The sequence below is a fragment of the Leptosomus discolor genome, chromosome 1 (assembly GCF_034619465.1).
Source record: "Leptosomus discolor isolate bLepDis1 chromosome 1, bLepDis1.hap2, whole genome shotgun sequence".
NCBI classification, from domain to species: Eukaryota; Metazoa; Chordata; class Aves; order Leptosomiformes; family Leptosomidae; genus Leptosomus; species Leptosomus discolor.
In genome coordinates, this window is record NC_141391.1 from 5,633,078 (window position 1) to 5,777,256 (window position 144,179).

Consider the following 144,179-nt stretch of genomic DNA (forward strand, 5'->3'; position numbering starts at 1 on the left):
TTGATTCTATCGTAAATATATATGAATTGGGTTTTAATTTTTTCTACTAAATAATCTTGATTTTATTTCATGGCTCACATCTCTGCATTTTTTTCTAAAATCTATATGTCCAGAAGTCCTAGAAAACCCTCATTTTTTATTATAACATAGGTTATATTTAAAAAAACCCAATAAAATCAGAAACATGAAAGTAAAAATATATATTTTAAAACATTTTCTTAATGTTTAAATCCATCTTGGATTTCTATTTGACTTTGTTTGCATTGTGAAGGGTGGTCTGCTCAACCCCTCTTCCTGACTCCTTAGGAATGACAGTACCAGCTTTCTGCAGGAAAGAACCGTAGTTATATGACATCTTTCTGCTCGTGTGAAAATCGTTCATTGGCTCTAGCCTGGATTAAGACTTCAAAATAATTTCAGTACAATGATAAAATAGCAGGAAATAATAACAGTAATTAACAAGTAAGTAAATTATATCAGACCCCTCTCACTACATTCATGCAGGACTGTGTGGCAGAGAGTGGAAACCTGTCTGGTTTCACTGCAAAATATTTCAATGACTTCTAATAATATGCAGCTTTCTTGCCCCAGGTATTTCTTTGGTGGAAATAAACTGTAAAACCCCCTGAGATTAAACCACATGCTCCTGATTACGAACAGTCATTCAGATTTGAACTTTGGCTTTTGTATTTCGATGATAAAGGTTGAAAATTTTGACCATTTATCTCCTTTCATGGCTTGAAATATATGTCTAATGCCATTCTTTAACTCAGCCACCAGTGAAAATATCACACAAGGGAATCCATATATCTTTAAAATGAGCTGTCATGAGTATTATAGCAATGGCGTCTATCAGAAAAGACAGGTGGATCGCCCAAGGTAGCACACACCAGACCCTGGTGTCAGGCTGCCAAATCATTACAAAGATTTCCCCGTACGTGAGATGGTAAAAATATTAGAATTTTAAAGTGATGATTCCAAAAGGAACCTGAACAAACACATATGCAATTCAAAAGGATTCTAGCACTCTTAAGTTATAATCAAAATGGTATCAAGGCTATTAGGGAAGAAGAGAGAGAGGCATTTTTTTGGGTAGAGCAAGAAAAAGGAACAAAACTATTGTTTTCCAACTTTTTTTCTTTTTATTCATTGAAATCACCAGTCGAGCAGCTCTTTCATACCTGCATGACCTGTCTGTGCTGAGCACCCATAGTTCTGGTCAAGACAATGGGAATGGAGAAGCTATTGAAATACAAATGTTTGGTGGATATGGAAACCCTGTTCTTTCCTGTCTTGTACCTAGTGGGTGCACAGATATTCTGACCCTTGGAGAAGGAGCCATGCAGCTAGCTCACATAACGGTGACTCAGACCTCCAAAACCAGCTCACCTGATTGTACCACATTAAAGCATAAAATTAATAGCTTTATCCACTCCTTTCATTTGATAGCATGTTTTCCTTTGACACAACCTACCTGTCCCACACAACAGGATCTCCAACACCATCCATAAACAGCGAATTTTTAATTGATTTTGTACTCAGTTGTACATTAAAGTTGATGACAAATGTTTGTAAAATATACATAGCCCACATTTAGTACTCTTACCTTAATAAAGCCAGGAGGATTCGTGAACAAATCTAGTGAAAATACAGCCAACTTCCTAAGAAAAAGAAAAAAAAATATTATTAATGTGTGTGTATATATATTATATATAAAATAAATACTGTAATTAAAGCTATGAGTGTGAAATGTATGAAGATAGCCAATCTGGTGAGAATTTTGTGTGTCAGCAATGCATCAAGGTACACAACCTCCTCCCCTCCCCAGCCTTATGTTAACCCCAGCTGTAGATGAACATTTACACATACTTGCTGCTAATACAATTTTCCTGTCCCAGGTCTGATCATCATACGAAACCTGCCTATACATTGCATCAGAAATGACAGAGGAAATTAATAATGATTGAACTGCTAATAATGCTAATAGTTAATAATGATTGAGAACGTTCTCCCGCAGCATCCTATTGGACAAGCTGGGAGCTCATGGCTTAGACAGGTGTACTCTTCCCTGAGTTAGAAACCTCCTGGATGGCCGAGCCCAGAGACCTTATTGGTCTCTACAACTACCTAAAAGGAAGTTGTAGTCAGGCCAGTGTTGGTCTCTTCTCCCAAGTAATAAGTGATAGGACAAGAGGAAATGGCCTCAAGTTGTGCCAGGGGAGATTTAGATTCAATATTAGGAAAAATTTCTTCACTGAAGGAGAGGTTGGGCATTGGAACAGGCTGCCCAGGGAGGTGGTGGAGTCACCATCCTGGGAGGTGGTGGAGTCACCATCCCTTGAGGTGTTCAAAAGACTCATAGATGTAGTCTTAGGGACACGGTTTAGTGGTGGGCTTGGTAGTGTTGAGTTAATGGTTGGACTTGATGATCTTAAAGGCCTTTTCCAACCAAAATGATTCTGTGATTCTACAATTCTATGAAATGCTTTCTGGTCTTTCTTTTCTTTTGTGGTATGAGTAATAGGACAACTAATTTCAAAACAAAATCTGAACCTTCTCTGTGAATTTCTGGAAAAAAGTTTTTTTAGTTCCACATCTTTTTTCATCATTTCTGAGGGTTATCCTTAGTTTCTTTTCACATTTAATGAAGGCCTAAGACTACTGAAACTAAAAATTTCACGTTCTTGGAGGTTAAAATAAAAACTATTATTAGTTTAATTTAAAAGTATTAAAAATAATTTTATCATCTTACCGTTCTTTTTGCAATTTTAAGACAACCAGTAAAAAGTAAGGGCATGTAACTCCAAGAGTGATGAAAAGATCACATCTTTGGCATTACTACTCAGGTTTTAGCCATAACATAAGAGCAAGGTGGAAACAATAGAGTTGAAGGAATGAAAATATAAAGCTCGTTAAGAGCTTGCTTCTTCATAAGATTCTTTTTAAGCTTGTAAAACTCATTGCTACAAGATATCTCTGACACCAGAAGTGGCCAACAAAACTTTTAGGAAAGAGGTCTCATGTCTGACTTCACAATAAAGTAAAAATTAGTGTGCTTTAAGCCCTGCCCCTTCTCTCTGACAAGTTCTTTCAGTTCTTATTGGACAACTTCTCACTCAAAACATCTTGGTCTCAGAGTTTCTATGATGAAATGATCAAACGAAGTATTATGAGAGGCTTTGGGGTTCATTTTCAATGTGTCAGAAATGCATCACTAATTGTTCTGGGATGGATGAAAAAAAGCCTAAAAGTAAAAAGTTGAATTATCACTGATTTACCTTCAGTTTCCTTATGCAAATATGTCCTAAAAGACTGAAAGCATGAGTCCATAAATACAACCTGTATTTCAGTGCAATTGTACTTCCCACCCCAGTTATTACAGAATAAGCACCTAAGTTACAGCACCCATTTTAAGACCCCTTTAAAAATTATTTTTCCTGGTAACCAACAGCCAAATAAAATGTTCAGTCTTAACTTTCTCCTCAAATCTGCTGCCCACAGAGAGAGATCTCCTTGTTTCAGACCCAAGTTCCTGCTTCCCCTTGTGCACCTCATTTTGCTTTAATTTAATTGCATAATTCAGAAAAACCCTACCAGCACCTTCTCTCAGAGTTGAAGACTCCAGTCAAAAGATTTCTCTGATGACACCCTGTACCTTCCTACACAAGCTTGTAATGCCTGCTTCTCAAGTACAAATCATTTGCAAGTCTATTAAGGCATTGACTTCTGACAGCTACACCCAGTACTTAAAGGGAACATGAGCAAAGAGGACATTAAAGATACAGCTGGAACCCATAAAATATCTTGAGGAAGGAAGTTGTGGGGAAAGTGCAAGAGTTAGGTTTTCTGAAACCTGCAAAGTGATGTGACATTCACCAGGAAAGTTTCTCCAGTTAGATTAACTGCAGGAGGAGGCAAGACCGGGACTGAGGTATTTGAAAGAAATGCGGTTGGGAATGAAGTTCTAAATTCACTTCTCCAGGGAGTAAAGATGGGATTGACTATGTTTTCTCTGTTTTATCTAAGTCTGGTTGCATTTTTTCTTTTGTTTTTCAGTTTCTGTATTTTTTCCATTTTCAAATTCTAAAGAAAGATAGGAAGCTGTCAAACAAACAAGCAAACAATACACTTTTCCTATCATTCCTTCTTAAAATTCCTGTTATTAGAATTGAAGATCCTGGAGGTCCATTCACTCAGAAGGAAGGATCAGCAGGTGCTTTATATACGAAATCTGCGAAACTTTTGTTTGATTTTCAACAGGAAAAAAAAATCATTTAGTTTAGATCACAGGGTTAATAAGTAGGAGGTGAAAAATTGTCCAACACTGCAATTCTGTATTCTGTGACTGAATAATTAGATCCTTCAAACTCTACACTAGAATTTACTGTACAACTTACACTAGAGTGTAAACTCCAGGTTGCTGTCCTCCCCCATTTCCTTAAGTTTAATGTTAGCATGGTGATAACATTATAATGACTATATCAATATTAATTCTGAAGTCACATAAATCATGTGAATACAATTTATCAATCAGATTTGGGAGGCAGCAGATTTAGCCCAGTCTTCTTGCTGATTGTAACAAACAGGCCAGTCCCCTCCAGAAAACTTGGTATCTATCATTTCTGCTTCTTGATACGTGTTTACATGTGTTTATATGTGTTTTAACCCACATCCAGTAGGCTCGATGGTCCTGTATTTACTGTAGCTTTACATTCATGTGCATTTATTAATTTCAATTGCATTTACTCCCAGTTCACCTTGGCATTACTGGGAAGAGTGTCATGCTGACAGTTTTTATGATCATTTAGGATCTTTTCAAATAGATGTCAAACAAAACACTACTGTGAGAAATTTGATATAATTTATGGCAGATATTATTATTTTCCTTCATTTTCCATCTATTAGAAATGTACATGACTTATTGGAGATGTTGGTTCTTGTGGAGAAATACCCCTCATAAATTCCACTGAGTAACAAACTGTTTTAAGTGGCTGTATATTTGAGTAGCCCATAAATATGCCTGATTTCAGCACTGGATTTACTATATTTTTAATTTTCCAACAGATTGGCCATAGTTTTAAAGGTTTCATCTGAAGCTGTCTGGTCTACTTAAAGGGCACAGTGTACTTAAGTGTTCAAAAGGCACTTGATCCCATGAATGCACTTTGCTAGTAATGGGATAGTCATTTTCCAAGCCAGTAAAAAGCTATTACTCACTGGAACACAAACAGATTGTGAGAAGAAACGCTCATGCTGATGGCTGGCAACCTGACAAAGGGAAAAGGGAAATATAGCCCTTTCCTGAATTAAGTTGCATTGACTCTATCTGTTCCAAACATTTGACTCAGTCCCATTCTTCTCATGATACTTATGACAATAATAGGGTAACAGATTTATGTCATGAAGGCACTGACCTTTGTCAGAGGGAACATTTTGACAGGAAAAGAAGTGATGTGCTGCTACGCTCTATGATTTTGACAATGACTGACAGTGTGGCTGTATGTCGACATGGCAAAGCTTATGCTTATGATTTTACATTGTCATCCTTGGATTAACTCCTGGGTTTTTTTAGTGTCTTTGATTGCATAAACCTTTTCTAAGATGGAGACGATTCACGATGCTGGCATGCCTTGATGCAACACATACCCATAGAAGTAACTTGTGCTCTAGGGAAAGATGGGGTTTGAGTAATGTGACAGGTAAACCTAGTGAACACTGATGCTTCTTCTGTTCTTTCACTCCAGGGTGAGGATACTTTCAGCTTAAGAATGTCCAGTTTATATCGCCTGATTTGTGAGAGGGCACATTGTTGAATATTGCATGTCAATGATGAACATTTGATTCTGCTCATTTTTCCTTTGAAGAGCTGGATTTGATAGAATGTGAGCAAATGTTAACTTTGAGAAAAGAGGTGTTATTTCATGGAATTTGAATACTTAGAATATAATTAATATATGGATGAAATTATTTTTCTTTGTCTTCAGGGTTAGTGGGCAGAGACACTTCATCACCATAGTAGCAAAGAATACCTCCATAAGAAAAACCCATATCTCCAGGTAGTTAGACAAGGTGAAAAGGAAAGTGGCACAGAAAAAGCCATTTGTCCAAAGACGGGATGTAAATGTTCAGTATGTTTTTTGGAATTAGAAATGATCACTTCCAATGTGCACTTCGGTAACACTGAACTGTTCATACTCCCTGTTTTTCCTGTCTAAGTAATGACCTCTTATTTTGGGAGGATTGTGGGATAGCAATGTGATATGGCTGGCAGTGTTCAACTCTTTTTTTTTTCTTTTCTTTTCTTTCCTTTTTTTTTTTTTTTTTTTAATAGTCCAGCATGAGAAATAACTTCAGTGCTGTGCAGTGCAAACAAAATTGACAGCCTCTGCCCTAGAGGATCTTATCTTGCAAACTCTTACATGTGAGTAATTTCATTCACTTGGAGTTTATTTCTGTTCCCAGCAAAATCACTGGTGAAATTCCCAGTAACTCCAGCAGAGCAGGATCAAGACCTAGAATATTAACATTGACTTATGTGAGAGCTCTCAGAAAACAAATCAAACTGGAATACAATCAAAGCAATGAAAACTTGTTTTTCATCTTTCACCTTCTATGATTTAGGTATAAAATTGCCTAGATGTAGCATCACTTTTCATTCAACTCTCTGAGTGACATATAATGAGGTTTCATTGTTCACCATGACACTTTGACAAATGTTGCGTTACTATTGCTCTTAAGAGTGACTATACAAAACATCTCCACTCCTGAAGCATAGCGCAAGTATAGTGAGAATCCAAATGAATTATGCATGAAACATGAGAAAGCAAGCAAATGTTAACTAATTTCAAAATGGGTCAAAATCATGACAATTTAGTTTGATGACAAGTGAAGTCATTTTTCTACAATATTAACCAACTGTGTCCCTTCTGCTAGACTGATTTTCAGAGTAGAAAAGGTCATTTTCCAGGCAGATGGGGAATTTCCCAAGCAGAGGCAAATTCAGTTTCTACATGCCAGATATAATGAGAACCAATAAATTAGGCAAAGCTCCTGTTTACCTAAGCTGAAATATTGATGGCCAGGCCCGCGAGGATGCTAATGTCTACATTCATCTTTTTTTTTTTTTTTTTTTGAAGTCTTGAAATTTAGAACACAGTAGCACATATTTTGATAGATCTATATATCACAGATACAGTAAAGTTAGAAAAGGTACAAACCACAGAATGTAATTATAATGCAATGAAATAATTTCAGTTTCTTCCACACAAATTTAGGTTTTTCAGCTAAAATGAATCGGGACGTAAAACAGTACTAAGAACAAACTGTATGGCTTGAAGTACTGATAGCAGATTAGAAGATCTTTTCACTTTTATGTCACCAGTGACTAGAAGCTGGTATGCAAACTATATGACATGATCCAGTGTTCTTCATCCAGTTCCCAGACTGTGACACCATATGGCTCCTTCGTATGGCAGCGTAATCCAGGCACAAGGATTGTAACAAAACTTTCAAGACAGAAAGGTACCATATGACTGGAAAACGGGAAGTTTAATAGCTTAAGTTAAGAGCACAAAAATGATCCATATAACTAAAAGCCTTTAACTCCAACTCCTTAAGAACATATTCTGAAGGAGACAATAATTAATGGCATGAAAACAAACGCAAAATAGGTTAAAATACAATACTCATTTACCACCAGAACATTACATGACAATAATTTGGTGATTTAGACAAGTGAAATGGCCTGGGAGAACCTGTAGGCCCATCTCAAGGGCCTGTCAACATATGCAGGGGAAATCAGACAGGAGATTTTTCTAGGAGTTTGGGCACAACTGCACAACCACACAGTCATTGGCAGAATAGCTTGTAAAACCTATGTTTGATGATGGAGTTTGGTGGTGTATGGATACAAGGATGGATGCACATATGGACCATGTATGGATGGACAGCATGTATGTGGATAACACATATGGAATTTTGCAAAGGAACGGGCTGTAAGGCCTGTTGAGACCTTATGGGTCAGGATCAGAGCGGAGGTCATGACTAAAAAGGAAGTTGTGTCAACCAGCTGCTAGAGTCTGATCAAAAAGACAAAACGAATGAAGCCTCCTTGAAACAACTAGTCTTGGTTCTTATGGAAGACTTTAATCATATTTGCTACAGGGTCACACAGCAGGGCACAAGTAGTCCCAGAAATTTACAGATTGTTTTGAGACAGCTGCTAGTGGGTTGAATGGAGATTTTACTGCACACAACTGCATGCAGCATGGAAAATAAATGGGACCTGGATCTGCACTCAAGAATGTAATACCTCTTGGGGATGTAATGTAATGAATGTAATACTATTCAGGGGTATGATAGTTGGCTGCATTGACCTTGAGATCATAACATTTAAAATCCTGAGAGAATTGAAGAAGGCAAGTAGCAAAACAAAGATACTAAGGACTTCAGGGGATCAGACTATATTTTTTTCACAGGACTGTTAAGCAGAATCCCATGGGAAATTGCCCCAAAGAGCAAAAAGGGCCAGGAATCATGGCTAATCTCATGAGGTTCAACAAGGCTATGTGCAAGGTCCTGCACCTGGGTCAGGGCAACCTGAGGTATCAAAAGAGACTGGGGGATGGAGGGATTGAGAGCAGCCATGCTGAGAAGGACTTGGGGGTACTTGTAGGTGAAGAGCTGGACATGAGCCACCAATGTGCGCTCTCAGCCCAGAAAAGCCAATCACATCCTCAGCTGCATCACAAGAAATGTGACCAGAAGATCAAGGGAGGTGATTCTGCCCCTCTACTCTGCTCTAGTGAGACCACAACTGGAGTACTATGTCCAGCTTTGGAGTCCTCAGCACAAGAATTACATGGATCTGCTTAAGTGGGTCCAGAGGAGGCCACAAAGATCAACAGAGGGCTGGAGCAGCTCCCCTGTGAAGACAGGCTGAGAGAGTTCGGGTTGTTCAGCCTGGAGAAGTCTCCGTGGAGACCTTATAGTGGCCTTCAAGTACTTAAAGGGAGCTTATAAGAAAGATGAGGATAGACATTTTAGGACGACCTGTTGTGATAGGACAAGGGGTAATGGTTTTAAACTAAAAGGATAGATTTAGACTAGATATAAGGAAGAAATTTTTCCTGTGAGGGTGGTGAAACACTGGAACAGACTGCCCAGAGACGTGGTAGAAGCCCCATCCCTGGAAATATCAGGTTGGACAGGGATCTGAGCAGCCTGGTCTAATTGAAGATGTCCCTGCCTGTTGCGGGTAGGTTGGACTGTCTTCACAGGCAACCTCCTCAAAGCACAAGAATGGCCCATTCCAATGTGCAGGGACTTAAGCATCTGTAGCAGAAAACCAGAATGGATAAACATGGAAATACAAACTCAAACACAAAAAGGAAATACAAATAAGGAAGAAGCTGAGATGGGTTGTCTAACCTTTTCAACCTTAATTAGTTTGTGATTCTTTGTCTCTCATTATACAAGAAAGAACAGATTAGTAGATAGTGAACCAGAGCATCCTGGCAGAAAGTTTGTCCCTGCAGGAGGAAGATTATCAGCACAATTTTCTTAAAAATTCCCCATGAAAGTTTGATAGAACAGTACCTGGAAGATGCAGTACAGTGATTTATTTCTTTCCAATGTGTAAAAGACTGTTTCAACTGAAACCTCATTCTGAGACACTATTCTGAAAACATTATTATTAAAACGGAAAAATAATGTATTTCTAATTAAAAAAAAAAGCAGAAAAATATTAAGTAGACAATTCGCAAGTAAGATTGAATGTAGTAGTGTAATGTGATGGGATACAGGCTATTTTGATCTAAATCTTTGGGTCCACGTATAGCTCATTTACACTGATCTGTTATCTTAATGCTGAGCTAGTAAAACTCCTGGAATTTCTCCTTCTGTAAGGAAAATCCTAGCTGGCAGAGAAAGCAAGTATAGCTGGCTTTGCTCCAGGGTACTGAAGAGAAGGTCATCTCCAGGGCAGGGGTGAGAAGCTAAACCAGCTCATTATAATGGATACTGGTTTTGACAGTAATGAAGACAATCACCTCTCCATATAAGTACCTAAATATGTTGAGTAACGAGACTACTGAAAATAGACATGCATTTTAAATAGTTTGGGGCAAAAGTTTCACCTTTTTAAAAAAAAAAAAAAAACAAACGACGAAAAGCTCAGGATCACTGATTTTGGAAGTGTTTAAGTTGATCAAAAGAAGTTAATCCTATAAAATAATTTTAGAGGAAAAAATACCTATATTACTTATAGGATTTTTTTCTTCTGTGAGATTTGCATTGTTTTCAATAGCAGTAATTCAAATGTGATGCTGGATTCTGTTTTTTCTTATAACTATGTGAATCCAAAGTGGTATAATAATTAAAGTATTTGTTGGGAATATTTACATGGTTTTCTGAGAACAGAATTTATTTCATACGTTTCCAGTCTTCAATCATTTTTTTTTTTTTTTAACAGCAGGGGATGACTGACTGTAGCACAGAAAGAAATAATATAATCAGCATTTTAAATCACGTTCTCTTTGAAACTACAGCCTTCTAACAATTTAGGATCACATTTCATAAAACACACAAAAGAGCTTATTTGCTAAGACTAATGAGAAAAGCATCAAAACTCTATAAGCCATATATTTGTATTTTCTTAAGACAGGCCACTGAATTCTAGACAAACCTGTCCTGCTAATAAATTTTATTTATGAATAACGTCAGGCTATAAAACACTACACAATTTTCAGTACAGCCCAGAGACTACAAGTCATCCTCTGCCATTCACATTCAGTCTAGTTCTGGATTCCAGATGAAATTCCAGACAGGAAGATTTATGCGGTGTGCACAGAGTGCATTAATCCACTGCACTACAAAGTCCATTAATTTTGAATACTGCTATCAATTGCACTACATGACATGGTGATAACTACATTATTAACTTTATAAAAATGCCTTTCCTGATATTGAGGACCTCGTTTTTACTTTCTAGATACTTTGTGCAGTTTTGCACATGCAGATGGGTAGACAGAAATTTCAAACACATATGTATATATATTAAATATTTCATGGAATGGTTTGGATTGGAAGGGACTTTAAAGATCATCTAGTCCTAACCACCCTGCCAGGGGCAAGGACACCTTCCACTAGACCAGGTTGCTCCAAGCCCCATCCAACCTGGCCTTGAACACTTCCAGGTAGGGGGCAGCCATAACTTCTCTGGGCAACCTGTGCTGGTGTCTCACCACCCTTGTAGTGAAGAACTTCTTCCTAATATTTGATCTAAACATACCTTCTTACAGTTTGAAGCCATTACCCCTCGTCCTATTGCTACACTCTCTGGTAGTCTGTCCTCATCTTTCCTGTAGCCCCCTTTCAGCACTGGAAGGCCGCTAGAAGGTCTCCCTGGAGCCTCCTCTTCTCCAGGCTGAACAACGCCAACTCTCTCAGCCTGTCTTCACAGAAGAGGTGCTTCAGCCCCTTGATCACTTTTGTGGCCTCCTCTGGACCCACTCCAACATGTCCATGTCTTTCTTGTGCTGAGGATTATAGAGCTGGACACAGTACTGGTTGGTCTCTCCAGAGCAGAGTAGAGGGGGAGAATCACCTCCCTTGACATGCTGGTCACATTTCTTATGACACAGCCCAGGTTGTGATTGGCTTTCTGGGCTGTGAGCACATGTTGATGGCTCATGTCCAGCTTTTCAATATCCCCATGTCCTTCTCAGCAGGGCTGCTCTTGATCCATCCTCCACCCAGTCTGTGTCTGTGCTTGGGGTTGCCCTTATCCAGGTGCAGGTCCTTGCACTGGCCTTTTAATTTGCATTAATATTTATTGCATTTTTAGTTTCATAGTATCAGGACGCTCATTTAATTAAATTATAGATCTATCATCTTTTTTATTTGTTTATTTTTCTTATTAAACATTATAAATTAAATTATCCATACGTGGATAATAACCAAATTAAAGGCCAACACTAGAAAGTAAAAACAACTATTCCATCTCATTTCTGTGGATTTAAAAGGATCAGACAAAGTATCTAAGGAGAACTGAATCATTCAGTTTTACAGAGTCAAGATGTGCTTTTCAGTTTTAGAAGAGAGATTAGCGTTGTCTTGATTCAGACACTTACAGCGTTTACTTTAAATAAGGAGAGAACCAGATGCTCCTTAAAAAATTCGAGGCACATTAATGTGTAAATCAGATAACAGAACGTGAGAAAGGGATCTTAACAGGTTGACAGAAACCCCATGAAGTTCAACAGTGGCAAATGCAATTCTGATAAATATAAGGATTTTTTTTTCCTCTTTCTTTTTTTTTTTTTTTTTAATTGGGCGGTAGTCAAACACTGGATCAGATTTTCCAGAAAGGCTGTGCAATCTCTGTCCTTGTGTGTGTTCAAAACTCAATTGGAGGCAGTCCTGAGCAATCTGACCTAAACAGGCCTGCTTTGAGCAGGTGGTTGGACTAGAAGATTTCCAGAAGTCCCTTCCAACCTAAATTATTCTTTGATTCTGTGACTTTAAAAGAAGACTTCATTGCCATCTTCAGCTAGCAAATGGATGCTTATAGAAACTCTCTTGAATGTGCAGATTGATAGCAAAATACATAATCTGGAACACAGGAAATTCCAGATAGATATAAGAAAAACTTCTTCATCGTGAGGGTAATCAAACACTGGAGAAGGGAACAAGAGAAACTTTGAAATCTCCAGGCTTGGAGATATTCAGAACATGGTGAAAAAGGTCTTGAGCAACCTGATCTAGTTTTGAGGTTCGCCTTGCTTTTTGTAGGAGCCTGGACTCCACCAGCTCTAAGGTCATTTCCAGCTGAAATCATTGAACGATTCTGAACAAATAAAATGATCTTAAACTTTCTTTCTATTTTAAAGGCTTACATGAAAATTTACCTCCAGGAATCCTGTAATTACATTTTGATAGAAATATCAACATCTGGATGCAAAAACATTGCACAGTAACATTCCTCTTCCCCCCACACACATATTCTGTGCATTATTTTACAGCAATTTCTGGTTCAAGTTTCTATCTGCAAAGATATAAATTCCTCTGAAAGTGTGGCAATATATGTGATCAAATCCACAAGACGCATAAGCAGTAATTAACCGTAGATTTCTGTTCCACTTATAAATGAGACAGAATTGGTAGAGCTGGAAATAATCAACGATTATATGACCTGATCTAATTTTTGCTTTGTTTTTTCTTGGATTGTCTCCAAGAGATGTTTACGATACGTTAACTGAAAAAAAAATCCCACTTTTTTGTTACAGAAACTCATTAAGACATAGGTCTGTCTATGGGTGGTCAAAACACTTTCAACAGAATGTGTTTGTAGGAGAGAAATGTGGCTGTCAGATGTTTTAAACCACAGCCTGCTTTCCATTAATATTTTTGATTTGTTTCAGAAGGAAAAATTCTGAAGTTATTTTTTTCCACATGAAAAACTGGGTACTAACAGAGAATATTTTGCCATCCTGAAAATGGGGCAACATTTCTATTTAATAATAGGCTCTTTTTTATATATATGCTACAATCTTTTTTGCTGCACTTAAATCTCCTGTGACATACTGTAGCCAAGGAACCCTCATCTTACCACGCGCAAAGCGAGGCAGTGGTGTACCATGGCTTAAGTAGTTTAGTCCCATGACTAAAGAATGGTGGGTTTTAATGTTTAGTCAACATCATTTGCTTTCTTTTGAGACATTTCTTCATATGTACCACTGGGAGGAACATTTATTTATTGCCTGTAGCTCATCTATTCAAGGCCTTTTCTGTGAAGGACAGTGGTAGAACTAAGGCATGAATTTTAAAGGTCTTGTTGATTTATTGCTCTTCTCACCTGCACACAAACAAAACAAAACAAAAACCTCTTTCCTGTCAAGAAATGATCCAATGAAAAATTTAAGAATGGATGCGTACTTTGGATAATAAGAACAATCCTTCCTCAATCAAATTATGAACAGAATTCTGCTTTTGTAGACAGAGTATCTGTTACGTATGGTGCTGAAAGTGGTGTTTTTAACCATGGTTAGGAAAGAAGCTACATATAGAAGTCATGTGGCATAAATCTTATGTCAAGAAGCACTGACATATTTAGTCTGATGAAGGAGAGGAAAGCAAACTACTGGCAAAATATCGGAGCAGATGGCCTTTTTCTTCCCACATGTCAAGTTTCTTGTATTCCAGCTGTCTTGGTGCCATTTGTCTTTGTTAGCAGGACCCTAGGTTAACTAAGCATCAGGTTAAGAAAAGGGATTTTTCTAGGTGGATTAATTCTTGAAAGCTGAGATGACGTCCTTGGGGCCATTTATAGATTTGTATCTATATATTTGTCCATATTGTAGATTACCACTTCCAAACCATTTACAGAAGCTGCTGGGGCCAAAACTCCCATCACACTCTCCGTTCTGTGAGCACAAATAGCTGTTATCTAAATATTTCATTGGCCTGCAATTGTAGACTATATTTTTCGTTCATACAGCCTAAATATGCAGTTTTATGTGTATATGAGCTAAAGAAAGTTCACAAAACTATTTTCAGAAAGAAGTTTAAATCTTCAAAGAATGATTTATAAGCTTAATTTTACTTCTGTATGTAAGCTCACTAAAGTTAGTTCATTAAGCATTATGTAAATTCAGAAAGGTTATTGAGACTGGAGCTTTAGTGGTTAACCTGGGTGTGTTAAAAACCTTATATTGGGTCATGAAGGGGTAAGTAGGAGAACGGAACAGAAAATTACAGATTTTTCCTTCTATTTAAGTATAACATTTCTTTTTGATTGTTTGCCTTTTCTTTTTCAGCTTTGATGGTCTCAACTGCAGGCTTTCTGATAGATCGAGCTCTGTTACAGTGAAATAAAGTCAGGGTAAGAAAAGTTGAATTCTTTTAGTGCAAATGTATATAAAAACACCCTAGGAATGGGTAGCACTCCTCATCCTCTTTCTCTCAACATTCTTGCACACTGGCTTCAAATATCCAAAAATACTCCCTGCCTGAGCTTTGATTTTTGAAACATCTTTGCTGTCACTCTTCTGATACTGCATCTGCAGTCAAAGAAACTGTTGCCTTCTGGTCCATTCTTTCATCCCTTTCCAGGACAGACACACAAGCATTCTTTTAAAATTCTTTATTTTTTAACATTTTATTTGGGCTTTTTCTTTCTTCCTTATTTTTATTGACTTCTATAGCATGAAAGGATAAATTTTAAACCTAAACCTTCTCTCAGCTTAGCTTGTTCATATAACGTATCTGCAAAACATTTTTCCTCTCAGGATCAGTAGACCTTTTCGAACTCCAAAATAAGGGAAATACAAAATATGTAACATACGCACCTAAATTTCTAAGTCAATACTTAGATAGTCTAATGAACAATTCTATTACCTGGACATCTTATATCTTGGATTGCGTCTACACAAGGGCAGCATCAGCATGGGAATTTTGTAATCTTTTCTAGTGTTTCTCATGACCTTTCAAAAGTGTGATCCCTCCTGACTCACATGTTTTCAGGCAACCTTAAATAATCCACCAGTCCCTAATTGTTTTTTTTAGGGTGTTGGGGAATTCCTACCTGTGCAAAGGCTATGTCTTCCATTGCAATGTAGACATATCCATACTGTATTACCAGCAGCCCTTCTGTGTTACCAACAGTACTCATGAGTACAGAATAAGGCTGTTCAAAATTATCAGCAGACACAAAGGGAGAGATTCAGTAAAACAGGAGAAATTAACTACAGATTTGCACTCTAAAAATATATTCAAGTTACTGCAGAAGAGTAATCTGGCAGAAGAATCTCTGATTTAAAAGTGACTTTCCAGCCACAAATGGTGAATTATTGTGCAGTAATTGCTGGACATTGGCTGGGGGTCTGTGGTGCGCTGACAGCAGGTCGTTATGCTAAATTACAATAATCTCTCTGTTAAATTTACTTCCCATTTTTCTTTTTGCTGTAGCTACACACCTTTTCCTAATGCCACTAAAACTTCTCTCATGCCACTAGGATTTCTTTTTTCCTTACAGCTGGATACAATTCCCACTGCAAGGAGCACAGATCTCTAAATGATGTTTCCAAATGCTATAATAATATAAATTAGTATCACAAGAAATATATTTATAATTATGCAAATATTTCAACAATCCTAGTCAGTTTGATACAGTATTGCATCTATAAGTGACCCACTTGCTAGCCCTTAAGCTCTCCCTCGTTAGCCCTTGTCCTCATGGGGGACTTCAACCTACCAGATATCTGCTGGAAATGCAGCATAGCAGAGAGGAAACAGTCCAGGAGGTTCCTGGAGTGTGTGGAAGATAGCTTCCTGACACAGCTGGTAAAGGGAGCCTACCACGGGAGGTGCCTCACTTGACCTACTGTTCACGAACAGAGAAGGACTGGTGGGAAATGTAGTGGTCAGAGGCCGACTTGGGCTTAGCGACCATGAAATGATAGAATTTTTTATTCTTGGTCAAGTTAGGTGGGGATTGAGCTAAACCACAACCATGGACTTCCAGAGGGCTGACTTTGGGCTGTTCAGAACACTGGTTGAGAAGGGTCCCCTGGGAGGCAATCCTGAAGGGCAAGTGTGTCCAGGAAGGCTGGACATTCTTCAAGGAGAAAGTCTTAAGGGTGTAGGAGCAGGCTGTCCCTGTGTGCTGGAAGATGAACCGACGGGGAAGATGACAGGTTGAACAGAGAGATTTTGCTGGAACTCAGGGAAAAAAGGAGGGTTTACCACTCTTGGAAGAAGGGGCAGATAACTCAAGAAGAGTATAGGGAGCTTGTTAGGTCATGCAGAGGGAAAATTAGAGAGACAAAAGCCCAACTAGAACTCAGGCTGGCCACTATTGTGAAAGACAACAAAAAATGTTTCTACAAATGCATTAACAACAAAAAGAGAACAAGGAGAATCTCCATCCTCTATTGGATGCAGAGAGGAATGTTGTCACCAAGGATGAGGAAAAGGCTGAGTTACTTAATGTGTTCTTTGCCTCAGTCTTTAATAGTAAGACAAGCAATCCGCGAGGTAATCAGCCCCCTGAACTGCAAGACAGGGTCTGAGAGGAGAATAAATTCCCTGTAATTCAGGAGGAAGTAGTTAAAGACCTGCTTTGCTACTTGGACATCCACAAGTCTATGGGGCTGGATGGGATCCACTCAAGAATACTGAGGGAGATGGCAGAGGAGCTGGCCAAAGCATTCTCCACCATTTATCAGAAATCCTGGTCAACACGGGGAGGTCCCGGATGACTGGAGAGTTGCCAATGTGATGCCCACTTACAAGAAGGGCTAGAAGGAGGATCCAGGGAACTACAGGCCTGTCAGCCTGACCTCAGTGCCAGGGAAGGTTATGGAAATGTTCATCGTGAGGACGCTCACATGGCAGGTGCAGGACAACCAGGGACTCAGACCCAGCCAGCCTGAGGTCATGAAGGGTAGATCCTGCTTGACCAACCTGATCTTCTTTTATGACCAGATGACCTGCCTAGATGATGAGGGGAAGGCTGTGGATGTCATCTACCTGGACTTCAGTAAGGCATTTGGCACTGTCTGCCACAGCATTCTCCTAAGAAAGCTGGCAGCTCATGGCCCAGACAGATGCACTCTAAGCTGGGTTAAAAACTGACTGGACGGCTGAGCACAGAGAGTGGTGGTGAACAGAGTTCAATCCAGCTGGGAGCTGGTCACAAGTGGTGTCCCCAGGCCTCGGTGTTGGGACTGGTCTTGTTTAACATCTTTGTTGATGATCTGGATGAGGGGATTGAGTGCTGCAGTAAGTTTGCAGATGACACTGAATTGGATGGGAGTGTTGATCTGCTCAAGGGTAGGAAGGCTCTGCAGAGGGACCTGGACAGGCTGGATCGATGGGCTGAGGTTAATTTTATGAAGTTTAACATGTCCAAGTGCCAGGTCCTGCACTTGGGTCACAAGAACCCCATGCAGCGCTACAGGCTTGGGGGTGAGAGGCTGGAAAGCTGCCTGGGGGAAAAGGACCTGGGGGTGCTGGTCAACAGCCGGCTGAACGTAAGCCAGCAGTGTGTCCAGGTGGCCAAGAAGGCCAACAGCATCCTGGCCTGTATCAGAAATGGTGTGGCCAGCAGGAGTAGGAAGGTGGTCGTGCCCCTGTACTCGGCACTGGTAAGGCCGCATCTTGAATGCTGTGTGCAGTTTCGGGCCCCTCACTACAAGAAGGACATTGAGGTGCTGGAGCGTGTCCAGAGAAGGGCAACGAAGCTGGTGAAGGGTCTGGAGAACAGGTCTTAGGAGAAGCTACTGAGGGAACTGGGGTTGTTTAGCCTGGAGAATAGTTGTGGTGAAGTTGTAGTGAGGTAGGTGTCAGTCTATTCTCCCAAGTAACTAGGGATAGGACAAGAGGAAATGGCTTCAAGTTGCACCAGAGTCGGTTTAGATTGGACATTAGGAGAAAATTTTTTACCGAAAGAGTAGTCAAACACTGGAACAGGCTGCCCAGGGAAGTGGTGGAGTCACCATCCCTGGAGGTGTCCAAAAAATGTGTAGATGTGGCACTTCGGGACATGGTTTAGTGGGCGTGGTGGTATTAGGTCAACAACTGGACTTGGTGATCTCAGAGGTCTCTTCCAGCCTAATGACTCTATGAATCTGAGATTTTCATCAGTGAATTAATTACACCTCTCTGTTCTAATGTAGATTAGTAAAAAAGTGTTCTGTTTCATATACTAATTGCACAGTCAACAAAATTACCATAAAAAAACTACTTTGGGGCAAAGCAATCCTGCCACATGAGGTGAGACAGAATTATGCTGTTAAATCGTAACTGGAGAATATTATCATTTTACATTGCAGCATAATCAGGGTCAAAAAAACATTGTGCACATTCAGAAAACTTTCCTGCCAGTATGTGCAGTGCGACTTAAACATATTGATAGTGAAAATGGTGACAGCATTATCCAAATCCCACATAGAGAACGCTCTAGGGATGCATTTAAGGATAATCAAGAGTAGCACACAGAGAAAACAGAAACATATTTTTCACTGCTTTTTCCTTCTACATGTAGCCCTGCAATTTCATCTCCTTGGTTTATATTCTACATTATGTGGAGTGACATCACTGAGCAGGCTTACAATTTGTACTGCTTCCTTGTCACAGTAAAGGTCTCATCTTTCATCATAAAGCTCCAAATTGTCCCCCAAGAAAGGAAATACTGGCAATGATAATTTATGAAAGGACATTATTAAAGAAACAAGGTAGAGGAACTCTATTCGGTCCTTCCAAGTCTGAAACTGCTTGGTTTTCATCAACCAGCGTTTGCTGGCCATGTTCTGTTATCAAATTAGCACAAATCTCACTGAATTGATTCAGTTCAATGGCATGTGGTAAAGTGTGCAGGTTACAGCTCACAGTATTCCCTTCGAAGAATATTGCTTTTACATCACCGTCCCTCATCCTCCAGCTTTGTTTCTCAATAGACTTCACACCACCAAGAGTGGTTTTGCCAAAGGAAAATTAAAAGAAGAGGACACATCTCTTTTGTAGTAGCTTCAAGTTATTTGTATAAAATTTCATTTAGAAAAATCAGAAAAGCTAAAGATAACTGTCCTCACTGTGGGACTTTTCCTAACTGGATTTCTTTCTCTTTTTTTTTTTTTTTTTCTTCTTGAGACTTTCTCTACTGTACTTTAAGTAATATTCCATCAAAAGTTTATTCCACAGATCATTGCATTTATTAAGTCTTCCACTACAAGGAATACTAGAATATGGTGGAAGGAGATATAAAAACATAACCCACACCACCAATGGTCATTTTGGTTACTGTTCTATTTTTATTAGCACTGAGGTTTTAGCTTCAGAATCCTTCTCACATTTCCTTTTGGGCATTTGCATTCTTCTGCAAAAATGAAATCTGCAGGTTTTTCTCCCTCCCTTTTGTACTTAAACTGTACCATAAATTTGCTGTGGCCTCTTTGACATGTTTAAAGTGAATGAAATGCTTTCTGTCCGTTGACCAGAGCAGTGGAAAAAAAAAAAAGAAAGGCAGCTATATATTCGGATCATGGCTGAAGGGGCTTCCTTCAGATTACTTCTAATAATAATACAAATTTTAATATCAAGTTTATTTTCGTTTATAGCAGTATGAACTTGAAGTAGTGCCAATGACTTCAGTGAATTTACCCTGGTCTTACAGTGAGTAGAGGTTCTGGCCCTTGAAGATCATTGAAGTTGCTCTGGATTTACCTCACAGTAATATTTCAGAGATGAATTTGAGATTTGTTTACAGGAGTATGAAAGGGTAAGTTTGCAGAGGACAATACTTGGGCCAATTTAATTAACATCAGCATCAGCCCTAAGAAACTGTTGACTTGGCTTTTATTTGCTGAGAACGTTTTCTGTACAAGCTGGATGGATTTTTGGAAGAAAGAAGAGAGTGCAAAATCCCATTTACAAACACTAACAGTCCATTGTCATATCTCTGACACATTTCTATTAAAGTATGAGATACAGCTCAGCCCTTAATGACTCTTTCAACAAAGAGCTGCCATTTCAAATAGCCATTTTTAGGGTCTTGTGTATTCTTATTTTTTTCCTGAGCTATCTCCCATGGCATAAAATATTACTTATCATGTAACAACCTGAACGGCTATCAAAAACCAATCTGAAACAAAGAATGAAATAAGGCAGCTATACCTGTTTATTTTGTCCATTTACATACAGCATTGGCTGCCAAACCCACTCAGTCTTGGGGGCAGAAATAAATCTCATTAATTTAATGATTGGACAATAAAGGAATATGTCCTGCTCATTTTTAATAATACAACATCTAATAAAACACCTCCTGAGCCAGAACATGGAGGGAGAAATTTATTTTCATATTATTCACAGTGAATTACTTTTGATATTAATTACACAACAGCAATGACATTGAATCCGTTGTTCTTTAGGACCCGCTGTACCCAGTAGTCTGACTGATCTTCCTTTTGCTTTCACAATGTATCAGGGAAAATATTACAGTTATAATACAAAGCAGGACATGTACAAGCTGAAACGTTCTGAAGTAGTCCCTAGGAACATCCTTTAAGCCACAATTAACAATGCTGTGTTCAGGGTTAGGAGACTGCCAATGGCTGAAAAAAATCACTACCTAATGGAAACAAATCTAAATGTTGATAAAGCAAGAGAAATTAAGGAACTGACACAGAAAAGCCCTAGATAGCACATTCTGCCTTAATCAACTTGTGGTTTAATTTTTCTAGCTAGTCTCATTTATGGCTTCTTGAAAGCCAGGGAGACAGTTGCATTGTGCTGCTGGGATCAATGCTATTTCCTATCACTGTCAGTTTGGTATAGTCCTTAACTTATAGTAGATACTGTAGCATAAACCAAATATAATTAAAAACAAAGCAAAACTCCACCCAAAACAGTGTTCAGTCCTTACTCAGTAAATAAACTATGGTTTTGACAGCTCTTGAATGGTAAGAGGCTGGTAGAGAGACAGAGAGACATATAAAAAAAAAAAATAACTGGGAAGATGAGGAATTTGAAGAGGTCTTAAAAGAAGTTGAGAAGAAGATTGAAGGTGGAAATAAAGAAATAAAGGATGAGAAAATTCAGAAAACACTTAAAAGAAATTGAAGAGTCAATTTTCCTACTTATATATTGTAGCAAGTTTTTATAACACAGATAAGAAAGGAGTTATCTATTATTTCATTTCTAACTTTGGCAAAAAAATTCTGCCCCACTGAGGAGTCTTTTCAAAGAAAGACAAATCTGGTCCTTGGTACTTCACTGTAAAAAAAAAAAAAAAAGCAATTAAAGGGGGTGAAACAACACCGTCTAGAAAGAGCTGCTCTAGATAATACTCATTGATAATCAATTCACATCTATAACCAAAATACAGAAAATTTCAGGAAAAATTTCCCTACATTGTGACAGCGAAACAGTTATTTTTTATATATCTGAGAAACAGAAACACTAACTTCTGTTATTTTCCTCTTAAAAAGTCACAAGATAATATCATATCTATAGAAAACCAGCCATGGACACCAAAATATAAAACTTCTTGAAAGTCTTGGAGGTATTTGTGGTGAGTTAATTGCTCCTTTTTGTAGAATGACCCTATAAAATGTTATGAAAGAAAGATAACTGAGTTTCCCCTGTGGAGTTCAATATGGGAGGACAAAGAAGCAAGGACTGAATGAAGACCATGTTCTTTTCCTGTTTCCATGGTGACACAGTTCCAGAAAAGATGCGCTCATTTAATCTAGTAGATCTAGCTGCATTGTATTTTTAAGAAGATTTAATTCTGATAGTTGTACATTGGAATAAGGATGAAGTTCCTGAGCCCTGTTCAAACTCTTTCCATCCCTCCCCATTTAGATAGCACGAACTAAGAGGAAACACATTGTAGAAAAGCTAAGAAGAGCATGAAGGTTCATGAAAAAATCTCACATTTTGAGGAAGACATGCACTCTTCAAAAGTGGCCCACATTATTTACACAATGACAGGAAAATTGAGTTTTTCCAGTTATAAAAAATTCTCAATTATGTTTATATCTGTTGATCAGACATCGTAACCTACCTGTGTTGCTGCATCCTGGAACTTAAAAGTCACAATTTACTGAGAATGTGAACTGTCAGGGCTTGGCTTTGAATTTTCTCTCTTGTGTATGCACTTGTAATAGTAAGGAATATGAGCCTTTTAAAAGGAGATAAAACCTATCATCATACTAATCAGACATGTGGGAAACTTAGACAAGCTACTGGATATCCATGTCCCTCTTCCAAGCATCAAACTTAAAAGCTAAGAAAACATAAGGTTAAGAAAACATAAGGTTAAGAAAAATGCTCAGCTTACTTAGGTAAAAGGATGTCCCTGAATTCAGCATAGATCTGAGAAGATGTTAGTAGCATCATAGGATAATTATCTCTCTTGAGAAACAGGAAGACAGATAGTCATTGTCTGTGATTAGTATAGAAAGAGATTATAATGTGTGAAAAGATCAATATCTCTACTTAGCTCACTGTTTCTCTTATTCAGTAGAATTACGTATTTTCCAGATTCTTCATTTCATAGTGTTTTTTGTATCTTTATTGAGAATCAAGAGAGAAGGAGTGACAGATTCCTAAGAAATGTTCCCTAATTGTCAGAGGGGTGTTTCTGCTCTATATTGATTGTATGAGTTCATCCTGCTGTGTAGCTGTCGCTTGGCTTATCCTGTGTTGTTACCATGAGGACACTGCTACCCAGGATGAGATGTGTTATATCCCCGGACATGCAGTTGCAAGACCCGTGAGTGATAATAGATCTATTGTGGGGTTATTTACTGTAGCTCTGGTAGATATGTTAACATTAAGCTCTGTGTTGCATAAATAATAAATAAGCTGCCTCCTCCTTTTTCCTAGGAAAAAAACTACTTTATCATCTTTCCTTAGTAAAATCCCATAGCCACCAGCTCTTTCTTCCTTCAAGGTAGTCCAGCTGATAGACGTGTAATCAAACCGTGACCAGTTGTTCCCAGATTGAATTTAGGCTTGAAGTTTCTTGCTTCTAGTTCAGATATAAAGAAGGGCTTATGTGCCTGACAACTCGATGTTTCACTTCTTACAACTGGTTTAGTAAAAGATAAGACCTCTATCTGCAAACATTATCTCACTAATGTCCTTGAACTTGCATCCAGAGGAGGGCAACAAAGCTGGTGAAAGGGCTGGAAGGCATGTTCTATGAGGAGCGGCTAAGGACTTTGGGCGTGTCTAGTTTGGAGAAAAGGAGGCTGGGGGATGACCTCATTGCTCTCTACAGCTCCCTGAGGAAGGAATGTGGAAAGGGAGGTGCTGATCTCTTCTCCCTGGGATCCAGTGATAGGACACGTGGGAGTGGTTCAAAGCTGCACCAATGGAGGTTTAGACTGGACATTAGGAAGTGTTTCTTTACCGAGGGGGTGGTCAAACAGTGGAACAGGCTTCCTAGAGAGGTGGCTGATGTCTCAAGCCTGTCAGTGTTTAAGAGGCATTTGGACAATGGCCTTAATAACAGGCTTTAACTTTTGGTCAGTGCTGAATTGGTCAGGCAGTTGGACTAGATGATCGTTGTAGTTCACTTCCAACTGTGATTATTCTATTCTATTCTATTCTATTCTATTCTATTCTATTCTATTCTATTCTATTCTATTCTATTCTATCCTATTCTATTCCAGTCTAGTCTGCTCCAGTCTAGTCTAGTCTAGTCTAATGATGTAACTATCACAGTTGTTACTAAATGTATTCAGTATTCTGCAAATTTCCAGCATCTTACTCCTGTCCCAGCTTTTTACAGCAGTCATATTCCTGTTTGCCTACACCCTTTTCCTCTCCTCCAGAGACACACAGAAGATGGAATATATTCACCAATTTCCAGACAGCAAGCAGTGTTACTGAAACAAAGTTCAATACCTAAGTTGATTCCCATAAACTGTATGTGCTTCACGAGTAAAGAAAATTTTTTGCTTGATTAGAGTTCTTTGAGATTTCCTCACTCCTCATCCAAAAAGCCTTCAACACATTCAAAATTGCTACTCTTAGAAAAGATCCTATGTCTGTGTGTTCAAATCCTGCTTTTCCTGTGCACCATTTCCAGTTTCTCAGCTATGCTTTAAAAATAAATGAGATTCTTATAAAAGATATGTTTTTAATAATTCAAAATCTTTAAATATATATTAGAGATTTTCAGTTTACTCTTTCGTCTTGGTTGTCAGAGCTGCCTTCAGAGATGTTTTTGTCAAAAAATATGATTTGATATAGTCAAATCACAATATTATTTCACTTATCGATATATTTTGGGGAGGAGTTGGATTAAGGCACTTGCAATTCCTACTTCCAGACTAATATAAACTCAGGAATCTTCCACAGATTTCAGCACCCAAAGGTTTTCCAAAATTTATAATGATGTATTTTTAATTAATTGGACCTTTTTGATTATAGATTGAAAATCTATTAAGATGATAGAAAAGTGATCCAGTTTACAGGTATCAAATTATGCCATTGAGAAACAAAGAGAAATTAGTCACTGATATGAGTATTATTAAATTTACTATATTATGTTGCTTAAAGCCTTAGTATTTATGGTCTTTAATAAGATAGATATTTTTACCTATTGCATTAAAAATCTCCTATCATACAATTTCAAAAGAATAGAAAGGCAATGAGAAATGCTACGTGTTAATTAAGAATCTGATTCAACAATAAAAAATATATAGATTTTTACCAACCTATATTGTTTGCTTTGGCCAGCACTGTTCAAAGAACCTTTTAAAACTCCACAATCACAGGAATAAGATTGCTATTCTTATATACCGATCTCAAGTATTTATATGCCATTTTCAGAAAAAATGTATCTTTCCTGGAAAGCCAGTTGTGACTTCTGTAATATTAGAGCTGGGGCACAGTTCCTTTCCAGGGATCTTGATCTGACACATAAAATAGGTCAGATGATTTTTATCCGGACAGTGCCGCTTTCCTTCCCAGACTTCTGAAGAAGCCCAGATTGATGAGCATGGATAGGACACCCACATTGTAGATGAGTGAATTGGATGAGATGCATTTCCATAAGCCATTTGCTAAGGACAAGTTGGGAGTCCTATGTATACTTTTCAGAAGAGAGAAATAACTGTGGATCTCTTGGGTTCTTGATACTCAAAAAAAAAGATAATTCTGCTCTCTGAGGATCAGTAAACGTTTCCACTCACTAGGTATATTGGGTGCCCACAAACCTGGCTCCCGAAACTACTGTTATTTTGAGTAATGCTTTGAAGAGACATAGTATCAGGTGCTGGTGACACATTCTTCATGCAGAAGAAATGAGAACTTTTTAAGGGTCTTTAATATTTGGAAAGTGCAAACACCTAAGGAAAAAAAGCACATTTTTCACATTGCTGAAATACATTCAGATACAAGTAATGAGAAGGGAGATAGGTTGATTCTTTCTCTAGTATATGTCAGATATATTTATCAACTTGCAGTTTATTCTGCCTAAGAGTCAACCTTAAAAAGGCAAACAGGGAAAGTTTTCTCACAAAAAGATCTGTTAAGATGTGGAAAGCATTTTTGTTTGCCTGTAAAGTACTGTATTAATTTTAATGTTGCAACTTTTGTAAAAGATCAATTTTGCTTTAGCAAACAGAGAGTCAGGTTCTATAATGTTTGTGACTGACTTCGAACCTGTCAAACAGGCTTTAAAGTGTCATTACTTCACTGCAATGTCATTAGAAATTTGTGCAGAAGGAAACCTGTGTAAGGGGATTTTGTCATTTGTATTCACTTTAAAAGACAGTAGCAGAACAGTCAGTGACACTTTCATTTTGGCAGGTCTCTTTCCTAATTTATCATAGACTATTTTTGAAAACCCTACCAATATTTTAATCCAAATTGATGCCACATTTTAGTGCCTGAATGAAAAGATCAAAGACTATGTGACGGAGAAGTGTTAGCTGAGTACCTACTGCTTGTATGTAAAACAAGACATTGAAGTTTGGAGATCTACCTTAGGTAAGCAGGGTACAAAGAGTCTCACTCTCTCCCTCTGGAGTGGACATCTATTGATAACCAAGTACTGGAAGCACCTAAGAAGTTTCTGAATTAAACTCTTTACCTCCCCTATATTTATTTGTTCTCAGTTCATCATTAACAGAGGTGTATTATGCAGGGAGAGCCTGTGTGGTGTCACTTCCGTACCCAACTCCACATCATGTTGTACTGTGGCTTTCAGTAGTGAATTGAAGAAGTGTATAGTACAGCCAGGGGTCCTTGCTCATGTGGTGGGTTGACCCTGGCCAAAATGTCAGGTGCCCACCAGAGCCACTCTATCACTCCCCTTCCTTAACTGGACAGGAGAGAGGAGAGGAAAAAAAAACCCAAACAACAGGCTTGTGGGGTTGAGATAAGGACAGGGAGATCACTCAGCATTTACCGTCATGGGCAAAACAGACTCGACTGAAGGGAAATGGAATTTATTACCAATTAACTCAGAGAGGAGTAATGAGAAATAAAACCAAATCTTAAAACACCTTCCCCCCAGCCCTCCCTCCTTTCCCGGGCATAACTTTGTCACTGATTTCTCTCCTTCCTCCCCCCCAGCGGCACAGTGGGGAAAACAGGGAATGGGGATTGGGGTCAGTTCATCACACTGTTTTCTGCTGCTTCTTCTTCCTCAGGGGGAGGATTCCTCATACGTTTCCCCTGCTCCAATGTGGATTCTCCCTCTCGGGAGAAAGTCCTCCATGACTTCTCCAGCGTGAGTCTTCCCATGGGTTCAGTCCTTCATGAACTGCTCCAGCGTGGGTCTCCTCCATGGTGTGCAGTCCTTCAGGAACCGACTGCTCCAGCGTGAGCCCCCTCACGGGGTCACCAGCAGCAAACCTGCTCCAGCACGGGCTTCTCTCTCTCCACGGGCCACAGGTCCTGTCAGGAGCCTGCTCCGGTGCGGGCTTCCCACGGGGTCACAGCCTCCTTCAGGCACCCACCTACTCCGGCGTGGGGGCCCTCCACGGGGTGTAGGCAGTCATCTGCTCCACCGCCCATGGGCTGCAGGGGCACAGCCTGCCTCACCGTGGTCTTCACCACAGGCCGCAGGGGAATCGCTGCTCCGGCGCCTGGAGCATCTCCTCCCCCTCCTTCTTCACTGACCTTGGTGTCTGCAGGATGTTTCTCTCACATATTCTCACTCCTCTCACTCGCTGCAATTCCTGCTGCTCAACAACTTTTTCACTCTCTTAAATACGTTATCACAGAGGCGAAAAACGCTGTCGCTGATGGGCTCGGCCTTGGCCAGCGGCGGGTCCCTCTTAAAGCCGGCTGGCATTGGCTATATCTGACATACGGGAAACTTCTAGCAACTTCTCACAGAAGTCACCCCTGTAACCCCCCCGCTACCAAAACCTTGCCATGCAGACCTGCTACAGCTCATTTGAAAGCAATTAAATCTTTTACAACTAATGCTGTTGGAAGTATTTATTTTTGTCTTTTTGAACTAGTTTAGTTGAGTCTATTAATTATACTTTAGATGTACATTTAACAGATGTGCTAAAAGTCTTGCTTTATCAGTTACAGATCTTATGAAGTAATGCTATTTCTCACATATATAGTAAATTCAACTGTTTCAACTGTGAATATATGCGATGCTGAAAAAATTATTGTAATGGGCTAAATATTAATCGCAGAATTGTTGAGAATGGAAGGAGTCTCTTGAGATCATCTAGTCCAACCTCACTACTCAGGTGGGGTCAGACAGAGCAGGTTGCCCAGGACCATGTCCAGTTGAGTTTTGGCTGTCTCCACAGATGGAGATGCCTTTTTTTGGCATCGGTCATGGATCTGACGTGCTTGGTGGTCCATACACTACTACTTAGATATATTGCTGTATAGCGTCTAGAGTTATCTCAATGGTTTGCAGATGGGAAGGAGAAAGAAGGCTCACGGTAGCTACTTATTAAGCTACAAGCACTGAAGAACTGCTGAAAACTAATACCAGAAATAGCTGCTTTGAACCCTACTTAGTTTGTAGTACTCCAGCATAATTGGCATTATTGGGGATGATCCAGTTCTTAGAAATGTGTGAGACAAAAACAAAGCCAAAGAAATAAGAAATGTTTTGAAGGGCAATGAAAAATAGATGAAAGACAGACAGTCAGAAAAGACCTGAGTATCTGTCAGTTGCAAAGGATGATAGGATTTTAGCAGATGGATATGCTTGTCCACTCTTTTGAAACTGTGTTTCTTTTTTTGATGCTGTAATTTAATGACTGAATTAAAGAAGCAAAAATAACTTATTAACCAAGGGATGGTTTGACCAGTATATATCATCCCTCATCCTTCCCCAAAGGATGCAAATACTCATATTGCCTCAGGCACAGGAAAGCTGCTAACACAGAGGGCAGTACAGCTCAGCTGTTAAAAAGCAGAGAGGGCTCTGATCTAGAAAAACACAAGCATGCAGTCTAAATTTGACTAAATGAGCTACTGAAAGTCCATTAAAATCAGCGTGGGTCGCAGATGTGCCTGATTTCTGATGTGCTTAAATACATGCTAAGCACTGAGGTGGTGTTCCCAGTCAGTGAACTCCAAAATATCCAAGGGATCCTATAAAAAAGTAATGGTCCACTCACAGGCAACCTCTCCACTGGAGACTTCTCTCTCATTACTAAGTCAGTATCTTTTATAAACTGAGGATGACAATATTGCCCATTTGCCATCCTTTTAAACCGAGCTTTCTCTGGGCAGCAGTACCTCTCAAGCACATAACCTCTACGTAACACCAAGCAGAATAGGGGTCGTCTCTGGATGGGAATTCTCAATACTTAAAGAAAAGCAATTCCAAGCAGCCGTTAGCCAAAAAAAACCCCTCCCTGTAGCTCTAATACACCAACATTTTAATCTCTTATTGAAGTTGGATATTCTTTAACTTATTGCGCTGTTTTATTTGTAGTGTATGGAGAATTTTGAATGTAAATGTGATCTTCACCTTTGCTTTCACATGGCTTTAATAATAACTGCTAAACTGCAAATCTACTGCATCTAGGAATCAATTCTTATATCTTCACAGTAGCAACTCTAAAATAAGAAACATAAAATCACACAGCTAGATACTCAGTAATTACAAATAATTCATCTTAATCTCCAGCCTTCACAACAAAAGTTTTAGTTTGGTCTTATGGAGCAGAGGTAGATCAGCAGCTGAGAGGTATTTGAGCCCTTCTTGCCTCTTTTGTTCACGTTTCTACCAACGTAAACCAGGAATACTTTTCTAACTGCATAAATAAAACGCACATCCATTGTTAAGAGTCTGAGTTAATTTCTAACAAATAAAAAATAGGCACAACGATTTAAAATAAATACCAATACCTGGCTGAATTGAGCAACTTTCTCTAGTTTTTTTTGAGTACTACCCAGCAAGCATAAATATAAAGGTACATCCTCAAACAGAAACCAAGGACATTCAGAAATATCCTACTAATCTACCTCAGGCAAAAGCCTGTCTGAACAGATGGGCTTTTCTCTATGCCTTCAGGTTTGGCTGCGTTACTGGTGGAAATTAGTTCCAGAGGGGAGAGACTTCTCCTGAGAATTTGTCATCACCTGCCCCAAGATGTTAAACTCAATAGCACAGAAGGAAAGAAGCATTTCCCCAGAAAGCTGGGACCTCAAGCATCTTAGAGAGTAGCATGAGTTTATTGGCATGTAGTTTGCAGGGGACTCTCTTGAACTGTAATGACAGCTTGTGCTGTCCACAGCTAACTCTTCCTTTGCAAGCAATGTGGGAGAAGTTGTCCCAAGTAATGTGCTCAAAATTGCTCTATATTTGCAGCATGATACTCCAGACCAGCCCCAAAACAGACTGCTAGGAAACTTATGAGATTTAAGAAGCTGAGAAGTCTGGATATGAAGATTGGAAATTAGATTCAGAGAAGCTGCATACTGCTACAAAGCAAGAGAGTAACTAATTTCTGTAAAACAAAAATATTTTTAGCCTTCCAACTGTCTAAGTTTTAATAATTGGTGTCGTATGTAACACCCGTTTGACATAGTCCTTGATCCTCATGGGGTTTGGTTATTTGCTTAAAGACAAATACAAGTGAAAGGTTTTGTTGGTCTTTTATGCTCATCTGCCTGACACATTCATGTTTAAGCAGATTTATTTATTTCTTCCTTCAATAATTTTAATCAAAGTTTTCATTATAAAAACATGGCCCTACTGTTCATTTTATATACAAGTTATGCTGACCATTATGTCATTTTAATTAATGCTTTTTACAAAAGGGAAGACCATAATCAATTAAGGCTATATAAAAAGGCGTTTTAAAGTGAATACAATCAACACAACTTTTCAGAAAATCAACTGCTTTTCAGTAAATGGTGTATTGATTTTGCAGCTTTGCATGCATATTGTGTCACTTAGAGAAAATGTCTATTCCAAGTGTCTGCCTACTCCTTGCGAACATGCATCCAAAAACCTAAATAGTTTGCCAAGGTCTAATTTATTTACATTACACGTTGTCAACAGCAGTAGATGGCAACCACAATGGAACAAAAACAAAAAGGCACTTTGAGAGCAAATATGAAATGGTGAATGAAGATGGTGCTTGCATACAAGATGGACTGTGCATGAACTGGACTGAAAACTAGGTGCAAAACTTGGGCTTGATTGTGACTTTTACTGGGTCATTATGAGGGTGAAACAGCATTTTCAATCTTTGTAGAGTTCACTAGGCATCCTATTTAAGGAGGCTATAGAATTTAAGAGAGAATGGTGCTTTTTTTAAAGATGTGAACTTTGTTATCTGGTTGTCTAAAGGATGGATGGCTTGCTGTTCTCAGTGGTGGGCACAGAAAGGTCTACATTGGCATGTAATGGTGAATGTGGAGCTGTCAAGATGTGGGTCCATTCCTGCACTGTGACTTCAAGGAGCATCTCAATGGTGCTCTTAGTCAAATGGTTTAGTTTTAGGTAGTCCAGTGAGGAGCAAGGAGTTGGACTCAATGATCCTTATCTGTCCCTTCCAACTTGAGATATTCTATGATTTTATTACTAGCAGCGTCTGAGCCAGACTGCCAATGGGGTTGACAGGGCATAACCCATGGTACTGTTGCACTAGGCTGAGTACCAGATTTCACAACGGGAAAGTTACTGAGACTTCAGAAATGTCTCCATGCTGCATGGGGTCAAACTCAGGACGTCTGAAAGGTTTTATATGACTAGAAAAAACACAGTGCTCACATGATGACGATAAGTGCTTAAAATGCCTACAGTATGTAATCGGGATCAGAGATGTGAAAGTGGGGCATATCCCACATGCCGGTTAAGGATTCAGGCATCTAAGTTGTCAGCTATGCTGAAGTGGGATATTTTTCTCTTATTATGACTTGACATTTCTCTTCTGGACCTAAGGAGCTACCCTAGTCTTTCAGTGATGGTAGATGTTTCTCTGAGGGTATTTTAAGGCAGACGAATCTGAGGAATGGAGCAGGGTAGATGAGGTGCTCTAAAGGGAAACTCCCGAGTTTCACAACCAGTGGATAAGCTAGCAGAAAGAAAATGTGCATAATTGACCCTTTTGCTGAACACTAAATCAGGTGGGAGCACTAAGGTATATTTTGAAGATATGTTTCTATCATATTCTGTGGGTTAACTAATAATAAAAAAAAAGCAGCAACTCTCCCAACTCTCCCAGTTCTCGCTGTAAGCGACAGAGCTGGGGACTCAAAGCAAGGCTTAGCTTAGTGCCATGTTAAAGAACTACCTAGTTTTAAAACTGGGAAATGGAGGGTTGGGTTTTTTCCATTACATACAGTTTTGAAACTATTCCACTCAACTTCCACAGCATTTTTTTCTCTCTCTTAACCTCACAATATAGGCTTTATTCTCTTCTCACTTTTTTATCTGCTTTAAAACAAAATGTAACTCTGCTGGCTTTGGCGGACGCGTTCCTGAGTTATACCCTGGAGTAACAAAGTGAATGACAACCCAATATGAAACATATGATCGTGTAGAATGAATTCCATATTGGCCTGCACCCTACATAATTGCACTGAAGTTAATCTAAGCCATGTAAGTTATTGCAGAATTTTTTGCATGAAAGAAAAAAAATAAAATAAAATGAAAGTGCCCATGTCTAGCCTTGTGTTTTATCCTGAGCCAAATGGGTAGACAGCTTGCATTTGCCAGCCTTCTCAGAAAGAGCCCAAAGGGACCTGTTTGCCAACATTTGATTCCCCAGCAGCAAGCTTTTTGTACTTCCATTAATTAGCCAGCACAGTGTGTTTTCAGCTTCTCTGGAATACTCTAGCCAAGGGCAGACTCTGTGGACACACATCAGAAAAAAGCCACTGACTCTACAGAAATCCATTGAAGAATCCCATGCTTATTGCTTGGAGGATTCGAACAGATGCACTGAAGAGAGGAGTCCAGGAACACAGATTTTTATGTATGGTTTTATCAGAGTTTAACAATCCTATAGTGGCATTCGTTTGACTTGCCAAGCAGAAGGCAACGGTTTCATCTGTATCAGGCACTCAGGCAGAGCAGCTTGTCAGATATTATAAACAAATATGCTACAAAGGAAGCATACTTTAATTTGTTAGAAGCAGGGCTAATTTTGTGTCAGAGCAGTCTGAAATATCAGCACTTATTTAATGGAGATATAGATGCATAAACACACACATTTTTAGATGAAGGCATCTCCTTCTACATAAAATTAGCTGAACTACTGAACTACTACCCGATAGTATTCTGCTTTTCGTAACATGGAAATTGAAACATCCTGTCTAATAATCACAAAGAACACAGGCTGTGGCAAAAACATGAATATATTTAAGAAAAAAAAAATCAGATATGCAACTTTTTGTGTATTTATTAGAAACTACATCTCTCTAGTATTTTAATATATGATCTCAGTACACTGAAACATAGAAAGCAATATATATGGAATAAAACTTGACACAAATGTGTTGCACAATAGCCGAAATGCCTGCTAAGCTTTCTCCAAGATTCAGACACTTAAAAATGACCAAATCAAGCAAGTCCACTAAATCCACTAAATTTCCCCCAAAATGAGGAAAGTTCAGTGGATTGCAGGAAAATAGTAAATTACTTTCTACACAGCAAAAGCACACCTGCTAACATTATTGATATGTCAGTGTATCTGGTTTTCAATGACTGTTATCTGAGCAGCAATGTTCTCTTTAGAGGAATAAATAGAGAGAAAAGAACATCTTGAAAGATTCAGAATCTCTTAAAAAATAATTAGAGTGAAATAGACGTTTCTAAAAGATGCATTTAAAACAATCATAAAAAGAGAAAATTTATTCTAGCCCAGATCCTCCCAGTGGTCCTGTGAGAAAAGGATATGCTTAGTATTCCATATTTCTGTCTCCAAAGAAGAAAAAGGTCTACTTAGTTTTTAATAAAATCCACTTTCCTCTGTATGCACACTTTCAAATACCTGCCATCTTTTCTACTAACCAAATATTCAATCTGAAGTTACTTTTCAACATATCAAACACAGAGAAGCAGATCATAATTTGGGTCAAACTGATCTAATCTGATGCAAACTTTGCATCTAAACTGTTGCGATCTTGATGCTGTAGTTCCAATAATTATCATAGTCTAATGAATTTACTCCAGGTGAGGGCTGGTTTCTTGCAATATTTTTTTAAGGAATTTTGCGGGCAGGAGCGAATTTCAGCCACAACAAAGGACCACATAATTTTGTCAGAACAGTGATTTTCTGCAAAATAGGGATTCTGATATATACAAATGTACTTAGCCCTATGCCAAATGGAAGCAGTTACATTATTTCATCTTATTGTACACCTGTCTGAGAGCTAGAGGTGAAAAGCAATATATAGAAGCACACACCATAACAGGCCAATGGACCAACTAATATTTTGACTTTGACAGTGACCTGTAGAAGTGCTTCAGAAGGGGATCTAAGGTCTTTGTGACGCACTTGGTGGAATAACTTGTCCAAAAAAGGAGAAATTCCTGTAGTCTCATTACACTGCTGATTGAAATGTATGATTTTTAAGTAAAACAGGTGTATGAAATAATTAGAGAGACTAACAGGGAACAATTAACTTAAGAACCATCCAAAAGCCATTCAAGAGAAAGCACAAAAATTAATTTTGTCTTTGATTTATAATTTGTATCAAATAAAAAAAAATGAATTTCAAAGTTTTCAAATTGAGCATTTCTATAAAAGCAATGAGAAAAAAAATAAATTGATATCAAACTCTATAACAGTCATTTAACCCTAAGTATTTTGTGTCTTTCTATACCTAATTTTCCTTCCCCTTGTACGTGCTGTATCAGCAACACTCTTCATTGATGACTACCAGAGACCTGTCCCTGGAGTCTAGCTGAGGTTGCAGAAACTTTCAGCAAGTTCAGGGACAATGGCCTGAGAGAAACCACAGAGGCTTTTTTCTTTTTAATTTTGCTTCTTTTTTTATTAAGATTTAACTGAGCTTTGTTTCAGAGTAGTGGACTGTGAAACTAGGATAGGAAGATTAGACTTTGCTGGGAAAAAGTTATGTATGAAATATTACTATGACAAGGTTGTGTGGGTAGTTTGTGATGTGTGAAATGAAATCCTTACTCAATGTGCCTAGGCAGTGCAATTAGTGCTCTCCTGGTCAGGGATTTCATGTTAGATTTGTCCTGAAAAGCAAGTACCCAATGTATACTTACTTAAAGCCCCACTTTTAAAAAAAATCAATTCCTTAAGCTGTCTGCTTTGTTTTATCATTTTTATGTATCTATAATGTGTTAAAATGAAGGATCATTTTCCAGAAACTTTCATGGCTAAATTCTGAATATATAAAAAATTCTTGATTGGAATATTAAATGCAGAAAATAATGAACTTTGCCTGGGATTCAGTCATTTTGCAGAGGCGGGGAAACTCAAGAGGAATAGAAGATTCCCATTCAATTAATTTTTAATAGAATATACCATCTTAAAAAAAATCAAAAAATTCTACAGAAGACATATCTTTTTTCCTGACGGGGAAAAAAAAAAAAAACAAAAAACAGTAAAAAAGAACCAAATCCAAACAAAACAACAAAAAAAAAAAACAACCTTGAACTTTCTTGAACTTTCTCCCAGGAAAATTGAAACACGGTGCACTAGGCAGAAATTATCCTGGAGATGAAAGATAATAATACTTATAAAAGGTTTTCTCAGCAGAAAATACAAATTTTGTTTCTTCCCTTCTGATGATGAAATGTAATCTTTTTTTCCCTGTTTTCTTCCAATTCACAACAAAAGAAAATGTTTTCAAAAATGGCACTGGTGGAAAACAAATGCATCTCTTCCAGCCAAGCATAGCCCTCCGAAACTATACAAACAGCTCACCGAGACTAAAGTGGACAGGTTGTTTTAGCAGTTAGTCTGTCTTGTAATCTTAATATTATTTAAGATTGTTCTTACTTATTCCTGCCTTCAGGGCTTGAGTGGTTCATGAAGTTCTGTGCTGACCCCGTGCACAGAGATGAAACCCATATTTACATTATTATGTTGTATGGACAGTTTAAAACAATGAGATTAAAATATTAAAAGCTTCTAATTATTTAAGCCTGTGTCACAAATGTGCCTGAACCAATTTTCAGATGAAAAGAGGACAAAGACTGCGCAGAGTAATAAATCACGTGGGCTCAGGAAGATTCCTGGGCACTGGAGTGTGTTTGCTAGGTCATTAAATTGTTAATATGTTCTTTGGCATGAATCTTGTCATTCTTTCTGTATATCCCTGATTTAGTTTGGATGTCAAACGATTCTAAAAGTGGTTCCCCATAGCCAGGTCTACACAACCACCTATTATCAAAAGCCTAGACATGGTACTTGGCCTCAGCGTCTGGAAACATTCCTGGGCATGTTCAATTTACTAGTAGCCAAAATGTCCTGTCTTTTGGCTCTCTAGATGTGTGTGTTCCCTGCCTCTGTCCATAAAGGTAGGCAGAAAACACAAGTTTGTGATTATCGCTGATTGAAAACATGCAGGGGGTAGGAAAGATGTCTTAAAAAAGTACTAAAAATTCTCTAGAAACTGAAAGCAAGATTGAAATCAGGCTCTCCAAAATCTGATTCTCTAGTCATTGCAAAGTAAACCCATGACTCGGTCCCTAGGGAGCCTGGAGAGACACGGTCAGAGAAATATCCATATCCAAAGAAGTCAAACAGAACTGGTTTGGAAAGGAATAATGTATTCCATGTTTGTCATAACACCTTGAAATAAGATTTGAAATAAATAATTACATTCAGAGAGTTAAGGTCTCTAAGAGATGGAGAGAGCATGGTCAGAATAAAGGTTAAATTTTTGTCCTGTGTACGTGATATATTTCTGTGCATATTTCTTTGTATTATTGTCGATGATGTATAATGAAAAAATAAACAACCAGGAAAGCCATTTCATAACACAGATTCTCATAAAGATAAACTCCTTACTTGCATACTTTTAAATACAGTATCCTCCTACCTGTTTCTTTCTTTTGCAACATCTTCTCAGACACCCAGATTATAAATTATCTACCGAAAAGCTTGTTTTCTTGACTGTATATTGCCTAGCTCAGGAGAGCTCTGATTCTTATTAAAATTCACAGATGGATAACTGCTACTAATAATGTGAATTCATTACAAGTTTAAAGAGCAGTGCTATCTTCAAATTAATACAATTGCTTTGCCTGTTTGGACTTTTTGAATTGGGAAATAGATGTCAGGGACTGTGTTCAACCTAACTGGTCCTCATCTTGTCTGGATCTTCAAGATGCTGCCAAAATATGTGTTACTAGGAAGTAAAATTTAACAATATTTCTTAGTTTTGATTAAGTTGATTAGACAAAACCTGAGACAGCTATATAGAAAGGGGGCTCTGGATAAATTAAAATGGGAATCATAAAAGAGAGATGCTGGAGTGCAGTAAGTCTCTGCTGACTCACTGGGAATAACCCTCAATTCCAAAACCAGAGAAATGCAGCTCAAAGCAATTTCAAAATTGGAGACTGAATAAACATTTAGATGAATCTTGATTTGGGAATTAATTGCACAGTTCTTTGCAAGAAGTAATCCTACTGAAACTACTATGTGGAGTGGTAATATTTATAAGGAGGAATAGCTGGTTGACATGAGATTACAAACCTTAATCTAACACAGGTTCCTACTGGGGAATATTTACCAGGTAGTTGGATACATCTTTCATAAGGAAGTATTTGCAAGCTTGTGACCTTTTCCTTTTTTTCAGTCCCATTTCACTTAAATTACCACTCTAAATATATCAAAGGAACTCTCAGCAATTTGATAGGTTAGAACTACATATTGAATAGAGGAAGTATTGATTTGAAAGAAAAAGAAAAGTAATTTCTTAGAAGTTCTACACTGCAAGGATTTTGTGTCTGCCAAGAGTTTAAAAATGTATACACACTCAATGGAAATAATTATTATGCAAATAATAAAAGATTCTAGGAACAGTTTGTTGTTGGTATGCTAATTATGGTTTTTGTATTTTGCAAATGCTTTACAAACAAAGATTCTGCACATGTAAACTGGAGCTAGCTGAAATGCTTTTTTTTTTTTTTAATTCAAATGATATTCATCAGAACTGAGTGCTATTAAAAAAAACAAAACAGAACAAAAACTGAGTGCAATGGTGGGGATAATATTCTGTCCTAAGAATTCTCTTGTACTGCTTACATATAAAGTATATACAGATAATGAAGTACATTACAAGGCCTATGACACTGTATGTATGTAGTGTATCTCTGAAGAACTGAAATATAAACCAGATGAAGTCTGATAAATGAGCTGGAGAGCTGTAGGAAGATCAACAATATTCTGGAGCTCCATGTCCTTCCTGAGCAATCCAGAAAGGATACCTGCACATCAGAAGGATGGTTTGGAAACTAAAAAAAAAAAAAAAATGAGCTTCCCAGGCTTAACTGATTGCAAGGAAATCTTGACATGAATCTGTTTAATTTATTCTATACTGCTGCCAGAGCTACAAGCAAGCTGTAATACTAAATCCTTACTTTTTATAGACGCTGCTGAATTAATGTAACTTGCCAACTTGATTATTTTCAATTTGTCCTGTGTGTTCACTAAAATGGCTTGGAAATGTGATTTGTTGAAATCTTTTTTGTGATTCCTGGTGCTGAATTAGGTGTCAAACTATGTGAGCTGTGTTTTGTAGTTACTTTAACAAGTACTGAGTATAACAAAATACATATGTGACTCCTGCAATTTTCACCCCTTTCATTTCAAATAAAGCTGTCCTCACGACGTGAGTTGGATAAAAGATTAGTTTCTTTCAGTACTTTTCCATGTAAATAATTTGAATTTCCTGAAGTGGGCATCAGAAAAAAGGAGAGGAAAAAACAGGTGCTAATACAGCAAGAAGGATGAGTGAACCACTGATAGGAAAAAATGGCATTTTAATAACTTGTGAATTGTATGTTTGCAAATTAAGCATTTGAAAGCAACAAGTCCATGAAAGAACTTAACAATGTGCACCGGGTAATGCTGCTGTTCTTAAAGGTAAGCTCTCCTTCTAGTAAGGTAGAATAAAATAGATACAGTCATGCATATGAGTTTTTAATCCACTGAGACTAGAGAACTTTTTAGAATTGAGTACTTAGAGTGGTGTTCATATCATCTAAAACGCAAACTTCACAAATGCAGACTACTGAGTCTCAATGCAGTTGACCCACAAAGTCTAGAGTAAACTGAGGAGACCCTTCCTGGTTTCCAGCTAATGCTCCAGTTGGGCATGTTCTCACAGAGGTCCTCAATCACCTCTGGCATGTTTTGCAGATGCAGTTGAGCATTTAAAATGTCTCTAGGGGCAAATCCAGTGTCAATGTCATCAAACAAGTCTGTATATCTATTCAACTAATCACATGTAGGTGTCCACATCAAGGAGAGCAGCATAGTTCTCTGAACTGAGGACTCTAGTTACACTAGAAACCTGGTTCACATCAGGTACCTGATGAAGACACTGTCATTGAGATGTTGTGACCTGTGAAGTGAACTTCACCTCTGGTCCAACAGAGTTGTCAAGTTTCATTCTACTTTATTTTTTTTTTGAACAGGACCAAGCTTCCAGAGAGCAGTTCACACTTCCTCTCTCAGATTCCCATTTCAGGATGCAATGAATCAGTTTCTGAAGAGGTCATTCTTTTTCATCAGTTGTAAAGACTAATTTAGAGTAATGTGCAATTTTTATGCAGCTGAAATTAAATTAGTTTTGTTCCATCTCCAGTTTATGTTGTATGTTAAAACAACTAGTATTGTGGGCTTGTGGTGTCTGTGAATAGTACAATGTGAAACTCTGAGGTTGTTCCAACTCATGCTAATGGATTGGTTAATTAAACTAATCCCCAGTTTTGGGGGAGCCCAAGCTGAAGGGAGAAAGGAAAGATGCTGAACTAAACCTCTGGATCTGTGATAACAGAGAGAGAGAGGAGGAACAGAATTTTATTTTTAATTTATATAGATAACTGCCTTTGTATTATAAATTCCTGAGGTCATTGATAATGTGGGGCAGATTTTAACTCATGCTAAGAGGTTTAACATGTCAGTGCCACTCCCCTGGTCCTCACTACTTTTAGCTTTTTAGCATTTAGATTCTGTTCATTTGCTTGTTATTATTTTTCTCGTATTTGCTTATTAGTGTTGCAAATGTGTTCATAGTACAAAGCTTACTATTCCTTTCGCTGTGTTTCAAGGTTGTCTCTAAGGTGTCCATAATTATGTGAAAACAAACTTATTTTACCAGTTCTTATTGCAAGAACGTGCAGCCTTTTCTGAAACTGAGGGTTCCAAAGGGACTAGTGTTTTTTGAGTGATAAATTACATGACTTTTGCATTATACATTTTACAGCATACCTTGTTTTGTGTTGCTGAAAGATAAGATTGTATTCTCATTTAAAATATATATTTTTAAGAACCATGAATACATAAGGGAAGAACATAGGTTTGGCATAATTATCTGCTGTTTTAAGTTGTGCCCATGTCTCATTTTTAAAAACTGTTGAAAGATTATTTCCCATGGCATGTTGCCTGAAGTTCTTTTTATTTTAAATGCAGATTTAAATAAACAGCTGCTTTTTTCCCCTGTAGTCATTTATGAAGCTGCCAGAGTTCCTAACAAAATATCTTCACCTATGCCTAAAGCTGTAAATATTTAGGCAGCAGCCAAAATAGCAGTAGAGCATTTACTGCAGTAAACATAAACATTATTACTATAAATGAAGAAATACTTATTGAAAGGTCTGACTGAAATAAATGGTCATGTTGTAAAAGTTTGATTTCATTTAAAAAAGAATAAATTTATCTAAATACCATTATGGGCCCTATTAAACAAAAAAAAGGAAAATTTTACTGTAAGAAAAAAAATAAATTGACAAATTATATTTTAAAAATGAGATTATGGTATTCATCTGAAGATAAAAAACAGATGGATGATCCAGGTATATCTGACCTACACATTGTTGTTGTTATGTTACTTGCCTACATAGAAAATTATTAATATACATAAAATATATATGGTAATTTGGTTTGGTAGATAATGTTTGCCTGCCCAGTCAGGGGCTATGTATTTAAAGGTCTCTCAAGACTGGAGCCTTGGATTGTTTTCTAGGAAAGTAGATTAGAAATAACAGCGTGTCTCTCTCTCCCTCATGTATCCTGCTCTTTTCTGCAAAGCCTTGATCAGATTAAATAGTTTGTGTGTGTTTCAAAATTATTCAGGAAAAATAAATAACTTATATTTCTGAGATCTGATCCAAAATTCATTAAAGCCCCTGAAAAGATTTAGATGATCTTTGGGTGAGGCAATAACTGTTAATATGGCTGTTTCAGTGACTGATCCAGTCTGTCTAACCCTACAGACATCTTGCTTACTCCAACTACTGTCTTCCTTTCTAATGGCTGAAGGTTGCATAATCACAGCTGAAGGTAACCATAATGACAGATCGTGACATTCGCCGAAAGTCTTGAACTGAGCTTTGTAATTCAGTAAAAATAAAAGTTTAGAATTTTCATACTGAGAATTTCATGATAACACTATAGAATACTGCATTTTATAGTCATACTCTCGGTTTCATTTGTAAAGTATTAAATTATTATGATATTAGTGAACACAACCCTTATCTATCATGCTATGCCAAAAAAAAACCCAAATGCTCCAAACCTTCTCAAAACCTGAACAAAAACTAATCCAAACACAAAAAAACCCCAAACAGTAACTTCTTAATATTCAAAATACGTGACAACATGCTTAACACGACTGCTGTACTTTTCTTCTGGGTACTGTTAAGAAACACATTTTCCTGCTAGCTTAGTTAAAACCACATCTTCAGAAAAAAAAGTTCCTGGATTTTCTCTGACAGAATTATTCCCAAGAGGACAGTAAATATGAGAAACAACAAATTAACATATGTGAATTCTGGAGATATCTTTTTGAATACTGTAATAAGAGAACACTAAAAAATTGGTATAAAACCAACATCAACCTCAATCATTAAAAAAAAATTAATTTTACAATTTAAAAATTTCAGGACCTGGTATCCTTCCATTTTTTCAGCAATTTTGTGTCAAAATATCCTTCATAGAATCACAGAGCAAATGGGATGGACAGGTACCTCTGGAAATCATCTAGTCTAACCCTCTGCTCAAGCAAGGTCAGTTAGGTCACTCAGGACAGTGTCCAGTCAGGTTTTGAATATTTCCAAAGATGGAGACTCCATAGCCTGTCTGGGCAACCTGTTCCAGCCTTCACTAAAAAACCCACCATAGTTCTTGCTCATGTTTAAGTGGAATTTTCTGTATCTCAGATTGTGCCCATTCCCTCTTGTCTTCTCACTTGGCTCCAATGAGAAGATTCTGGGTCCATCCTCCTTTATCCCTTCTCATCAAGAGTTTATACACACGGATGTGTTTATACACGCGGATGTGTTTATACACATGGATGTCATCCTCCTGAGCCTTCCCTTCTCAAGATTAAACAACCTCAGCTCTCTCAGACTCTCCTCATATGAAAGATGCTCCAATCCTTAAATCATCTTTGCTGCCCTTTGCTGAACTTGCTGCAGTATGTCTGTGTCTGTCTTGTACAGGGGAACTCAGAAAGGGAAACAGCCCTCCAGATGTGTCTCACAAGGGCTGAGTAGAAGGGAAGAATCACCTCACGCAACCTGTTGGTACCTTTCTGCTTAATGCACTTCAGGAAGCTGATGTATTTGCCACAGGTGGACATTGCTAGCTCAAGTTCAAGTTGTGGTCCACTGAGACCCCCAGGTCCATCTCTGCCAAGCTGCTTTGTATCTGGTTGGTCCTCAGGCGGTACTGGTACCTGAGGTGGATTTTCTTCATGTCCAGGATTTAACTTTTTCCCCTTGGTGAACTTGAGGTTCATTCCAGATTATTTCTATAGCCTACCAGGTCCTTCTGATCGAAAGCATGACCATCAACCACTTCTCCCAATTTTATATCATCTACAGACTTGCTTACTGTAAAGTGTGCCCCATCACCTAGGTCACAAATTAAGACGGAATATTGGCCCCAGTACCAACTGCTGGAGTACATCAGTGGTGGCAGACCCTCATCTGGACTTTGTGCCACTGATAACAACCCTTTAAATCCAGGAATTCATCCAGCATTCAACCCACTTCATTTTCCACTTGTCTGATCCTTACTTCATCAGTTTGTCTGTGAGGATGCTATGGAAGACAGTGTGAAATGCATTGCTAAAGCCAAGATGAACAACATCCACTGCTGTCTCCTTGTCACATATATTCAAGTCTGCTTAATTGAATTCCTGGCTGTGCCGTACACTTGTGATCTTGTTAAGATAGCTAAGAAAATTCAAGTATTTTTGTTGTATAGAGCATATAAGTGTCCAGAAAATTATTTTGAAGGTTATCTGAATTGCACAAGTGGCATAAGTTTTCAATATATATCTGCAAAGGTTTAAGTAGTGAAATTCAAGATATTTTATCAATGCATATGTTGCTTTGATCACAATTCATGCTGATTTGAGGGTAAATACCTTACTATAATATGTTGACAGACTTCTTAATGTGTGCTTTTTAGTAAAACAAATTTCTGTAAGATAAATATCTCTATAAACCTATCGTCATGAATGTGCACTAATGTGTACAGCAGGATGAATACATTAAGAACAAAAATCTGTCACTCATATGCCTCTGTCTCTTTTTTCACTTTCCTTTTTAGCATGGCAAGGCAACCAGATTGAATAGCCCTGTAACTCCATTCCCTTGTGTGATGTTGGTTTTTATTTTCACATACATTTTACTTGAGATTGCTCATAATTATAGTGCTAGAATAATTTATCTTCTTCTGAAAATATGCTGAATTATGAAGCAGTGTTGAAAAGTGTAACAAGAAGAGCAGAGTGCTACAGAAAGTAAAAATGACTGTCAATATTGATGGTATTAACCACAATCCTTTTTCTCTGAACATCTTTGATTATCCTTATTTGAAGAGAAGTCAAGATACAGAAGATCAAAATCTGGTCTTGGTTACACTGATTTAGATGCAGAGCAACTGCATTGCATTTAAGTGTTCTTAACAAAAGACCTGAATTTTGATTTGGTTTCCAAATACAAGTAATGTATTTCACTAGCAACCTGCTATGGTGAGAATTTGGGATTTTTTTTTTCTTCTTACTCTTTTGATTCATTCCTTCAAAGTATGTTTATTTATGCATTCTTTTACAAATGCAATCACAGCTCATTTTGCATTTCTCATTGAGATAACATTTAAGCATAAGTCAAGCTCTGCCACGAACAGTCAGATGGTTTAATAGAAAGGATTACTTAAATACCAAAAGAACTGATTAAGACCAAGCCTTGGCTGATTCCTCAGTAATTTTTTTTAGAAAATTGAACATATCTTATAATATTTTGTTAAGAACTGTAGACATTGATGGGCTGTGGGACAGATTAAGTTCAGCAATCCAGGCATAAAACTGCAGACAAAGTAGATTCCTGAACTCAGGTATCTGTTTACATAGACCAGAGCCTTTATTCACTTTCATTGACAGGACCTGGAATATTACTTCATTTTTTGTTTCTTCCTGAATATGGGAATTTCCGCTTCTTCACATGATGGACTAGATCCCCAACCCATGTGCTAGCACAACCAGAGAATTGTAAACTTGCACTTGTAAACCTGTTCTAGCTCTAGGGAAGAGCAAAATTCATATTGCAGCTGTGTGACACAAGGTGGCTGGTAAGAACGTAGGCAGCTGCAGAGCGAGGTTATAGAGGACATGTAGGTATTTTGGTTGGTTTCAACAGTTCTCCCATCTAGTAACAACATCTGCAGACAGCCAAGAAGGAAATTGTTGAGCAGCGTTATCCACACAAATTTCAGTGCTGGTGCATGCACTTTTTAGAACACATGATTTATTAAGCCTGTTGCTGGAAAACTTGTCAAAATATACCCTCACTCTTTGTGTTTTGAGGTTTCTCTTCAATTCGCCTATCATCTTTTACATACAAAAATTAGTATGGACATAGATTTCAAAAAAGAAGAGACATACGAATATGAGCTGGCAATGTGCCCAGGTGGCCAAGAAGGCCAACAGCATCCTGGCTTGTATCAGCAATGGTGTGGCCAGCAGGAGTAGGGAGGGGATCGTGCCCCTGTACTTGGCACCAGTGAAGCTGCACCTCGAATCTTGTGTGCAGTTTTGGGCCCCTCACTACAAGAAAGACATTGAGGTGCTGCAGCGTGTCCAGAGAAGGGCAATGAAGCTGGTGAAGGGTCTGGAGAACAGGTCTGATGAGGAGCAGCTGAGGGAACTGGGGCTGTCTAGCCTGGAGAAGAGGAGACTGAGGGGAGACCTTATCACTCTCTACAAGTACTTGAAAGGAGGTTGTAGTGGGGTGGGGGTCAGTCTCTTGTCTCAAGCAACATGTAAGTGACAGGACAAGAGGAAATAGCTTCAAGTTGTGCCAGGGGAGATTTAGATTGGACATTAGGAAAAAATTCTTCACCAAAAGGTTTGTCAGGCACTGGAACAGGCTGCCCAGTGAAGTGGTGGAGTCACCATCCCTGGAGGTATGTAAGTGACATGTAGACATGGCACTTAGGGGCATGGTTTAGTGGTTTACATGGTAGTGCTAGGTTAACGGTTGGACTCAATGGTCTTAAAGGTCTTTTCCAACCTAAACAATTCTATGATTCTATCATTTAGGACATTAAGGTTATAAGGAAGATGATCAAAAGGCGACTTAATGTTCTTTACCTCATCAAGGCATCTGAGACTGTTGTTTCCTCCAGGAAAACAGGGAGCTCTACTTCCCAGAGAAATGGGAGTTCAATGACTAGGTGAAGGCAAGATGTAAAAATGTGACAGTCTTTACAACTGGCTGATGAATTTTGGAAATCCTTATGGGAAAACAGACATCAACATGAATGCATGAGGGAAGAACAGAAAATAAGAGCTACAAGATTTTTGTACAAACTTTGTAGACATAAATAGCTCAGAGAATATTGAAGTCTTGGAGGAAGCAAGACACACAGTTACCAAGAAACCATGATTATTGCTGGTAATTTTGGATGCTTCATCAAAATCCTTCCTTCCAAAAAAATATAGGAGAAGAACAAATTTTTGCTGATTATATTTTTCTGGTGGTTATTTTTATGCCAATACAAACTTGAAGCTTATACACTCCCATTTGTTTTTTACAAATTGAGCTTTTACTTACAAGAAACTGGGTCTACAAAATTTGCTTGACATGAATGAAAAAAATGTTTGTTGATATATAGAAACTAGAAACTAGATTATTATGTGCAAGGACTACATTAATGTTGTTTAAGTTACGGAGAGGTGAAACTATAATGCTATAGGTAAGTGAGAGTATTTGGATTGCTTATTTCTAGAAGTAATGTAATACAAGGTATTGTCATCATAGTATAATAATAATAATGCAATAATAAGAAGTGATGTAAACTTGATTAAAATGAGTAATTTGAAAAATAGAAAAGTTCTATTCTCTGAGGATTTAACCAAATATAGCTATGAAATATTCTGGAAAAAAGAATTAATATATACAGTCAATACATTAAAATAAATAAATAAAGAAAGTTATTTGAAGTTTCCCTTAAGGCTATGTTTTTTAAATCAGACTGTAAATGAATGTAGTTAGCAGAGTTACAGTGATTTCATCCTGATTTTCCCTATTAAATATCTGTCTTGGATATATCAGATTTGATTTTGTGCAAAAGTGCTCATGCATTGTTTACTTAAGTCATCCTTTGACTTCCTATAATAACTGCCACATAACTGGTTAGACTTTCATTTTGTTAAGTAGAAAATGCTTAATTGTCTTTATCTGATCTGAATGCGATCAGTCAGCAGAGCAGAGAAGTCTTTTAATCGAAAGGTCTCACAAAGAAGGATTGTCTGTGCTTCAGCAACAGCTTCATTAGGGTTGCCATGAGAAGATTTCCCAGTGTGGAAATGGACCTCTGATTAGCGAAGAGAATCAGAGAAAGCTTATTTTATAAACTGACTGCCACAAGGCTAAAAAATAAGTGTCCCTGAGCTGAAGGATGTAAGGCTGCTGTCACAGCCAAATAAACCATTATACAAGTTGCAATCCTGCTTCCTGTAGACAGAGAAGTCATTTAAAGTTCCTTTGGATACTTGTTTTACTTGGGGTTGTTTTGTGGCTTTGTCCCAGAAGAAATCTTATTTTTTCTAGTATGCATTTCTAGAGAAATATTCCCTTATTCTAGTAGAACTTTTTTCCATTTCACTAGGAAAGGTGGGGTTTTTTTTTTAGGCTCTAGCTACAACTATGTCACAGAATGAAAACTCTCAGTTAGAGTGATATACTAGATCTTAATAAGGGAACACATCTGTCCTGTCCACTGGTAGCACCAGAGGCAGCAGAAGTGGTAATCTGAGCAAGTCAGGGAACAAGTCTGTCTCAACTGTGTTAAGCAGTACAATTATGTTCACACTGTCCTCTTTCAACAAAAGAATCATCTTTACTGTATGCAATATTGAAAGAAAATAGGGGAAGGCTGTGGACAAAAAATGATACAATATTTATATGAAATTTCATTCCATTGGATCTAACGTAGTAAGAACACAGAAACTGAGCAAAAATCAGTTCTGGAGCAATGCATGTGTTATTCCTTGTTCTGTGAGAACAACAAGCAAATTTGGATCTGAAAGTACAAATCTAGGTTCGGTCATGAACCTCCCAAAGTCTTTAGCTGAGATAACCAACAAAATGCTTCTATAGTTCTGAATATGCAAGACCTGAATTTCTGAATGCAAAACTTCCAGCCCTGATGGTACTTGTCAGAGATAAGTAGATCTACTTTTTTTTCATCATCAACAGGAAAGACGCTGTTAGTACCACCCATTTAGCCTGATTATTCAACTCTTCGACATAAGATGAGAGGGGATGAAATTTCAAACTCCTCAAATCTTCTGAAATGGTTTAGAGTATCCTCTGACATATTCATTGCTACCTTACACAAGCTTGTTTACAGTGTGTTGAGCTCTGAACACTGAGCAATGCGTCACCAACCCTCCCCAATATAATATTAAATAAAATAGTAACAAGCCCCTAGTATAATAAATACACAAACATAAAGAAGTACTAATTTGCTTTAAAGTTTTTTACCTGATACTGTACAAGCTTTCAGAGATCCAAGTCACTGGAAAAAGTATGTAAGGGAAGTGAGTAAAATGTGAGAACACAGTAATATCCTTTCCAAATAAGATCAGAACTTTGTATATTTGTGTATTCTGTTTTACTATGTCAAATGGCAAGTAACTCCAAAAAAGCCTAAGAATAAGACACAAATATGACAATGTTTTCACAGTATATTTCCCTAGTGATTTCAAATAGTCTGTAGAATCATAGAATCGTAAAATGGCTTGGGTTGGAGAGTTTTTGAGCTAGTGCTATCTTCTGTTTATTAGGTCTGAAGAGTTTTCTTTTCTTATTCACCTAGTTGCTTTTTCAACACACATGAGCTACTGGCACAAGTTTCTGTGGCACTGAGTTCCACAGCTACACTATATTTTTTTTGTAACAGACATCTGTTTTTCTCTAACTTGGCTACTGAGTAAGATCACCCAGATTTAGTTATTTCACATCCACTTTTCTATATTCATTATGAATTTTATTCATTTAGTCTGGAAAACTGGTCAGCTTAGTCCCTTTTGACTATTCACTACTTACAATTGGAAGCTATCCATACTTGGGATTGACTAGGTCACCTTTAGCTTTATCTGAATTTGCAAGGAGACAGAGAGCATCTGCAATATCTGTCTCACAAACAACTTCAGTAAGACACAAGCAATCAGGGAATTTAACTGTAACAGAAAACAGAACATTCTGAAAATGGGAGATGTATAAATATAAATATAATATTGTGTAAAAATACCCCCCAAAATATACACACTTAAAGATTTTTCTGGTAGATTAAATGGGACTTTGAAATGCATCAGATAGTTCCTAAGTTTTGTAAGACCTTCTGATCTGCACTGCAAACAGCGTTCTCTTTGCAATGCCTTAAAACAGATCATATTGGTTAAAAATCAGAAGCACCTTATCTTGACAGACAAATCAATTCACTGTGATGATTCTTTTTAAAATAAGAGACAATGAAGGATGGAATTCAAATGTTTTTTCTGACTAGCTTTGGATGTGAGTTTAGACTAGTTCTTAGAGGAAAATCCCAACTTTAACTCCTTTTTCAGGTTCATGGAATAAAATTCAAAACCAACGGAAATACGTACACTGCTTTGAATCTATTGAAAAATAATGCATGTTGGCCTTCAGTTCTGCTGCTATTCATGTGTTCCTATTCCTGACATTCAAACTCTCTTAATGGACTCTCAACTTAGAGTCACATGATTAGGTACCTATGAGATACTTGGATTGTCTTGAAGTTCACTGGAAGAATTTGCTATGGCTGATGTAGTGTGCCGGTTTTGACTGGGATAGAGTTAATTTTCTTCACAGTAGCTGGCATGGGGCTGTGGTTTGGATTTGTGCTGGAAGCAGCATTGATAACTCAGGGATGTTTTCGTTACTGCTGAGCAGTGCTTGCACAGAGCCAAGGCCTTTTCTGCTCCTCACACCACCCCACCAGCAGGTGGGCTGGGGGTGCACAAGGAGTTGGGAGGGGACACAGCCGGGACAGCTGACCCCAAAGGACCAAAGGGGTATCTCATAACATATGACGTTATGCTCAGCATATAAAAATGGGGGAAGAAGAAGGAAGGGGGGGATGTTCAGAATGATGGCATTTGTCTTCCAAAGTAACCATTACACATGATGGAGCCCTGCTCTGCTGGAGGTGGCTCAACACCTGCCTGTCGATGGGAAGTGATGAATGAATTCCTTGGTTTGCTTCGCTTGTGTGTGTGGCTTTTGCTTTACCTATTAAACTGTCTTTATCTCAGCCACCAGTTTTCTCATCGTACCCTTCCAATTCTCTCCCCCATCCCACTGTGGGGGACTGAGCGAGAGGCTGGTTGGGGCTCAATTGCCCGCTGGGGTTAAAACATGACATGTAGTCATTTAAAATGTGCCACCTGGTTGAACTCAGTATGAACTTGGAGCTCTTCACTAAATCTTTGCTTTGGGGGAAAATAAGAGACGTAAAACTTGAAAAGGATTTATAAATCACAACAGATTTAAATATGACAGGAGGATTTATTATTATAGCAGGATTTCAGAGCACATTTATAGCCTAAATCAGATATATCTCAAGAGTAAAATAAGGTAGCTGAAATCTTTCTGTTTAGGGATTTTTAACATGATTTGTAGATCTATCATTGAATTTGTCTATCTTACTTGAGAAGCCCAAGAATGGCAGATGAGTCTGCAGAACTTTAAACCCATTTTGGAATGAGTCAACTGTTTTAAGAACTATTTTAACTAAATATGTTCTTTAAAATAAAAGTTTCTAAAGTAAGAGACACTCCTGCAGATTTATTCAGATTTATAAATCAGAACTAAGGATGTCTTTTAAAAAAACATGCCCTGAAAACATTTAAAGTTTAAATGTTCCTGTGTTTAAAACTATCTCGTTTCTTTCTCCACTCATCTTTTAGTTTGAGATAGAAATAAATACTCTGAAAGACTGAGACTTTCTGAAACACGTATGGGTTCCCTCCAGTTACAGCCCATACCTTGAATCCCAGCTTCAATACAAATGGGATTATGCATTAGGACACTAATTTCATTTAACATTAACTAAGTTCGTGGAATACTAAGGTAGAGAGACCAAATATTATGTGACCATTTGTACAAACGCTTCATGCTGCCATTCCTATATGGGCTTGTAGACTTGCATATAACACATCTTCTTATCCTGCTTTCAGTATTGATTCTTTCTTATGAAGATGGCTGACGCTATCCCCTGACAGTTTAAGGTCAAGCCTCAACAGAGCTATGATGAGGTGAGTGGCCTAAGGAGAGCTTATGTCACCATGTACTAACTCTAATTAATCTGCTGTGGTACTCTGGTCATGTCACTTTCTCTCTACCACTGCTATCTTCTCATTATTTGTTTTTTTCTTTCATCTACTTGGATAAAAAATCTCTCGCTCTTTAGGGCAGAGACTGTCTTTCTTGAATACCTTGTCAGGACGGAAATGTTCATACACAAAACAAAAAATAAACAATTGTATCAGACAGTTTGCATTCACCTGAACTTTGAAACGGGTCACAATCTTTGGCTGAGGAATAAGTCTGCTACAGATAAACTAACTTTCTGCAATAACAGATAATTCTTATCTTGAAGAAGTTGTAATGTCAGCCAATAATATCATTATCACACTTCAAATATAGGCAATAGCTGAAAGAAAGTAATTTAAAAACAAATAAACTGAACTCAAAAAGAGTGGCAGCAGCCTGAAAGAGTAATTATGGGGCTCTACAGTCAATATTGTCTCTGTATATCTCAGCTGATTGATTGACTGGTAAAAATATTTTTAGCTACTTCTGTCATTTTAAATTTAGAAATAATTTTCTTTCCTAATATACTTGGCATTGTTTCAGTTGTGTTTCAAATCTTCTTTTTTCTGCTGAGATCCTAATTTGCAAAATAATTAATTGCAGGCAATGGATTAAGCAGAATATTATTTTTTCTCTTTCTTAATAAGTCACAATAACACTTCAGTGAAGCTGTTTGTGAGAACTGGATGGGAAATAGTTTCAAATAATGAGCCAGATAGTATGGGCTCAGGGTAAAACCAACCTTTAAGGGCTGTCAGCAGACATACAAAACCAATCTTGATTTCAGTGATGTGGGCTCCCATGTTAGAGGTACTAGGTATACGTTTAAATCCTTGATGAAAAGAAAAGAAAAGAAAAGAAAAGAAAAGAAAAGAAAAGAAAAGAAAAGAAAAGAAAAGAAAAGAAAAGAAAAGAAAAGAAAAGAAAAGAAAAGAAAAGAAAAGAAAAGAAAAGAAAAGAAAAGAAAAGAAAAGAAAAAAGAAAAGAAAAGAAAAGAAAAGAAAAGAAAAGAAAAGAAAAAAGAAAAGAGTAAAAGGAAAAGCAGACCTTGAACGTGAATTTGCCTTCTTAGTTGTGCAACTTCATTATACAGACATCTGGCATGGGATGGGGCTGTGGAGTGTTAGTTCTTTGAGAACAGCTTCAAAAAAAAAAAGATTTAAAAAAAAACCTTTAACTGAATATGGCATTTTTCTAAAAAAATAATTAAATATAAAGATTGGTTTCCATAAACTTCCATTTAAAACAGCATTTCAGAACTTTTATTCAGCCTAAACTTCTGTGAACGAGGGAAATTATGATAAAATTAGTACATAGTCCCAGGCAATTATCTTATTTTATATTACCATAAAACGATGTTGAAAACTCTGAGACATGGATTTATTCTTGACCACCAATAGAAACACAAATATCTACCTATATAGAAATACTTGTACTGAGACAAGGATCTTGTTACTGCTTGGCAATGGGGGAATTGATGTCTCAAGAATCAGTTATAAAAATTTTATATAAATATGTATGAAATCCAGTCACTAGGCACAAGCCAAAGACTATTCAGAATTATTTCACTAGTTATGTCCGTGAAATATTCTTTATCACTCAAATAAAGAAGTGAAATGCCAACCAGTTTCTCATTTCAAAGAGTGTTTTTAAAGGGTTAAGATAAGTCAATTTTAATAAAAGATTGTTCTTGCCTTACACTGCTTAATTCATTGGAGATCTTCATATCTCTAGAAAAATAACACAGCACCTTATTTTTTAATATATTATCAGTTGCAACTGATCTGCAACATATTAGCATGTATTAAGGTAAAATCAATGACAGACGTCTTGACTGTGTTGAATATGTTTTTCAAAGGACATTGTGACTACTCTGGCATCACAGGTGGGCCAGGTATAATCCAAGGCTGTGTCTCCTCAGTAGTGAAAACAGATCCTCTTCCTTTGTAATAATGACTCATACAGCAGCAAACTCTTACTGTGCGATTCATAGCATCCAATTTTAACCATCTACATTGTAGGCATGTGCATCTGAATTAATTGTCTAAATTCTTTGTGAAGGTAATTGAGAGAAAAAGGCATTCATAGAGCACTTCTTTTCTCCTCCTAAGATAGGTAATTGAAATAAAATATACGAATTGCACTTTCAAAATGTCTTTTTATTTTGCAGCAGCAGCAGCAGCAGCTCTAGGAGTCTGGACAACTGGTTCAGGTGCAGATACCTACATTTAAAGGAAGGTAAGATTACTCAAGATCCTCTGTGTATCACTCCCTCAGTGACTCAGTTTAGTAATTCATTACCAGCTTCCACAGCTGCCACGTGACAGTTTTCCCCACCTGAGTTTTATGAGAATTAGTACCTTTTTCTAAATGCTAATACAAATCTCAGGAAACCGATGTCGATTTTACTGTACCCATAACCAGATTTTGGTGTCTGACCCATGCCAAGCACTTTGCAAGCAGGAAAAAAAATGCCTAGGTAAGAATCAGAAAAGCAGATTCCAGGTATTTGCTAAATTCACGGAGTGAGCTGCACTTCTGCTCTCAGAGGCAGGCAAATTTCTACTCTCAACAATTGTTTTTACACTGTTTGTACAGCTGAGTCAGGGAGCTGTCATTGCACTGTCACCGCACTGTGATGGATAGTTATGGGACATCAGTCTTTAACTCCTAAATATTCAGTAGAAGAAGCTTTTGTTTATGAAGACATATCGTTACTAACAACGGATTATTATTACAAAATGATACTGTAAAAGAATTAAATCATGTAAATTTATTTGCCTGTAGAAATCAATGGCACAGTAGAAGGTACCAAGTAAAGAAGGCAGGAATCACAGCAAGTCTGTTTGAAATTCATTTTGTGGCATTATTCTCAATCTTAAATTTTATCTAAAGTTGTTCATGTAAAACACTTGTTTTATAGATTTACAGAAAACCCATGAAGAACACTCTGCTTCCTTCAAATAGAACTTGTGCAGCATAACATCCAAACAATTCTGTGTTGAAAGACTTAAAGAACTACAGATATATGGAATTTTTCTCTCTTTGTTTCCTTGCCAGTCAGCTTTCTTTTTCTGATGACATTTTTGGGTGTTCTGTTTAAATATTTCATGAATGACACAATTTACTTGTAAATTTTTGTAAATGGTTTGGAAACATTTTCTTTTTAATATTTTTAAATAAACTCCCTGATTGTTGGTGTTTCTTTATTTGTAAGCAATATCAAACACTCCTAATATTGATTTTCCTGCCGCCCTTTTCACATTATTTTAATTAATCATCAGTAAATGCACTCAGTTATCTCAGATTGGAGAACTGAGTTTAGTTCTGTCGCTTGCCATTGAGAGTCACAAAGTCTGAGTCTGTAGAGGACTCTTCTCTTTGAAAAACAGCATTGCCTGTAGCATATCTTGCAAAAGCAGCATGAGAGGAGAAGATGGGGAAAGCTCCCATTTTTCTAACCAGGTGAAATATAAAAATTATTGAGGGACATAGACAAAGATTAGTATGAAAGGCAGTTTATGTTGTCTTTTTTTTTTTTTTCCTTCTCTTCACCTTGACTAAATGTATTAGTTCAATGTGACTTAAACTTCAAATTGAGAGGTGCAACACAAAACCTATTGCAAAGATTCATCCACACAAACAGATTAAGAATTTGAGATTGTCTCAAAACTAGATGCCATTGCATCCAGTTTTGGAAAGAGATTTCTTCTCCCAAGCCGTATGAGGGGGAAAAGCAAGAAAACTAAAGTTCCCCGTTGGTTCATGCACTCTCCTGGAATGCAGAGAAGTCCCAGGTAACCCCTGTGTGGAGAAAGGGCTTGGGTCCCCTCTATGCAAATAGATGACCATTCTGTGTGCATATGACTGAGAGCTATTTTTTGGTTACCTCTTCCATGGCCTTTATCGAAAATGTGATTCTGAAGTGTAAAATATTTCCAAGTCAATGTCTCATCCAAAGAGGACAGACAAAGAAAAATGTTTTCGTAGAAAAAAATCACAATTTCTATTAACAAGTTCTGTGGGAAAACTGCCATTTTTCAGTAGCGGCCCAAAATGTGATTGACTTCACTCTGTGAGGAAATTATATGCAAAATCAACACTAAATTAGACCACAGAATGCCACAGAAAATCTAAAATTATTGTAGCAGCCAGTAACCAATGACAGATAGTTTTCTAAAAATTAGTTTTGTGTCTCTTAGTCTTAATACTCAAAGGGGACTCAAAAATTTCTTGAAAAGAGGGGCCTGAGAACATATAATTATAACTTGGATACTAAATATCATGAACCAAACAAATATGTTTATATACATATATATATATATATATATATATATATATATATATATATATATATATATGACATATTACAAATTAGCATTTCCCTCCTTGCTAGGTATTTCTTCCACAGATACCAGTTTTCATGGTGTTTCTTAACAGCAGCTGCATTGTGAATGTGGTTGTTTCAATCTGTAGGATACAGCATTTGTAAAATATTGTCTACACTGATAGGTGTGATTATACTATTAGGGGCTGAAATTTTAGAGGCTATGGTAACCAGAGAGAACTAATGACCTAGTAGATGAGTAGGAATCTAGATATATTTTGACTGCATTTCCAAGCTGTTATGAGGTTATGGAAGAGTTTGGGTTTTTTCCCTTGTGGGTTTTTTGTTTGATTGGATTTTGTTTTGTTTTGTATTTTTTTCCTGGGACAAGTAGCATTAGCTTAATCTGGTGACATGGAACGTGGATACAATTCAGTGGCAATATCCATAAAGAAAGTATAAATGTCCTTAGCTGATAGATGTTCTGCACTGGCTTGTGAAGCACAGCTGGTGTGTTTAAGTCTTTGGTTCATTGGCTTGAAGACCAGTGACTCTCAGTATGACCCAGGTTTGTCAGCTGCAGAGTTGAGACCATTAGAAATTCCCACTGCATGCACACGCCATGCAGTAAACCACAGGAATGCGCTGTGATGTTGATTTGTTCTAACAGAGCAAGTGCTCCTGTAGTGGGGACTTCCCAGTGTTTATCACTGATCTACACCTGTATCTTGGTGAGAACACTGATTTACACCTCAAAAGATAGGATGCTGAAGAGAATTTGCTCCGCTTGTGGACTTGTGTTTTATTTGTTTGTTCTTCTCCTTTCAATAATGTTAAAATGCAGTGAAGGAAATTCAATAAAGGGAGATTTACTTTTTACAAAGCCCGGTGGTCTTGCTCTTTCATTACAGGCAGTGTGAAGTGTAACAAAGTAGTTAGAAGATTCTGTCAGATATTTGAAAAATATTTTGTACAACTTTTGAGAGTTTGATTTGGAAGGCCACATTAAAAAAAAAAGTTCACTATTAGTAATGAAATGCAGAATATGTATAATATACTGCAAGCCTTTTTTTTTTTTTTTTTTTTTAATTTCCAAACTGTTATTCAACTTCTCCAAGTTTTTAAAAATACTGACAACTCATCTCAGAGAAAGTGTGAATGCCAAGTGTTTCTCACAGCTCCCTGTATAACCTTCAGATAGTGAGTATCTCCAGAACAATCAACAGTTTATCATTCTTCCTTACTCCTCTGTAGAATAAAACAAAACTCCCTTCTGCCTTTTACAGAATGGAAAACAAAAGAACTGGAACTATTTATCTAATGCCACACATCTTTTCCCAATGAGCCATTTCGGAATGCGGGAGAGAAAGCTTCTATTCTCTGACAGGGTAGGAGATACCTTACATTAAGCAAGGAAATTTAAAAAAAAAAAAAATCGTACATGGACGTCAGAGAGTAAAGGAATAAAAGCAAAATAGCACAGCCTTTAGCTATAAGAAGGTATATACTGTACCATCAAATAAGAAAATGGCCTTTGAGCTTCATCATCAAGGCTACATCTTACACACAAAGACAAGTGAATAACCATGAAATGTTATATCTATAATCTGTGTCTTGGTTTATATTCTCAGCATAAAAATCTGTTTTACAACTGAATACATTAGGATCCAAATGTATGGATTTGCACGACATTACTGGTGTCAAAGCATCCTGGCATCAAACACAATTCAAGGGCAAGTGCAACCTAATTAGTAAATTGTGTGATTATCTTTTCTACATAACTTTACTATTAAATGGTTAGATGAGAAGTAAATTTAAACCTAAACTTTTTTCATAATATTGAAAATATAAAATCTTTCTCTGGAATCATATATGTGGTGATCGTTAGTCAACATACTAGATATTTCTCAAACAGATGTAAAGCAATGCCATTGCATCTTCATATCACAATCTTCTGCTTTGCAAAACATTTTTATAAATGTTGCAGGAATAAGCACTATTCTGAGTTTCCATTATTCTTTAATTTTAGTCAGACTACAAAATAGTCAGAGGAAGAGCTGCTTGCAGTATGTCAAGACCTCTTTTAGTCCACCACAGAAACAAGAATCACAGTGCTGGAAAAAAAAAAAAAAAAAAAAAAAAAAAAAAAAAAAAAAAAGGATATGTCTAAAAAGCTAACACAACTATTATCTGTAAAGTTCTTAAAAGATTTTTTTTAAATTAGTTGAATGTCTGCGCTAGTTATTTTTTAGAGTAGAATAAGTTCTTGTCTCTCTTAATACATTATAATAATTACTATCATTACTCACTTCCATTACAGGAAGCACCTAGCTGGTCAACAAAAGATGAGGCTCTATTGTTTTCAGTATATAGAAGTAACAAACAAGACTGTTGTTTTCCAAAGAGCTCATAAACTGAGTGACAGAATCTAAGTCTATACTAATAAATTAAAAGACACCAAGAAATATTCCCAGGCACTGGAATTCAATTGTTTATGCTGTGAAATCGTCAGAGTGGTCTTAACACACTTCTGGACAGATCAAGGTAACACTCTTCAAAATGATCCTGAAGTACGGATCAGGAGGTAATATGAACCAGAGACAATTCCCAGTCGATGTTCTGAGTTCAGCCACCTTTGTTTTACTGCACGTGTTTACATTGCTAACACAGACATAGAGAAGACTTTGTATTTGTGTGAAAGAGGCAAATGGATGTCAGACTTAGAAGCTAAATATGATGTAACAGGTTTTAGGCTAAGGAGCTCTTCACAGAGCATGAACGCAAATTTCACAGCACTGAGGATCTATGTGCAATCCATCTTCTGTTCCCCTTGAAAGACCTTCAGAGTGAGATGGTCCAAAACTGCCTCTTTGAAGTCTTTACCCCTCAGTTAGTTTAAGATATCCAAGAAAACCTTTTAACTTTTTATAGATGAATTCTGGGGCAATAAAGTATCATTTTTTCCTGCATTCCAAATGATTCTCTTCCAAATTGCTACCATAACTCTAAGCTTGTCCATGAAGTAGAACAGTCTCATTATTATCATGCCCTTGTGCTCCTCCTCACCTGGGCACAGCAGGAGCAAATCTCCATAGGATCTACTGATCACACACTTTGCGGGGCACTGGCAGAATCTCAGGGAGCCATGCATTCGCAGACATCCTCTGGGGTGCTGCCTTCAGTTCCCTGAGGTTCACATTAGGAGGACACAATTTTGGCAGCTTCTATTCTTAGCATACACCACTGCTGTTTTACCTAGACAGTTACATCTCTCTCTGTTCCTCTGATCAAGCTCATATTCCAACTTAGAAAAGTGTTTTTCAAAGATAGTTCTGCAATTGCAGTGCAGTAATGTAGTCATGATCTATTTCCATTTAAATAATCCTGTTGAACTCACTAGACCTCTTCGTGCTCCAAACCTGAGCAAACCTTAAAAGTGTTTTCCTGAAGACGAAGAAAGAGGACACGTCTTGTAGTCTTTATCTAAGTATTTGATGGTGGAGTAGGTTGCAAAGTTTGTTACACTTGATACAGTTTGGGTGTGGGTTTTTTTTTATTTTCTCATTTATCTTAGTATGGCGTGCGTATTTCTGGATTGCCTGCTTTAGAAAGCAAACTTCTTGCATTTCTATTTTATTGTTTAAGGCAGTAATGTGGATTTACCATTTGAAATGTGGGTTGTCTCTGTGGATGAGGCACTGACAGCAACTTTTCTGAAGTTGCTAACATAAAATCCACTTGTATGATTAACATAAAATAATCCATATTTCTTAGCATTAGAGACACAAGAAAGGATTTAACTTATTAAACTGTAATGAGATGAAGTTTCACTCTCATCTGCCATTTCCTAGTTACAACAGTTAATAGAGGGAAACCCAACTTAATTAAATTTCAAGAAAGGCTAATCCAATAATGTTGTGAAGTGGATTTACCTTGACTACATGTCAGCAATCTTCTCCCAGCCTGCTCCTCTGAAATGAATCTGATATTAATGTTTCTACAAATTCTCTCACTGGAGTCATTCAGGATTCAAACTAGAGGCTCCTGCTGATTCATCAGTATTTATGGCAGTACACCTGTGACTTCTGAGGGCCATGTGGCTATGGAACTCTTCTGAGGACAAGGAACGACCCTTGCAGGGATACAACACAAAAATGGGTGAAATGGCACAATCCTTCCAGCCCAGAAAATTATAGAGACTCTGTGATCTTTATAGGCTCTGAAGTTTTATTTCTAGGTGGATCTACATAACTATCCACATCCTCCTTTTCTTCCTCTAGATTGCATTGCATCTCTCTGTGACATTTGTAAGTTATTATACAAATAGTTTTGTTGTATCTGGAAAGAGTTTCTGTACATGTAGAAGATTTTATAAACTCATAACTTACAATAAGTGTATAAAATATGAATAATAGGAATAGACAGGTTGCAGTTACTGAATGTTCACTAAGTGAAACTGGCTGTATTTCTTACAGAACTTTCTGTAACGTTTTTTTCTGTCTTTAGAGAAAATGATGATATTAATTCAAAGTATGTATTATTTGGTATGGTGGAAATACCTAGTAATCTTAAACATGGAGCAGGACTGCTACTTACAAAAATGTGTAATATAATGACATTCCTGGCACCCAAACCCTCAAAATTCAAGTGCAAAACGTGGCAATAAAATAATGTGGTGCCTGTACTTCAAGCCACATAAAGAACACATGGCTGGATAGGTTCTCCTTGCCATGCACAATAGCTGCATTTGCTAGTAGAAACAACCAAGAATTTTCCCATATAATATAGGCTTGTTAAGTGTAAAGACAGGTAATACCTCCACTAAAATACTTTAGTACACATAAAACTATTAAGTGGAAGAACAAAGAAAAACCCCAATCTACCTTTCAAACATGTGATTATATCTTAGTAATTAAACTCAAGCAAGAAATACAACCAATATGTGTTCCCACATCACTAGTTCATTTATTTACTATATCAGAAAATTAAAATGATGAAAAATGGTGCTTTTTTGCCCTATAAGCTTGACAACTCCAGGTGAATGTTATGGCCCTGCATAGAGGACATAGATTCCACCCAGCAGTAACAAGGTTTAAATCAGTAGTGCTATACATATTTTGTTTGTATAACTTATCTCAACCTTCTAATGCTTGCAAAGCGTTTTTGAAATCAAATCATTGCAAACACAACATGGAAATAACGTAGCCGGTTCTTCTATTGATACAAAATAAACCCTGTGTCCTTTCTCTGACCCACTGTGAATGCCACGGTCCTCAAATGAGAAATAACTGGCAGGCAGTTTTGGAGGCACTGGTACAAGGACAGTGGACAAGCACTGGCAAATAGATGTTCAGCCTTTTATTGGCTGGTATGTCAAATCACGAGCAGAAGGAGAAAAAATCATATTGAACCACTGAGAATCTGGGAGTGGAGCAGCACCAGGTCCCCACTGATGGGTTACAAAGATGGGTAGGGTGCTGGTATTACCAATAGGAATTGAAAAAAAAAAAAGAGAGAAGAGGAAAAGAAGAAACAGAAAAGACAGGAGAAAATGTTGAGTACTGTTTAACCTTACTCCATTTATCTGAAAATGGACATGAAACCTTGGAGGGAAGGAAACAGAAAATGCTTGTTTGCCATTTATGGTTATAAATTGCATTTTTTTATTTTTATTTTTTTTAAAAGAAAGCTAAAACAGACATCCAGATGAGATTAAAGGATTAAAGTCTGCAAATGATGGCAGATTATCCAATGCATTTCATTCACAGTTAATCAGATAAATAAATTAGGGTTGTATTAGTTCACCTAAAACAACTATGAACATAATTTCAGAGATATACGGCAAGACTCACTTGCATCGAGCAGTTCCATTTATGATACTGCTATTCAAAAATAGCTGCAGGCCAGAAGTACTTGGATTGTGGTAAGAGAGTTTATCAAAAATATTTAAAATAAAATAAGTTTAAATAAATAAAATGCATTCTAATAGGTACAGTACAGTTGAATTTATATGAAAAATTAGCATAATATCACATGGCATTATGATTAAAAGTCAAATTTTATGTAAGGTGGATGGATTAAATCCTATGATAGAGAGATTAAATCTGCTTTACTAACAGATTGCAATTGTTAATTTAGTGCAAGAAGAACTCATTACACAAGGTCACCCAATAATAGCACTCTTGTTCCACTGCTATTTAATATTCCTACTCTTGATTTAGATGACAATATAAAGATATTTCTGATTAAGTGAATGGATAACACAAAAAAACAGTAAGACTGTAAAACATGAAGGATGCTTGGTTGCTGTTATGAGACAATCTGAATTGACAAGCTTAATCGTAACAGTCCAAGGAAACGGGATGATAAAGGCTTGTGTAAAGAAATACATTGGGAAAAAAAGGAAGGTATATATCCAGCTGGGAGATTATGGCTTGGACCCAAAATATTCTGCTGAAAAAACAGGTGCGACCATGACTGGAGACAACCTGAAGTGCTGATGCACCCAAAGGGCCGAGCATGAACATTTCATTGTATGCAGATCAGATTTCACTATAAGAACCAGGCTTCAACCCAGACATTTATCCTGTATCAAGTTAAATTAGATGGCCTCAATGATTTGAGTGTAGAGTGGGCTTCATGTAATTTAGAGATTAGATGTTACTTAGAGGTTAACTAGCCAGTTTCCTAACTCCCTCAGCAGTAAATCAGTAAATCTGCCTCCAGATTTGTACAACGAGAACTTCTGAATAATCCCGAGCTTCACAGTTTAAGACTAACCTTGTGTGAGTAGTATATTCTCTCTTTGTGCATAAGAAAATGTAACATGAACTCGTTTGGATTCCTTCATTTGTTGGTCAGGTTGTGGGGAATATTTCTGTGATGACTGTCATCTTATTCACTACTGCACACCAGATGAAGGACAGATCTTGATACGTAAAATGATGTATTTGCAGCTTGAGATTTAAAAAAGCAGATTCCCTAAAGAGCTGCTAAGATTCAAAAACCCTATGACAGGGAATAGAGGGAATTGCAACACAGAGATGAAGTAACTGTTTTTCTTTCCATTTGTAAGGGACACATAGAAATCTATGTACATAAAAACTTCATATTGAAATATGCATCCTGTATAGTTCTGATTACAACCTTCTCTGAAATGTTTAAAAGTTACAGTCTTTCAATACATTATCTTTCACATTTTGTGAATAAACTCTTTTTGCAAAGAGTCCTTCTCAAAAGAAAAAAAAAAAAAAAAAGGAGGGGTGGAGGAGAGGGTATTTTTATTCCAAATTACTTATCTTTGACTTCTATTAAAAAGAGATTCTAGATTTCAAATAACTGTGTAATGTTCTCTGTTGAATAAAGGACTTCTTTCTATCTGGAGGCTTTAATGATGAGTTTAAGGATTCATTTCATAGAAATAAAGCACCTGTTTCCCAGAAATCTTTTCTTGAACTGACATCTTCTTATTCGATAAAGCTTTCTACAGATAAAGTACAATAAGTATTTTTATTAAACATGGGTAACCCTGAAACTTGGTGAGCAGCTTTAGAGTATCACAGATTAATGGTTTTTATTTGACTTTTATTTGTGAATTCAAATCATATAGTGTAAAGTTCTTGCTACCTATCTACTGAATTTATCCTTCATTGTACTGAAATGCTTTTTAGCTTGTGTGTCCTGATACTTACACATTCCTAAGGATGACAGCAACTCTAAGGTTGAAATACTGAAAGCCATGAAACAAGCGAATGTGAAATGCTCATATCTTGAAGCACTTAGGAGTATAGATGCATCGAACAAGTAATAGGAAAGCAACCATATGCATCTCTGTGAATGAGTCTGAAAACAGCACTGAAGCTTACAAACAGAGGAAAATTTGGGCACTGAATGCAGCTAAACTGTTTTTTACTGAAACTATGTTTTTTCAATGGAACAGATTGATATGTAGAAAGCAGGACGTTATTTTTGCAATTATTTTTTGCAGGCACGTACCAGTTTCCAAAAAAGTCCTGTTGGGGCTTCCTTTGGGAAATGGGAGACTGACCTTTCAAATCCCAAGCATGGTACAGCATTACTGTAGATGAATACTTTAACCATGCTTTTGCTGATGTCCTTTTTAATATGTAATTTAGATACCTGCCTTCCATAAAACATTAGGTTTTGGGTTAAAATTTAACAGTTTTGCTTCGAGTTTCCAAGAACATTTCCTTGTGTTGTTAAGTATCTTAAACATTACCCAGACAATGTAATGGGTCTTTACATGCCTCTGGTACAGACCCATCTGTTGCCATCTACGTGGGCAGATGTCATAGGAAGTGTCACCATTCAGACATGAACGACTCAGGGCTCAAAACTCATCTAGGAGAGCAAGTTTACGATAATAGTTTTCCTGGGGTAACTTTTGTTTACCAGTGCTAAAACAAGTTATTAAACAATATTACACTTAAACTACCTCAGTCTGCTCAGTTCTGCTCTGCAGGCAGGAAATTATTTGCGTATTGGATCATTACAGACCTTTGGGTATTGAGTACACACAGATAAAGGACTCTAAACAGATTTCCTCACTATTGAAACATCAGCCTTGAAAGACACCTGTAAAGAAAGGCTGGGGCTGTCAGGGATCTCTAATACATTTGAAAATGGAAGTCTTTGGCACTCACAGTACCACATCAAATTCCAGATATTTAAGGAACGGAAACAAATGTGAACACGATCCATGTGGAAATTTTTGAGTCAAGTGCTCTATGACTGAAGTTTATGCACGATCACTGTGAAAGCCTTCTAGAAGATCCTGCACTGCTACTAATACCTTCAGGCTGGCACCGGTGCTGATATGTTGGAAAAAGAATAGAAAATGTGAATATTATCACAGGCCACAGGTTGAGCAGATTCTTAGCTGTGGAGTAATTCTAAAATCTCTGGCAAATTTAATGCCATCTTTTCTTACTGGCAGACCTCTCAAAAATAATATGTTCTTTCTTCATCTCTACTCAGAATATAAAGATATAAATTCCTGAAGTTCAGAATTTCCTCTCTACTGGAGATTTTTTTCAAGATAATGAGACATGTGAGGGTTAGGAAGGGTAGTCCAGGACAACTTGTTCCATAGTCATATAATTTCAAAGCTCAGTAACTATTTGCAAAAGTGTTTGTAATCCTTTGACTGATCCCCAACATGGCCAACTGTGAGACTAGAGAGGATGTCAAAGCATTATCAGCATCCATATCTTAAAAACACTTTGGTCCAGAGAAAATTTATTCCAAGCATGAAAAAAGAAACTCTAGTCATTTTTTCCAGGTAAATAGGGACTTCGATGGTTTCATTGCAGGTGTTTCTGTACTGTCAGGAAAGCACCAATCCTTTACACCTCACTGAACACCTTGACTGCTTCTCAATGTATTTGTGAAGATTTTTATGGTAAAGTACACATTTACTATTTTCCATGAGCATCTTTCACAAAAAGAAGTGCTCTCAAGAAACTCACTACTTGATGAAGACAACAAAGTGTAGCCAAATAAACGATTACAACCATAGAACTGGTCATGACCTTCTTAGTAGCTGTAGGGCAGAAACTGGAAGACACTTGTCAGCTCAGAAAATCAAGAGCTTGCCCAGTAAAGTCAGCGTTGGTTTTGCCAGAGACGAAGAGAGCCTTAACTTTGCAATGTACTTGAAACACAGAGAAGGATTTATGCTGTGAGACAGGTTTCTAATTACTGGATTGTTCAACTTGAGAGCTTATAGAATGCAATACTTTGAATGTTATAGTCAGATTTCAAGATATTACCAAATATCAAACCCTTATTTTCCATGCAGCTTTGGCTGGAAGTCCTCCCTCTCTAAGAGATAAAGATGAAGTTTTCACACACTAAAGCCTAAAGGAAGATTAGGGATTTATGGCAGTAGAACTTTAGCTCCCATGAGGAAAGCAAGCAATGGTTTAAAACAGAAATATTTTGCCCCCAATCAAAATATTTCAGGTTTGAACCTCTGTTTTCTACACTGTTGTTGATTACTGCAAAAACTCCAGGTATATGAAAACTTGGGTTTCCTTTAAAAAAAGCAGGAAAACATTTGACCATCTAATTCTATCTTGAGTGGTTATTCATCATGTTTATGGTAAACAAAAGTTAGTGTAAATAAAGGAATTATTACAAAGCTCATTCTGTATTTAAATGTTAAATGAAGACACATTATGTAGTAATAATGGCATAGTAAGCTGCAGGTGAGTAAAAGTATGGGTCCATTCCTATCAAAAGTCATAAAAAGCACAGCCACACAGAACCTGCTCTCTGCCAGACCTGTAAATGAAGACATGACAAAAAGCAGAGGCACCATGCCATAAGTGATGTCTCTTCAAGTCCTTCATAGCAATTCTGCTCTTAATCAAACAGATTTGGAAAAACTACAGGTTTAGTCCCTGTTTGCTCCTGGTACTGTGTATGCCCATGTAGCGGGTTTCCAAGAGAACCACAAGCATTAGTAAAATAAAACATGTTAGCGATCTGTCCTCTTGGTGGTAGAATCTGACTGATTCACCCCTTGAAACTCAAGTATGGATTATTTCAAATAAAACTGACAGCATCAACCATCTGTGAACAATCCAGCTATGTCTAACTCCTCTGACCTTTTCTCATGGTAAAAAATTCCTTGGCAACTCTAGTCAAACCTCAGCAGAGCCTTTACTCTGCTCCCACACGTGTTCTAAATCAATCAAGTACTGTAAGGACATCACCAGCGTGTTTTTTTCCTTCTCTGATGCTCCAGCTTCTTCTTTGGATGCTTCATTAACAAATATATTGCAGAGGAGATTGGGTAGCTCTGAAGGTTACTAATGGGCAAAAGAACTTTTTAGGTCAGATAATGCGACAGATTTTCAGAACACATCAGTGACTGTGGCAGTTCAGCTACAGACAACGAAAAGAGCTGTTCTCCAGATCAAGAATATTCCATGTTTTTTTTTTCAGTGTAGAGTCCTCCCAGGATTCTTAAAGTAGGTGAGGAAAGGCTGGCAAGAAGAATGTGGGTTTTTTTTTGTAGAATAACTAATAATTTTGGGAATTACAGACAGGTTTTAAGGAGCAGGTCTTTAGGGGCAGGTTTCCGCTAGTGATTTTGTAAAATACAAATAACTCTTGTTTACACCTTCCTATATTCTCTTTTCATACAGTCTTCTCCAGCATAGTGCATGGTTTGATTACAGAATTGAAAAGATATAATTATGAAATAAAAACAATTAATGCATTAGGGTCACTTATCTAAAACCAGATGCCAGTAATTGGTGATTGGTTTGTGCACAAATGATAGTATCTGTTTTAAAGAGGATCCTCTCATTCATTTGCCCACACAAATGTAATGTTTTTATTTATACAACAATGGACTTGAACAACACGCTTGTAGAGCAGGAGTGGAGTGCAATCATGGGGAAAACCAGAGAAAATCTGGATTAATCTAATTTGTAAAATATTTGATTAAATAAAATTGTCTAGATATTATAAGTTAACAATTTTGTTTAAAGCTATGATAATTCTTGGTACTGGATGCAATGATTTTTATATTTAACTTTGAGAAATACTCAGTAAAATATTTTATGAATATTATAAAAATTCACCTTATATTTGATGCATCAGTGAATGCACTTTCACAGACATGGAAGTCATTATACATAATGTACATGTGCAAATCTACATTCTCCTGTGCATAAATAAGCATACAAGTCCTATATAATTCTGTGTCTGTGTGCTTATGTGTGTGTTGGCGATTGTGAAAAATATTCCTCTTAAATATATGTTTATCCGGACAAGAAATATGCAAATTTACTCATAATCCTGTGAATCTGAAGGTGAACACACAAGCGTTTCCACTTCCTCTGGGCAGATCCAGATGTGCTCTAGCGAATAAATTTGCCCTTTCATTCTCTATTCACTTGACTTCTATGCAAATATTGGGGAATTTTGGATAGGATAACAAGGAACACATGCACATAAAGGAAAATTGTCAAAAATGTAGTATAATTAAGTGGTTTTGTGTGGAAATTTATGATGCCAGTAAAGGCTGGGAAGATGAATCCTTTCTCTACACGTGTAAAAATAGAGAACAAAGAAAAACAGACAAAGACATTCCAGGGTTTCTCCAACAGTGCAGAAATTTTTTCCAGAACAGGTTATTTTCAACTTTCCCCCCACCCCATGTGGTTACAATTTGTGTGTGTGTGTGGGGAAGCTGTTTAGTTTACTTTCAATATGACTCTCCCTACCCTAATTAATGCCATTATTCAGAGCTTGAATGGAATAAGAAACTATTAATTGTTTCAATGGTGCTTCTCTGGTGCTCATCACTGTGGTATCTCAGTCTAACAAACATTGATAAATCTATCTGCCTAATGCTGTTGTGGGATAGTAATTGTACGGAAGACAAATAAGTAAATAAAGTCCCTTCATTCTTAAAAGCATCTTTTGAAAATGTCTTCACTCATCTAGAGTTAAGGATACAAATTACAAGCATCCACCTGTTTCTTAAAAAAGCAATGACTTTTATAATGACACATGGTCATTAAATATCCACTGAACGCCTTTGATATATTCTTCCCCATTAGCCTTCTAAAATACAGAGGTGTATTCCTATTTTATGTAGTTTTAAAGTGGTTGGTTCAAGGTGACCCAGGAAACCACTATGCCACCTTTACCAAAGATGGCTTAACAGGCCCCTTAAAAGAGGGAATATGGAGCAGTTTTGAGGAGATGGTGCATGTAATCACAACTGAAGCATTGCTTCCAATAATGGTACTGACCTTTTGTAAGTGCCGTGATAAAACTGAACGGGGTCTGGAAAGCACCTATAAGAAGTGCAAGCCACCTTGAGAATACCTCTTCTAGACACCAATTAGCTATATTCTAATGTTTGTTCCCATTCAACACAAGTTGCCCCCAAAAGAGGATACAGCAAATACTATGACAAGGATGGAAATGTGCTGATTTAGTATTATGAGTATGCAGCCTGCATGTGAACTGTTCCTCTAGATCCCCTAAAGATGCTCATCTTTCTATGTTATTTCTGCTTGGAAACAAAAAGTAGTATATAGCAAATAAAAGCCCAGAAAGGCAGACTGCACTCAATGATGTAGTTCTGGACATACGACATTGCACTCCTCTTTTTTATGAAAAAACATGAGCACTCTAATGTGGGAAATTTTGTTGGCTTTTTGTTTTGTTTTATTCTGTTGGGGTTTGTTTTGGTTTGGGGTTTTTTCCCCTGTAAAGAGGGAGAGCTTGTCCTAGGCTTTATAAACACAAGAGCACAGAAAAAACAAGGAGACAAGTGCAATTTTGTGGTTGTAAGATGCACACTCTTTATAACACCTCGTTCTTGTTGCTATAAAAATGTTGCTGGGCTTTTTTTTTTTAACATTGCCACTATAAATGTTATTTGAATGGTTTAATGTAGCAGACATTTTACGTCACTCCAAGCAGAATTTCTTATACATCCTGTTCAATCAACACCAGAGTTATTTTTCTCAAAGTCTACTGTACTGTACTGAAATGAAATTTAGAATGATTTTGAAAATGACTAAAGGTAACATTTTCTTCTCCCTCAGAGCAAAGTGTGCCTGATTCAGTCACTCACTTTCTCTAAAATAGACTCAATTAGAGCAGAAAACATGAATTAATGTTCTTTCTTCCTCTACTCTCTTAATCATCACTGTTGTAGGCATATAGAGGTTTTCTCTGCTTTGGACAATGTACAGAACACATACAACAGAAAAGATGGAGACATCTTTACCATAAAATACATGGAGGAATTGGTGTCACCTTCTGAGATAGAATGGTTATTATTTCAACATTTGACTCCGTGCAAGGAAGTATGAAACCTTGTTTCAGATATACTGTGTGAGGAGGGCATGGACTGTTGTAGAGGCTCCATTACTTCCTAATGTATAAGTTCATATAAAATCTTTTAAAATGTAGTTAATTTCTGACTTAATGAATATTTGATCTGATCAATATATAATTATCTTTGTAATTCATGGAAATCTCTGAAGAATTTGGTTTGGGGACAGCTTTGTTTCTTAAATTTGCAGTTTTCTAGTCTGTAACAAAATCCACGTTATGTTTACATCCTGGGTGATAAATAGTCTACAGAGCAGACTTATAAACATCCTTGTCAGCTTGTCTCTAATGCTTTGGTAATCTAACACTGCACAGATTGACAAAGTAGTGCATTTCCAACAGGATTATGAAAAATTAGATCAAGCTGCATATTTAAGGGGGCAACTTTAAATAAATCATGAGTTAAAAGCAGCTTTGAGGTGCTGTACATTCCTCCCTGTTCTTTGCTCTCCTGCCAGTTTTCCATGCATCACCCAAGAGAGTTAGGGAACAGCAACACCTGAATGGACAACAGTCACTATGGCTTTATTTTCAAGCAAGAAAGAAGCCCTGTTGTGTCAACAGGGCTCCTTCTATGCTAACCATTCAGAGTTGGTGTGCTTTGTATATGAGCTTGTGATTATTTACTGGATTGGAGCTAGGCAAGGGAAAGAATAAATCTAATTTAATTAAAAATTTAGTCAGATGGATGAAATACACTTCCTAAACTAATTGTTAGACTTATTTTTCCTTTTCCTTCATTTGGAAGGGAAACATCCTAAGAACTACTATATCATTAAATAGTAGAAATATAAAAAAAAAAAAAACCTGACAGAAACTCTTTAAAGGAACCTGGTTTGGAATTTAACATTTTATGCCAGAATGCAAGTTTTCCCCTGTACATCAAAATGAATAATGTTTGCAGTGTCAGATTTTACCTGCACGACCTTCTAATTCATATGAAGCTAATTCCCTTTCTAAACTCTCTGAGTCAATTTTTTTATTTGCACGTGAGACCAGGCTAGAGATTTCATTAATGAGACCTGAAAACTTCTGTTATTCTGAAAGGGAAACTATTGGAAAGAGCATGGACATCAGAACATGACATATAGCTGCTGTGTGCAAAATCTGCGGTGTTTTTTTATCCTTGAAATGATTCTCTCTGTGCTCTGCAGGAGCTACAAATTCAGAGTCTGACAGCCTAATATCAGCTGTGATAGCCTTCATTCTGCCACACTCTCTTGGACAGGGTAATTAATGTAAGCACATATGAGAAACCATAATTGACATTCTGATCAATAAATGTCTGCTCGGCAAACTTGCAAACGACGTTGAAGTGGGTTCCCAGGAGCTATTCAAACATCAGCAGAGGGGACCATCATGTGAATTCCTTCAGCCACTCTTCTGCATGATGACAAAGAGGTGATACAGTAGGTCATTAAGCCTCAAACATTTTTATCATCTCCTTCTCACAGCAACGGCTGCAGTGAGTTTCTGCCTGAAGAAAACAGCTCACACAAGCCCTTTTATCAAAATAATCCACAGGCATATATTAGTATAATGAAATGGGGTTTGCTTGTCATTTAACATTAGGATGAAACAACCAAATTATAAAGCGATATCATCAAAAGAAGGAAGGACTCTGCTATTATATCTGATGAGATAATCTTTTCTCCCCTGGGACAGTGAATTCCTAGATACTACAGCCATTATATCCCACAGAGCACCTATTTCAATCTTGACTGTGACCACAAGAGCTCAAATAAAGGCACAAATGTCCATTCTTAAGATCTAAGGGAGACACGTAACTCTTATGCATATTTTTCATTAAGGAGTATTAATTTGACTTTAAAGGAGACCACCTATTGTCTGTATTGCTAACAAAAAGAATTTAAGAAAGGGTGGGATTAAAAGATGAAAGAAAAATACTTAGCAGTGCATGTGCAAACTTGAGTAAACACTGGTGTAACAGCATCAAATAATGCAACCCTCCAATTTTTCATGGTAAATGGGAGGACAACCAATAGATTTCAAACATGATCATTGTTAACTAGGCACATATGCAGAACAACTCCAGCATTTTTAATGAAGTTATGATGAAAAAAAAATTCAAAAGACACTGTATTATGCAACTTTCTTGGGATTATGACTTCAGCAAAACATCCAAGTGTGTGATTAGTCCTTCATTGGTAAGTGTGTTGGTTTTGGCGGAGATAGAGTTAATTTTCTTCACAGTAGCTGGTATAGGACTGTGGTTTGGATTTGTGCTGGAAGCAGCACTGATAACTCAAGGATGTTTTCGTTACTGCTGAGCAGTACTTGCACAGAGCCAAGGCCTTTTCTGCTCCTCACACCACCCCACCAGCGAGTGGGCTGTGGGTGCACAAGGAGCTGGGAGGGGACAAAACTGGGACAGCTGATCCCAGCTGACCAAAGGCATATCCCATACCATATGGTGTCATGCTCAGCATACAAAGCTGGGGGAAGAAGAAGTAAGGGGGGATGTTTGGAGTGATGGCATTTGTCTTCCCAAGTAACCATTAAATGTGACAGAGCCCTGCTTTCCTGGAGATGGCTGGACATCTGCCTGTCGATGGAAAGTGGTGAATGAATTCCTTGTTTTGCTTTGCTTGTGTGTGCGGCTTTTGCTTTACCTATTAAACTGTCTTTATCTCAGCCCAGGAGTTTTTTCGCTTTTACCCTTCCAATTCTCTCCCCTACCCCACTGCAGGGGGAGTGAGCAAGCAGTAGTGTGGGGCTTAGTTGCCAACTGGTGTTAAGCCACAACTGTAAGTGTATCTAAATGTTTGTTGAATCAGGGACCTGACTGATTTGTTCAAGATCACACTGTGAATAAATACTCAGCAGGGAACCTAGACAGAACAATAACTTAATTACACCTGAAACATATGAATAATGCTATATATATTCTTGTCTGCTGTGGAACCTGCACCTTAAATCAACCAGCTGTGTACAACCAGGAATAGAAAGACACCTCTTTTCTGCAGCACACGGTGACACAGGTAGCAGCTGCATAATTTGCTGGATAGAGACTTTGTTGTCTTAGTCTGTAATTCCAATACTTTGTAATGTACGGGATTGCCTTCATTTTTTTTATGTATGTGTGTGTGTATTCCAGGAACAAGTGGATTTTTTTTCAGGACGTAAGGGAAACTCAGCAAATACATCATGTAATAAATGTTAAATCCCAGACTGCCTTTTAGCAGCAGGACAGGCTGAGGGCGTTAAGTGTGATGAAAGGTGTGCACAGCAGAGAGGGTTCATGACTTGCAGAGGTTACAGTCTCAGCAGTTCTGTTTGCTGAGATTCTTCCGCCTGACCTTACTGTCTGCTTTCCATACAACCTCAGACCCAGCCTGGTACCAAATGTAAAAATGTTCAAGGAAACAGTTGTTTTGGGGATGGTGAAATCACAGAGGATGCAAATAACGAGCGAACAGGTGGAAAATACACAAAATGGGATTTGATTAAAGGTACAAGCTTGCTTTGAAGCAGTCTGGGGAGGTATGGGAACAGGGGAATATAGAGATGCAGCTGAAGAGGGACAAGGTGATCCCTCCGAGTAATGCACTTAGGACAGTATGGGCTCCAAGAGTTAAAGAGCTGGTTGCAGAAAGGCAAATTAAGAAACCATACAGAACAGACAAAAGTAAAGCAGAGCTACTTATGAGGCATAAATCAATGTCTTAGAAGGTCTGCTGGCCTTCCTGGGACGGGGAAATCAAGAGATTCCTTCCTCTCAGATTATTACTGCAAAATGGCTGGTGTCTCAATCTTTACAGGGCTGCTAAATCCCACTCCCTGAGTCTGCTGCCTGAGTTCTTAAATTCTAATAAATCAAGAAAATTGACATTTCTAAAAATAGCTGTTTTACCTATCCTTAGTTAATTACAGCCCAGGAGAATTAGAAGCATTAAGCATACATGAAGCCTTGTGAAGCCCCTGGGGTATGATTTGTCTCACATTAACCACACCTCTTCCCTGTCTCATCCCAGCTAATTGCCAAATACCTCCCAGTTTCTCCACCTCTCTATTCTTCACCCCTTTTCCCCCTCTCTGTAAAGGATACCCGTGAAAGTGAAAGCTGATAAAAAGAAATGGGAATAATAGCTTACAAATTCCCATTGTTCCATTTCTGGTGGAAGAGTTTCTGGGTCTTGTAGAGCAAGAGAAAGAAAATCCTCAAACCCTCCTCTGTCTCCTTGTTACCAGTCTCACAGTGCTGAAACAGTTTAGGTATGGCTGGCAGTAAATACAAAGATGCCGGATTGAAAAATTGTGGTGTAACAGATGGAGAAAAGTAGCTGGAGTTTCATTTTGTGGAGAGGTAAGTACCAACTCCAATGGGAAACAGTGGGAATAAACACTTTTTAAAGAAATCCAGTCTGTAGAGGGGTTGAGTTTTTTCTGAACTTGAAGACTTCCTAGGAAGTAGATGGTATTTTTATTTCTCTTACCTGACAGAAGCCTATAGCTTTGGTGTTACAATACAGAGGACAACTTCTAAAATATGGGGGCTGGTCTTTAAGGTCAGTCCCTCTATATGTTGGCTCATGGCACACTATAGATAGATCATGTTATACTGCAAAGGCACGTATGGCTGAGAGCAAAATGAACTGCAGAGATTTCTGTGACTACCAGTTCCACTTATAAAGTTAATGGATAGAAAGACATGATATGACTTTTGACTGCTGGCTGGGAAGGCAACTGGTCAGCAGCATCAGCAATCAGTTAACGTGTATTTCTCCAAATCCTTTCAGAAAGTCATTCAGTTGTTTGTGAAGCAGACTGCAATACTACCTGCCATAAAGCAAAACTTCCACTTGGATTGTAACCTAATTCTGAAAGGATTAGAGGAGAAAAAAAGTGGATTTACACCATGTAGGATAAAGATTTAGGGACAGCCAGCCTTATCTTCAAGACAGCAGTGAATCTCCTTGATATATAACCTCCACTGGAAATCCACAGTTGTCTATTATGGTGATTCGGCCCTCGCCTCTGAACTAGCTGTCGGTGGTCATGGCTGGAGGCAAGATACTGCATTTTCCTAAGAAAACTCAGTTTTGTACATATTCATTGGTTCAGCTGGCTGAAAGAACTTAAGAACTTATTGTTATTGTAATATTAAAATATATCTAATTAATTCCATCCATTCTCTTTGATATCACATATGATGATTACTTTAGTGTTGCATAAAAATGTTACATTTCTGAATGTTAATTCAAGAACTAACTTTTGTCTTCCCCACCTCGTTATTATCCTCACCCACATGTTTATGAAGATGTATTGGCAAAGTGTTTTTCCAAGTTGTTAATTAGACCACCATGTACAGAATATTATTCCTTCATTACAGGAAATTACAAGTACGTTCTTTTCCAGCAGAGATAGAAGAGTGATTTCAATGCACATTTTCCTCTCTCATTTGCTTTAGGAATAGTTTTCAAAACCCCCAGGAACCAGGAAGCAGTAATATTGATAATGCAATGACTTCTGTTCAGTTGGACCTGAATAATCAAAGAACTATTGCTGAACTCAAGCTGAGACTTAGCCAAATCTGTTCAATAGCGATATGTGGGATGATTAACTTTACATTACCAGTTCAGATGTTCTGACTTTCAACCAGAGCAGTGGAATAATGCCACATCATCAAATCAGGGAGAAGATAGTCCATTCTTATTTTTGGATCCTCTTGCAAGCCTTTGTGAATAAGGCTGGGAGTAAGATAACAGCTCTGAGGTATTGGCATTTAAACAAACTTTGGTATCTGAAGGCAAAGTGTCTAATGCAAGTGAGGCTGCCTTTACTGACAATGGAAAAGACAATGTAAACAAATTCCCGATCTATGAAACTGTAGATGAGGAAAGGTCCTCAATATGGAGTGATTGTCTTCACAGGTCTTTGGGTTTTGTTTGTTTTTTTTTTTCTTTTTTTCCTCTGTTTACTATTTCTTATGCAGCTGGCATTATTTAAACTTTTAATACACATTGGCAGTAAAATTCAGAACATTGTACTGATGGCATGTATTATACACCACTGAACTTAGAAAAGGCAAGTAAATGTGAACTCTAGATAATGAACATATAGAAACTACTGTAAACGTCTGTAAATGGTATTTGGATATCAGTGTTCTCTCTTTAAGCTTTATGCTAGTAAGTACTCTTATTTTGGTGCTTTTTTCTGAAGATACCAGCTTATGGAATCATGTGAGCACTGCATGTATACACAGATTTAAAACTAGTTAAAAGATAAAGTCCCATTAGACAACATTCCTCAATATGTGGCCTGGTCTGAGTTTGTGAGGATGTGCCAGAAATGTTCTGCCCTACAAGAACTTCTTTTCCATGTCCATCTATAGCAACATTTCCTTTCACATGACTTTTATTTTTCCCCACCAAGAAAGCTGAGACGAAGCGGTGAAACATTTGTAAAATTATTCGAAGGTTCATAAAATAGAATACAAAATTAAAATAGAACAGAATAACCCAGAATTTTGAAGGGCTGAGTTCCATCTAGCGTGTTCGTGTATTTTACAATGCTGGTGCGTAGTACTCAGATCAGACTGGAATAACTTGTTCACTGCCACTGCTTACATCATGAATTTTGTGATGAGGAGGATGTCTGAAAGATGTGGACAGACAGATATAAATTCAGGTATGCTTGCATATATATATTCCTTTCCCTTCTGGAAAAATAAGTACAAGCATTACTGCGTTTAGCTATTGTGATTTGATTCAAAACTTATCTTTGAAGAGTTTTCTGGGAAGCTGACCTTTACTGTGGAGCCTTCCACTTGGAAGACCCCACTGTAGGCAGCTGAAAAATCCAGGAAGGTGTAGAACAAACCAACTAATTGAAATGTCATGAAAAAACAGATAAGCAATGGCAAGAACTGGGAGGAATTCTTCCCTTTCCAGTGGCAGGAAAAATGAAATCTGTAATTACTTTACAGGTCACAAATGCAAGTCTAAATTTCAGTGTGAGAAGTAACTTTTATTATCAACATGTTGAACAACGTCTGCATTAAAAGCCAAAGCATGGAGTGTAAAACAAATAACTGCCCTGTGATGGAGACCTTTCTTAAAAATGAACCGAATCTTATTTCTTTGGGGGTAGGAGACAGAAGGAATATCTTTTCCATAATGTCAGGTGGGTTTCCTGTCCTGAATGGCCAAGATGCCTCAGCATCCCCAGAAACTTACAAAATCCTTCCCAATGACTTGTGTGGATGTTGGATTGCCCCAACAGACAGGAATGTGCACGGGATAATTACGTTGGGCAAAAAAGTCCAAAGAGGTTTCTAATGATTCTCTTATGAACCTGGGTATAGGTATATTAATTTAACAAAGGGTGGGTCAAAGTTTGTTTTATGGATTGTAAAATGACTCCCCAAGCCTCAACATGTGTTTTCCTAAGATCACATACTAATTAAGCGGTTACTTGAAGATGTGTTTTCTGACTTTTCCCTAAAATAACTTTTCCTTTACCTTTTTATGTCCAAACACTATATTAGAGATTAAGTAAGTTATCATTCAGAAGACAGAAGATCAGTACAGGATCAGCAATAATTAATGAAATATAAACAGGGTTATCTTGAGTAACCAGAAGCAGCATTTCAGTCCTAGTTCAGGGAATCCTCTGTATGCCTTACACATTCAAATGTTAAGTCTGCCTCAGCAGGACAAAAAAGAAATTAGTACTGTATCAGTCTGTACAAACTGCAAAGCACAGTTGAATGGAGCCTAGAGATTTTAAGAGAAAAGCAATGTTATGAATCGATAAATTTCAGAGCCACCTCTTCTTTTAAGCACGTTAGCTGTGTATGAAGATTAGAATTTTAGGAAGGATTTTACAAAGCCCAGGGAGTCAAAGAGTTCAGATCCATTGGCTGCTTTTGAAAATCTGAACCATAAATTTTTTTTTTTTTTTTTTTTCCAGCAGGGTTGTGTGCTATGCTCTGTTTACATTCTGAAATCACTGATGGAAAAACATTGTTTATTTTGGGCCAGAGTTAGGGCTGTAGTAGTGTGATGAAATATGCATTTCCATCTGTTTGATCAGAATAATCCCCTTACATCTATAATATATTCAACATAAGCGTTATGATATCTTTAGCCATTAATTCCCCTGACATTAAGTGTTTGGGATTTAAACATGAGGCAGCAAATTAGTGCATGGTGGCACTTAGCAACTACACTTAGTTTTCAGCAAAAATTATTGATTTTTTTTTTTTTCCCTTTGAATTTCCCTGGTTTGGTTTCTTTCCTTAAATAAAAGAATGATGAACCAGCTTACTGAATCGGAAAACCTGACAAAATGGTGATAATAAAGCATATTTTATTTCTTTTTGTAATTTAAGGTCACCCCTGGAGTATTCTTTAGGTTAAAAGGCACCACCTGCAAGTGTAATACCAGTGTGCTTTTCAGAAAGCTTGCACCTACAGGACTACAATACCAAGAAACAATTCATCTCCCCAGTATCTCACCTTTCACTGTTCAAAGATTTCATCAATAAGAGAATCTCTTTTCCATAGCTACCTTTATAAAACTTTGGTGCCGATATTTGAAAGTACCTTCCCTTCTCACCTCTCCAAAACACTCTTGATGGTATCTTTTCTCTCACTCTAGGAGTCACCTTCCTTCTTAGTAGAGGAACTAACTGATCATTTAACTTTTTAACATTTATTTTACAGCTGCTGCCATAAAAACAGTGTGTCAGTGCTTTCTGGATTTATTGACTCCATTTTCTTTGTTGTCTTTCTTTCCATTTCTTCACTGCATTACCATCAAACTCTATACATCGATGAACTCGTAACTTTGAACTTGCATAAGCAGCTCTGTCATAATTCTCCTCATTCTCCATTTTCTTCTGTTTCTCCTAGTCTCTCTTCTTGATTCTCCTGCTGTCCTGATTTTTTTTTTTCCTGTTGCTATCCTTCATCTCACATACTGTTTAACACCTTCCAGTGAAAAATCTGTCCTTTTACAGGCCAAAATCTTGTGCAGCAAATTCTTGTATTACCAAAAAAAAAAAAAGGACAAGAATGAATTATAAAAGTCCAACTCTACTACTGACTCTATCTTCCACATGTTCACAGAAAAGTTCTGAGGTTTCTTTCTGAAAAAAATTCCCACTGATCTCTCAAAGGCCTTTTCTCTAGAAATAATTTGCATTCGTAATCTACTCTCTGTATTCAAGTACATAAGAGTCACCTAACAATTTTGTGATTTCTTGAAATCTGTGAGGAACCTCACATTAATTTTAGTCATTAGAGGGATTCTCAGAGACTTCTTCAGTTTTGGATCATGTTCTTAGCATGGCCCTGACGAAAATAAGATGCAGCTATATAATTCATAGGTAAGGAGGTTTTATTTCTCTTTACCATGGTGTAAATGAAGCCTTTTGAGATTTTTAACAACCCATCTGCTCCTTGCCAGAGCAGATGAGACTGCAGTGAGACTAGCCCCAGAAACAAGTTGCAATTCCCTTTTTAGTCTACCTGAAGCATTGATAGCATCATCAATAATGTCAGCACAGTAATGGGCTTTGTTAGTTAACTTGTGGTTTTCTGCAAGCTGACTGGCTATAAACCGGGAAAATGTCTTAGCATGGCCAATAAAGAACAGATATTAAAACAGCTTTGTTGACACTATTAGTATTTTAAATGAAGAAAGACAATCCTTATCAGAACAAAATGCTCATATCGTGCCCTGCCTCTGGAAGATAATCCTGTCTTAAACAATTACTTTAACGTAGCTCCCAAGATTTCCACTGCAGCCTTCTATGGATTTAGTTAAAGGTCATATGTGGTATAGGACCAATTTTTACTGGTCTCCTGGGTAGTGGCTTAAGACAGGATTCACTCTGACACACTAGGTAGGTCAGACTTTCAGTGTTGAAGATAATTGCTAGTCTCCTTTGAAAGAGGGGCGCTACCAAAGAATAGAAGGTAGGCTTGTAAACATAGCTAAGAGACAACATATTATTCAAGCTAAAGCAAAGTGCTTGCTCATTAAGTACACACGGAACAAGTAAAATGGATGTACACATGAAAGGTCAGAAATTTTAAAACCTCCTCTCTCAAATAGTATGTCACAATATTCTATTTGCTTAGTCTACAAAAGCAACTCAATAATCTAAATGCAACTCCTCTTTAAAAATACCACTATACAAAACCCTACTTACTCCTGTTATAGGAAAACAAACTAGTCTAGCTAAATATAATTATTAAGATACTAGAACAAATATTATCTATTATTATTGTGTCAATCTTCTCAGCAAAAACTAGACAAGTATATATTTTGCCTAGGCAAGTAATTTTTCATAACCATTTCTGCAGCACAGTTTTTTGTTTATAAAGGCTAAATATTAGGTGTTACTTATATACTTCTGAGAAGTTAAAATTTTGCCTCTTATTTGCTACTTCTACCCCTTTCTTCTCTTTTTATATTGTTGGTAAGAACTGATACACTGCGATAAAATATTTTGATGCAATGTGTCTGCTCAGAAAGAACTCTCTTAGTAGTATATGTATGGTGATATTCCTTCCCCAAATCAACTGCAATTAATTTACCGCTTTGTTTGCAAGGGATACTGGGAAATTAGTTTTGATATATTGTTCACCGTGCTCAGCATATACACAGCTTATAATTTCTTTCATCCAAACTGTCCTTACACTCTTTGCCTGAAATGAAGATATTTTTTTAGTGTTGTGATAACAGTTCTGCTCTTAAAGGGTACAATATGACTTTATAATACTTCCATTTATTTATAACATCTATCAAGCCTCTTTAAATAGATCCTTTTCTCTGTGTCAAGCATAATTCCAGAAGATTGCACAAGCATCCACGTTTTCCTGTTGCTTCTCTGTAGGTTTGTAGGTTAGTAGTTTGTAGTAACAACTTAGGATTAATATTTTCTTCTCCTTGATGATACTCTATCAAACCAATAAAGTGTTGCACACAAAAGAAATACTGCTAAGATGTGCAGTAATACTTTCTTCACCATGAAATGATATTTTGAACCATAGCAACCTAATTAGGAAAAAAGCCTGGCACAAAGCAATTCAATATCAAAGGTCTGGGTACAATTTGGAAATCTAGATAAATAAAAGACATGCTTGTGAATCTGAAATTCAAATTTGCATTGAGATTTCATCATGAATCACTGACTGAAAGAAAAATGGTTTGAATCTCAGTCCTCGCTTACAATTTTTTTACTGTGTAATGATATTAAGTATGATTAACTTTCTTTTTTTTTTTTTTTTCTCTTGAAATAAGGGAAATATTTGGCTCTTAAAATTCTCCTTACAGTGTTTGACTCAGATTACAAAGTTTCGAGTTTTTTTAAAATGTAAAAAGTGATGCTGTGAATCAGACGACCAACAGCAGCTGGTAGTAATGTCCCTACAAAAAGATATAAAGGACATAAGCAGAACAATTACTTTCTTGGCGTATTTATCCAGCCTTCAGCAGTTTGCAGGTTTCTGTGATAGAGTTTGCACTTGGATCATCATATTTAAGTCACTGCTGGACCTATCTTTCATGATTTTTGTAATTCATGTGGAGCTTATTTTTGTTCCTAGTTTCCCCAAAATCCTGTTGTTCAATTTAATTATGCAGCATCTGAAAAGTAACTTAATTTGGTTTAAAATCTTATTCTTGAATTTTAGTCACATTATTACTAAAATAGTGAATATGCATTCCTCAGTGACCTTTCAACATCTCTTATGATATTATATCTTTTTTTGCCCTCCGATACTGCTAAAAGAGACATGCAGTGGGCAGACAGAAACCCAGACAACCCTCATCAGTGCCCCAAACCTTTCAGGCACTCCTCAGGAAGTTTTCTAAGATCTGTTACCTCTCACACTTGAGATATGATACTGAAATCGGTGTGAATGGCATAAAAAGCTTGTAAAACTTGGAGGCAGCAGAAAATTAAATGGAGAGAAACAGCTCATCTCAAAGAAATAATATTTCCTCAATCTTGAAATTATTTGACAAATGAAAAGTGACTAACAATATTTATCAACAACGGAAGAAAGACTCTCAAAGAAAAGCATCAGAATGTCTCATCACTGACTGGTGTGCCAAGTCACAACAAGCTGCATCTTTGAATTAATGCTTTCTTTGAGACTCGTACGAAGAAAGCTAATAGGGGATATTTTTGCAAAACAAACAAGTTTCAGCCTTGCAGACATTTTTCATTCAACTGCTGTATTTTTGCCTTAGAAGCTTGATGTCTAGTTCAATTGCACTTTTCCCCAGCAGAAAATGAGGAACAGGAAGAGAAAGAGAGACACCCCTTCCCCCTTCCTTAAATAGTTTTAATAGGAAAATTATGTTTATGTTACTTCTGTGAAAGATGGAAACATTTTCCGTGAACACATTGGCAATTGCCTAAAATCAATTTCTCATTGAAAAGGTGAAAGAAATCAGCATATCATGGACACAGACATAACAATCCAGATCCTGTCATGGACTGACTAAAGAAGACAGTAAAATCTTTTAATCACAGCTATCCACCTGGAAAAAGGTTTATCATGGATCTAGCACACAGATTCACTAGAGTTTAACTGGATATTGTGTTTCCACAGAAGACAATAACTGCATTAAGAAAACATGAAGAAATGCTTATAACATCACCATAAGTTATGTTTAACGAAATGCAGTTGAATCCAGAATGTCAAATAACTTGCAGTCAAATCTTTGAGAGTGAATGCCTTCTCTCTTGATTTAGAAGTCTTAAAACTCAATCTAAATGTCACTTCATTCATATATGCTTTATCTTGCATCTGACCTTGAGCTTCTAAGAAACTTTAGAGTATTTACATAAAATGTCTCCCTGGCACCTAATACGTCCTGTCCTTTGCTGGCCAGTGCTGGTGTTTGACTTTGTTTTTGCAGGCTTGTTTCATGCACTCAACACTATCTTTACAGAGCTTCTGTTCAGTGAACGAAATAAATGCTTGAGTCTCAGTGGAAACACCAACAAATATCACAAGACAAGAGTAATTGACAGAGCAGTAATGTGTGGAGCAATGCTAGAGGCAGCTGGCTTCTGACATCCTTTATTTTATTCTCAAAATGAGAACTAAACCACTGGCAGAGTCTTCTGTTGGTGAAGGAGCCAACTTGGAAGGGTTCCCTCTCTGAAACATGTTGCTTACAGCATGAAACAGGAAAGCTGAGCAACTGGTCTCCACTATAATTAAGTTTGAACAATAACCAGTTACAGCTTGATCACCAGCTTATTTTGTCCAGCCTGGAATTTGCCATAAACTCAAAAGCCTTCCAGCGTTGCTTCAGCTGTGAGGACTATGTTTTGTTCTGTCGGAAAATAAGAACTTCTGGTCCAAAAATAGCAGGTCAAATTCCCTGCTGGCACGACTCTATTAATTTCAGGGAAGTAGCACTGGAAGAGAACTTGGCCAAGAAGGCCTAAATGACAATATAAATTAGATGTGAGATATCAGTAAAGCTTCCTACCTTTTCCCCTTTTTTTTTCCCTATCACTCTCCAGGGATCAGATCCTCAGCAGGTATAAATTACTATAGCTGCACTAATTTCCAACTGAGCCATGACAATTTGCACAGATTGAGGATTTAACTCTAGGTAGCAATATTCTTTTCCAGGAGCGGATAGAGGGATGCTCTGCAGTGTTGTCAGAAGAGTTGCATTTAGGTAATGTCAGATACAGAGAACCGTAGGACAGATAGTGCCACAATGCTATCAGTTAATAATATCCTCTAAATAATTTGAAAATTAATCTCCTTTCAGGGAAATGAAATGGTCTTTTTGATTTCCCATAAATGGCCTTCCTAGGTAAGATCACGAGTCTGCCTAGTCCAGTATCCTGTTTCAAACTCTAATGAAAAGTGAAGATGTGGTGAAGAATTGGAGCAACAGAGTAAACATGTATCAATCCTTCCCCAGAATGCTTCTACAGGCTCCAATAACTTGAGGTCCCGGGCAAGGTCAGACCAGAGAAGGTGCGTTGAGGCCAACAGAATCATTGCAGTTGTAAGTGAAAAACTTGTCATGTTCATGACTGATATATAATTCATTCTCTAAAATTCAGTCACTACAGAACCAGATTGTACTGTATCTTTTCAACAGAGTTGCTTATTTTTATGACTTAATGTTTTTTTCCAGATATAATTTTATAACACAAAATAGCATTTGGCACGAGTGTGTTATTGAACGTGGTTGATGCAAGTAACTGACGTTACTGATATACTTGAATCAAAGTCAAAATTCAAGTTGATACAAAGCAAAACTGATTATGAAGTACTTTCTGTTTCAGTGTGGTTACTAACAAACACTCTTTAGACAACAGATATAAAACAGTTAACATGCAATGTATCTCAATATGTTTAATTTGAAAATCACTTAACATTTTTGAGGGAAAAAAAAAAAAGAGAAAAAAAAACACAACAAATATCCAGTATGCTTGAAAGTGGGGAACTCAAGTAATTAATACACATAGGAGTCTTAATATTTCCTCTGATGATTCTGTCATCCGGTCTGTATCATGTGGCCTGGCTAAGGCATACTTTTACAAAGCTTTCAGGTTTGCAAATCCATCATGGCCTTTGTAGGTTCTACTTTTGGGGGTTTACCAGACAACAGTGATCCATGAGCAACTGGATGACTAATATCTTTCCAGATTAGTGAAAGTTATGACCATAAAAACTGATAAACTGAGTAACACAGGTAATGCGATATATAAAAAAATAGGTGGAAAACTTTGGGCAAAAAGAACTAAATGAACTAGTGGGGTACTTGGTGGTTTGAGGGGGAGGAATTCTTTGTGTTTTGGGTTTTTTTAGTTTTACATGGCAAGCTCATTTGCAACATCATGGTAAATTTATGAAGGTTAGAGTGAAAAAGTTCTCCATAAGAAAAACAAAGTCAGTACAAAACCTGAAGACTCCTGTTGTTTACAGCTAAGGAGTGCATTACTACGGAGGGCAGTGATATAGTGAGAAGTGTGAGAACTTGTTGTCTGAATCAATTCAGTCAATTTTAACCATTTAACATTGTGCCATTTTTTCTTTTCCATTGAAAAATACGAGAATACATATTCATTAGATACAGGTTACTTTATTCACTTTCCATCCAACATCCTAGCAGATGTATTTAGACAATACAAAACTCAATGGAACTAGAGAGAAAAATAATATACAGACCCTCATATGCTGATAATAAATGAGAGACTAGAAAAGTTTGTTGGCTGTGTTAATATTGCTTTAAGAGTTAACATCAGCAGTGCTGTTCAAGCTTTTGAAAGGCTGCAGTCAGAAAAAAAAAACGTTCCTTCCATCAAGGAATGCACATCTTGCTTCAAAATTTAATAAAAGAGTTTTAAGTGAAAGTAAAGAAGGAAAATATTATATCTGATGCTGCATGACATTCAGTGAAGGTGCTCACGTTTGCTTTAAAATATTTTAGCGAGATAGTATTCTGTGTTTTCTGATACACTTTCAAGAAAGTACTTTAGAATTAAGATCTTGCTGTGCTGTTTCAGCTATTTGAGTTTCCATGCAATTTTAGGCCAAATGCCTGGGATTCATTATATAGGTAGTATTATATCTATATTGCCTTACCCCCTTGCTCAGAAATAAATTCCCTCTTGGTAAGTACAATTTGTCTTTGAGCTATTATTACCATCAGTTCCTTTCCTATTGAAATAGAAGTTCACTGCTGACTGGAAGGACCTTACATTTAGAAGGTCTTCAGCAGCATGGGCAAAGAAAGTAGCTTTCGCTGGAAGGCTGTTAAAAGGAGCAGAGAAATGAACATGATGTTTGTTATACTATTAAGTATTATTTGTGTGTCTAGCACTGTACATCATAGTACAGAAATACTGCATTTAAACATGCAAAATATAATTAAAATGGTTTTAATTAAAGAATGTAATTATTCTTGCTCATGTTCAAACGGGAAAATAAATAAAATGAACCATTGTAGAGGCCTCATTGATTTGCACAGTGACAGAAGTCATTAACTGAGCTATGGTTAAATGGTACTCATCTGCTTCCAGGGGAAATGGGCCTGTGCTGTAGGCCTGTGATATATTTCAAAGTATTTTGCTTTTCATGCATGATATGTATGAAATGTGCATTCTGTTGACTGGTAGCACAATCAGCAGGATGTATTTAGATAGCTAAATGGCAAATTTAAATGTGACTTTCTTTTTTAGTGCTCTGGATTTTTTTTCCCCCTGCATGTGCAATATAGCCCTGCTGAAGGTTTTAAATAGCTCACGCAGCTTACCCATAATGTATCGCTCCCCGCATCTATATAAGTGCCATCATGTCCATTAAGTGTAAGTTGAACGTGTTGCTCTGTTTTGATGTATTGTCTCAGGAATGTCTTCAGACTTCACAGCAAGGTAATTGTCTACCGATTACTGCTGGAACACATAGAGGAAGGAAATTCAAGGGACTAGGAATTTTCCTTGTCTGAGAGAACAGAGCATATTTTATGTTTAAATGGCAAAGTCAGTTAAAACGTTTAACCTTGCATAAAGTTTTGTTTAGGGGAAGCTCTAACTCTATAATTTTAGTCAGTAATTAGGAAAAATCTGTTAGAAGATATTACTTTGCAGTTTTATAGTGCTCATTACTGAAGGATTTCAAAGCACTTTACAACTACTGAGCTGGTTCCTCATCTAGCAGGAACTGCTTTCATGCATAGATTTCGTGAAACAACTTTAATGGAGTTATAAGAATGATATAACATATTTAAGAAGAGACCCTGATGTCAGTGTGCTTGGTATCATTACGTCCATTTTACAGAAGAGCAGAACGAAGGAGAAAAAGATTAGGAAGCAATATTAATCTCACCTATTTCTAGGGATGGGATTCAGTTTAAGATTAAAACATCTAACTTTAATGATAGTCCAGCATGGATCTTAGTTATACATGCATAAGAGGGTTTATAATGCCCTGGGATATCAAACATCCACAAGGAGCTGACACAGGAGTGACAAGAGAGTTATCTGTTTCGTATTTAATCATGATTAATTGCAAAGGTACTAGACACCTATGTTTGTGATGCGATTTTCACCACAGAGACTGCGCTGAATTATCCTCTGGGTGACACTGACTATGTGTTTAATGCAGTTGCCCAAACCCAATGTCTGGTGCCCGTTAGGTTGCCCTAGGCGCTTCCATCCGGCATGCAGCTGCCACTCTGCAAAGTCTGAATTTCCCTTGGGTGGTCTCTGTCATTTCTGACAGCTCTGTGCAAATTTCCTGGACACCCTAAGGCAATTCAATAGGTTGTTTCGCATTTTGGAGTCGACGCCTAACTTACATGCAGACGTCTACACGTAGTATCTGGAGCTTAATCCCACCCTAGATGTTTACATTTGAGACACCAAAGCTGAGGTCACTTTGATGTTAATGGAGAGGAATAATCACTTTTGAGATACGAATCGTTTGTCCAGCTTGTGCATCTACCACACGATGAGAAGAATCATAAGTGTTGAAAGTTAAGTCATATAACTTCTCTTCCACTTGACTAAAATAGCATCGCAATTCTCCGTGAAAGCTAAACATCACCTCTGTGTGACCTGGAATTTGAATTGAACAAATGTCTACTACAAAGCATGCAGTAACAGCAAAGGAGGACAACAAAACCGAAGAGAACCTATAAGGGTCCTACCAAAAGCAGATGAAAGGAAACTGAACACAATATGTGTGGCTGCAGCATGGCCAAGGAAATGGCAACAGGCCTTAGAATAATACAGCGACTGTCAATACAGCTAAATAATTGTATATACATCTTTAGAAGTTGCTACCTGCATTTCAAACCTAAAGAGGGGCTTGCCTGTCTGAAAGTTCATTTTATTTTTTTTCCAAGTGTGACCTAGTAAAATATATTAGTTTTCCCTGTAAGCTTTGTCTCACTGAATAGTTCTCCAATCAGTACAAGGCCTTATACCTAAGAAAATAGACCTTAAAACATTAGACAATGTTCGGTCAGAAATGATGTCACCGTCACACCTAGCCTCTCTGAAAGTTTAAACCCTATCTGCTTTTATGTGTTAACCAGGTGAACTCCTGAAAAAGACAGATGAGTAAAACAATTAAATTCTATTTATTACCTGGTTCACGTCTGTTGAAGTGCAGTACAAAGGTGGCTCAGTCTTGAAAGGAAAAGTGTTATCTGAGTGATAAGCAAAATTATACTGATGATGGGTAGAGGGGTAAACTTTTTGTTGTGACTGCAGGGTTAGGTATGATGCTTGGGGTGCTTGTAAGCTCCAAAATGAGTGTGACTGAATTCTTCATGATACTTGCCTAGGTCTGTCTTGTCATGATGTGGATATGATTACATGCTTTATTGATTACTACCTCCTTGCTTATAAAATAAAAAGCTGGAATATAAATAGCATATAAAGATAGGAAAAAACCATATGTTTTGTACCACACTACAGAAACAGACAACCTGTACTTAATTATAATTTAGATCTCAAACTTCCCAGATTTTGGAGGAGGTGAAAGGTTAGAAGTATTATTAGGAGAGAGCCTAAGTTTTGAAATTAATACCAGTCTCAATCAGGAAATAGGGAACACTTTCCTCAAATCAGACCTTTTCATTTGCATCAAAGTAACAGTAATTACATTCTTTTCCATGTTATTCAAAACACTGTGTTGTTCTCACAACACAGTACACCTTAAAAGACTCATTGTAGAGTTAATGTGAGGTTTGACTCTAAGGCTGGTCAAACCACAGAACATTTCTTTAAGAAAATTAAAAAGCATTATTATTGACATCCTGGCAGACAAATATCTCTAAAGTCTTGCAGCTGATCTACTACTATGGAATTTGTTTGTACTTAATTTATGTTCTCTCCTCTCTCTTCAGAAATGAAACACATGTTTTCAGATATTTAACCATGCTTTACCTCTCAGCTCAGAAATTACTTAACACTGAATACTATCCAATAAGGTTGTGGTACCAGACTTACTATTAAGTAATGGAAAGATGGTGATACATTCAGACCTGACTTTTCATTTGGAGGATAAAAATTTAAAGATTATCTCAGCATCCTCAGTATTTTCTTCTTATATTTTATAGGTAAGTAGAAATTACTTTGAATATACAAATAAACAAAGTCTTGGGGCTAGCTCGGAAGGAAAAAGTGAACAGGCTTGGATCACATTAAAAAAGATTAAAATTATATTGAAGATACACAGGAAGGTAAAATTTACCTATTACTATTACTATTACTTAAACTTATTACTGCAGGTTGCTTAGGATAGGTATTAAGGGCGAAGGCAGAGGTTGGAAGCCCAAAATGAATATATGCAAATTCCCAGATAAACCTATTTTTTAGACACATTCTCATGTCTGTGTTCTGGTGGATGTTGTTTCCGATTCATTTCTTAAATCTTTTCCCTACAACAGGAAGCCAGTCTGGGAATTATCTTTTCTAGTTTTAAGCATCTGTATTACAGACACTTACATGTGGGAGAGTCACATGCTGAGGGTCACCGACTTACTGTAGTCATCTACACGAATTGCTTTCTTTGGTTTTAAAAGGAGTATAGAGCGATTAGCATACATAGAGATGTGCAAATTTCATCACATGAATCTCACCCTAAATAATGACAAGGACAGTCACCACAGTACATATATAATACCTCATTTATGAAAAGCATCAAATCATTGAAATGAAAAGCTCTAGGTGTTCCTGTTTGGAAAATAGGCCTATGTATGGCTTAACCGTATGTTTAAAGTGGTGTATGCTGTGCAGTTGCGTCAAACTGAAAAAAAAACTGTTGACTTGTGGATTTATTTGCCCATGTTGTTGTTTTTATTGTTTATATGACAACCAGAAAAAATTCGGTAGAAACCTGTAACAACCAAAGGTAAGTCAACCCTGGTGGAAGAGGCAGCAATCAGGGGACAGTATCTGCCAGGTGGTAAGAACTCATTTAAACCCATAAAATTTTAAAACACACAGGGTGAGTGCTTCAGTACCCAGCATCTACTGTGTGATCAACACAGACAGTCTAGTAAGGAAGAGTATAATAATTCAAGGCTATTATAAGCCAATCACAATCCAGAATTATTTTCTCACTATTGCTACTTTATATCTTGGGTTCCGACTTGCTTAACACCAGCCTAATTTAGGTTCAACTAATTTATCTTTTCCAGTCATTAGTAGCCCAGCAATGATGCAGAGTAGATTTACAAAGAAGTTTGCTCTTTTCCTTGTTCTTTAGGAAGGATTGAAAGCAGTACAAAGATGAAGCAATTCACAGGGAAGAAAGAAAACGGTGCATTTTCTTTGTCTTACGAACACTTACAAAATTATATCACATAAAACTAAGATCAAGGGAGAAAAAAGACTTTCAGAGGGAGAGTAAGAAAATTGCTAATCCCCGCCCTATTCCTAGAGAGAAAAAAAAAAAATCAAATAAGAAAGCAGATCATTTCTGGCCACAAGGAAATTCCCTCAAGCTTTGGAATTTATGATTTATTTACCACGGAAATTCTCAAGAATGACAATTGCTTTCACTGCCTCATGAAAGTTCAAGGCTTTCTAGTTATCAGGATGAAATATGAGTTTGGTTTCAGACTTTACAGACTCTTTGTCCCGTGACCATTTAGGGCTACCAGGACCACAAGCATTATTGTATTCAAAAAGTGGGAAAATAGGTAGATGGCATGTCTACAAAGATTCCAGAGTTGCCAGGCACGTAACATAGCCTTCTGGCAAAGACGTGAAAAGAGGTACTCTGAAAATCTAGGCTATGGACAGTCTTGATTCCTGGATCTGAGTTTATAGAGACTATTTAAAACCCAAACACTTCAGTATCTCATCAGGAAAGTATTCAACCTTTCAGTGGAACTCAGACTATAAGTCAGTTAAGGTATTGTCAAGCTCAAGACATTTAGTAGAAACATTTAAAGCTAATGAAATTGGTGGGTTTTCATCAAAATTCACTTTGTAAGAAAAAATCTGATCTTCTTAATAATTGGAAGTTTTACAATAATCCGATGTTTTTAATTATGCAAGAGTCAAATACAGTTATGAAATTATGGGTTTCTTAAAAAATAATGGAAAATTTAGTTACAGTGCATAACCAGTATTCACAATAGCAGAAAAAAATTCATACCTTAGAGGCTCATTTCCCATAACTTTGTGTAAGATTCAGACACATGATCAGAGTTGTTAACAAATAGCAGAAATTATTTTTGTGTTTGCTCTTAGATAACAGCTTATGCAGGATTATAAATATAGTTCAATTTACTACAAATCTATAGGCATTTGGACATTGGAGAAAAGATCAAAATACTCCCACCTACTGTCCGTTATCAAAATATTTCCATCTCTGCACTGGCATAGCCACGTTTCTGATTGGGTCTTTGAATCCAAAGTTTTTTGCTTAATCCCATCATTTTATCTAGTAGCACTCAATAAGTTTATCCGGTAAATGATAACTTATGAACAACCATAAATTTATCATGCACCTGAAACTTAACTCTCCCAAATGCATAGGCCACTATTGAAAACATTACCTTTATTTCCCTATGACTCTGAATGTGGGTATTGACCACTTGTTTCTCTATCTAAAAACAAGTCTGAGAAAGAAAGAACCTAGAAGAATATGATACTAAAATAAAAAGTTAATTTAAAAAAATGTAATTCTATATATAATATAGAATTTATAAATATAATACATAAATAAGAAAGGAAATACACATTAATATAAAAATATAATTCTCTATGAACATCAGATGAAATTCTCAAGTACATGAGGAATTACTAGTCTTCTTAATGAGTCTGGTACCATATTTTATAAGAATCTTACAACCTCGTAGTGATACCTTTTATATTGTCTGTTCTGCTACTCTTAGAATAGTAGAAATGGATAATTATTAAGCAAAAACCTTTTATTTTCTTACAGATATTCCCATTAAATGGAACTTTGCAGACTGCCTTTTCATAAAATGTCGGATATATTTACCAGCATCTGGATGATACAAGCCTCTATTTCTTCCTATATAAATTTACTGATGCCTGTTAAAAGACCATTATGAAGCAGTCAGATACAGTCATGATGAACTAGGATAAATAACTAGCTTGCTTGCTATAAATACCTCTTCTTGACATCACTTTAATACTCGCTCCCATATGCTACAGGTGGAATAATGTATTTTCTAACAAAAAAGCATAAAATTAATCTCTCTTATTAATGTAATGCTGTAAAATTTAATGCCAACATATGAAAATGCTAAGAACAAGGAAGTTCTTCCAATAGCATTACTCCATAGTCAACGGAAAAGGTTCTTCATCTAAGCACAACATGATCTTTTTTCATGACAGATACTGCCACATGCAGAGAAAAAGAACAACTCGTGAAAGATAAATAGCCTTCTTATTATCAAATATAAATGTAAGTTCAATTTATTTTATTTAAAACCCAACACCTTTAAAAGTCTTTTCCTCCAAATTTGAGTGCTAGATTAATCTCTGGAACACATACATCTTCTAATTTTCAAAGACTGAGTGGCAGTTTCTTTTCCTCTGGTAGGCAGTCTCCTGTTAGCTTTCAGACCTTTGGAATGGAAGAACTGATGAAGTTAGTGATGGAAATCATCCCTGAAAGTCCTTACACTATGAAATTTAGGAGTCAATCCCCACTAATATCTTGCCCTAGGACATGACAGCAGAGCTGCTTTTAGTTCTGAACCATGCCAGAAGATCTGCAGTTTCTCAACATTTATAGAAGACAAATGCTGAAAGACCCTCCAGCAGCCTTTGTGGCACTGGTGTTACCCAGGCCCCTGCAATCTGTTTCTTGAGCAGGGCTCAGTCAGTGCTTCCATAAGCAGAAGGCTTCAGAAACCGTCACTCAACACAGCATTTCTGTTATAGTTAGCTGCTAATTTAACTCTGCAAATAATAAATCAGCTAAAGAGGTGTAAATGAAGGCAGATTAACCTTTGAAACTGCTACTAGGAGCTGCTGATTACCTTATTCGAGTCAATGAATCTTCACTATGCTCTGCATTGTACTCACAAAGCTTTTAATACCAATATATTGAATACGCACGTATTGTTACATGCCTGCACCATCACAAACTTTTTTTGGTATTTTCTTCAAATTTTGAAAAGATTGGGATTTTTGAAATTGTTTTTTTTTTTTTTTTTTAATTTGAATTTATTGGAGGAGAGAGCTTGAAGATAACACATTTTCTTATTTTCTTTTCTTTAAAGTATAAATACCAGTTTGGTAATTGTATGGACAACATAATGTGCAACAACATTATAATGTACATGTATTTTTTTTCTGCTTGTGTGAGGTCTGCAAAACATCAGTATTTATGTTGTTCCCTTCCTGGTGACATCTATGTCAAATGACTTCCTTTAGCTTAACAGGAATGAAACTGAAGTGCTGATTATTAGTCCTCATACTAAATTGCTACTGACTGACTTTCGTTTTCAATCAGCCTTTTCTCTTAAAGAGCTGCTGATGAAGCCTGACTGAGGACTTTGACAGCTATTCTATTTAAATCCAATTCTATTTATACACCATATGATTACATTTATGGATACACGTGACAAAACCTGGTTTCTTATGATTAGTAAATCTTGTATGAGAACAAGACTTTGCTATTTCTATATTTTCCTTTCAGTGAAATGTCAGATACAAACCAACCTTCTCTCTCTCTGAAACGATCATTATTTCAAATGCTTTGGTAAGAGAGAATGGAACATGGATTGTGGGCCCCATAGTGGTAACTACCAGTGTAGATGTGGGTAGAAAAAAAGTGATTTAGACATAGAGGACAAAAAAAAAAAAAGAGGGCAAAATATATAGTGTTTGAGATCTAGCAATTATTTTGTAGCACAAACGTGCTTAGTAATATGAAAGAAAGCAAGATAGTAGGGTCTGTTAATTTTTTCTTAACTTATTTTAGGAACTGTAATTTGTGTTTCTAGTTCACATGGGATTTGGTCCACAAGATTTGTATGGTGGAACTGAAGGCCGTTATATAAGGTTTTAAACTGTAACTCAGAATTAAATTCTTAGCCCTTAGTTTGGCAACAATGTTCCCTGAACAGCACATGGAGGAAGTTAGAGGCTGAAAAAATGATTCTCAACAAGCAGCTCAACTAAACCAGCTGATTCGAAATCTTTAAGGATCAGCTATTTCTTCCCATATACCGAATTTGAGAGTCTCTGTGAGATTGTCACTCACAATCCCAAACATCTTTCAGCTTAAAATCAATTGACTTTTAAGTACAATTAGCTCCTTTACTTCACTTTACAATAATGAAGAAGGAACAATCATGGCATGGAGATGACAACACTTTCCATGGACCTCAGAAATCTGGTTCATCTGCACAATGTGCCTTCAGAAATAAAAATCTAGACATTAACCATGCTAGGGCAATATCCTAAATCAGTGTTAAGGGTCACCTGATCATGCTTATTCTGTACTGAATCCATTAAAAAAGGATTTAAACTGGAAGATAAACTTTATAAAAGTCAAGAACAGACTTAAAATAAACTGTATTAGGTGATTGAGGTAAAAGCTGTGGATGTCATCTACCTAGACTTTAATAAAGCCTTTGATACCATTTCCCACAGCATTCTCCTATGTGTGTGTCCAGGTGGCCAAGGAGACCAACACCATCCTGGCCTGTATCAGAAACAGTGTGGCCAGCAGGAGTAGGGAGGTGATCGTGCCCCTGTACTGGGCACTGCTGAGGCCGCACCTCAAATCCCGTGTGCAGTTTCGGGCCCCTCACTGCAAGAAAGACATTGAGGGGCTGGAGTGTGTCCAGAGAAGGGCAACAAAGCTGGTGAAGGGTCTGGAGAACAGGTCTAATGAGAAGCGGCTGAGGGAACTGGGGTTGTTCGGTCTGGAGAAGAGGAGGCTGAGGGGAGACCTTATCTCTCTCTCCAGCTACCTGAGAGAAGGCTGTGGTGAGGTGGTGGCCGGTTTCTTCTCCCAAGTAACAAGCGATAGGACAAGAGGTAACAGCCTCAAGTTGTGCCAGGGGAGGTTTAGGTTGGACAGTAGGAAAAATTTATTTACCAAAAAGGTTGTCAAGCAATGGAAGAGGCTGCCCAGGGAAGTGGTTGTCTCACCATCCCTGGAGAGATTTAAAAGATGTGTAGATGTGGTGCTTGGTGATGTGGTTTAGTGGTGGACTTGGCAGCGTTATGTTAACAGTGGGACTTGGTGATCTTAAGGGTCTTTTCCAATCTACATGATTCTTTGAGTCTATGATTCTCTGATCCATAATTTACAGCAGAGGATACACTAAGGAGGTTTCTTCTCTGGGTGTAGGCCTGAGTTCATAAAATTATACAGCTTATTTTCTATTAAGTAATTTATAAAACGGAAAGTTTCTTTAGCTGCTTTCTGTGTTCCTTCCTGATTCGTGGGATTTCACAGGATTTTTTGTTTGTTTGTTTGTTTCCCAGCAAAAGACTTTTATCCATGAGTAGCAGCAATAATAAATACCACAGGTGTAACATATGGACAACTGAGACCCTTATGACTCAAACACTCATCTAAGGAAAAGACGGACAGGTGATGCCTACATACAGTGGTTCATAATATCTGGTAAGTTATGTAAATCACACTGCAAAAAAAATATTACTCAAAATTATGAAGAAACAGATAGAAATTAATAAGATGCATAAACATCTCTCTGGGGGTACAATTTCATGTACTAAACAGTCACAAAGCCAAAAGAAAAACAATCCTCAAAAGCCAATAACACGATTCAGCATGCAGATTTTGAAGCTAGAAGTATTCAGCTCATATGGTTTCTTCTCACAGGTAATTTATGATAGAACAAGAGGGAGTGGTCTCAAGCTTCATCAGGGTAAGTATAGGCTTAGCATTAGGAAAAAAAAATTTACTGAAAGGATTGTCAGGCATGGGAATAGGCTGCCCAAGGAGGTGGTTGAGTCACCATCCCTTAATATGTTTAAAGGTCGTTTAGATGTGGTGTTTCGAGATATGGTTTAGGGGTGTACTTGATGGAGTAGGGCTGATGGTTGATCTCAATGATCTCAAAGGTCTTTTCCAACCTGAATGATTCTATGATTCTATGACTCAGATGAGGAATAAACTACAATACTGTAAAACTAATGACAATTAACCAGGAAAATAACTTAATCTGAAAGATGATGTTTTGTCTGTCACTTTGGAGTCTTGAGATCAAATTTAGATATCTTTTTAAGGGATATGCCCATCAAGAACCTCTAGACTAAAATTTACTAAGCAGATGGTCAAACTACTGTCTTACTTTCTTATGTGTATGGGCTGTATCTCAACCTTTCCGAAGTCAGTGGAAGAATTTTGTTTAACACATTGGGGCCAATGTTAGTTCTGTAAATTATGAAGACTCCTGTGCCTGCATAGACTTCTATTGAATAGAGACTATTAATTACAACGTAATTAGATAAAGACAAGAGAGGAGGGATCATGGGTGCAAGGCAATAGAAATTACCATGATTAGAAAAAATGAAACCACAAACCAGTAAGTGCTTCACACTAGGATTCTTAGTGTTAAATTTTTTGAGAGCATTACATAAAACAAAATTCTAACAAGAGAAACTGGAAATAAATTACATTCATACTTTCAAAAAACGGTACAGAAAGCTCCTTTTCATATGTTATGTTGTGGAAAAAGCCTGCATAATGATTGAGGGGAAAATGGATTGATTTAGTGATACAAAATAGAATGTGATATTCATTTGACCACTCTTCAATTCTACATCAGAAAGTTTCAAAGATAACTGGTACAATATTAAATAGTATTTAAATTTATAAAGAGTGTTTTAATAGGTTTCCATTTTGGAAAGCAATATATAAAATTAGATTTTTCTTGTTGTGCTTCTTGGCTTTTTGAAGGTCAGTAGTATTTGTTAAGAAAACAGAACTGTCTACAGAAGTGCATGGTCATGGGAACATTAATAAGATTTAAAATTTGCTTGGACTGAGTCCTTTGCAAATAAACTTTGGCATTTAACACATGAAAGACTTGATACATTTAAAAATGGAAGGATAGATGACTGGTGAATCTTAAAACATATCCAGTTACAATAACAACTTAATGTATTTCTTTCTGGGAGAAATCAACAGTTTTATAAGATCATAGAGAGGAGAACACAAGGAGACAGTCCTGAAATATATCATGAAAAGTTTTTGCATGGCCAAACAGCTTCAAAATTTTTTGAACGATTTGAAGTTAATTTTACTGTCCATTCCACATTTTACCAGGATACTATTCATCTAACAAACACCAAAGTTCTGGATATTGGACTACATATAACAAAATAAAAATTAAGTCATGGGCTGCTACAATCTGGCACATAATCTACTGCAAAAGTTCCATCAAAATACACATTTTGTGAAAATGTATGGGAAATTAATAATTTCATGCACATGGTTCTCATGAATTTTGTTAACCATGAAAAACTAAACCAAAACATATATACAATGAATATTTTAAAACAGAATGAAAAGCTTTCTTAAAAAAACACTTAATTTTCCATAGACTTTTGTAGATGAATAAAATAATTTGCCCTTGTTTTGCTATATTATCGGAGCAGCAGAAAAACAATTAAAAGTATTTTTAGCTTTTTTTTTCTATTGTGTATTAGAAAATTACAAGGAACCTTAAAAAACAAAGTTTTTTTTTAAATTATTTTTATACTTAAAAGAAGTGGGGGAGAAAGTGTCACTTAACTTTTATAACTTCCTACGTCCACACATATTTTTTCCTTCATATTCTGTTATTCAAACCTCTGTAAGAGATTACAGGAAACAAGCCTCAATGAAGCCACTGTCTACACTGAGAAAAAGTTTCACATGCAACTTTTCTTACTATGACTGTTGGCTAGAATCTGCAAGATTAAAATATAGTGTGGAAAATGGTATGGATACACACAGTGGTGTGGCAACCTGGGAAGTGACAAAATACGCCCATGTTCCTATTCCTGTGCCAAATGTTCTGTAAGAATGTCCTAGCTTCTGTTTATCAAAATACCCAGACTAGTAAAGCCTCAGTGTATTTTGCTGGTTTTAGTGAGCTAAGGGGATTGGGTATCTCCAGGTGTAGAGATTACCAGTGACTGTCAGTCATGGTTGCCCTGGGTGCCTCAGTTCTTCCACAGACGTTAATCTGGGTTATTTGCAAGCCCCCAGCACTACCACAGTCTTTCCACAGCCAACACTGAGCAGCACAGCTGAGGAAGTTACACTTGAAATATCGCATCAGACATGGCTCAGCAGCCTCAAGTGAGTCACTTCAGTCTTAACGGGAGAGGGTGGCTAAAGCAGTCAGATGGTGATGGTGTTCCTCTGTCTTTTAGACTTTTTGCTGCTTCTTATAGCCATTTTGCCTCTTACACAGAGGCTGGCCAGCAAGCCAGATGGTCATAATATCTGATAAATGTTTTGAATGAATGGAGTGGATACTGCTGTGCCTTGACAACTGAGCAACTGATGTCAAAAGTAATCTGTGTATGCAGAAAAACTAGGAGAGAGAGAAGTGTAATTGCAGGACAGAGAGAAACAGAGGTGGTGGTTTCTAGAAGAATGACAATGAGAATGATTAGGAGATGGAATAAAGCCCTCCTCCATGAATAGAGATTGGAAGAATAGTATTATTTCCTAGAGAAATTAAACAAGCAAGAGGGGACATAATAAAGTGTTAAAAAATAAATGTTGTGTGGCAGGAGGGATGGGGACTACTATTCCCCCCTGGCATAAAGGAGGCCTTCAATCAAACAAGAAGGGACAATTGCTGATTATTTCCAGACAATGAATAATTAGGCTGTGCAATACACAGCTGCATGATACAAAGGGAGACTGGACAGTTATTAGACTAACAACACTACTGACTTAATGATCCGAGTTTTGGTTAGGGACATAAAACCCCATAATTTAAGCGAGTGTCTGTTAGTTATTAATAGCAAGACTTTTGAAAGTAAGAAGGCTCTTTTATCTTTTTTCAGTACATATTTTTTGTAGCTATTTCTCTGCAGCTACTATTGAAGACAATAGAAGATGAGATGAACCATGGATTTTACACCTTATGACTTGAACTATACCCCATGAAATGCTACAGCTTATTTCACCACAGTATGTGATAGACTTCTAATTTTGGGTACTGTTCACTGCAAATACATTGCCCTGGGAACAAGATACAGAATGATCTAGTTCTGGTAGAATTATGCAGAACCTCATAATTTCCTATTAAGTCTCACACTCAAACTCTTAGCAACCCATCCAGCATCAGAGACAAGGATACTTTCAGAAGCAGTGCTTTCTGTCATAAATTTTTTAACTAACAGGGAGTGCATGTGCTAGAGATATGGAAACCAAGACTTAAAAATTTCCAGTCCTCTTCTTTCTGCTTGATGGGCTGACACTTCTTCATCACTCATCTGCCTGATGGTACCTCTGTCCTGATCTGACCTCCAGTCCACTGCAGACAGCTTTGGATTTGCCTTCTGGTGTTCAGAAAAAATCAACTTCTGTACTGCATGTACACCTCAGATATGCTGTACAGAGAGCTAATGTGGGCAAGCTGAGCACAGCCTTAATAAACTCCACTATTTTTCCTGTTTCTGATATTTCCACGGTCCAGCAGTCCCAGTAACTGCATTTTGCATATCAATTCACTTCATGGTGTGGCTTTTCCCAAATACTTCTGTTTCTGAAACTCTTCTTGTTCAGCAGAAATTTATGAGTCAGAAAGCATCCAGCAGGTGCAGAGCAGAAGATTTGCCTTTTTTAAGGATAAACATTGCCATTCATGACCTGTGCACTTGTTAGACAACTGCCATGCTGCCACTGCTTGGCCAAAAGCAATAAACCAGTCTAGAACCCTGAGGATTAGTAGGACCTTTAGATAGTGAAGCACTTACTAAATTGGCATGACTGAATACCATGCTGGCATTAACTGTAGGAGTCCAGTGAGCATCACTCCTGTAGAGTTAATCAGCTGGCAAGCTTTCACAGTGCTCTTGTCCTTGAGTAACCTGAAATGCTGGGTTTTGGTCCTGTTCCTCAAAGAAGCCTTGTCATGGGGAAAGATTTTAACCTCTTTTTCATAAGTGCAGAGAGAATTAGCTCTCTACTTTAGTATGTAGGGTGGATTTGGTGAGGAGACCACTATCACCTTAAGGGACATAGCAAAGAGGCTGAAGCAGAGTTTATTAGGATTTTATTACAGGTCATATTTTTAATCCTTCCTGGTCCAAGGAAAGCTCACTGAGATGTCATGGAAAGCACAAGCATGTTAACATCCATTACCTCCTCCACGTAACACCTTCAGTCAGCACTGCACAATGTTTATGTTAATCACTCAGGTAGGTTGCCCACGGAGGTTGTGGAGTTTCCCTCATTGGAGATATTCAAAAGCCGTCTGGACACAGTCTTGGGCAACCAGCTTTAGGTGATCTTGCCTGTGGGAGGGGGTACTGGATGGTTTGGACAAGATTACCTCCAGAGGTCCCTTCCAACCTCAACAATCCTGTGATTTTATAAAAGCAACGTCAGGGCAGTTACTTATAATAGTTTATTTATAATCAACATTTCTTGTGGAAAAATACAGTACTTTAGGGGCAAACTGGGAGGGAGGAAGGAGGAGAAAGGAAGCCATGTGCTTCATCCAAACCTTATAAGATTTTACAAAGAACTATAAACGAGGCCTTGAATTCAATGGGAACTTCTGGCTGTTACTGCAATACAAGTAGTAAGAACCATTAGACACACAATCTCAAGTTATGTTCCAGGTTTAGTACTTTTTGGCTATAAACATGGCCCTGATAATATTTCCTTCACTGTTTTTTAAAGTGTTTATAATCAGCTGCCAAAGCAGTTTTAGCCACTGACTGGAAATCTCCCAGCAAGGTCCCTGTAAATAAACAGTTCAATAAATAATGGGATCTTCTCTCCATGGAAAGATTTGCTGTTATGAGAAGCAACGCCTGTAGCAAAAAACTAGAAAAATTATATTTATTTATTAAATGGAAAGAAGAAACAAAAATGTATTTAAGACATTATGTTTGCTTAAACCTTACTGATTTTTTATTCATGATCCCTCCTTCTACACAAAATTACAGCTTTCCTTGGAGATATATATTATAAAGATGTTAATTTTGTAATGATTATTATTTTTATCATGTTTATGACATTAAACAGTGTTCAGAGCACAAACATGTCTCTGTATCCAGGGTTTGAAATGCTTATTGCAAGTATGCATAAGTACTCCTCTAGGCTATCTTAAAGCACATCTGCCTCAGAAAGATCAATACCACAAAGGAAAATAATAGTGATTCTTTTCTTTCATAGCATGTCTAGGTAGGTCAGCAAAGATGGGATTGGAAAGATTGTGGTGAAAAGCATTTCCCATGTCCCAAAGAAAAATGTGCTGCAGTATAAACATTGAAGAGTTCGAAAAGCCTGCGGTTTTTTTCCCAGCTTGTTGAAGTAAGTTACGATACAAATTAATTAATAGTGAGGAAAAAGTAGCACACTTATAATCTGTAAGAAGCTCTCAGTAGACCTACACACAGTAGAAACACCTTAATAATGCAAAGGCCTCTTCACGTGTCTGAAAAGCATTCAACGCGACTGACACAATGAAATGTGTTGTAAAAGCACAATTATCTGTGAACATATCAAGTCCGATCAAGCTCTTTTCATCCTTGGTTCTGAATAGAAGGAATTGTTTGTCTATACACATTTTTGTGCTGTTCATTCTTTCCCAGAAATACATCCTTTTCACAAAAGCACATGTCAAAACACACATATCCACAAGTGTATGCACACATCAATAAAAGAGCTGTGCTACAGAGACCCTGTGTGGCAGGGAATTTGGGGCCATGGAGCAGCAGGACACGAATTGGGTATTTCAGTCAAAATCTAAGCATTAGGTCAAGGTAGATTTTTTTTATCAGAGCTGAAGAGACAAAATGAGGGACCTTGGAACCAGAGATTTTGTTTTACTGCAGAAGGGGAAAGAGGAAATTTCCTTGGCCAAAGTGGAGGAGGCTGGATTTTACTGTACAGGACCTAATTAACCATCACCACCTCTTCTAGCCTTTATCCAGCCTCACAGCAAGATCTGGCAGCAGCTAAGACAAGACTTATCAATCTTCCACTCACCCGTAGCCCCTACTAACCCTACCTTCACCTGAAGAAATGAAGAGCTAGTAAATCTCCCCTTCCACCCCCCTCTCACCAGCAGAACTCTACATTGCAGCCCACGAGCCACATTTCTCTCTAATCTTCAGCCCGTGAGCTATCCTGAGGGGTGCTGAAGCAGCAAATGCAGGCAGCCCAGCAGCACGCAACAAGGTCAGAAAGGGCACAAACAGCAAATGAAGACATATTCAGCATAACCACACTTGCCCAAAAGGTGTTATGGATTGTAGAAGGTGATGGAAAGGTAAAGAGATAGACATATAGCCTATTGGTTTTTTCTCCCTACAGTGTCATCTGCCATCCCACCAAGTCTGCTTCTTGCTCCTCAATGGGAAACCTGGTGATCATTTCTCTCTGCATTGAAGGCAAAGATAACACGGGTTCTAGCCGGTGACATTTGGAAACTGTGATGAACTGTTCGTGCAGTTGCTGAAGATACTGGTCCTTACTCTTCCAGTTGGGATGGAAAAATCCTCCTGCAATCTCACAGAGGTTTTGCAGGGCACTGCCGGCATCCTCCTCTCAGAGGGTATTTGTGACAGCAGTGACCAACCACCCACTTGCAGAAAGCTTATCAACTACGTATTTCCACACAGCATGCAAAAGAACAAAGGCAAACTGTGCATGCGTTCCTGTGCTGACCAGGTACGGCGGCATTACCCATCAGCACAGGGACAGGCACCCTTTCTCACATCACAAACAGGTACCCAAAAACCATAGAAGGTTCTGTCCTGACATGCAAACAAGCAGTCTCCTCAGGCTGGAAATCAGAGCAATTGGGCACTGCATGTTCTTCTGCAAAACCTCCCTAAATATCTGCAAGACTGGTTAAGTGTTTCACCAAGGCCGGCAGAACAAACTACAAGGCTTGTACTGAAATGAAGTCACAGCTGCACTGGATTGTACTGCAGATCATGACAAGCAGTGGTCATACACTTCAGGAACGGACACAAAGTAAAGGCTAGATGGCTTTGTATAAGAAGGAGGTGGATGTTGGCAATCAAAGGGACAGTATTTGGATGACGGCTAAGGAAACCTCAACCATTATGACCGCAGCCAAGTCCCCCTCTCAAACTAACTAATCATTAACTAATAGGTGTCACAAACCACAGCTTGGGAATCTGTGAAATTCATGTTCTTTAGCTTAAGTATGGGCTCCTAAACATTTGGTCAGCTATTGCAAAGTTGTGGTGACAGCTTATAGCAGAAAGCCTCAACTCTGCCTCTCTGCACCTCTCAGTTCTGCACTGAGGACACCACATTTCCACTAGCCTGAGTACAGCTCCTACATCCATAAACTTCCTCTGACTTGGACAGGGCAGTGCTGTTGAGGAGATGCAAGAAAATGAGCCATAAAGAAGTCTAGAAACTTTGGTAACAGGTTTCCTTCAAACCATATTCTGCAGACATAGGAGTTACCCCTTCCTGCTGGACATGCCTGTGTCCAATGACCAAACCAGGAGCCTGGAGGGAGAGGGGAGCTGGGTGATAGTGCCATGGTATTGATCATGAATCAGGACAAACAGGACAGCTAGGATCTGGAACAGAAATAAGCCATGACATTAGCCAAGAGCAGAAACGTCACTTGATTCCACCTTCTAAAGGGGACAACATAGAAAGAAAAAAACAAACTCACTCCTGCCATCATCTCCATAAGGCAGATGAAAGGGCAGCATGGCACTTCTGAGGGTGGTCTCATAAAAGATCTCCTGTTCTGAGAGAAGATATTCAGGGACACAATTTTATTTTGGACAACTTCAGGCTACATGTTTATTTGGGATACTTTGCTCATAGACCAGACTAGAGCTAATCTAAGGTAAAACACCTGAAATGTCTGAAGAACATACATTAAACTTTTGGCATCACCTACTTCAATCTGCTTGATCTTCCTGTGCTAATGAAAGCAAAACCTGGCCATCAGTCTAAGACCCTGGACATCACTCTGTAAATTTGTTAGCTCTCAGGCTTCGCTTTTGAAGGAACCAATTAGTTTCCTCTTAGGAAACAGAAGTGTTTCAGGTGGTCCTCTTCAATCCAAAGCATACAGTACGTACATTTGCCTTTTGCCAAGTCTGGCACTTCTGGCAAGTTGTGGCAGAGGACTTAACATTTTTGGAGTGCACTTTGAGCTGAAAAACTATAAAAATATGCCCTTTGTAAGGGCATTTACTAGGACCTGGAGGATATCCAGGTCGAGTGCTCTATGGTGCGAGCACACATTTTGTGCTCCACAAGGAGCTAGTCCTGAGCAGTGTGGGCAGAGTGGCAGTTCTGCACCACGGCCTGAATGGCTCAGTTGCAGACACCTTTAGCACTGCCCGTGTTTTCTGTCTAAGTGCTTGTTGTCTGCATCTTTCTACTTAAATAATTACAGCAACAACAAACAAAGCCTGCAAAGAAAAAAATCTAAATAACTGAGTTTCAGGAAATAGCTCCAGCGATCTGTTTCTCAGGTAGTAATAATTTCCCTTATTTTCCAGTCTGGGAAGGAGGGACAATTTTCACATTAGCTAGCACAACTAACATTTCAGCAACTCTACACACTAAGCTTCAACGAATTTTAACACAGTTCCTATTATAAAAGTTAAACATTATCAAGGAAGGTCCTCCACAAAAGACTTGTATGTTGTGAATGTATATTTTATGTAAGGTACACATTACATATTTTTATCCATGTATACTGCCCACGCAGAACTTAACTCATCAATACAATTTGTTTGTTGAATTTACTCATGTTTAACAAACTATGTGCAAGAAATCAAAACAGGCACAGTAAAATCATTACTCTGGCAGGGAACTCTTTTCTAGTAATTTCCCAGGAGCCCATGCTTTTCATCTGCATTAGTGGTCACTCAATGGGCAAGTGAAAAAGCAGGGAAACCTCTTGAGAAAAAGTGTAATTCGAGTGCCAACATCTCTCCTGATAAGTACATGGCAATTTTACACAGAAACTGGGCACAGTAATGAATGTCCAATAAAACAAAATTGCTGTATAAAGTGCACAAGCAGGCATTTGAAGAGGCTCTGAGTGAATGGATGCTAGCCAAGAGCAAGTAACAGGGGAAACAAAACACCCAATGATACTTAAGTGAAGTGTTTGCATGGGGCTGGACTGTCAAGTCTGTGCTCTTTTGTGCACTGAAAGATCTGCCATTTTGTTGAACTTGCCGCAGCTGCATGACCTGATGGCAAGAGAAGGTGCTCTGCATGCCCAGTGTTGATTCCCTCAGCTTCAGCTGATTACTTCGCCAATCAGTCAGACGCAATTTACAATCAGTTTTAAGATTGCTCATCATTTCCTACTACTGGCATACTGACTCTTTGACAGAACAACAAATTATAGCCCATACCAATCAACAGCAGAAACTGGTTTCAAGCCTTCTCCCTTTGTTAAACAGGGGTTTATAGCTCCCTCTCTCTTCCTGAAGAAGTTGGCCACCCTTTGTCAGTGGAAATGGACACAATGGAAGCTCATACACTGACAGCATGAACTATTGTATGCATATACACTTACCACAGTATCTACATTTAAGATAACAGACTTGAATGGAACCTTCCTAAAAAAATTCCATTAATTCCCAATACAATTAATCGAAAAATAGCAAACTGCTTTAGGCAGCAGCTTGACAGGCAATAGTAGGGTATTGTCTTGGATTCTACTGGCTGGAAGCCATGTTCTAGCAGTCTTGGATGGAGGAGTATTTCAGTTTTCTTTGATCTCATGATCTTATATACCGTAGTATCCAGTAATGGTCATGGTGGATGCTGTTAAGTGCATGATCTGCTGCTTTCAGAAAATCTATCCTAAGACTTCACAGAGGAGAAGCCTAATGGTTATATCCTTATTACTTTTAGCAAAATTGCTAGTATGGTCCTATACCAAAGATTAAAATATTAACAACTTGAGTACAACTTATTGCATTAAGCACTGTCATTCTTTACAATAGCACACTCTCAGCTGTAAATGCCCCATGAAACAACAGTAACCTGAAGAGGCTACCCTGGAACCAAAGAGCTGGCAAACTCATACTAGAAGTGAACAATTGTGAGAAGGTGTTTCTATATTTGACCGAGACTGGGTCTTTAGGACTTGAAATTGTTTTATACCTCCAAGGTGAAAAATTTGTGGTACTATTTTCTACTGCATTCCATCTGTAGTACATTCACTGTGTGAGAAGTTTGCATCCTTTAAGAGGGGATTTTCATCTGAACTGTTGGGTGGAACACTCAAAAGACTCTGATATTTTATTCACTTTTTATCCCTCTTTTTCCTGATTCCCCATTTGCCCTTCTAAAGAATCATTTTCCATGCACTAATGATTTAGATTACCTTAACTGATATTTCATTCTTTTGAAGGGAATTGAGACTCTGATAGATAAGGCAGAAGGTTCAAATAACTTACTCAATTTTACCTCAGCCCTCTGATCTGTTTTCAGAATTGCTTGGCAATGCAGGAAGTGCCTTGTACAACAAGCCCCAGGAGTTAAGTTGTAGACTCTCCTAAATCAGTCAGACTTGAGCCAAAAACTTATTCAGGGGCATTAAAACTATTCAATGCACTGCTAAGCATTTGGGACATCTGCTTTATTTGCTGCAGGTGCTTTAAGCTGGAGGTATGCCAGGTAGAGATCTCTTATAATACCCTATGTAAACAAGGACACACTCCTTAAGTATATAATGTAAGGATTGGAAGAATCAGAGCAGCAGGATGTTTCAAAGACTGAGGGAAGATCCAGTGAGTGACTCCAGCCTTCCTGAACATCAGCAAAAGCAACAGCAGCTGTGGCTGTGGTCAATAAGACATTTATCTAACAGAATGTTAAGCTGCTTTCCTTTACAATCATTATGCAGTTGACTGATTCAGATGTTTTCGTGTAATTGTCTTGTTTGACGAGGAGTTCATTCTTGTCTCCGCATTTAAGATAATTTCTCTGACAACCATATGGACAGAATTTGTTCGTTAAAAAGCCCGTCCCTACCATGAAATCGTTCTTGGAAACAGCAACTGGGTTTTTTTTTGTTTGAAGAAGAGGTGGAGAAGGAAAGGAAACATCCTTTGCTGTTTATCAGTAGTTGGCCCAGATATTTTGGTCAGTTTTGCCTGTTGGCTTAACCTGGGCTAGAGATTCTGGATAGAAATATACAAAAATAACACGATGCTTTGAAAATTAGCATACTCTAAAACTTAAAAATCACACTTAGAATAATTTCCTACAAGAATGGGAATCTTGCTGCTGCAGACAAGTATTCAAAATAAAGCATTCAAGTGCCTGTGACAAAGCTTCTAAATCTGTATGGTAAAGAAAGTCTATAATAACATAACGTAGACAGGATAAAACAAAAGAAAGCGTGGAAAAGAGATGTCACAGGGTAAAGCCTGTATTATTTTTGTGACAGCCCTTAAAAATATTCACAGTATTTACAAAGAGGTTGAGTATTTAAAGAAAAGCTTGGAAAGTCAAGACGGTTAAGTTATTTTCCTATCTGTCATATTCCTTTGTGGTACGATTTTGGGCAAGTCAGTCAGCATTTCTGTGTCTCAGCTTCATACGGGTAGGACAGAAATTCTTCTCCCACAAGTAAGTATGAAAAAGCCACATACACTTAAAGGCACCTCAGAAGAGAAGAAGGAATAAAATTTCTATCAATGTAACGTGATTGAACCTGTCAATGAAGCTAGGTAAGGGCTTAGCCAACCTTGCCTCAGTCATAACGTGGAAGATGCAAGTACCTGTAAGGAGAACATCTTTGCAGTCACATCAGTCCTGCTGTTTCCTCATTTAAAACAACTGTTCAAAGAAGAAGTGAAAAATAGTATCTCTCAAATTTGAATGTCAAAAGTCTTTGCCTGTTGTTTTCCAAGGATCTATTTCTGCAATATCAATAAAATACCATGCAAGATGCATCTTTTCTGTATGTTGTATACAGGCAGTCTGTTGTCCTGCACCCTCTTAGAAGGCTGTTGCCAACAGGCAAGAGTTGTATGTAAGTGTTAAACAGTATTACAGTACTAAAGAATTCTGAACTTTTATCTGTGTGTCTTAAATGCAATGACATAATCAGGGTGGGGGCTCATGCTAAATTTCCATAAAAATAAGTATTCGTGTTTCTGTATTAGTAGTTATAACATCAAAATTAACATTAAAATACAGAACTTCTCAGTCAAAGTTTCTTTCTATATTACCGTATGACAGTACAATGTAAAACCATCCATACGTTACATGAAAATCACTACAGAGTACTGTCTCCTAACCTTGCACTTTATTGTACAAGTGTTTTAACATAGAAGACATTTGTTTTCTGACCCTACAGATGAGTTCCTTTGCTCAACAGTGTTTCCAAGGGGGATCATCTCTGATACACCGTGTACATCATTTTCCGGATGAACACAATCCTATTAATTATTTCTATTGCAACTAGTGTCATAGACAAGACAAGAAAATATTGACACCAGTAATACTTCTACATCTCCCACACTCTGCACTCGAAAACTGCTTACACCTTAAAGCTTGTTATGTGATTTATTTTTCTTCAATCTATTCTTGCACTCCCTGTCCCCATGGGCATCAAGGAAGCATTCCTTGAAAGTTGCTCCAGGATCACCCCAATGTTAAAGCACTATTTTACCTTCAGCTATCCAACCGTTAGCTCCTTGCAATGACTGTCTGAACCAGAAGACATCCAGCTTCCACTTTACTCTCTCAAGCATGAACAAGCACAGTCACCTCAGGAAACTGAACATCCTTGTCAGAAGCAGCAGGAACCTCTGTCCTTAAAATGTTATTGTCATGGCACTGTCACTTACCCTGGACTCCAGCATGCCCTGATGGGTGTCTGGAGTCCTGAGAATCTGTCCTAGCCATATTCAGCAAGATTGACTTAATCTGCTAAAAATTTTCGTTCTAACTGGTGACTCTTGGCTCATCATCTGTTGGACTTGGTGTACTTGATTGAAATTAAGAGGTTGGGGCAGCAGTCTCTTGTCAAATATACGATTTCAATGCTTCTCATCCAAACATACATTCCTTTCCACCAGCTGATACATAAACCCCCTGATTTAGCATGCTCCTTAACATTCACTACAAGAGTCTTATAATTTATTTTGTGATAGATAAGGTTTTTATTGTTGGGATAAAATGATATATGATCTGGCTGTCTTTTCTATGACTGTAAATTTATTTAGATCTCAGAGATACAAATCAGGATGAGATGTCCGTCCTTCCAAGCTCCAGAAAACACTAGATTTACCCCACCTTGAACAGTTACTTTTTTTGAGATTTTTATGTGTTCAGAATTTGGCCAAATGTTGCTTACTTGTTCTTTTTGAACAAAATTTATTGCAGTTTGCTCATTGGAGAAAACGACTCCAAATGCAAAGCGAACTTTTCTATTGGCACTCACTAAAATGTCAATCATTCCTGGCGAGCATTTTCGCTTACTATAAGATTGAAAAATTCCATTTGGGAAAAAAAAAAAATAGTAGTTCTATGTACTGAATTTTAGCCAACAAAGTTTTTAAAAGTTTTTAAAAGATATTTGAGTAGCTCACAGGAAAGTCTACAGATAATTTCAATAGTTTGAGGTTTTGGCTGACTTTCAGTTCACATTTTGATGCAGATTGCCTGAATGATTTTATGCTGGTTTGTTGAGAATAAAGTATTTTTGGCAACTAAATATGTAAGTCCTGTAGCTGGAATTCTTCAGTAATCACATCATTGAAGATATTTGATAAGTTACAGATGATATCATGAAGCACTCAAAGCAGTAGTAGCAGCCACGTGAGTATCTTGGAAAGCAGCAATCCACCGTAATGATGATCAATATTAGATATGTCCATTACGTCATAGATGAATCCTTTAATGTCGCAAGCATTGGTCCAAGGACATAGATTGCACTGCATTTCCAAAATTCTTAACACAGTGAGGCTCTCAATTTGATGATGCCTGCAGCTGCTACTGTAAAGAAAAATAATAAACAGAAGAAGAATGGGTATCAAGAAACCAGTAAAGTTGAAAAAAAAAAGTACTTGGAAAGATGCATGAGACCAAAAATCAATTAATGGAGCTGAGATTTCTGAGAAATCTTCAGTTCAAGAAGAAATCACTTTTTTTTCCCCTCAAAGTGCAGTTCCAACACACTGAAGTCGAGAAAATAGTTTTCTGCTCGCAACTTACTGAAAAGAAAGTGGCTTACAGTGGAAGAAGCAATAATAAAAACAAATATGTCCTTTGCAGATGAATGTATAAACAAAACAACTTAAAGGGAGAGGTAAATTTGATAGAAATTAAAACTAGTCAGAAGGAAACATTAATTGGAATCAATATGTGGTTGTGAAAATGTTTGAAAAACCTAAATAATTACACCACTTAATGTTATTGTCTTAAAAGGAAGGACAAAGGTCAACTAATTAAATTGTCTTAATGTGAACAATAAAGAGTAAGAGCTGCAGCTTTTAAACATGTTGGAGTAGTACACAGACAAGAGTGAGAAAATAAATTACTCAATGCCAAGAAAATTAAACTCAGAATGGAGACCCCTACACAAATTGACATTTCTCGAAGCACTTAACGTAAAAGCCTAACAAAGCAAATTACCAGTAAAATGAAAATTGATAATTTACTTGGCTCAAGTGATTTGCCGTGCCTCACATATTGTGGAAAATTGTATCCTAATGCACAAGTGCACTGGCAATTACCAAAGGTGCAAGACATACTGCACCATGTAGGGGAAAGTGCTGGTTACCCCCTAGTGAGGTAAAGGAGAGTCTTTCATTTGTAGTTTCCAAGTCAGTTTTGGATAAAGCACAAACAGTTGGAATAAAGGACGAAGGGATTTTGCTTTGTCTCTGGCAGGCAGCAATACTAGGGACAAGAAATGTAGTCATTCTCTAAGAGGGCTTTTGTTTTTCATTGTCTAGCCTTCCTTTGATATTCAGCCATGTGCACACCAAACCACCCCATATACCACATTCCCATCCTCAGATGCATTAGCATGCTCCTGGGAATGAGACACTTAATTGAAAATAACAGAATGTCACCATTCTGGTGCACTCAGAGAGACACAGAAACTCTTGATGGAAATGAATGAAAAAGACACATGTATCAGTTTTGTACCAGTTCCACCCGGCCAGTCCTGCCCTGCCCAAGAGTCTGGCCAGACCATGCTGCAGCTTCTGTACCTGGTGTCATTTAGCAAAAAACATTGAGGAGCGAAGTACTGACTTGGAGAACTGTGTCTCTCTTTGAAGGAAGATTGCTTAGATTCAGCCTATGAATTCACTGACACATTTGAGCTTCACTTAGAAGTGAGGCTTATGAATACCATGTTAGCACACAGAATAAATCCAAACCATTACCATCCTGCAGTAAAAAAAAAATAAAAAAATAAAAAAAAAAATTAAAAAATCCATGTTTGTTTCACAGGGCATGATTTTATATATTTTTTAATGCAAAAAGAAAAAAAAAGCAGTTAGCTGGAGATTCTAGCACTTACTATGTATATGCTGTGGAAAAGCACTATATGGGTTAACACTCATAAAACACCCGTGTATATAAGGAGTGAAGATAAAGATACTTAAGCTACATTTAGAGAGCATGGCAGGTGAATTCAGTGGTCTGCCCTGGTGTCCTACACTTCAGTCACTCCCACTGGAAGAGCTGTTGGAGCACTTCAGGGCTCCCATTTTTTCCTGACAGCTTGATCCCAAAAGAGCTAGACTCAGCAACTGGGAAGCACCCTATTTCAATAACGTGGTGTTGCTTCCTTATCATGAATTTCAACACTTGATTCTGCTGCTACAATACTGAATAAGACAGATTGTTACTCAAAATTCAAATCTTAATTAAAACCAGATGCTCTTACTTTAGTAAGGAGGAAACTTAGCATCAAACAGTGGTCAGACTTGTGGAACTGTTCCCTACTGGATCTCTTGGATTGTCACACAGCGCCTTATTGACCAGTATGTCAAAATGACAATTTCTTGCTTGGAATGTCAGAAGTAAAAAAGCAAATCAATATCAGGAAATGTCACTCTTTTGATTAAATAGTTATAGTAGTTGCTTACAGAACATGGGAAAAAATTAATTACAAGAGTGAAATTAAAGTGCCTTTTTTTGTTATTCAGAAAACAGATAATTTATTTCTTAAGAGGGTCTACATTTGAGCTATAAAAACCCATAAATTTGAGGCTTCCTTTTGTTTCTAAAATAATTTGCTTTAAACAAAATTATAAGAGCTGCTAATTTATGGAAAGAGGGTGAGTATTTTTAAATACTGTACTTGGCTCCAATCAAGCATTCCAACAGTCTTTAGTTTTGAGGAAAAATACAATAAATTGTTCATTTATACCAGATGCCTGCCTTCACATGGGAAGTGTTTTATGAGATATAATTTAAGAGGATCTTCTCCCTATGCAAGTACCACAGAATTGATCTATATGCTGTTAAAAGTCTCCTGGCCAAAAGAATAAGAGATTTAAGGACAAATTAGAAAACAAAACAACAAATAATGGCTAATAAAAAAAAAAAAAAAGAAACAGAAAGTTCATCTTTCAGAATGATTCAAAGCAAAAAAATTCGGGATAATGTGAAGCAAAAGAAAACCAGACAGCCAAAGTGACTCGTCTTTTCTTCACAAACTGGGAAACAAGGACACTTGTATTCTCACATTTTGAGGTTTAATTTTGGACAAGCTATTTATCTGACCCTGCCACAAACCCCAGTTGTGCCTCACTTGTCTCTTCCCTTAAAGGCATGCTTTTCTTTTGTCCTCTTCACAGAGGAGGGCTAGAACACCTCTGCTATGAAGAAAGGCTGAGAGAGTTGGGGCTGTTCAGCCTGGAGAAGAGAAGTCTTCAGGGAGACTTTATTGCAGCCTTTCAGTACTTAAATAGGGCCTACAGGAAAGTTGGGGAGAGACTTTTTACCAAGGCCTGTAATGGCAGGACAAGGGACAACGGCTTTGAACTGAAAGAGGGTAGCTTTAGATTGGACTTTAGATTAAGAAAGAAATTTCTTATGATGAGGGTGGTGAGACACTGGAACAGGCTGCTCATTAAAGTAGCGGATGCCCCCTCCCTGGAAGCATTCAGAGGGGCTTTAAGCAGCTTGATCTTGTGAAAGTAGTGAAAAATGAGGTTGGACTAGATGATCTTTAAAGGTTCCTTCCAACCCAAACCATTCTAAGGTTCTATGATCCATTGTACATGTGGCTTGGTACGTGGTGATGTTGTATTTCATCATGGTAGCAAAACAAAGAGAGAAACAGAGAAACAAACTCCTTGGAGGTAGGCAATATAATTAGGTTCAAAAAACAATTAGACAAATTCATGGACAGCAGGGGTTAAGGATGCATATGCTGATGTGTCCTCCTGTGTAAATGTCTCATACCATCTCTGGGAGAGTAGTGAACTAGACGAACCATTGTGCCGACTGTGGGTGCTTTACATGTGTCGTACAGTGAAACTCTCACCCTAAAATTATAAGGTTTTTTGGTCAGAGGCTCTGTTATGGTACATGTATATCCATGTCAGCAACAGTACAGCACCAGGCCAGATTCAGCCCTTTAATTACTACACAATGCAAATAGTGCATGTGGGCTCCAGCTAGCAGACAAAATCTGATCCCTCTATTGTGTTTGATATTCCTACAACATCCTTCCTTCCCTGAAGAAGCTGTCAAATATAGCTGTAACTGACTGACATTTTCTAAAGTTACTGGACAGAAGTGGGAAAATTTCACAGGGCATCCTCATAAGACTTTTCCTCATGGAAAGATGATAACCTCCCATCACATCCCTCTTATCAAGAAACCACCATAAAACCACCAGCAATCAGGAATGTCTGGAAGGAGATGTAACTCACCACATATCAAAATGGGGGAAGAAAAAAAAGCCAACAGCAAATATATGAAAATCATAAAATGGCATATGATGAAGGAATAACTGGTTGATTTTTGATGTGCCAAAGCACTCTCAAAGCCACAAAGGAACTATATATGCCAAGCTAATAAATACTGAAAACAGGTTTATACTTTATTATATCTTCCTGAAAATCATGTATGTATGGGGGGAAGGGTTCTTTTAGGTCTGTTTTCAGGCACATTTAGAGTATTTAATATGAACTTTATTTGTTTCTTTGTGCTCACTGCTACATATCTTAGCACTTTAGGACTCTGAGAAGCAAGCCTTACATATTGATTCTGTGATTATTTCCTAATAAATAATTGTACTTCATAAAGCCATTGCTCATGCAGAAGCAGTAGGATATAAATACAAGTTACCAAGTATCTTAGAGTTCAGCAAGATTTTGAAAGATGGTAAAGTTACACCCAGAAAAGTTTATCTGTATTTCAAAAAGCACTGAAACAGATGTTTTCCAATGTAAAAATGACAGAAGTCTATCAAACTTTTCAGACTTATTGTGTGAAAAGTCAGAGATGTCAATCACAAACTCCAGAAGACAATCCCTTTTTGTTCCAACAAAACTTCCTACCCAGGAGTCAGGTTTCTTGTTATATCTTTTCCCTCATCTGTTACTTCTGAGCATGCAGTAATCCTGATTACAATGGGAAAGTTGTCAACATAGTCACAAAGCTTCAAGATTGGGGTTCGTCCACAAGGAAGGACGAGGCATGAGTGGTCAGTGACCACAACCCAGACAGGGGTGACAACTTGTCCACCCAGCATCCTGAGCGAGATGATCCAAGCCTGGCTCTACACAGCCACCAAGGGGCAGGTTTCACCAACAGGCCAACCATCATCACACAGATGGGAGGTGGCAAGTCATGCCTGAAGTCAAGTCAAGTCCGGTCGAGTCAACAGGACAGGACTGGCAAAGGCCAGATCTGAAGACAGATACAACTATAATATAGCTCAGGTCCCAGGGCTGAGCTTAAATGGGACCCCTAAGATATGGGCGGAGGGTGCCTGGGTGGACATCCCAGGTGAGCCTGATCAGGTCAATGAAGGCCCACGAACACACTCAGGACCCTTGAAAACACAACACTTAGCTCAGATGCAAGACACTCAAATCGGGACACACAGGAGGCAGCTTGCTCTGTGGTATACCAAATGGATGACCTTAACTGGAGTCTATCTTGCTCTCTTCTACAGTATAGATTTATTTTCCACTATTATTTATTATCATTCCACAAAACCTCACATGTTGGCTTCTCGGATTTCAAATATCCACACACCTCTGGGGAGGAATAGTCAGCCAACTTCACTCTCAGCATGTGTAGATAAGCATACGTAATGCAGCATTTTGGCACAATGGTTCCAACAAACTAGGAGGTTTTTTCGTTCCTTTTACCTAACTAATTGCACAAACACTCAGACACTTAATTTAAAATGCAAAACCACAGTAACTTGCAGAACATTTAATAAAAAGAAAATATATTTGGTCATTTATCACCCTACTGAAGACACTGTCATTGCATTTGCATGAGAATTTTAAAAATTTATTATGCCTTTGCCTATTTTTAGGTCTTGAACTCTCTTTAAGAAGAGAAAAAGTATATACTGTTTTAATTTAAATTACTCCAATCTCCTGCTCTTTCATTACAGATATGTTTCCTGTTTTGTTCATATCCAGGAAAGCTGTGATTGATTGGAGGGTGCTATCTTTATTCTCAGCCCTTAGGATAATTAACCCTGAAACACACAATCAAGGCTTTCCCATTAATATGTTATACCGTAGGTCTATATTTCTGAAAATGCTGTACACGTTACCCTACAGTCATCCTTGACATTTCATTAACAGCAGTCACAAATATATACAGGGTGAGAAAGAGCTTGCTATAGATTTTTTTTACCAAAAAAAAATCCCATTCTTTCAATTTCAGTCAGGCCCATTATGATAATCATAGTTCGGCATGTTTTGGCTTGTCTTCGTGAACGGCAGCAGACAGCTGCAGGCTTGATACCTGCCTCTGAAGGGCACGGATGCGAGCCAGCCTGCTCTGGAAGTCACACATCACTGAAGCAGAGTTCTGTGCCTCTGGTGCCCGTAAAAGAAAAAGGGACACAGGAGCACTACTGTGCATATGCAGCTCCCAGCTCACATCTGGCTTGTGTCTGGCCATAAGCCATATCCCTGTGGTATGTATTATCCAGTAATCAGATTCTGTTCTGGGATCCAGGGATCTAACAGACTGGTCAATGGTGAACAGCGTAACTCCTTAGACTCAGGAGATTGAGATTTGGCTATTACCACTGTGTGCTAAAGCACTGATTGGCATCAGGCAAGCAAGAAAATAGTTCATAACCTCTAGTAGAAATACTGATTCTTTACAGAAAGCAGCTGGTGATATTATGCTCTGCAGGACACCTAAATCATTGTGCAAAGAAGGAAATTTGGGGGTTTGGGCACTTTTTTATTTATTTATTTTTTTACTTTCAGCCTACTCTGTGGTAACAGCAGGACTAATCACTGGATTAATATGTTGTTGCTTTGGAAAGCTCAGTGTATACATTTTCAATTCTGAACATCTTGCAGTGGTCTAACTATGAAATTCACAGAGATACTGTCAGGTTTGGTGAAGGTTAAAATGAAAAAAATGTATAATAGTGAGAAGCCTGCTTCTTCTGTCACTTGTGTGTGTTTCAGGTTTGTTCCACGCATACAAAGAGTGGACAGTCTATTTTATTCTTAAAACTAAAGCAATTTATTAATATTAATAGTTATTACAAGACTATCTCTGGAATGAGGAGCCCTGTTGTTAATGTTCTGAAGCCTTTATTTTTATAAAAATTCCCAGAGAAAGATAGCATCAGAAACCAGTCATACATCATTAGCTTCTTGGTATAGTGATTTCTCATAGGAAAATACTGTTATTATAGTGATGGGAATTAACACATTAAAATACAACATAGGTGAAACCCTTGTTTACACTGCAGAAGGACTCCGGTGGGTGTAAGAGTTCCCCTTTTGCACATTTAAAGTTTGCATAATAAGTTGGCTTGACAGGAGCTCTAAATGAAGAAGGGGGGAAGCAGAGTAACTGGACAGGTAGCATGAAGGGAGATCAGACACATACAAACAGCCTCTAACCAAACAGAGCTCCATCCCTCTTTTTGCTTTTGAAATACATTTTATAGAGCTTGGTAGACTAAAATACGTTATCTATAATGATCCTACAACACTAATCTGCTCTTCTACCTTTTCAAAACTTTCTTTCAGATAGATTTGTGGTTTTAGATACACATGGATAATGAAAGGACAGTCTTCTTCATTAAATTATTCTTGTTTAAGAAATAATTTATTATATTTTAATCAAGATAATTCATATTTCTATTTATTCAGTGCTTCTCTAAAAGTTGAAGCTAGCACATTCTTCATGGCCATGAGGAACAAAGGATCCCCTTGAAGTTCATGTTCTAAAGGACAGAAGGATAAGGAAAAAAAAAAAAAAAAAAAAAAGGAAAAAAGAAAGAGTAGGGTGTGTGGAAAAACCATAAAATATAATTTCTAAACCAGTCATCTTGACAGGGCTGAGGACCAAAAGGTGCTTTCAAGAAACAGGAATGCTTAAGGGGCATTAATAGGGGCCGTAGGAGTTACTGCACTTTGGGATGAAAAGTTGGGAAAAAAGCAAATTTAAAGGAGGAGAGTGTAAGCCAATCAATGCTTTAATGGGAATGACAAAAGCATGATAGTAGCATCTCCTGATGTCAGAACAAAGTAAATGGGACTGGCAAAGTAGCAGGACAATTCACAGGTGTCCTTACAGACCCAAAGCTATTTTGTTAATCAGTTCTCTAAACAAATATTTTTTTTTTATAGAAGAAACTTACACATGCCTCTTAGAAGGCGGCCAACACATGAAAGAAACTCTAGCTCTAATTTGTAATTTTCTGTCTGTTTTCATGAGAAAGTCAGTATAATGGAAACTGATTAAGACAGCCAAGTTACTAAAATATAAAAATGACAGAACTAGCATTTATCATGATTCCTTGGCTGAGGCTGTCAAGAAAATTTAAACCAAGCTACCAAGTCATACTGGGAACAACTAAAGTTGTTAACATTTGAGATTATACTGAAAGATAAGATCCTTTCCACAAAAACTCTGCAAAAGATTTTCAAAACCAGGCATTTTAGTCTATGTTAATCACAGTGATATTTGAAATCTTATTTTGTAAGTTTGATAAGGCTTTGGAGATATTGAGAACAATATATTTAACATAAATTGAATTGCATGTGTGATTCATCATCTGGAAAAATTAGGGGAAACCTTTTTGTGGGCTGCGAACAATAAAGTTTCAGACATAGGCCGGCTTCAGAAGCACTCATCTCTGGAGATGCAGAGATTATAAAAATCAGAATAGAAATAAGACATACATAGAGTCAATGGAGAGAAAAATAGTATAGGCAGGGTAACAGAGGAGGAGGGTAATGAAAAGTGGGCTTGCAAGAGCAGAAGAAGTTTGAACGAGTCCTTTGAATGCTACCTAGACACAAAGGCTGACTCAGATATATAAGATCCCTGGAAGATTTAACCGCCTAAAGTAGAAATCTCCACGTTTAATGTATGACAAATCTAGGATTGAAGATATTGGACAGCGTGTAGCAAGGGTATGTGAGGTCCCTCAAGGCAATCCAAATCAAGTCTAGGAGCACTATGGAAAAATGGCGTTTTAAACCATTTAAACCAGGGAAGATGCTTCAAGAGAAATGGTATGCTGGGGACTGACGGGATCCACCTGTCCTGATGGGGAAAACGAGTCTTTGGGCATAAGCTGGCAGGACTGATCAAGACAGCATTAATCACAGAATGGTCATGGAATGGTTTGGATTGGAAAGGACCTCAAAGATCATCTAGTTCCAACTCAGCTGCCATGGCAGGGACACCTCCCACTAGACCCGGTTGCTCAAGGCTCCATCCAAACCGGTCCTGAACACTTCCAGGTTTGGAGCATCCACAACTTCCTTAGGCAACCTGTTCCAGTCTCTCACCATCCTCAGGGTGAAGAACTTCTTCCTTGTATCTAGGCTAAACCTGCCCTCTCCCAGCTTCCAACCATTACCCCTCATCCTATACCTGCAAGTCCTTGTAAAAAGTCCCTCCCCAGCCTTTTTGCAGGTCCCCTTCAGATACTGGAAGGCTGCTAGAAGGTCTCCCCAGAGCCTTCTCTTTTCCAAGCAGAACAAGCCCAACTCTCTCAGCCTGTCCTTGTAGGAAGGGTGTTCCAACCCTTTGACCATCTTGGTAGCCCTCCTGGATTTGCTCCAACAGCTCCGTGTCTTTCTTGTATTGGGGGCTCCAGAGCTGGATGCAGTATTTCAGGTGGGGTCTCATGAGGGGCAGAATCACCTCCCTCACCTGCTGGCCACACTTCTCTTGATGCAGCCCAGAATGCGACTCGCTCCCTGGGCTGTAAGCGCATACTGTTGGCTCATGTCCAGCTTTTCATCCACCATTAAACTAGAATTGATGGGGGAAGAGGATACCAACAGTGTTGCAGTAGGTAAGCTAAGGGTTGGCATGGTCTTGCCTGAAGGTGGCAATGCTAGTGGGAACATTTACAATGCTCCTGGGAGCACAGAAGACTCAGGACCCTATCTGAAATGCTTGTACACCAACACATGCAGTGTAAGAAAAAAACAGGATGAACTGGAAACATTGGTCAGCTCCCAGGGCTACGATATCATTGGCTTTAGGGAGACTTGGTGAAGTGAGTCCCATGATTGGAGTGCTGGGATAGGGGCTACAGGCTGTTCAGGAGGGATAGGTAGGGCAGGCAAGGTGGAGATGTCACCCTATACATAAGGGAGAGGTTTGATTATATAGCCTTTACAGTTAGTGATGATGCAATTGAGAGCCTCTGCGTGAGGATTAGGGTGATGGAAAACAAACGAGATATTGTGGTTGGTGTCTACTACCAATCGCCCAGCCAGGATGTAAGCACTGATGAGTTGTTCTATAGGCAATTAGGAGAAAATTCTGGATTGTTAGCCCTTATTCTTATTGGAGATTTCAACTTCCCAGACATCAATTGGAAATATCATACTGCTATGACAATCAGGTCTTGGGAATTCCTGAATTTTGTAGAAGATAACTACTTGTCACCCTGGACTTCAGGAGAGCAAACTTGAGTTGAATGCACTGTTAGCAAGTTTGCTGATGATAGCAAACTGGGAGGTGATGACTCACTTGAGGGACAAGAGGCCTTGCAGAGGGACCTAGATAGATTGGAACATTGGGCTGTAATTAATGGGATGAAATTTAATGAGTCAAAATGGTAGATTCTGCACCTAGGATGCAGTAACAGGAGAGGGGTGGCTAGAGAGCAGTCCTGCAGAAAGGGATCTGGGGGCTGATTGACAGCAGGCTCAGTATGAGTTGACAGTGTGCCCTGGCAGCCAAAAGGGCAAACCGCATCCTGGGGTGCATCAAACACAGCATAACCAGCCAGTCAAAAGAGGTGATTATCCAGGTGTATTAGTGTTGGTGCAGCTTCACCTTGAGCACTGGGTGCAGTTCTGGGCCTCATAGTTTAAGAAGGATGTGAAGATCCTTTATGTGTCCAGAGGAGGGCAACAAAACTGGTGAAAGGGCTGGAAGGCATGTCCTGTGAGGAGTGGCTGAGGACTTTGAGTTTGTCTAGTTTGGAGAAAAGTATGCTGAGGGGTGACCTTGCTGCTTTCTACAGCTCCCTGAGGAGAGACGTGGAGAGGGAGGTGCTGATTGCTTCTCTCTGGGATCCAGCAATAGGACATGGCAATGGTGCAACAGTGCACCAGGGGAGGTTTAGACTGCACATTATGAAACACTTCTTTATTGAGAGAGTGATCAAACAGTGGAACATGCTTCCGAGAGAGCTCAAGCCTGTCAATGTTTAAGAGGCATTTGGACAATGCTCTTAACAACATGCTTTAACTTGGTCAGCCCTGAATTGGTCAGGCAGTTGGACTGATGATCACTGAAGGTCCCTTCCAACTGAAATTGTTCTGTTCTATTCTATTCAATTCAATTCAATTCAATTTGAATCAACTCGATTCAATTCAAATTGATTCTATTCTATTCTTAAAAATGGGTTAAAGTCTGCATGTGACTAAATCCTACTAGTAGGCTCATGATAGGGATTTTACCATTTCTGGAATTAAGCTGTTCTCTGAGCTACAGGGCTTTGATGGACGAGCTCAGGTCTCTGCCGTGTGCTCCAATATGCAGTGGTAGACATTCCTGTGATGCTGCTCTGAAGAGTTTCTCCTCAAATGCACAGTCATTGAACCCCTAACTGCCTCGTCCTGAAAAAAAAATCCAGAGTAGTATTGCTTTTTTATTTTAGTAGTTTATTGCAGATCACAACCAGCAGAGGATGGGAGTGGAGATGGTTAATCTTTTTTTTTTTTTCAAAATATGAATTGAATATATGAATTGACATATGAGAAAATGCTCCAGGCATGACCCTCTTCTTATTGCATCCTAACCAGTTTATCTATCCTGTTTCATACATTAAAATACATCACATGTTCTAGGAGTACTCTACTGTGCTGTTAGATGCCACTGCCCCGCCACTGTGGGGATGTTGAACAGGCTCAAAGCTTTTAGTAGAGACATCTCCATGCAAAATAACCCTTCTACCAGATGGAAACTTCTACTACAGTGGAAATCCGTCCTCACGTTTCTACATCTCACTTCTATTTTTATGTGCACGTAGACATAGGCCTCTGTTTGTAAAGCAGAATACTGAAAATCCATCTCTGTTTATGTGGACAAGTCCAATAGTGTGACTTGGTATGGTAATGCTTCACATATATTTAATAAAAATTCTTCAGTCTTTTCTCAAGGCAAAAAGTTTTAGAATAAAATAATTAAGCTTGAAATTCATATCAGTAGAAACACATGAGTGAGAGTATTTCATTTATAACTTGGCTACAAATAATTGTTGTATTGTTCTTCTCTGTTGGTTTTCCTTATTTACTTCTTAAAACAGAAAGTCATATCATTAAATCTGCTCCATTGATATCTGCTGTCTTAACAGCATGTTAGCCTGTATTTTTATGAAATGAATGCAAAGTTTTTAGTTTTCTATTTTTCACTGCATTTACTACTCTCACAGGACCATCCTGTGTCATCCTTTTCCACCTAGAGTAGTAACTTACCCTGCAAATGCTTCTTTTTTTTTTTTTTAAATTTAAGATTTCAGCAGAGCAAACTATTGTTTTACAAGAGAAAGAATAGAAAAGTTTGGCCTAGGTGCATGCAAACAACGTTTTCTTTTTCAATAAGTACAATTTGCGTTTTTCAGAGGGTTGCTTTTTTGGATTATTTCTGTGGGTTATTTTTGGTCAGACAACTGCTTGAAAAATCAAGCTAGAAGTTTCTGAATACTTTTCAGAAGAACAGTTTTCAGTTAAAAAGATCGCACAGCTTTGCCTGAATCAAAACATTTTATTTCAACATTTCTCTTCAATGGCATTTTCAGTTTTCAGTGTTATTGTTGGCAGCCTGTGCTGACACAATAAGAGGGTTTAACTTCATAATTTCAATATCTTTCTGTTCTGACTTTTATATTATAAAAATTTTAATTGCAATTTCATATACAGTGTTTCCTTGACCACTCTGTTTTGCCTTACAGAAACCCTGCACCTAGAAAAAGGAAGAGCAAAGCTGAGAAGAAATAGTCACCCTCACTGCTAATAAAGCAGAACATTTCAATGTTGAAAGACAGAGAGCACAGTAAGCTGAGACTGTCAGGGTCACATCCCCTGCCAAAGCTGAAAACTATGATAAGAAGGTCATCTGTGATGTGAAGAAATTTTTTGGAAAAGGGATGCCTTTTAAAGGTCTATGAAAGAAACCCTGACTGGTGTGATTGCTGTGACAGACCAGTAAAATGTTCTTGCTGATGAATGAATTAACAATGACACACAACGTTAGAAAGATGTCAGCATGGTCTTACATGACAAGGTCAGAAGATGACTAGCTTTCTGCAACCCAGTCAAATCAATTACTACAGCCCACTTCAGAGGTCAACTTGTTGCCCTCACCATGATCCAGGTCTACACTGCAACACTACACACGGGGGAACTGAGTGATCTGTGACCAGCGTGAATATTGCCTAAACAATGCTATGAAGAAAGATGACAGTGTAGGACCAGGCAACACAACACCAGGGCTGGAGAGCACAAAATTAATGGGGAGGCACCAGAAATGAATGAGTAGAAAGGCTCTTCATCTTCTCCAGACCGCACATTATATGTGTGCATGATACAGTCATCAACTACAATCTTTAAATACTATTTTGTCCTCACAAAATAGTGTTTTAGCACTTCAGCTGCATCACGTTTTTTATCAGGTTTCAGCCATCTCCTCTGAGATATGCTCCCCAGATACCTTTGAATTATTAAAGGTAGAAAACAGGTAGATAGGAGACTTGCAGTGCTAAGGCATCCTTGCTTACCATTTCCGACTTAGAAATGGACTGAGCTTGCTCAGAATACTTGCTGGCAGGGCAAGCTAATATTATCCTACCCAGGTCTTTGATCCTTTCAAAGGAAAAGAAAGTGTGGAGTTTTAGCTGATGCTTGTTTCTAAAGCTTTTGCTACTAAAGCAATGTGCATGTTAAAGTACTGTAAATGTTCAATAATATTGAAGCAATCTGTAATTTCAGAAGCTGTTCTTGATTCATCCTGTATGAAAGCTGTCAGTCATGCATGGCTATTGTAACCAGGTTTAAAGCATAAAGAGCTGAGGAATACATGTGTAATTTGTGTGTCCACTATGTCTGCCAGGATTTAGAAGTGCCATGTTAAAAACCAACTACTCCTCCAAGGATGTATATGTTGAATTATTAGTAACACAAATGCTTCCCCATGCTATTATTTTATTTCAGTACTTTAGCACAATTATCAGAGCTCTTTCAGGGCACTGCCAGTTTTTTAAAGCTCAGCCATGCTGCACTATAAGCAAGCAGAACATTATAAATGTAGTCTTTGTGAATACAAATTGTGAGCCAAGTGTGTATTTACCGACACAGCTGAAAAATCTCTGTCTAGATGGGCTGGAATTGGTAGATAAAAGCTACCATGCAATGAAGTAAGACAATTCAAATCTACAGTTCTTTAATAAAAATATGTACTAAGGCATATTTTTATGTACAGTTTAAAACAATTCAGTATTTATTCATGTATTAATGTATAAAAAAATAAGGTATAAGTCCTGTAAAGTACTTTTTAAAGTACACACAGTGTATTCACTGGATAATGAAGCTATCCATAGTGTAACTAGGAAACACATTGTGGGATGATCTGTAACCTGCACTGATTTTTCTCCCTTCTATTAACTACCTTCACCACCATTTACCATAATGATTGAAAAGGCATTTAAACCAGAAGGAACTTCTCTGGGTAGGTCAGTTTATCTTTCAGCTTAGAGTATTTAATGTTTTCTTTCCTTACTTAAACTGAGGTGAAGTTGAGGGACAAGCTATAGACTCACATTCCTGATTTCAGCAGACTACTTCTCTATGAGAGTAAGAATGAATGCTAAAAAAGACTGAAATGGCACAAAAGAAGCCCGTGATTACTTGGTTAGCAGGGACACACTAGTCCTTCACAGTAGCATTAAACTGAAGTATCAGGTACCAACTTGTGTTTGTGCCAAACTCAGCATCAAGTCTTGTCCATTTACTTCTCTTTTGGTCAGGCAGCACATTTGCTTATCAGCATGGCTACATTTTGTATAGTATACATTTTTCACCAAGTTCTTAAAATAAAGAGGATGGAAAAATAACAATAAAATACTAAGCACTTGGATTGTATGTCTTTTTATATCTTCACAAGAACAAATAATCAATATATACATAAAGTAGCTTGGTGGCTTAAGTGTCATTCCTTGGATGAAAAGCAAACTAAACCACTGAGAAAAGACACAAATTCCCTTGCACAGTTTCACAGAATCACAGAATCACAGAATGTCAGGGGTTGGAAGGGACCTTGAAAGATCATCTAGTCCAACCCCCCTGCCAGAGCAGGACCACCTAGAGTAGATCACACAGGAACGCATCCAGGTGGGTTTGAATGTCTCCAGAGAAGGAGACTCCACAACCTCTCTGGGCAGCTTGTTCCAATGCTCTGTCACCCTCACAGGGAAAAAGTTTTCCCTTATGTTAATGTGGAACCTCCTGTGCTCCAGCTTGCACCCGTTGCCCCTTGTCCTGCCAGTGGACATCACCAAGAAGAGCCTGGCTCCATCCTCCTGACACTAGCCCTTTATGTATTTATAAACATTGATGAGGTCACCCCTCAGTCTCCTCTTCTCTTCTCAAGAGACCCAGCTCTCTCAGCCTTTCATCAGAAGGGAGATGTTCCACCCCCTTCATCACCTTTGTGTCTCTGCGCTGGACTCTTTCCAGCTGTTCCCCATCCTTCTTGAACTGAGGGGCCCAGAACTGGACACACCATTCCAGATGGGGTCTCACCAGGGCAGAGAAGAGGGGGAGGAGAACCTCTCTCGACCTACTGACCACCCCCTTCTGATGCATCCCAGGATGCCATTGGCCTTCTTGGCCACGAGGGCACATTGCTGGCTCATGGCCATCCTGCTGCCCACCAGGACCCCCAGGTCCCTTTCCCCTACACTACTCTCTAACAGCTCGGTCCCCAACCTAGACTGGTACATGGGGTGGTTCTTTCCCAGATACAAGACTCTACTCTTGCCCTTGTTGTAGTTCATTCAATGTCTCCCTGCCCAGCTCTACAGCCTGTCCAGGTCTCACTGAATGGCAGCACAGCCTTCTGGTGTGTCAGCCACTCCTCCCACTTTTGTGTCATCACCAAACTTGCTGACAGTGCACTCTGTTCCTTCATCCAGGTCATTGATGAATATATTGAATAGTACTGGTCCCAGTACTGACCCCTGAGGGACTCGATTAGATACAGGCCTCCAACTAGACTCTGTCTCATTGATGACAACTCTCTGACTTCTTTCATGGAAGGTTGTCCATCATTCACATCCTTATCAGACTGTCTGTCCTCCAGAAAGGCCTGTTTCTCAGAGGCACCTGGGGAGGTGAGGCAGGCAAGGAGGGAGCTCGCCTTCTGTCATGGCCATGAACTTGCCTCCACTCACGTCTTTCATTTACGCTGCTGTCTTCCACCTCACAGGGGCAAGATACAGGGGCCCTTTTATCCTGGGTGGTGTCCAGTGGGTGCCCCCAATTCCATTGCAGGGCAGGCAGAGCCAGAGTCTATCTCCATTTCAGCCTCCATAATGCTCCTAAGCGTTTTTATTTCATCTTGTAACCTTTCAACCTCACCTTGCAGCTGTGCCACTTGGCTGAGCAGATCGTCTACCTGCTCCCCCTGCACACAGCCATACTCATGGCTGCCCCCTGCTGCCAGTGAGAGGCAGTGGCGTTCCCTGCAGCCTGTGACCTGGACACCTGCGTGTTTACCTGGGACCTCTGTCTGAGTTGCCACATTTCTTCGAACAGGTTTTGCCTGGATTGCCACCATAGCTGCCCGCACGACCGAGCTGCCACTCAAACTGCCACCCCACACGCTGGCTGATGCGCCACGCTCTGTTTGCCCTCTCTGGTCACAGTGCTCCTGGTTGCTAGCGCTCCCCAGGCCACTTTTTATAGGTGTCAGAGAGGGCGGCGCTGCTCTGGCAGTGCCCAGGTCTCGTCCGCGTCTCCTGTGAGAGCTGCAGGCTCCAAGCGGGCCTCTCCGCTGCCCTGGCAGCTCCTTCCCTCAGGAAAAGCTGCTGTGCGCTGAGATCTGCCGCACTGGTGTGGGCTAGGCCGGGTCCGGAGCAGCTCCCCTTGGCAACTGACCGTTAGTTAGCGACTACCAGTTTGTTAGCTTCAGCTAGATCATGACGAGTTGGGTGTGCTCAGCTTTTCCTAACTTCAATGCTGTTCATACAACCTGGTCCTGCAAGCATCATCTTCCTCCCAGAGCTGTAGCTCCAAGAGAACCAAGGGAAGGAGTGCAGTCAGGGTATGCGGAATACACTTAAGTGGATGAACCATTCTGATATTTTAACTATACCATTTACAATTTCCATCCTCCATGTCGAATCATCCATCAGACACATCTTTTTTAGTTCCTTCAGACACTCAGTTAGTGGAAATGCAAAGCCCACTGGGACAGGAAAAAAATGCTGGCATAATGAGTACATTTTATTTTTGTTTTCTGTGTGTTACGACAATTGTAACTCAGTGGCACTCCCGTGAAAGCCATATGGATCTAAACACAGTGCCTGTGGAAAACAGATTAAAAACTAAATAAGCCACAAACTGAAAGGGGAATCGAACAGATTTCAAAAGCAGAAAGGAACGCTGATGAATTGCATGCAGCTTTGCTTGTAAACCTGAGCACTGTATTTGAATGCTGGCCAAACACACTCTGTGTTTCAGTTGATCCTCACGCCTTAAGATCACTTTCTGAAAACTTCAAGTATGCACGTGTTTAGCAATACACATTCCTCAGTACAAAAAAAGGACAGGTATGGTGATGTTCCTGGTGACTTAAAGATCAGTGAGATTTTTGTCCCTGCTCCTTGAATTCAGAATCTGGATGAATAAATATGAATCCTGAGTTTGCATCCAGATGACTGTTACTATCTGTTGTTCAGAGTAGTTAAAAAATGTACGTTTCAAATAATATATGTAAGGGGAATACTCTTGTTCCACAGATTTAAAAAACTTGATCCTTTGTAGAAACTTCATGATACAAACCTCCCACAGTCATTGTATAGTGCAAAAAACCTGTTGTGATTGATCTCACAGATGTTCACAGGCTGTTTAAGAAACTTCCTAGAAGTAGCAGTGTAGCTTTTGAAACTAGTTAGCGTTTTTGTTTTTGTTTTTTTTTTCTCTGTGGATCATTTTCATCTTCTGAATGTAAAAATATACAGCCCAGTTAAACAAGAAAAAAATCTGTGAAAGCTGTTTGGATTGGTACTGCATTTGCAAAGTGCTTTACAGGAATTTCCCAAACTAAGTCTTTGATCTTTTCATCTTTTACTGTGATAAATGATTCTTTGAAAACAAATCTGGAATTGTTGTTCCACTGTTACTAGGTGGAAGAGGTCTTATTAGGGTTTTGTGAAGGTGCACTGCCTGGAACCACAGTATCCTGCTTCAGGATTACAACACTACCTTCTTCCTAGAACGCAGAAGATTTATTTGGTGGGGATAAGCAGATATTTTCAATAAATGATTTGTTAAATAAAATGCTAGGCTAGATCTGAAATAATTTACAAATTCAGACTGAATATGATAGTTAAATCATTACAGCACTGGGGGGGAAATACAATCCCAACCAATCAAAAAAAATCCAACCCAACCCTTCTGAAGTAATTTAAAGTAATTTACAAAATGAGCAAGGTTTATTGTTTTATGCTGTAGCTTATTGAACAAAACACTTACTTGTGCCTACAAGAATTATACATTCTAAACTTCATTTCTACATCTTTGAGTGTACAGTGAGGTAGATGAAGAAAAAGATGGAAACAATTCTGCTGCCTTACGGTTAGAGTAAGTTAGGGGGGTACAGGAGACAAGGTTTTCATTGGAAGGAATAATCAAACCAGAATGGACTGGAAACTTGGTAGAATTTTGGAAGGCTATGACTACTTCTAACACATTTTAAGAGAAAAACTGTGAAAAAGGACAGTTGCAATTGCTCTCATTACAATGTTTTATCACACCATTACATTACTTTTGGTTCTGATTTGATGTGAAATGAAATCAAAACCCTTGCTCCACTAAAGCAGAAATTTCAATTTTTAAAAAGCTTGAGTTAACGATGCTGTTTAAAAAAAAAAAACACAAAAAAAATGTTTCTTTTCCCAGCTCTCTGTGACCTCTCTGTGTTTCTAGACTATTAATTAATTGACTTGGTTCCATTCTCCATCTGTAAAGTGGGGTGGATTGTAGTAACCTGGTGCAAGAGATGCTCACAAACAGCACATAAAAGGAAGTAATTTCAGTACACAAATAGCTAGGTACATTGAACTGACCAAAGCATTTAATGGGAAACCTAAATCCAATCTAAGAAATTCGACTTCTGAGTTCAAAAAGCTAATTAATCTTTGTATTCATAACTGTTCAGAGCCCCCAAGGGGCTGATGTATTTTTAAGAGTGTTGGAGGATGGCAGGTGGTAGTTTTCACCACTGTTATTGGCTGCAATCTTGAACATTGACTGTCTGTAGGCTATTTTCCCCCTTTTCTTAGTTATTCAGGTTTTGTGAAGTGGCCTTTTTTCTTTAAGTAATCAAGGGGTATTTTTTGAGAAAACAGGCATATATTGGTATAGGCTCCAGGAAAAAAAAAAAAATATACACAGCACAAACCACTTCTTAATATAATATATCACATAGAATTGTTCTTAGAAATCTTTAAGAATGAAAAAAAAAAAAAAAAAAAGAAACCAAAGAAGCCAAAGATAGGAAACAAAGAGAACAAGGAGACAGGAAAAGTTTAGTAGGGACACAATGTCCTTCTGGGGGACGTGAAATATATCCTCATCTATCAACCCTCCAATCAGCTTTACTTTTCTTCCCCTTCTCCCTGGAGGGAAACAGGAGATTTGCTCTGCTAAAGCCAGTGTGTTTCACTGATAAGTAATGCTTACCTTGCCAGGGTCTCACTGCTTGCTGCTCTTGCTGCTTTAATGGTGCAGCTATTTATTCTGCTTTCACTGCAGGGAAACAAAGGCTTTGGCTAAATTTCCTTTGATGTCAGGGTTTAATCACCTTGCATTAAACTGTTGCAATTAGTAAGCAAAAGAGAAATCACCAGTGAAGTGCATTTTCTCCTTATCGTGTCAATGCACAAGTAAGAAATCTCTTTGTAAATCACATATTTCTTCAGAATTAGAAAGAATCTCGTCTGTCCTCTAGTTGACTTACCAGCAGAATAAGCAGCTGAACGTAATGCTACGTACAGACACAGTTTTTTAACTTCTTTCTAGCACAGGCTATTAACATTAGAGAGAACAGAGAGGGCATTATCCAAGACTGAACTACTTCTATCGTGTAATACACAAATTACAAAATGTGGACACCGCTTCCAAACTTCTGTAAAAAGTCAAGGTTTTAAAATTTTGTTCTAGTTGTGTTTTTTGTCTAATAGTTATGCATATGACTTGTAATTCAAAAGGAAGTACTCAACAACAAACTCTTTATTCTTCCTTAAGAACTCTACATCCCATTGATGGCAGCACACACTTGTCACCATACATATTTACTGTTATTTCCATTCAATGACACAGGTTTCTCACGTCTGGTTTTCAAATTTATTGTAACATCATTATGCTTTGCCATGGGCAAAGACTACAAATCATGTTGAAATATGAAATAAGTTTTTATGTGACTTTTATTGAACAGGATAATGGATAATAATTAAAGTGCCACAAACTTGTCTCAAGCGAGGCAATAATAATAATAGAGTACAAACTCTCAAAAATTAAGCGTGGAAGAACTAACTTTTTGAAAAACAAACAAGACTACTAAGTGTTCTTTGTATTTTATTTCCTTCAGCTGCAACTACTTTGCTAAGTTGAAGAAGACACATCGAAGTTGAAGTTAAGAGATTTTAAACCGAGATGGTCACACTCAGCCTTGCTGCTGGCTGGACCTGGGTAGATGGAGCTGCACCAGCCTCACCTTTACTGAACTGCTGGATTCAGTATCTCCTAACAATCTGCCTTAGTTTTGGTGGTCTACTGGTTCTTTTGAAGTCTGGTGCCCAGCAGGGATTGTCAGAGACTCTGGCACACTGGCTTACTGGGAAGTAGGTATTCAAATGCAGATTGGGGAAACCCACCTTCACCAGTAACAAACAACAGAGCAGTGCACTGGGGCCTTTTCTTTCTTTTTTTTTTTTTTTTTTTTTTGTGAAGAAACAACCAACCAACAACAAAATGTGTATGATTCAAGTTTTCCATAACACAACTTATAGCTAAGAATTTCCTTTTCAACAGCAGTGTTAAAATCTGTAGCCTTCTAATCTGATTGACAAGGAAAAATTTGCTTCTATATATTGCAGTCCTGCAGGGACTCTCTGGATTTTGTTTAAACTGCTTTTGAAACTCCCCACTTTTCAGTATCCTCAGCTCTCTGAGAAAGATCCAAAGGATGCTCCAAATGATAGTGGGTTCCCTGAACCTATTCAAGGGCTTTTGTAAGACAGTATTGTGTTCTGTTTTTTTCACTGCCTTAAGCTCTGGCCAGGAAGGCTCCTTACACACAAAGGGGACAAAACCTATCCCTCTAAAAAAGAGAGTCTAGGAAGCAAAACAGTAGAAAGATACAATTTGATATTATTTTTTTTCTACGAAGGGTCCCATCCTTGTCCCCTTAGAAGATTTTTATTGAGTTGTAAATATGCTGGGTTAAGAAATAGATGTATTTGTTCAAAAAAAAAAGAAGAATATTAAGAAAAAAAAAAGTTTAAGGAGGATAGTTTATCTATAGATGTAGAAAGGAAAATTAAATTCCGTGGGAAAAAAAAGCTATCAACTGAATATAAAAGTATTTCAGGGAGAAATAATTTGATAAGAGCACTTTATTTTAATTAAAAATCTTACTTGTGATAAGGACTGATATAAACCCCAAGATTCTTGATTTTTGCCTATTTGTGAAGAACAAGACAAAATCTTAAATATGCTGAATTTTAACTTTTTCTTCCAATAAGTACTCAACTAACAGGATATATATTTATTATCAAGGACTTCATAGAAATAGTCTGTGTCTCAACACTTTACGACTTGTAAAACCATACAAAAACTGCAAATAATGAAGAATTGTTTCAGTCTTTTAACATTAACACACAACTTTTTACGTGTATGGATTCAGTATGTCCTTCATAATTGCCTGTATACAAACCAACAGAACTGTCCTGATACAAAGAGAAGGGTAGATAATCCTAGCCCTCGAGAGATTTCAGTATAAATTAAATTTTATAACTTAGAGGACAGAGGATAATGTGTGAGACTAAAGGTAAACAGTATTGATAAAGAAGTGGCTTTTGGATGATAACATGCCTTTTACTGCTAGAAACTGCATTTTTAATCATAGAATCATAGAACAATCAAGGTTAGAAGTGACCTCAACAGATCATCTGGTCCAAATTTTATGGGAAAGACAGTCTTGATGAGATTAACTAGCACCTATTTATTTCATCCAAACCAGTTACTTTCTTTCTAGAAGAGCTAAAATCATTCAAGGACAACTCCAAAGTAGATCAAGAGATGCTCTGGAATAATTCAGTACTCTGGATATTTCATTATACAGCTTAAGAAGTAAGCGTGAAACTAGAAAACTTTAAAATGAAAGGCTACAGGGAGTCTAATAAAGTCTACATTATTTTAACCATAACCAGGATACTGCCTCACAAACACTGGTTTTATTATTTGCAAAGAGGACAGACTTTCAATTTCAACAATAACAAAAATTCCCAGAACTCATATTCAGGTATTTTGGGGGCAGAAGTTAGTTTATTAATTTTTAAATCACAATTTTCATGCCATGTTATTGAATTAACTATTCCTTTAACTATTGTGTTTCTTAGAGCTCTATAGAACTGTCATACCTTTCATTAAAGCTGCAGTTTAATTTGCCTTAAAAGATTTAAGATTAATAAAACCATCCTTGGCAATAAAAATGATTCAAAATGAAAAATTAATTTAAATAGTCTTGGATGTGAACAATGCATTACATGGACTGAAGACTGGAAAAAGGACAAAAAGCAAAGGATGCTTAAATGACACTATTACGTCTTAAAAGTTTGTTTGTTGGTGTATTATTGTATTGTGTTAAGCTGCCTCTTCTCATTTGATCCAAATAAAAAATCATTTGTCACCAGGAACTGTGTCGTCAATGACCTACATCGGTTTTGTATCAAGACTGTTTAAATTCATGATTTAGTAATGAACAGGGCCGAAAATATCACTGAAGTTTAAATGACAGCATTAAATTGTGAATTTTGCATTTAGCACTGAGGACAGGTGAGTAATATGAAAAGGTCCAGATAGGTCCAGGTAAATCAGGAAATGTCCTTCTTCTGTCTCAATATTTGAGGACCATGGAAATGCTCTTTCTGGCTTAATGTTTCTGTGCATCAGAAAGATTGTAATACCTTGCTAAACATACAGTGTCTGCTTTTAACATTTCAGTACTAGCCGCGTGAAGAAATTGCTAAACTGTATTAGCAAAAGAGAATTGCTTGGATGTACTTGATGAAGATAGATACTTGCACCCCCAAATAGATATTATGTGAAATACCAGATGACTTTGTAAAGTCATCTTGAAGACACAGTGCAGGCAAAAGATGCTCATATTCCTATAATAGCTTCAACTGGGCTTCTAAATATTCGACAGTCCAAACTTCTTGAGCACTGCACATTGCTAAATATAACGAGATAATAATCTTATCTGGTTTTATCTGTTTAAGAGTTCATCCTGTAGTCCAAGTTGTTTATGTAAAGGCCTTTTATCCTTAATGGTATGGGAGTACCTGGACTTGTGCAAAGCATTCGACACTGTCCCACATGACATCCTTTTCTCTAAATTGGAGAGGCATGGATTTGGTGGATGGACCACTCAGTGGATAAGAAGTTGTCTGGATGCTCTCACTCAAATGGTTGCGGTCAAAAGCTTGATGCCTGAGTGGAGAACAGTGATGAGTGCTGTTCCTCAGGTACTAAGGGATGCTGTTTAACATCATTGTGGACAGCTTGGACAGTGGGATTGAGTACACCCACAGCAAGTATGCTGACTACACCAAACTGTGTAATGTGGTCACAGAATCACAGATTCACAGAATGGTGGGGGTTGGAAGGGATCTCTGTCCAACCCCGCTGCTAAAGTCCAACCCCATTGCTAAATCAGGTTCACTACAGCAGGTTGCTCCCAGGTTCTTCTCCGCAGAGCTGCTCTCCAGCAGGTCAACCCCCAGCTTGTACTGGTGCGTGGGGTTGTTCCTCCCTGCATGTAGGACCCTACACTTGCCCTTATTGAACCTCATCAGGTTCCTCCCCGCCCAGCTCTCCAGCCTGTCCAGAACTCACTGAATGGCAGCACAGCCTTCTGGTGTGTCAGCCGCTCCTCCCACTTTTGTGTCATCACCAAACTTGCTGAGTGTGCACTCTGTCCCTTCATCCAGGTCATTGATGAGTATGTTGAACAAGACCGGACCCTGTAGTTACCCCTGGGGAACATCACTAGTCACAGGCCTCCAACTAGACCCAGTGCCACTGATCACAACTCTCTGAGCTCTGTCCTTCAGCCTGTTGTCGATCCACCTCACTGTCCACTTGTCTATCCCACACTTCCTAAGCTTACCTATGAGGATGTGGTGGGAGACAGTGTCAAAAGCCTTGCTGAAGTCGAGATAGACAACATCCACTGCGTTCCTCTATCCACTCATCCAGCCATGTCATCATAGAAGGCTACTGGATTGGTCAAGCATGATTTCCCCTTGGTGAATCCATGCTGGCTGCTCCTGATAATCTTCTTTTCCTCCACCTATTTAGAGATAACAGCCAGAATGAGCTGTTCCATCACCTTTCCAAGAATGCAAGTGAGGTTGACTGGCTGACAGTTGACTGACTGACTGACAGTTGACATGACAGAGGGAAAGGATCCCCTCCAGAAAGACCTTGACAGGCTTGAGAGGTGGGCCCATGCAAACTTCATGAAGTTCAAAAAGGCCAAGTGCAGGGTCCTCTATGTGGGTCGGGGCAATCTCAAGCACAAATACAGGCTGGGCGATGAGGGGATTGAGAGCAGCCCTGCTGAGAACTTGGATGTGCTGGTAGATGAAAAATTAAATATGAGCCAGCAATGTGTGCTCGCAGCCCAGAAAGCCAATTACATCCTGGGCTGCCTCAAAAGAAGCATGACTGGCAGGTCAAAGGAGATGATTCTCCCCCTCTACTCCATTCTCATGAGACCCCCACCTGGATTACTATGTCCAGCTGTGGGGCTCCCAGTGCAAGAAAGTCAAGGACCTGCTCAAGCAGGTCCAGAGGAGGCCATGAAGATGATCAGGAGGCTGGAGCACACTCCCTGTGAGGCCAGATGGAGAGAGCTGGGATTGTTCAGCCTGCAGAAGAAAAGGCTCTGCGGATATCTTTAGCAGCTTTCCAATACTCAAAGGGGGCCTATAGGAAAGATGGGGAGGGACTCTTTACCAGGGAGTGTAGTGATAAGATGAGGCGTAACAGTTTCAAACTGAAAGAGGGGAAATTTATATTAAGAAGAAGTTCTTCACTCTGAGGGTGGTAAGACGCTGGAAGAGGTTGCCCAGAGAAGCTGTGGCTGCCCCCTCCCTGGAAACGTTCAAGGCCAGGTTGGATGGGGGTTTGAGCAACCTCATCTAGTGGGAGGTGTCCCTGCCCATGGCAGGGAGGTTGGAACTAGATGATCTTTATGGTCCCTTCCAACCCAAACTTTTCTATGATTCTGTGATAATTATAGGCCCCTTCAGGGAGTGATTTGTCTCATGATGAGACAGATGCTCTACATGACAGGAGTGACTCACCCATTACTGGGGTTAGTTTCTCTCTGTTGATTCGAGTGGGAATTTCTAGTACACAACAACATGCTGTGCTTAATAACAGGTACAGTTATTATACAAAAGCAAATAAAGCATGTTTAGCCATATAATAAGTATGCCTAGAATTATTTTCTACTTACATAACATATTTCTCAAAGAAGAAAGGGAGAAGGGCTAATTTAAATAAGCGACTAATGTAGATATGTCTCCCAAATTACTTCTAAGCCTTCAAAATTAAAAAGAAAGGAAAAGAAAACAAACACATCTCTCTGACTAATATTCTTGCCTAATTACTCAAAGTAAACACGTTTTAATTTTCTCTGTGGAGGACAGAAGTGTGATTCAGGGTTGCAGGACAAATTCTCCCACATTAAGTCCAGTCCTGAAAAAAAATGCTTCTTCACTTCAGAAAGATTAGTCCTTTTATTTTTTCTTTTCCTTAATAATGAAAAGGGGATGCATGTTTTCATGGAGAAAGAGAAAAAAATGAACATATTAATTTTTAGTTTGGTGAAACTAAAGAAGAAAGGAACAGAATAAGACTAGATCCTTTATTTAAGGATACTTAAGGATCTTATCCATTGATCATTTCATGGAAAATGCATGAACATTCCTTCAAGCACTCACAGTTATTAAGGAGTTTTCTACTCTAAATTCTATAGTCAGGAAGGCACTACCCACTTGCTTATTTCAAACTCAAGTATGTACTGTAACCATTGGATATAATCACAATAAGAAATGTGAACAGAGACTCATACTCTATCTACATTCTTTGACAGCCAGGCAATGAATGAGCATCAACTATATTCAGAGCCAGGGTATAACAGTACTGTCACTGGAGATGGAGGAAACAGCTCAGTGACTGAGTCACCAAACCCAGAGCATTTCCCTGCCCAAGAGAATGTATCTTGAGGATATATCAGATATTAAATTGCTCATTTGATTCCAGCCAGGTTTCAGCTTTGTTTGTCTCACGACATTTTGAGGTGAACCTTTGCTGAACTGTTTACCCTTCTCAAGGTAAATCACCCTAAGAGCAGCACAGTCTGTCCCTGCTGAGGGGAAATGAAGATTTTTTTTTCCTCATGTAAGACAAACAGCAGCAATGTCTCCCTCCCATCCTCCCTATCCTGCGAAACAAAGCAATCATTTTTGCTATTACACTTGCTATCAGCACAGCACAAGTCTGCCAGCTTCCCCTTTTCACCTCTCCCAGCTTTCTAGTTTCTTGTCTGAATGCACTTCATCATTTTCAAATTTTCCTTTTGGTGGATTCAATACTCAAATAACTACTACTTTGCAATGCACACACAGTAACCCCAATTTTCCATTCACTGGATTTTCTTCATTTTCTGAGGAAAAAAAAAATAGTACTTCATTACATATCTATTCATCTGTGTGCTTGGTGAAATGCAACATTATTCCAGGCAGAATCTGGGCTATTTATTTATTTGCTTGTTTGTTGGACAGAAAAAGAGGAGATGGACGGGTGATTAGAGGGGTATTAAAGCACACGGTTTGTGGGAGGGTTTCATCATATATCACTATTAGTATCCATTAAACGGACATCTTATATCTCCAATGCAAAATTTGTATTATATGGTGATATAGACTTTTTAAAAGCAATTCAGGTTTATAATAAAAATCATAGAAAAATAATGTTTGAAAGTGTTTAGATGTAAAGCGAACTCAAAGTTCAAAACTGCAAGATGATTCTTCGTTTTTTTTAACCCATAAACCTCTTTCCTTGACATTAAGGGCTTTCATGTTATAGAACTGCTGATATAAAGTAATGTAAGATTTTACACTAATTTCTCTTTTTTGTTGTTCTTTTTCAGGAAGAATAAAGCAAAGTTTTCTGACACCAGGAAATACATTTTCTCTGCTCTAGTGTTAAGGATCACACGTTTGCCTGAGGCAGCCTCACTGCCAGTTGACAGCAGAAATGAGGAGTGAGTGTAGCAGGAGAAAGGACCTACCTTTGGTCAGGACACGTTTAGAATCACTGTCACTGAGGACAAGAGGAGACTGCAGACATTTTGGAGAACACATTTATATTCAGCAATTCTTTGTAGTAGGTACTACTCCATCACTGATACCGAAATAAAATCCCAACTGCTTCCTGCAAAAATGTTGATTCAGCATCATGGTTAATGTCCTGACATGCAGGGTGTGAATTTTAGGAGCCACTGGAGCTGCTGAGATGTGTGAGCAGGTAGGAGGAGGACCCAGGCTATGGCTAAGTAGAAAAATGGTTAGAATTGATTAGTTTCCTCTAAGGACGCTTTGTGGTTTTGTAGAAAAATGGCAGTAAATGAATTGATCACATAGATAAATAAATAAAGCTAGGAAAAAACCACCAACAATATATTGTTAAGATATCTTCGAGTCTTTGGAAGCACCCTATTGTAACTTCAGCTATCTTTAGTTTGGTGTAATATTGATGCTTGCTATATTTATATAAGGTTTAAAATATACAGTCCTGAAGAAGAATCCAGCAGTGACAAAGAAGTAAATTTATGTTCTTACAGGTAATTAAAGCATCATGATATGATGATCCAATTTAAAAAAAAAAAAAAAAAATTCTAAAGATGAAAACAAATATCCAAGTTTTCTGATGAAAGAAGATTTTTAATGTTGGTTTTGGAAGTTTCTTTACAGAAGGTGTTTTAAGTTCACTTTCAGAACAAAATACTACTTCCAAAATCTTATTTCTTTGTTTCAGATTAGATTTATACTGTGCCATTTCATAAAATGTAAGAGATTTTTTTTAAAAAGAAACCCAACCTCATACTAATTGAAAGAATATTTCTAGATGTTGGAAAAACATCTGTTACACTGTGGAAGAGCAGCAATTACCCAAGATGCTTTTGTTAGCTTACATATTTCCATGACATGGATGTGTCCTTGTTTCAGAATGAGAGCACAGCTGCATTGCCAATTATGTGTTGCAGGACTACAAGTATGCGTTCCAGTTTCGGAAGACAAATAAGAGCCCTAATAAGAGAGATCATGGGTCAAGAGGGAGATTTGCAACTCTTATTTCAAGATACACCCCTTATTTTCTCAGATTGTTGTTGTCTTCCCTCCCTCTTCCAGCCCCATAGGCATCTGGGGATAACAGCCCATATTTATTTGCAGGTCAGTATAAATAAATAATAATAATGCTATGAAGGGTAGACAGAGATTATTTCCAACACACTAAGTTGGCTGCACTGTGGTGTTAATATTCTCGCACAGACACAAGCAAAACCAAAATAAAATGAAATTATATTTGTGGGAGAAGGGAATGGAAAAAACACCAAGAAAACTACAAACCACTAATAATTCTCAAAAGTCTGTTGCTTACTATATGAAATAATTGCAATCATAATTTTACATTCTAATGTGTTAGCTTTTATTTGTTGTTTAAAAATTTAGTTGATGCAGTCATGTAAAGAAAAATAATCTTTTTATAGTATTATTAGTGAAATTAATGTTAATGTGACACAATGGTGAATTACTGCTAAAATAAAATGTTCTTTGTATTAACATGATAATGACATTTCTGAATATACTGAACATCGTGAAATGTTGCGTATAGCAACAGCATCTTAAAGTCTCTCCAGCTTCACTTGTGTGTGCATATGTGTGTGTGTGTGTACACAAAAGAGAAGGATTTTCCTGTTATTTACTCATTTTCACTTGGAAGTTTCTGTCTCTCTGTGTCTGACCCTTTAAAAAAGATATTCCAACATGCATCAAAAAAAAGAAAGAAAGAAAACAACAGTCTGATAACAACAAATAGACTGACTCCTCCTATATAAAGCCAAAAACTTTTGAACTCTTTCTGGAGCTGGGATCTTGTGGTCAGCATTTGTGTCAAACATGAGAGGCAACAGATGTGGTTGCCTCTGTAGACGGGTATCCCTCCATTTCTTCTTCATTCATTCCAATTTTCTGTTCTCATTTCCCTTTTTTCACTTTTCCCCTTCTTTTCTTTCTTTCTTTTTTCTTTTTTTTTTTTTTTTTCCCAATTAGGCAGAACTAAATGGTTATATTTGAAACAACCAATGGAGCCCAGAGCTGGCAGCTTTCAAGGGAGCCTTAATCCCTTTCCCTGTAAGTCTCCTTTTCCCTCTGTGCCCAGGCATAGGGTAAACATATGCTCCCGGGGTAAACATGCTGGCACAATGGTAGGGTCCCTACCGTTCAGCAGTCCTGCGGTTCCTTCTTGGAGCACTTGAATTTGAATTCTTTTAACATTTACAGCTATTAGAAAATACTACAGCAAAATCTGAAATGGCACTTGCTTATTGGTCCTCAGGTGCTTCTACAAAGTTGAGGTACAAATTGTTTCGTTCCAAAAGTAAAGAGAGGCAAGGAATTTGGTCCACCAAAGCCATTAATTTCCACATGGAATATCCCAGCTACAATTTTGATTCTTCCCTCCATTTGTTTTCCGTGTGGTCTTTGAAATAGGTGACATCTCCATAGATTCAGAGATCTTTGTTTCAAAACTGTTTTTCCAAGATGCAGCTAACATTTTTTGGCTACTTAGAATACTTCATTTACTAAATGATTCATACAGCTGGAATATCTGAACCAGTCTGTCTTTCATTTGTAAGAGGATGCAGCTACTTTTATATGCCAAGCATAATATTTACACCTAAATATGTGTATGGTATTTGGTCACAAAGACCACCCTCTGTAGAAGAACGAACAGAGCAAGCTGTATTTCTCTATGAGAATCATGTAATTATCAGAACTGAATAATTCATTTCCTACTTTTAGGATTGTGGTTTTATTTTATATCTCAAACCACAACTAAGGAGAAGAAATTAACTAAAATTGTAGCCATTGCCTTTTCTTTGTTAGTCATTTTTTTCAGCACAAGCATCAGAAATGTGAAAACACTGATTTTTCCATAAAAGATCTTCAACAAAATCCTGATGTCCTGAGCTTCTTCCAGGTATAAAAATCTCTGCTGAGCACAGTTGTGCAGCTCAGTTTGCCTCTGGGTTTTCCTCATGTGCATTTTGTTTCTTGACGTCTGGGTTGGTGCATGCAAAATAGTGGTTCCCTTTCATCTAGGTTAATTGAGTAAGATCTAGTAAATTAAATTTGCTTAAAAAACAATGTTATAATAGCTATGTAGGTGAGCTAATGAACGCTTAGTATATATAGTCAAGATATGAAAAAGGAAGCAAATTAAAGTTGACACAGGAACTCAGTATCTCTAATGTAAAATAGCCTAAGAAGATTGCTTTCACTGTACTTTCATCAACTATTTCAGGAGAGATTACAAAATATAACAGAGACTTACAAAAGGTGCCAGTTTATCTGATGGCATCCAAAGATGAATATTTATAAGCAGCCCTGTTTCAGGCCATTTGTTTCTTGGGAAAATGCTGTAACATTTCAGTTAGATACATTTGGATTTACTAAAGATCTATAAGCCAGGCTGGCCCCGTACCTTTCTTGGATACAGTGCTTTAATATTTTTATAGGTTAAAGGACACAAATAATATTTCATTTGCCTAGAATTTATGACAACATCTGAGACTGCTAAACAGAAAATTAATTAAAATGGAAAACATGGGATTAACAAAAATATTATAAGATGGAGAGGGAATTAAAGAGAAGGGAAAATGGAAGCTACCGGGTTGGAAAGTACTTAGTGGAATACCTCAAGGACCAGCCTGGAAATAACATAATTTAATATTGTAATCATGGCATGACCTGAAGTAGTTTAATAATCATATTCTCAAATGATGCAAAGTGGGAAGGCACCATCAATTCAGAGAGGGGAGAACTTTGTGCAAGATGAACAGAATTGTAAAGCCTGGAATAAGAAATTTAGCAGTGTAAGTAACAAAGTTATGCTTTTAGATAGAAAATGAGTACAGAACACAACACTGAGTGAGAACCCTGAGATCCTGAGTACAGTATAGAATTATGATTGCTCACACTTAGGAACAATTAATTCAAACCAAAATAAATACAGGAAGAGAATACTGGGATAGTAGGGGAAAAATGAATATTTATAAATTAGAACAAAGAGACATAAAATAGAAGCTTCTGAGAGGACATGATACTTTGTCATATAAACGAATGTGTCAGGGGAATCAACACCAGAGACGTAAAATAACTATTTCCCTTAAAGGCCAAGAACAAGATTTGGCATTGAAAGAAGATGGATATAAACAGTCTGAATAAATTCAGGATAGAAAATAGAAGGCTTCAGTCTATCAAGTGAACAAAATTCTGGGAGAGCTTTCCAATAGTATAAGAGGAGAGAAGTAAACATAATCAACTTTGCAAAAGATTTCACAATGCAGATAATTGGTTTGTGACAGCATGATGTGATCACCTGACATGATACAGGACTCGACTTGTAGTCTTACTGCCTGCACTGATGATTGCTGGAGTTCTCGTGTCTGTAGCAACATCAGATTTATTATCATTTCATAGCTACACGTTAGTAACTACAGTTATTAATTGTTTGAATAGTTTCTTACAGAAAATGTTCTGTGCACTCATGCAACTGTTTTAAAAATGTCACATTGTTTCACATAAATATTTTTAAAACTAGAAAATTACTACACTACTGTAAAACCACATATGAAACAGTACATCTTCAAACAATGTATGGCAATAAATGTGTGGCTCCTATTGGTTTAAGGGATTCATATTGACCTAACACTCACTCCAGTCTCTTCATAGCTCTCTCCAAAATAACTGTCTCTCAAAAATTCTTAAAAAATTAAACCAACAACAAAATCTGCTTTCATTCTTCTTCCTGGAAAATCAAACTTCCACTGAAGCCAATGGAAACGTTCCATTCACTGTTTGTCTTTTTCTGCATGTTGAGCTTACAGAACTGAGCCCAAAGGCAAATGTTAAGAAATATGAAGTAACTGCAGCAGGTTTCTTTATCTAAGCTAGTAAGGGCAAGAGGTCCACTAATAAGGAAAGCACATCCTGACAGAAGTCTCAAAACAGACAGATGACCACAATAGATATTAAACAAAGGATTTAGAATAAACTGCTGAAAAATCAGCAAAGTTACATACCCAAATCACACTGCTGTTGCATGTCTCAGCTGAGTTGTTCTTCCCAGATACCCTAGATATTGATACTACATGTTGTGACATTGGTGCTGTTTCTCAAGAAAGAGCACTGTCAAATGTGTCAACAGTGCATGGAACCAGAGATGTTGAAAGGCAGGGTCTCCATTGGGTAGTGGATCCAAGATGCCCCCGCAGAAACCAAGGAGTCATAATTGACCAGTTATTACACAGGGAGTAAGACTCAGTCCTGAGTCCAAATAATTGATCATTTTTTAAAAAGGTATATATGGTTACACTACACTTCCATGATATCTATAAGCTTCCATCAGCCAGTTCTGGTGTTGGGAAGGGGGTGAGTTCGGCTTTTGTCTTGGTTCTCGTGATCCTTTTTACCTGTGTGCTTTCCTCTTCATGACAACACAAGCACTCAGGTCAGTGTGTAGTAAAATAGGCTGTTGAACCAACCTGGACTAAAATTAGCCAGATCTGAGTGTGTTTGTGTGTGTTTAACTGGGATCATTTCCCCCGAAGAACACTATACTACCTAATTATTCAAGTGTTTGACAACTTCTGGCAAATGAAAAGCTTGTGGAGCTACCAGATAGATTATATTTGTAGTTCTCTTGCCCAATATCTTTCACAAGTGGCTAATTTACCAAAAATTAATTCAGATTAATATAGGTTGCTTTACACTGTATCTAATCAACTCAACTTATTTTGGACAAAACCTTTCATGAAATGTGCCTGAAAATCAGAATGTTATTATCTTTGGAAATGAGCTGCCAACTGCTCGAACCTAATGCTTCAGTTCTGAGTCTCAGGAGCTTGCAGCGTTTGAGGTTGAGATATGATGTCAACATGGTCAACAATGAATAAATAAATGAAGAAAAATGGTGTTTTAATGCAATGGCGTGATAAGACCTACTGAGAGTGACCAGCCAGGACCTTGTTAAAGTTGTGCTAGGCTCGATCAATGAAATCAAATGTTTTATCAGCTAACTCTGCAATGTGGTTGGTGGGCAAGTCCAACTGGACTGACTGCATGTCAGCTATTTTTCAAAATGACAGAAATAGTAATAGATCATCTGGAACGCTATTATTTAGTGCTAATGAATGATTGTTTGGTGATGGAAGAAAAATCAATTATGACAGCTGTGAGAGCTGCTGCCCCCGTTCCATTATTCCAAAAATAAATAGCAAAGTTGCCTGCTAAGGTAGGAAATAAGCTAACATTCCCTGTGAGAGGCAAAAGTTATAGGCAAAGAAACAACTCAAACTTGTGTTTACTGCACGTAGACGATGGCGGGGCCCCAAGGTAGAAGCAAAAGTCCTTGAACTACTGAAAACACCCCAACTTTTTTCTACTTGTATTGCAAGTGATCGACATGCTTTCTCTCTCCAGACAGTTAGACAACTTTTCCTTGAGCATCAAACTGTTTTTTGGTGAAAGCTTCATGCCTGATCCAAGGTGAACAGTGGCTGAGAGTAGATGGTGTGTGAGAGACCATTGTATTTTGGCTGCTAAGAATTTAAGGAACAAGGGTTTAAAAAAACAACAAGAAAAAACATAATTTAAAATAAACCAAGTCATTCCATTAAAAAACTAGCAGAAAGGCACAAGTTGGTCAGCCTAAGTAGAGCCCATATAAGATCGTTCTCAGTCTAAGACTAAATAATGTGTTGCTTGGGGCAGGAACTCTGTGCAACTAAACGAAGCTAAAAGCTGAATGAGAAATACAATTTCAGCAAAGATGGTGTGCAGCATCTTGCCCCCTTCTAAAAAAGCTACAGTTAATGCAAAGTATTTAAGATTCTAGAGATTTCTGAGTATCAATATGCATGCAGATAGCTATACATAGATATATAGACAGACATAGACATAGATACCAGAGTCATCTGACAACATCTCAGTTGAATGCTGCCATCCCAGTATTAAATCAATTGCCAAGGAAGACCTCAATAACCATCTGCTTCCCAGGACTGAGGGATCACTCATTCCCTTTCTGAGATCAGAAGAAAATGTAATGATGGAGTCATGGAGCTGTATTGTGCCAAAGCTCACAGCTGAATTCTGAGAGCATGTTACTTCCTCATTGCCTCCATAGTCCCAGCTCTTCTGGACCAGACCCAGGGGACTATTGCCTTTTCAGCAGCA

The 144,179-nt window shown here is 37.9% G+C and overlaps 1 protein-coding gene across 1 annotated transcript; it reads left to right on the forward strand.

The window, feature by feature from the left end:
- The first annotated feature begins 842 nt into the window (after positions 1-842).
- On the forward strand, positions 843-95,260 carry LOC147416170 (uncharacterized). The gene is given in 7 exon segments (XM_086481633.1): positions 843-946; positions 1,163-1,361; positions 93,888-93,927; positions 93,930-94,004; positions 94,007-94,042; positions 94,045-94,288; positions 95,125-95,260. Coding segments are annotated over 7 exon segments (834 nt in total).
- The last annotated feature ends 48,919 nt before the right edge of the window (positions 95,261-144,179 follow it).